General features: G+C 39.8%; 4 protein-coding genes across 5 annotated transcripts; 3 read left to right on the forward strand and 1 right to left on the reverse strand.

Moving 5' to 3' along the window:
• Positions 1-52,140: 52,140 nt before the first annotated feature.
• LOC117669259 (neural cell adhesion molecule 1-like) lies at positions 52,141-70,871 on the reverse strand. Of its 2 annotated transcripts, XM_034423559.2 has the most exons (9): positions 70,690-70,871; positions 67,206-67,295; positions 66,478-66,699; positions 64,131-64,277; positions 61,250-61,384; positions 59,730-59,920; positions 57,929-58,022; positions 55,225-55,390; positions 52,141-52,758 (listed from the first exon to the last, which is right to left on the reverse strand). In XM_034423559.2, exons 1-9 carry the CDS (start codon positions 70,727-70,729, stop codon positions 52,698-52,700), a joined length of 1,146 nt encoding a protein of 381 aa, XP_034279450.1. In that variant the 5' UTR covers positions 70,730-70,871; the 3' UTR covers positions 52,141-52,697. The 2 variants fall into 2 exon arrangements, with proteins under 2 accessions (XP_034279450.1, XP_034279451.1); XM_034423560.2 differs by lacking the exon at positions 55,225-55,390 and having other exon boundaries at positions 70,690-70,793.
• A 17,603-nt stretch (positions 70,872-88,474) lies between these two features.
• On the forward strand, positions 88,475-91,584 carry LOC117669258 (proline-rich transmembrane protein 1-like). The gene is made up of 2 exons (XM_034423558.2): positions 88,475-88,774; positions 91,233-91,584. Exons 1-2 carry the CDS (start codon positions 88,475-88,477, stop codon positions 91,374-91,376), a joined length of 444 nt encoding a protein of 147 aa, XP_034279449.2. The 3' UTR covers positions 91,377-91,584.
• Positions 91,585-100,005: 8,421 nt separating this feature from the next.
• On the forward strand, positions 100,006-105,566 carry LOC148112386 (uncharacterized). Its single transcript, XM_087876876.1, has 2 exons — positions 100,006-100,625; positions 103,936-105,566. Exons 1-2 carry the CDS (start codon positions 100,335-100,337, stop codon positions 104,122-104,124), a joined length of 480 nt encoding a protein of 159 aa, XP_087733002.1. The 5' UTR covers positions 100,006-100,334; the 3' UTR covers positions 104,125-105,566.
• A 5,007-nt stretch (positions 105,567-110,573) lies between these two features.
• LOC117669349 (trafficking regulator of GLUT4 1-like) lies at positions 110,574-117,924 on the forward strand. Its single transcript, XM_034423712.3, has 2 exons — positions 110,574-111,008; positions 117,649-117,924. The coding sequence occupies exons 1-2, from the start codon at positions 110,712-110,714 to the stop codon at positions 117,790-117,792; spliced, it is 441 nt and encodes a 146-aa protein (XP_034279603.1). The 5' UTR covers positions 110,574-110,711; the 3' UTR covers positions 117,793-117,924.
• Positions 117,925-124,716: the final 6,792 nt, after the last annotated feature.

A 124,716-nucleotide genomic window follows, 5' to 3' on the forward strand; every position in this document is an offset into this window, starting at 1 on the left:
AAACAATCGATTTTTAAAAACAGCTAATAATAATATTTTTAAACATGGAATTCCACCCCGAGTCACATTCCAGCATCAGTTTTTACATTTGAGAAAAAAAATTTTTTTGCTCCTGGGCAGCTTTTTTTCTGACCGCGGCATCACGCGTTTTCTTCCTCGGGCAGCAAAAACACTCGATTTTTAAAAACAGCTAATAATAATATTTTTAAACATGGAATTCCACCCCGAATCACATTCTAGCATCAGTTTTTACTTTTCAGAAAAAAAAAATTTTTTGCTCCTGGGCAGCTTTTTTTCTGACCGCGGCATCACACGTTTTCTTCCTCGGACAGCAAAAACACTCGATTTTTAAAAACAGCTAATAATAATATTTTTAAACATGGAATTCCACCCCGACTCACATTCTAGCATCAGTTTTTACATTTGAGAAAAAAAAATTTTTTTGCTCCTGGGCAGCTTTTTTTCTGACCGCGGCATCACGCGTTTTCTTCCTCGGGCAGCAAAAACACTCGATTTTTAAAAACAGCTAATAATAATATTTTTAAACATGGAATTCCACCCCGAATCACATTCTAGCATCAGTTCTTACATTTGAGAAAAAAAAAATTTTTTGATCCTGGGCAGCTTTTTTTCTGACCACGGCATCACGCGTTTTCTTCCTCGGGCAGCAAAAACACTCGATTTTTAAAAAGACCTAATAATAATATTTTTAAACATGGAATTCCACCCCGACTCACATTCTAGCATCAGTTTTTACATTTGAGAAAAAAAAATTTTTTTGCTCCTGGGCAGCTTTTTTTCTGACCGCGGCATCACGCGTTTTCTTCCTCGGGCAGCAAAAACACTCGATTTTTAAAAACAGCTAATAATAATATTTTTAAACATGGAATTCCACCCCGACTCACATTCTAGCATCAGTTTTTACATTTGAGAAAAAAAAATTTTTTTGCTCCTGGGCAGCTTTTTTTCTGACCGCGGCGTCACGCGTTTTCTTCCTCGGGCAGCAAAAACACTCGATTTTTAAAAACAGCTAATAATAATATTTTTAAACATGGAATTCCACCCCGAATCACATTCTAGCATCAGTTTTTACATTTGAGAAAAAAAAATTTTTTTGCTCCTGGGCAGCTTTTTTTCTGACCGCGGCATCACGCGTTTTATTCCTCGGGCAGCAAAAACACTCGATTTTTAAAAACAACTAATAATAATACTTTTAAACATGGAATTCCACCCCGAATCACATTCTAGCATCAGTTTTTACATTTGAGAAAAAAAAATTTTTTTGATCCTGGGCAGCTTTTTTTCTGACCGCGGCATCACGCGTTTTCTTCCTCGGGCAGCAAAAACACTCGATTTTTAAAAACAGCTAATAATAATATTTTTAAACATGGAATTCCACCCCGAATCACATTCTAGCATCAGTTCTTACATTTGAGAAAAAAAAAATTTTTTGATCCTGGGCAGCTTTTTTTCTGACCACGGCATCACGCGTTTTCTTCCTCGGGCAGCAAAAACACTCGATTTTTAAAAAGAGCTAATAATAATATTTTTAAACATGGAATTCCACCCCGACTCACATTCTAGCATCAGTTTTTACATTTGAGAAAAAAAAATTTTTTTGCTCCTGGGCAGCTTTTTTTCTGACCGCGGCATCACGCGTTTTCTTCCTCGGGCAGCAAAAACACTCGATTTTTAAAAACAGCTAATAATAATATTTTTAAACATGGAATTCCACCCCGACTCACATTCTAGCATCAGTTTTTACATTTGAGAAAAAAAAATTTTTTTGCTCCTGGGCAGCTTTTTTTCTGACCGCGGCGTCACGCGTTTTCTTCCTCGGGCAGCAAAAACACTCGATTTTTAAAAACAGCTAATAATAATATTTTTAAACATGGAATTCCACCCCGAATCACATTCTAGCATCAGTTTTTACATTTGAGAAAAAAAAATTTTTTTGCTCCTGGGCAGCTTTTTTTCTGACCGCGGCATCACGCGTTTTATTCCTCGGGCAGCAAAAACACTCGATTTTTAAAAACAACTAATAATAATACTTTTAAACATGGAATTCCACCCCGAATCACATTCTAGCATCAGTTTTTACATTTGAGAAAAAAAAATTTTTTTGATCCTGGGCAGCTTTTTTTCTGACCGCGGCATCACGCGTTTTCTTCCTCGCGCAGCAAAAACACTCGATTTTTAAAAACAGCTAATAATAATATTTTTAAACATGGAATTCCACCCCGAATCACATTCTAGCATCAGTTTTTACATTTGAGAAAAAAAATTTTTTTTGCTCCTGGGCAGCTTTTTTTCTGACCGCGGCATCACGCGTTTTCTTCCTCGGGCAGCAAAAACACTCGATTTTTAAAAACAGCTAATAATAATATTTTTAAACATGGAATTCCACCCCGAATCACATTCTAGCATCAGTTTTTACTTTTAAGAAAAAAAGAAATTTTTGCTCCTGGGCAGCTTTTTTTCTGACCGCGGCATCACGCGTTTTCTTCCTCGTGCAGCAAAAACACTCGATTTTTAAAAACAGCTAATAATAATATTTTTAAACATGGAATTCCACCCCGAATCACATTCTAGCATCAGTTTTTACATTTGAGAAAAAAAAAAATTTTTGCTCCTGGGCAGCTTTTTTTCTGACCGCGGCATCACGCGTTTTCTTCCTCGGGCAGCAAAAACACTCGATTTTTAAAATCAGCTAATAATAATATTTTTAAACATGGAATTCCACCCCGACTCACATTCTAGCATCAGTTTTTACATTTGAGAAAAAAAAATTTTTTTGCTCCTTGGCAGCTTTTTTTCTGACCGCGGCGTCACGCGTTTTCTTCCTCGGGCAGCAAAAACACTCGATTTTTAAAAACAGCTAATAATAATATTTTTAAACATGGAATTCCACCCCGAATCACATTCTAGCATCAGTTTTTACATTTGAGAAAAAAAAATTTTTTGCTCCTGGGCAGCTTTTTTTCTGACCGCGGCATCACGCGTTTTCTTCCTCGGGCAGCAAAAACACTCGATTTTTAAAATCAACTAATAATAATACTTTTAAACATGGAATTCCACCCCGAATCACATTCTAGCATCAGTTTTTACATTTGAGAAAAAAAATTTTTTTTGATCCTGGGCAGCTTTTTTTCTGACCGCGGCATCACGCGTTTTCTTCCTCGGGCAGCAAAAACACTCGATTTTTAAAAACAGCTAATAATAATATTTTTAAACATGGAATTCCACCCCGACTCACATTCTAGCATCAGTTTTTACATTTGAGAAAAAAAAATTTTTTTGCTCCTGGGCAGCTTTTTTTCTGACCGCGGCGTCACGCGTTTTCTTCCTCGGGCAGCAAAAACACTCGATTTTTAAAAACAGCTAATAATAATATTTTTAAACATGGAATTCCACCCCGAATCACATTCTAGCATCAGTTTTTACATTTGAGAAAAAAAATTTTTTTGCTCCTGGGCAGCTTTTTTTCTGACCGCGGCATCACGCGTTTTCTTCCTCGGGCAGCAAAAACACTCGATTTTTAAAAACAGCTAATAATAATATTTTTAAACATGGAATTCCACCCCGAATCACATTCTAGGATCAGTTTTTACATTTGAGAAAAAAAAATTTTTTTGCTCCTGGGCAGCTTTTTTTCTGACCGCGGCATCACGCGTTTTCTTCCTCGGGCAGCAAAAACACTCGATTTTTAAAAACAACTAATAATAATATTTTTAAACATGGAATTCTACCCCGAATCACATTCTAGCATCAGTTTTTACATTTGAGAAAAAAAAATTTTTTTGATACTGGGCAGCTTTTTTTCTGACCGCGGCATCACGCGTTTTCTTCCTCGGGCAGCAAAAACACTCGATTTTTAAAAACAGCTAATAATAATATTTTTAAACATGGAATTCCACCCCGAATCACATTCTAGCATCAGTTTTTACATTTGAGAAAAAAAAATTTTTTTTTCTCCTGGGCAGCTTTTTTTCTGACCGCGGCATCACGCGTTTTCTTCCTCGGGCAGCAAAAACACTCGATTTTTAAAAACAACTAATAGTAATATTTTTAAACATGGAATTCCACCCCGAATCACATTCTAGCATCAGTTTTTACATTTGAGAAAAAAAAATTTTTTTGCTCCTGGGCAGCTTTTTTTCTGTCCGCGGCATCACGCGTTTTCTTCCTCGGGCAGCAAAAACACTCGATTTTTAAAAACAGCTAATAATAATATTTTTAAACATGGAATTCCACCCCGAATCACATTCTAGCATCAGTTTTTACATTTGAGAAAAAAAGAATTTTTTGCTCCTGGGCAGCTTTTTTTCTGACCGCGGCATCACGCGTTTTCTTCCTCAGGCAGCAAAAACACTCGATTTTTAAAAACAGCTAATAATAATATTTTTAAACATGGAATTCCACCCCGAATCACATTCTAGCATCAGTTTTTACATTTGAGAAAAAAAAATTTTTTTGCTCCTGGGCAGCTTTTTTTCTGACCGCGGTATCACGCGTTTTCTTCCTCGGGCAGCAAAAACACTCGATTTTTAAAAACAGCTAATAATAATATTTTTAAACATGGAATTCCACCCCGACTCACATTCTAGCATCAGTTTTTACATTTGAGAAAAAAAAATTTTTTTGCTCCTGGGCAGCTTTTTTTCTGACCGCGGTATCACGCGTTTTCTTCCTCGGGCAGCAAAAACACTCGATTTTTAAAAACAGCTAATAATAATATTTTTAAACATGGAATTCCACCCCGACTCACATTCTAGCATCAGTTTTTACATTTGAGAAAAAAAAATTTTTTTGCTCCTGGGCAGCTTTTTTTCTGACCGCGGCATCACGCGTTTTCTTCCTCGGGCAGCAAAAACACTCGATTTTTAAAAACAACTAATAATAATATTTTTAAACATGGAATTCTACCCCGAATCACATTCTAGCATCAGTTTTTACATTTGAGAAAAAAAAATTTTTTTGATCCTGGGCAGCTTTTTTTCTGACCGCGGCATCACGCGTTTTCTTCCTCGGGCAGCAAAAACACTCGATTTTTAAAAACAGCTAATAATAATATTTTTAAACATGGAATTCCACCCCGAATCACATTCTAGCATCAGTTTTTACATTTGAGAAAAAAAATTTTTTTGCTCCTGGGCAGCTTTTTTTCTGACCGCGGCATCACGCGTTTTCTTCCTCGGGCAGCAAAAACACTCGATTTTTAAAAACAGCTAATAATAATATTTTTAAACATGGAATTCCACCCCGAGTCACATTCCACCATCAGTTTTTACATTTGAGAAAAAAAATTTTTTTGCTCCTGGGCAGCTTTTTTTCTGACCGCGGCATCACGCGTTTTCTTCCTCGGGCAGCAAAAACTCTCGATTTTTAAAAACAGCTAATAATAATATTTTTAAACATGGAATTCCACCCCGAATCACATTCTAGCATCAGTTTTTACTTTTGAGAAAAAAAAAAATTTTTGCTCCTGGGCAGCTTTTTTTCTGACCGCGGCATCACACGTTTTCTTCCTCGGACAGCAAAAACACTCGATTTTTAAAAACAGCTAATAATAATATTTTTAAACATGGAATTCCACCCCGACTCACATTCTAGCATCAGTTTTTACATTTGAGAAAAAAAATTTTTTTTGCTCCTGGGCAGCTTTTTTTCTGACCGCGGCATCACGCGTTTTCTTCCTCGGGCATCAAAAACACTCGATTTTTAAAAACAGCTAATAATAATATTTTTAAACATGGAATTCCACCCCGAATCACATTCTAGCATCAGTTTTTACATTTGAGAAAAAAAAATTTTTTTGATCCTGGGCAGCTTTTTTTCTGACCACGGCATCACGCGTTTTCTTCCTCGGGCAGCAAAAACACTCGATTTTTAAAAAGAGCTAATAATAATATTTTTAAACATGGAACTCCACCCCGAATCACATTCTAGCATCAGTTTTTACATTTGAGAAAAAAAAATTTTTTGCTCCTGGGCAGCTTTTTTTCTGACCGCGGCATCACGCGTTTTCTTCCTCGGGCAGCAAAAACACTCGATTTTTAAAAACAGCTAATAATAATATTTTTAAACATGGAATTCCACCCCGAGTCACATTCCACCATCAGTTTTTACATTTGAGAAAAAAAATTTTTTTGCTCCTGGGCAGCTTTTTTTCTGACCGCGGCATCACGCGTTTTCTTCCTCGGGCAGCAAAAACTCTCGATTTTTAAAAACAGCTAATAATAATATTTTTAAACATGGAATTCCACCCCGAATCACATTCTAGCATCAGTTTTTACTTTTGAGAAAAAAAAAATTTTTTGCTCCTGGGCAGCTTTTTTTCTGACCGCGGCATCACACGTTTTCTTCCTCGGACAGCAAAAACACTCGATTTTTAAAAACAGCTAATAATAATATTTTTAAACATGGAATTCCACCCCGACTCACATTCTAGCATCAGTTTTTACATTTGAGAAAAAAAATTTTTTTTGCTCCTGGGCAGCTTTTTTTCTGACCGCGGCATCACGCGTTTTCTTCCTCGGGCATCAAAAACACTCGATTTTTAAAAACAGCTAATAATAATATTTTTAAACATGGAATTCCACCCCGAATCACATTCTAGCATCAGTTTTTACATTTGAGAAAAAAATTTTTTTTTGATCCTGGGCAGCTTTTTTTCTGACCACGGCATCACGCGTTTTCTTCCTCGGGCAGCAAAAACACTCGATTTTTAAAAAGAGCTAATAATAATATTTTTAAACATGGAACTCCACCCCGAATCACATTCTAGCATCAGTTTTTACATTTGAGAAAAAAAAATTTTTTGCTCCTGGGCAGCTTTTTTTCTGACCGCGGCATCACGCGTTTTCTTCCTCGGGCAGCAAAAACACTCGATTTTTAAAAACAGCTAATAATAATATTTTTAAACATGGAATTCCACCCCGAATCACATTCTAGCATCAGTTTTTACTTTTGAGAAAAAAAGAATTTTTTGCTCCTGGGCAGCTTTTTTTCTGACCGCGGCATCACGCGTTTTCTTCCTCGGGCAGCAAAAACACTTGATTTTTAAAAACAGCTAATAATAATATTTTTAAACATGGAATTCCACCCCGAATCACATTCTAGCATCAGTTTTTACTTTTGAGAAAAAAAGAATTTTTTGCTCCTGGGCAGCTTTTTTTCTGACCGCGGCATCACGCGTTTTCTTCCTCGGGCAGCAAAAACACTCGATTTTTAAAAACAGCTAATAATAATATTTTTAAACATGGAATTCCACCCCGAATCACATTCTAGCATCAGTTTTTACTTTTGAGAAAAAAAAAATTTTTTGCTCCTGGGCAGCTTTTTTTCTGACCGCGGCATCACACGTTTTCTTCCTCGGACAGCAAAAACACTCGATTTTTAGAAACAGCTAATAATAATATTTTTAAACATGGAATTCCACCCCGACTCACATTCTAGCATCAGTTTTTACATTTGAGAAAAAAAATTTTTTTTGCTCCTGGGCAGCTTTTTTTCTGACCGCGGCATCACGCGTTTTCTTCCTCGGGCATCAAAAACACTCGATTTTTAAAAACAGCTAATAATAATATTTTTAAACATGGAATTCCACCCCGAATCACATTCTAGCATCAGTTTTTACATTTGAGAAAAAAAATTTTTTTTGATCCTGGGCAGCTTTTTTTCTGACCACGGCATCACGCGTTTTCTTCCTCGGGCAGCAAAAACACTCGATTTTTAAAAAGAGCTAATAATAATATTTTTAAACATGGAACTCCACCCCGAATCACATTCTAGCATCAGTTTTTACATTTGAGAAAAAAAAATTTTTTGCTCCTGGGCAGCTTTTTTTCTGACCGCGGCATCACGCGTTTTCTTCCTCGGGCAGCAAAAACACTCGATTTTTAAAAACAGCTAATAATAATATTTTTAAACATGGAATTCCACCCCGAATCACATTCTAGCATCAGTTTTTACTTTTGAGAAAAAAAAAATTTTTTGCTCCTGGGCAGCTTTTTTTCTGACCGCGGCATCACGCGTTTTCTTCCTCGGGCAGCAAAAACACTCGATTTTTAAAAACAGCTAATAATAATATTTTTAAACATGGAATTCCACCCCGAATCACATTCTAGCATCAGTTTTTACTTTTGAGAAAAAAAGAATTTTTTGCTCCTGGGCAGCTTTTTTTCTGACCGCGGCATCACGCGTTTTCTTCCTCGGGCAGCAAAAACACTTGATTTTTAAAAACAGCTAATAATAATATTTTTAAACATGGAATTCCACCCCGAATCACATTCTAGCATCAGTTTTTACTTTTGAGAAAAAAAGAATTTTTTGCTCCTGGGCAGCTTTTTTTCTGACCGCGGCATCACGCGTTTTCTTCCTCGCGCAGCAAAAACACTCGATTTTTAAAAACAGCTAATAATAATATTTTTAAACATGGTATTCCACCCCGAATCACATTCTAGCATCAGTTTTTACATTTGAGAAAAAAAAATTTTTTTGCTTCTGGGCAGCTTTTTTTCTGACCGCGGCATCACGCGTTTTCTTCCTCGGGCAGCAAAAACACTCGATTTTTAAAAACAGCTAATAATAATATTTTTAAACATGGAATTCCACCCCGAGTCACATTCCACCATCAGTTTTTACATTTGAGAAAAAAAATTTTTTTGCTCCTGGGCAGCTTTTTTTCTGACCGCGGCATCACGCGTTTTCTTCCTCGGGCAGCAAAAACACTCGATTTTTAAAAACAGCTAATAATAATATTTTTAAACATGGAATTCCACCCCGAATCACATTCTAGCATCAGTTTTTACTTTTGAGAAAAAAAAAATTTTTTGCTCCTGGGCAGCTTTTTTTCTCACCGCGGCATCACACGTTTTCTTCCTCGGACAGCAAAAACACTCGATTTTTAAAAACAGCTAATAATAATATTTTTAAACATGGAATTCCACCCCGACTCACATTCTAGCATCAGTTTTTACATTTGAGAAAAAAAAATTTTTTTGCTCCTGGGCAGCTTTTTTTCTGACCGCGGCATCACGCGTTTTCTTCCTCGGGCAGCAAAAACACTCGATTTTTAAAAACAGCTAATAATAATATTTTTAAACATGGAATTCCACCCCGAATCACATTCTAGCATCAGTTTTTACATTTGAGAAAAAAAAATTTTTTTGATCCTGGGCAGCTTTTTTTCTGACCACGGCATCACGCGTTTTCTTCCTCGGGCAGCAAAAACACTCGATTTTTAAAAAGAGCTAATAATAATATTTTTAAACATGGAATTCTACCCCGAATCACATTCTAGCATCAGTTTTTACATTTGAGAAAAAAAAATTTGTTTGCTCCTGGGCAGCTTTTTTTCTGACCGCGGCATCACGCGTTTTCTTCCTCGGGCAGCAAAAACACTCGATTTTTAAAAACAGCTAATAATAATATTTTTAAACATGGAATTCCACCCCGAATCACATTCTAGCATCAGTTTTTACATTTGAGAAAAAAAATTTTTTTTGATCCTGGGCAGCTTTTTTTCTGACCGCGGCATCACGCGTTTTCTTCCTCGGGCAGCAAAAACACTCGATTTTTAAAAACAGCTAATAATAATATTTTTAAACATGGAATTCCACCCCGAATCACATTCTAGCATCAGTTTTTACTTTTGAGAAAAAAAGAATTTTTTGCTCCTGGGCAGCTTTTTTTCTGACCGCGGCATCACGCGTTTTCTTCCTCGGACAGCAAAAACACTCGATTTTTAAAAACAGCTAATAATAATATTTTTAAACATGGAATTCCACCCCGAATCACATTCTAGCATCAGTTTTTACTTTTGAGAAAAAAAGAATTTTTTGCTCCTGGGCAGCTTTTTTTCTGACCGCGGCATCACGCGTTTTCTTCCTCGGACAGCAAAAACACTCGATTTTTAAAAACAGCTAATAATAATATTTTTAAACATGGAATTCCACCCCGAATCACATTCTAGCATCAGTTTTTACATTTGAGAAAAAAAAAATTTTTTTGCTCCTGGGCAGCTTTTTTTCTGACCGCGGCATCACGCGTTTTCTTCCTCGGGCAGCAAAAACACTCGATTTTTAAAAACAGCTAATAATAATATTTTTAAACATGGAATTCCACCCCGAATCACATTCTAGCATCAGTTTTTACATTTGAGAAAAAAAAATTTTTTTGATCCTGGGCAGCTTTTTTTCTGACCGCGGCATCACGCGTTTTCTTCCTCGGGCAGCAAAAACACTCGATTTTTAAAAACAGCTAATAATAATATTTTTAAACATGGAATTCCACCCCGAATCACATTCTAGCATCAGTTTTTACATTTGAGAAAAAAAAATTTTTTTGATCCTGGGCAGCTTTTTTTCTGACCGCGGCATCACGCGTTTTCTTCCTCGGGCAGCAAAAACACTCGATTTTTAAAAACAGCTAATAATAATATTTTTAAACATGGAATTCCACCCCGAATCACATTCTAGCATCAGTTTTTACATTTGAGAAAAAAAAATTTTTTTGCTCCTGGGCAGCTTTTTTTCTGACCGCGGCATCACGCGTTTTCTTCCTCGGGCAGCAAAAACACTCGATTTTTAAAAACAGCTAATAATAATATTTTTAAACATGGAATTCCACCCCGAATCACATTCTAGCATCAGTTTTTACTTTTGAGAAAAAAAGAATTTTTTGCTCCTGGGCAGCTTTTTTTCTGACCGCGGCATCACGCGTTTTCTTCCTCGGGCAGCAAAAACACTCGATTTTTAAAAACAGCTAATAATAATATTTTTAAACATGGAATTCCACCCCGAATCACATTCTAGCATCAGTTTTTACATTTGAGAAAAAAAATTTTTTTTGATCCTGGGCAGCTTTTTTTCTGACTGCGGCATCACGCGTTTTCTTCCTCGGGCAGCAAAAACACTCGATTTTTAAAAACAGCTAATAATAATATTTTTAAACATGGAATTCCACCCCGAATCACATTCTAGCATCAGTTTTTACTTTTGAGAAAAAAAGAATTTTTTGCTCCTGGGCAGCTTTTTTTCTGACCGCGGCATCACGCGTTTTCTTCCTCGGACAGCAAAAACACTCGATTTTTAAAAACAGCTAATAATAATATTTTTAAACATGGAATTCCACCCCGACTCACATTCTAGCATCAGTTTTTACATTTGAGAAAAAAAAAATTTTTTGTTCCTGGGCAGCTTTTTTTCTGACCGCGGCATCACGCGTTTTCTTCCTCGGGCAGCAAAAACACTCGATTTTTAAAAACAACTAATAATAATATTTTTAAACATGGAATTCCACCCCGAATCACATTCTAGCTTCAGTTTTTACATTTGAGAAAAAAAATTTTTTTTGATCCTGGGCAGCTTTTTTTCTGACCGCGGCATCACGCGTTTTCTTCCTCGGGCAGCAAAAACACTCGATTTTTAAAAACAGCTAATGATAATATTTTTAAACATGGAATTCCACCCCGAATCACATTCTAGCATCAGTTTTTACATTTGAGAAAAAAAAAATTTTTTGCTCCTGGGCAGCTTTTTTTCTGACCGCGGCATCACGCGTTTTCTTCCTCGAGCAGCAAAAACACTCGATTTTTAAAAACAGCTAATAATAATATTTTTAAACATGGAATTCCACCCCGAATCACATTCTAGCATCAGTTTTTACATTTGAGAAAAAAAAATTTTTTTGATCCTGGGCAGCTTTTTTTCTGACCGCGGCATCACGCGTTTTCTTCCTCGGGCAGCAAAAACACTCGATTTTTAAAAACAGCTAATAATAATATTTTTAAACATGGAATTCCACCCCGAATCACATTCTAGCATCAGTTTTTACATTTGAGAAAAAAAAATTTTTTTGCTCCTGGGCATCTTTTTTTCTGACCGCGGCATCACGCGTTTTCTTCCTCGGGCAGCAAAAACACTCGATTTTTAAAAACAGCTAATAATAATATTTTTAAACATGGAATTCCACCCCGAATCACATTCTAGCATCAGTTTTTACATTTGAGAAAAAAAAAATTTTTTTGCTCCTGGGCAGCTTTTTTTCTGACCGCGGCATCACGCGTTTTCTTCCTCGGGCAGCAAAAACACTCGATTTTTAAAAACAGCTAATAATAATATTTTTAAACATGGAATTCCACCCCGAATCACATTCTAGCATCAGTTTTTACATTTGAGAAAAAAAATTTTTTTTGATCCTGGGCAGCTTTTTTTCTGACCGCGGCATCACGCGTTTTCTTCCTCGGGCAGCAAAAACACTCGATTTTTAAAAACAGCTAATAATAATATTTTTAAACATGGAATTCCACCCCGAATCACATTCTAGCATCAGTTTTTACATTTGAGAAAAAAAAATTTTTTTGCTCCTGGGCAGCTTTTTTTCTGACCGCGGCATCACGCGTTTTCTTCCTCGGGCAGCAAAAACACTCGATTTTTAAAAACAGCTAATAATAATATTTTTAAACATGGAATTCCACCCCGAATCACATTCTAGCATCAGTTTTTACTTTTGAGAAAAAAAGAATTTTTTGCTCCTGGGCAGCTTTTTTTCTGACCGCGGCATCACGCGTTTTCTTCCTCGGACAGCAAAAACACTCGATTTTTAAAAACAGCTAATAATAATATTTTTAAACATGGAATTCCACCCCGAATCACATTCTAGCATCAGTTTTTACATTTGAGAAAAAAAAAATTTTTTTGCTCCTGGGCAGCTTTTTTTCTGACCGCGGCATCACGCGTTTTCTTCCTCGGGCAGCAAAAACACTCGATTTTTAAAAACAGCTAATAATAATATTTTTAAACATGGAATTCCACCCCGAATCACATTCTAGCATCAGTTTTTACATTTGAGAAAAAAATTTTTTTTTGATCCTGGGCAGCTTTTTTTCTGACCGCGGCATCACGCGTTTTCTTCCTCGGGCAGCAAAAACACTCGATTTTTAAAAACAGCTAATAATAATATTTTTAAACATGGAATTCCACCCCGAATCACATTCTAGCATCAGTTTTTACATTTGAGAAAAAAAAATTTTTTTGCTCCTGGGCAGCTTTTTTTCTGACCGCGGCATCACGCGTTTTCTTCCTCGGGCAGCAAAAACACTCGATTTTTAAAAACAGCTAATAATAATATTTTTAAACATGGAATTCCACCCCGAATCACATTCTAGCATCAGTTTTTACTTTTGAGAAAAAAAGAATTTTTTGCTCCTGGGCAGCTTTTTTTCTGACCGCGGCATCACGCGTTTTCTTCCTCGGACAGCAAAAACACTCGATTTTTAAAAACAGCTAATAATAATATTTTTAAACATGGAATTCCACCCCGACTCACATTCTAGCATCAGTTTTTACATTTGAGAAAAAAAATTTTTTTTGCTCCTGGGCAACTTTTTTTCTGACCGCGGCATCACGCGTTTTCTTCCTCGGGCAGAAAAAACACTCGATTTTTAAAAACAGCTAATAATAATATTTTTAAACATGGAATTCCACCCCGAATCACATTCTAGCATCAGTTTTTACATTTGAGAAAAAAAATTTTTTTTGATCCTGGGAAGCTTTTTTTCTGACCGCGGCATCACGCGTTTTCTTCCTCGGGCAGCAAAAACACTCGATTTTTAAAAACAGCTAATAATAATATTTTTAAACATGGAATTCCACCCCGAATCACATTCTAGCATCAGTTTTTACATTTGAGAAAAAAAATTTTTTTTTGCTCCTGGGCAGCTTTTTTTCTAACCGCGGCATCACGCGTTTTCTTCCTCGGGCAGCAAAAACACTCGATTTTTAAAAACAGCTAATAATAATATTTTTAAACATGGAATTCCACCCCGAATCACATTCTAGCATCAGTTTTTACATTTGAGAAAAAAAATTTTTTTTGCTCCTGGGCAGCTTTTTTTCTGACCGCGGCATCACGCGTTTTCTTCCTCGGGCAGCAAAAACACTCGATTTTTAAAAACAGCTAATAATAATATTTTTAAACATGGAATTCACCCCGAATCACATTCTAGCATCAGTTTTTACATTTGAGGAAAAAAAAATTTTTTTGCTCCTGGGCAGCTTTTTTTCTGACCGCGGCACCACGCGTTTTCTTCCTCGGGCAGCAAAAACACTCGATTTTTAAAAACAGCTAATAATAATATTTTTAAACATGGAATTCCACCCCGAGTCACATTCTAGCATCAGTTTTTACATTTGAGAAAAAAAAAATTTTTTTTGCTCCTGGGCAGCTTTTTTTCTGACCGCGGCATCACGCATTTTCTTCCTCGGGCAGCAAAAACACTCGATTTTTAAAAACAGCTAATAATAATATTTTTAAACATGGAATTCCACCCCGAGTCACATTCTAGCATCAGTTTTTACATTTGAGAAAAAAATTTTTTTTTGCTCCTGGGCAGCTTTTTTTCTGACCGCGGCATCACGCGTTTTCTTCCTCGGGCAGCAAAAACACTCGATTTTTAAAAACAGCTAATAATAATATTTTTAAACATGGAATTCCACCCCGAGTCACATTCTAGCATCAGTTTTTACATTTGAGAAAAAAAATTTTTTTTTGCTCCTGGGCAGCTTTTTTTCTGACCGCGGCATCACGCATTTTCTTCCTCGGGCAGCAAAAACACTCGATTTTTAAAAACAGCTAATAATAATATTTTTAAACATGGAATTCCACCCCGAGTCATATTCTAGCATCAGTTTTTACATTTGAGAAAAAAATTTTTTTTTGCTCCTGGGCAGCTTTTTTTCTGACCGCGGCATCACGCGTTTTCTTCCTCGGGCAGCAAAAACACTCGATTTTTAAAAACAGCTAATAATAATATTTTTAAACATGGAATTCCACCCCGAGTCACATTCTAGCATCAGTTTTTACATTTGAGAAAAAAAATTTTTTTTTGCTCCTGGGCAGCTTTTTTTCTGACCGCGGCATCACGCGTTTTCTTCCTCGGGCAGCAAAAACACTCGATTTTTAAAAACAGCTAATAATAATATTTTTAAACATGGAATTCCACCCCGAATCACATTCTAGCATCAGTTTTTACTTTTGAGAAAAAAAAATTTTTTTGCTCCTGGGCAGCTTTTTTTCTGACCGCGGCATCACACGTTTTCTTCCTCGGACAGCAAAAACACTCGATTTTTAAAAACAGCTAATAATAATATTTTTAAACATGGAATTCCACCCCGAGTCACATTCTAGCATCAGTTTTTACATTTGAGAAAAAAAATTTTTTTTGCTCCTGGGCAGCTTTTTTTCTGACCGCGGCATCACGCGTTTTCTTCCTCGGGCAGCAAAAACACTCGATTTTTAAAAACAGCTAATAATAATATTTTTAAACATGGAATTCCACCCCGAATCACATTCTAGCATCAGTTTTTACTTTTGAGAAAAAAAGAATTTTTTGCTCCTGGGCAGCTTTTTTTCTGACCGCGGCATCACGCGTTTTCTTCCTCGGACAGCAAAAACACTCGATTTTTAAAAACAGCTAATAATAATATTTTTAAACATGGAATTCCACCCCGACTCACATTCTAGCATCAGTTTTTACATTTGAGAAAAAAAATTTTTTTTGCTCCTGGGCAACTTTTTTTCTGACCGCGGCATCACGCGTTTTCTTCCTCGGGCAGAAAAAACACTCGATTTTTAAAAACAGCTAATAATAATATTTTTAAACATGGAATTCCACCCCGAATCACATTCTAGCATCAGTTTTTACATTTGAGAAAAAAAATTTTTTTTGATCCTGGGAAGCTTTTTTTCTGACCGCGGCATCACGCGTTTTCTTCCTCGGGCAGCAAAAACACTCGATTTTTAAAAACAGCTAATAATAATATTTTTAAACATGGAATTCCACCCCGAATCACATTCTAGCATCAGTTTTTACATTTGAGAAAAAAAATTTTTTTTTGCTCCTGGGCAGCTTTTTTTCTAACCGCGGCATCACGCGTTTTCTTCCTCGGGCAGCAAAAACACTCGATTTTTAAAAACAGCTAATAATAATATTTTTAAACATGGAATTCCACCCCGAATCACATTCTAGCATCAGTTTTTACATTTGAGAAAAAAAATTTTTTTTGCTCCTGGGCAGCTTTTTTTCTGACCGCGGCATCACGCGTTTTCTTCCTCGGGCAGCAAAAACACTCGATTTTTAAAAACAGCTAATAATAATATTTTTAAACATGGAATTCACCCCGAATCACATTCTAGCATCAGTTTTTACATTTGAGGAAAAAAAAATTTTTTTGCTCCTGGGCAGCTTTTTTTCTGACCGCGGCACCACGCGTTTTCTTCCTCGGGCAGCAAAAACACTCGATTTTTAAAAACAGCTAATAATAATATTTTTAAACATGGAATTCCACCCCGAGTCACATTCTAGCATCAGTTTTTACATTTGAGAAAAAAAATTTTTTTTTGCTCCTGGGCAGCTTTTTTTCTGACCGCGGCATCACGCGTTTTCTTCCTCGGGCAGCAAAAACACTCGATTTTTAAAAACAGCTAATAATAATATTTTTAAACATGGAATTCCACCCCGAATCACATTCTAGCATCAGTTTTTACTTTTGAGAAAAAAAAATTTTTTTGCTCCTGGGCAGCTTTTTTTCTGACCGCGGCATCACACGTTTTCTTCCTCGGACAGCAAAAACACTCGATTTTTAAAAACAGCTAATAATAATATTTTTAAACATGGAATTCCACCCCGAGTCACATTCTAGCATCAGTTTTTACATTTGAGAAAAAAAATTTTTTTTGCTCCTGGGCAGCTTTTTTTCTGACCGCGGCATCACGCGTTTTCTTCCTCGGGCAGCAAAAACACTCGATTTTTAAAAACAGCTAATAATAATATTTTTAAACATGGAATTCCACCCCGAATCACATTCTAGCATCAGTTTTTGCATTTGAGAAAAAAAAATTTTTTGCTCCTGGGCAGCTTTTTTTCTGACCGCGGTATCAGGCCTTTTCTTCCTCGGGCAGGAAAAACAATCGATTTTTAAAAACAGCTAATAATAATATTTTTAAACATGGAATTCCACCCCGAATCACATTCTAGCATCAGTTTTTACATTTGAGAAAAAAATTTTTTTTTGCTCCTGGGCAGCTTTTTTTCTGACCGCGGCATCACGCGTTTTCTTCCTCGGGCAGCAAAAACACTCGATTTTTAAAAACAGCTAATAATAATATTTTTAAACATGGAATTCCACCCCGAGTCACATTCTAGCATCAGTTTTTACATTTGAGAAAAAAAAATTTTTTTTGCTCCTGGGCAGCTTTTTTTCTGACCGCGGCATCACGCATTTTCTTCCTCGGGCAGCAAAAACACTCGATTTTTAAAAACAGCTAATAATAATATTTTTAAACATGGAATTCCACCCCGAGTCACATTCTAGCATCAGTTTTTACATTTGAGAAAAAAATTTTTTTTTGCTCCTGGGCAGCTTTTTTTCTGACCGCGGCATCACGCGTTTTCTTCCTCGGGCAGCAAAAACACTCGATTTTTAAAAACAGCTAATAATAATATTTTTAAACATGGAATTCCACCCCGAGTCACATTCTAGCATCAGTTTTTACATTTGAGAAAAAAAATTTTTTTTTGCTCCTGGGCAGCTTTTTTTCTGACCGCGGCATCACGCGTTTTCTTCCTCGGGCAGCAAAAACACTCGATTTTTAAAAACAGCTAATAATAATATTTTTAAACATGGAATTCCACCCCGAGTCACATTCTAGCATCAGTTTTTACATTTGAGAAAAAAAATTTTTTTTGCTCCTGGGCAGCTTTTTTTCTGACCGCGGCATCACGCGTTTTCTTCCTCGGGCAGCAAAAACACTCGATTTTTAAAAACAGCTAATAATAATATTTTTAAACATGGAATTCCACCCCGAGTCACATTCTAGCATCAGTTTTTACATTTGAGAAAAAAAATTTTTTTTGCTCCTGGGCAGCTTTTTTTCTGACCGCGGCATCACGCGTTTTCTTCCTCGGGCAGCAAAAACACTCGATTTTTAAAAACAGCTAATAATAATATTTTTAAACATGGAATTCCACCCCGAATCACATTCTAGCATCAGTTTTTACATTTGAGAAAAAAATTTTTTTTTGATCCTGGGCAGCTTTTTTTCTGACCGCGGCATCACGCGTTTTCTTCCTCGGGCAGCAAAAACACTCGATTTTTAAAAACAGCTAATAATAATATTTTTAAACATGGAATTCCACCCCGAATCACATTCTAGCATCAGTTTTTGCATTTGAGAAAAAAAAATTTTTTGCTCCTGGGCAGCTTTTTTTCTGACCGCGGTATCAGGCCTTTTCTTCCTCGGGCAGGAAAAACAATCGATTTTTAAAAACAGCTAATAATAATATTTTTAAACATGGAATTCCACCCCGAATCACATTCTAGCATCAGTTTTTACATTTGAGAAAAAAATTTTTTTTTGCTCCTGGGCAGCTTTTTTTCTGACCGCGGCATCACGCGTTTTCTTCCTCGGGCAGCAAAAACACTCGATTTTTAAAAACAGCTAATAATAATATTTTTAAACATGGAATTCCACCCCGAGTCACATTCTAGCATCAGTTTTTACATTTGAGAAAAAAAAATTTTTTTTGCTCCTGGGCAGCTTTTTTTCTGACCGCGGCATCACGCATTTTCTTCCTCGGGCAGCAAAAACACTCGATTTTTAAAAACAGCTAATAATAATATTTTTAAACATGGAATTCCACCCCGAGTCACATTCTAGCATCAGTTTTTACATTTGAGAAAAAAATTTTTTTTTGCTCCTGGGCAGCTTTTTTTCTGACCGCGGCATCACGCGTTTTCTTCCTCGGGCAGCAAAAACACTCGATTTTTAAAAACAGCTAATAATAATATTTTTAAACATGGAATTCCACCCCGAGTCACATTCTAGCATCAGTTTTTACATTTGAGAAAAAAAATTTTTTTTTGCTCCTGGGCAGCTTTTTTTCTGACCGCGGCATCACGCATTTTCTTCCTCGGGCAGCAAAAACACTCGATTTTTAAAAACAGCTAATAATAATATTTTTAAACATGGAATTCCACCCCGAGTCACATTCTAGCATCAGTTTTTACATTTGAGAAAAAAAATTTTTTTTGCTCCTGGGCAGCTTTTTTTCTGACCGCGGCATCACGCGTTTTCTTCCTCGGGCAGCAAAAACACTCGATTTTTAAAAAGAGCTAATAATAATATTTTTAAACATGGAATTCCACCCCGAATCACATTCTAGCATCAGTTTTTGCATTTGAGAAAAAAAAATTTTTTGCTCCTGGGCAGCTTTTTTTCTGACCGCGGCATCACGCATTTTCTTCCTCGGGCAGCAAAAACACTCGATTTTTAAAAACAGCTAATAATAATATTTTTAAACATGGAATTCCACCCCGAGTCACATTCTAGCATCAGTTTTTACATTTGAGAAAAAAAATTTTTTTTGCTCCTGGGCAGCTTTTTTTCTGACCGCGGCATCACGCGTTTTCTTCCTCGGGCAGCAAAAACACTCGATTTTTAAAAACAGCTAATAATAATATTTTTAAACATGGAATTCCACCCCGAGTCACATTCTAGCATCAGTTTTTACATTTGAGAAAAAAAATTTTTTTTTGCTCCTGGGCAGCTTTTTTTCTGACCGCGGCATCACGCATTTTCTTCCTCGGGCAGCAAAAACACTCGATTTTTAAAAACAGCTAATAATAATATTTTTAAACATGGAATTCCACCCCGAGTCACATTCTAGCATCAGTTTTTACATTTGAGAAAAAAATTTTTTTTTGCTCCTGGGCAGCTTTTTTTCTGACCGCGGCATCACGCGTTTTCTTCCTCGGGCAGCAAAAACACTCGATTTTTAAAAACAGCTAATAATAATATTTTTAAACATGGAATTCCACCCCGAGTCACATTCTAGCATCAGTTTTTACATTTGAGAAAAAAAATTTTTTTTTGCTCCTGTGCAGCTTTTTTTCTGACCGCGGCATCACGCGTTTTCTTCCTCGGGCAGCAAAAACACTCGATTTTTAAAAACAGCTAATAATAATATTTTTAAACATGGAATTCCACCCCGAATCACATTCTACCATCAGTTTTTACATTTGAGAAAAAAAAAATTTTTTGCTCCTGGGCAGCTTTTTTTCTGACCGCGGCATCACGCGTTTTCTTCCTGGGGCAGCAAAAACACTCGATTTTTAAAAACAGCTAATAATAATATTTTTAAACATGGAATTCCACCCCGAGTCACATTCTAGCATCAGTTTTTACATTTGAGAAAAAAATTTTTTTTTGATCCTGGGCAGCTTTTTTTCTGACCGCGGCATCACGCGTTTTCTTCCTCGGGCAGCAAAAACACTCGATTTTTAAAAACAGCTAATAATAATATTTTTAAACATGGAATTCCACCCCGAATCACATTCTAGCATCAGTTTTTGCATTTGAGAAAAAAAAATTTTTTGCTCCTGGGCAGCTTTTTTTCTGACCGCGGTATCAGGCCTTTTCTTCCTCGGGCAGGAAAAACAATCGATTTTTAAAAACAGCTAATAATAATATTTTTAAACATGGAATTCCACCCCGAATCACATTCTAGCATCAGTTTTTACATTTGAGAAAAAAATTTTTTTTTGCTCCTGGGCAGCTTTTTTTCTGACCGCGGCATCACGCGTTTTCTTCCTCGGGCAGCAAAAACACTCGATTTTTAAAAACAGCTAATAATAATATTTTTAAACATGGAATTCCACCCCGAGTCACATTCTAGCATCAGTTTTTACATTTGAGAAAAAAAAATTTTTTTTGCTCCTGGGCAGCTTTTTTTCTGACCGCGGCATCACGCATTTTCTTCCTCGGGCAGCAAAAACACTCGATTTTTAAAAACAGCTAATAATAATATTTTTAAACATGGAATTCCACCCCGAGTCACATTCTAGCATCAGTTTTTACATTTGAGAAAAAAATTTTTTTTTGCTCCTGGGCAGCTTTTTTTCTGACCGCGGCATCACGCGTTTTCTTCCTCGGGCAGCAAAAACACTCGATTTTTAAAAACAGCTAATAATAATATTTTTAAACATGGAATTCCACCCCGAGTCACATTCTAGCATCAGTTTTTACATTTGAGAAAAAAAATTTTTTTTTGCTCCTGGGCAGCTTTTTTTCTGACCGCGGCATCACGCATTTTCTTCCTCGGGCAGCAAAAACACTCGATTTTTAAAAACAGCTAATAATAATATTTTTAAACATGGAATTCCACCCCGAGTCACATTCTAGCATCAGTTTTTACATTTGAGAAAAAAAATTTTTTTTGCTCCTGGGCAGCTTTTTTTCTGACCGCGGCATCACGCGTTTTCTTCCTCGGGCAGCAAAAACACTCGATTTTTAAAAAGAGCTAATAATAATATTTTTAAACATGGAATTCCACCCCGAATCACATTCTAGCATCAGTTTTTGCATTTGAGAAAAAAAAATTTTTTGCTCCTGGGCAGCTTTTTTTCTGACCGCGGCATCACGCATTTTCTTCCTCGGGCAGCAAAAACACTCGATTTTTAAAAACAGCTAATAATAATATTTTTAAACATGGAATTCCACCCCGAGTCACATTCTAGCATCAGTTTTTACATTTGAGAAAAAAAATTTTTTTTGCTCCTGGGCAGCTTTTTTTCTGACCGCGGCATCACGCGTTTTCTTCCTCGGGCAGCAAAAACACTCGATTTTTAAAAACAGCTAATAATAATATTTTTAAACATGGAATTCCACCCCGAGTCACATTCTAGCATCAGTTTTTACATTTGAGAAAAAAAATTTTTTTTTGCTCCTGGGCAGCTTTTTTTCTGACCGCGGCATCACGCATTTTCTTCCTCGGGCAGCAAAAACACTCGATTTTTAAAAACAGCTAATAATAATATTTTTAAACATGGAATTCCACCCCGAGTCACATTCTAGCATCAGTTTTTACATTTGAGAAAAAAATTTTTTTTTGCTCCTGGGCAGCTTTTTTTCTGACCGCGGCATCACGCGTTTTCTTCCTCGGGCAGCAAAAACACTCGATTTTTAAAAACAGCTAATAATAATATTTTTAAACATGGAATTCCACCCCGAGTCACATTCTAGCATCAGTTTTTACATTTGAGAAAAAAAATTTTTTTTTGCTCCTGTGCAGCTTTTTTTCTGACCGCGGCATCACGCGTTTTCTTCCTCGGGCAGCAAAAACACTCGATTTTTAAAAACAGCTAATAATAATATTTTTAAACATGGAATTCCACCCCGAATCACATTCTACCATCAGTTTTTACATTTGAGAAAAAAAAAATTTTTTGCTCCTGGGCAGCTTTTTTTCTGACCGCGGCATCACGCGTTTTCTTCCTGGGGCAGCAAAAACACTCGATTTTTAAAAACAGCTAATAATAATATTTTTAAACATGGAATTCCACCCCGAGTCACATTCTAGCATCAGTTTTTACTTTTGAGAAAAAAAAATTTTTTTGCTCCTGGGCAGCTTTTTTTCTGACCGCGGCATCACGCGTTTTCTTCCTCGGGCAGCAAAAACACTCGATTTTTAAAAACAGCTAATAATAATATTTTTAAACATGGAATTCCACCCCGAATCACATTCTAGCATCAGTTTTTACATTTGAGGAAAAAAAAATTTTTTGCTCCTGGGCAGCTTTTTTTCTGACCGCGGCATCACGCGTTTTCTTCCTCGGGCAGCAAAAACACTCGATTTTTAAAAACAACTAATAATAATATTTTTAAACATGGAATTCCACCCCGAATCACATTCTAGCATCAGTTTTTACATTTGAGAAAAAAAATTTTTTTTGATCCTGGGCAGCTTTTTTTCTGACCCCGGCATCACGCGTTTTCTTCCTCGGGCAGCAAAAACACTCGATTTTTAAAAACAGCTAATAATAATATTTTTAAACATGGAATTCCACCCCGAGTCACATTCTAGCATCAGTTTTTACATTTGAGAAAAAAAAATTTTTTTGCTCCTGGGCAGCTTTTTTTCTGACCGCGGCATCACGCGTTTTCTTCCTCGGGCAGCAAAAACACTCGATTTTTAAAAACAGCTAATAATAATATTTTTAAACATGGAATTCCACCCCGAGTCACATTCTAGCATAAGTTTTTACATTTGAGAAAAAAAATTTTTTTTGCTCCTGGGCAGCTTTTTTTCTGACCGCGGCATCACGCGTTTTCTTCCTCGGGCAGCAAAAACACTCGATTTTTAAAAACAGCTAATAATAATATTTTTAAACATGGAATTCCACCCCGAATCACATTCTAGCATCAGTTTTTACATTTGAGAAAAAAAAATTTTCTTGCTCCTTGGCAGCTTTTTTTCTGACCGCGGCATCACGCGTTTTCTTCCTCGGGCAGCAAAAACACTCGATTTTTAAAAACAGCTAATAATAATATTTTTAAACATGGAATTCCACCCCGAATCACATTCTACCATCAGTTTTTACATTTGAGAAAAAAAAATTTTTTTGCTCCTGGGCAGCTTTTTTTCTGACCGCGGCATCACGCGTTTTCTTCCTCGGGCAGCAAAGACACTTGATTTTTGAAAACAGCTAATAATAATATTTTTAAACATGGAATTCCACCCCGAGTCACATTCTAGCATCAGTTTTTACATTTGAGAAAAAAAATTTTTTTTGCTCCTGGGCAGCTTTTTTTCTGACCGCGGCATCACGCGTTTTCTTCCTCGGGCAGCAAAAACAGTCGATTTTTAAAAACAGCTAATAATAATATTTTTAAACATGGAATTCCACCCCAAATCACATTCTAGCATCAGTTTTTACATTTGAGAAAAAAAAATTTTTTTGCTCCTGGGCAGCTTTTTTTCTGACCGCGGCATCACGCGTTTTCTTCCTCGGGCAGCAAAAACACTCGATTTTTAAAAACAGCTAATAATAATATTTTTAAACATGGAATTCCACCCCGAATCACATTCTAGCATCAGTTTTTCCTTTTGAGAAAGAAAAATTTTTTTGCTCCTGGGCAGCTTTTTTTCTGACCGGGGCATCACGCGTTTTCTTCCTCGGGCAGCAAAAACACTCAATTTTTAAAAACAGCTAATAATAATATTTTTAAACATGGAATTCCACCCCGAATCACATTCTAGCATCAGTTTTTACATTTGAGAAAAAAAAATTTTTTTGCTCCTTGGCAGCTTTTTTTCTGACCGCGGCATCACGCGTTTTCTTCCTCGGGCAGCAAAAACACTCGATTTTTAAAAACAGCTAATAATAATATTTTTAAACATGGAATTCCACCCCGAATCACATTCTACCATCAGTTTTTACATTTGAGAAAAAAAAATTTTTTTGCTCCTGGGCAGCTTTTTTTCTGACCGCGGCATCACGCGTTTTCTTCCTCGGGCAGCAAAGACACTTGATTTTTGAAAACAGCTAATAATAATATTTTTAAACATGGAATTCCACTCCGAGTCACATTCTAGCATCAGTTTTTACATTTGAGAAAAAAAATTTTTTTTGCTCCTGGGCAGCTTTTTTTCTGACCGCGGCATCACGCGTTTTCTTCCTCGGGCAGCAAAAACAGTCGATTTTTAAAAACAGCTAATAATAATATTTTTAAACATGGAATTCCACCCCAAATCACATTCTAGCATCAGTTTTTCCATTTGAGAAAAAAAAATTTTTTTGCTCCTGGGCAGCTTTTTTTCTGACCGCGGGATCACGCGTTTTCTTCCTCGGGCAGCAAAAACACTCGATTTTTAAAAACAGCTAATAATAATATTTTTAAACATGGAATTCCACCCCGAGTCACATTCTAGCATCAGTTTTTACATTTGGGAAAAAAAAAATTTTTTGCTCCTGGGCAGCTTAAGCTTTTTCTGACCGCGGCATCACGCGTTTTCTTCCTCGGGCAGCAAAAACACTCAATTTTTAAAAACAGCTAATAATAATATTTTTAAACATGGAATTCCACCCCGAATCACATTCTAGCATCAGTTTTTACTTTTGAGAAAAAAAAATTTTTTTGCTCCTGGGCAGCTTTTTTTCTGACCCCGGCATCACGCGTTTTCTTCCTCGGGCAGCAAAAACACTCGATTTTTAAAAACAGCTAATAATAATATTTTTAAACATGGAATTCCACCCCGAGTCACATTCTAGCATCAGTTTTTACATTTGAGAAAAAAAAATTTTTTTGCTCCTGGGCAGCTTTTTTTCTGACCGCGGCATCACGCGTTTTCTTCCTCGGGCAGCAAAAACACTCGATTTTTAAAAACAGCTAATAATAATATTTTTAAACATGGAATTCCACCCCGAGTCACATTCTAGCATCAGTTTCTACATTTGAGAAAAAAAAATTTTTTTGCTCCTGGGCAGCTTTTTTTCTGACCGCGGCATCACGCGTTTTCTTCCTCGGGCAGCAAAGACACTCGATTTTTGAAAACAGCTAATAATAATATTTTTAAACATGGAATTCCACCCCGAGTCACGTTCTAGCATCAGTTTTTACATTTGAGAAAAAAAAAATTTCTTGCTCCTGGGCAGCTTTTTTTCTGACCGCGGCATCACGCGTTTTCTTCCTGGGGCAGCAAAAACACTCGATTTTTAAAAACAGCTAATAATAATATTTTTAAACATGGAATTCCACCCCGAGTCACATTCTAGCATCAGTTTTTACATTTGAGAAAAAAAAATTTTTTTGCTCCTGGGCAGCTTTTTTTCTGACCGCGGCATCACGCGTTTTCTTCCTCGGGCAGCAAAGACACTTGATTTTTGAAAACAGCTAATAATAATATTTTTAAACATGGAATTCCACCCCGAGTCACATTCTAGCATCAGTTTTTACATTTGAGAAAAAAATTTTTTTTTCCTGGGCAGCTTTTTTTCTGACCGCGGCATCACGCGTTTTCTTCCTCGGGCAGCAAAGACACTTGATTTTTAAAAACAGGTAATAATAATATTTTTAAACATGGAATTCCACCCTGAATCACATTCTAGCATCAGTTTTGAAATTTGAGAAAAAAAATTTTTTTTCCTGGGCAGCTTTTTTTCTGACCGCGGCATCACGCGTTTTCTTCCTCGGGCAGCAAAGACACTTGATTTTTGAAAACAGCTAATAATAATATTTTTAAACATGGAATTCCACCCCGAGTCACATTCTAGCATCAGTTTTTACATTTGAGAAAAAAATTTTTTTTTGCTCCTGGGCAGCTTTTTTTCTGACCGCGGCATCACGCGTTTTCTTCCTCGGGCAGCAAAAACAATCGATTTTTAAAAACAGCTAATAATAATATTTTTAAACATGGAATTCCACCCTGAATCACATTCTAGCATCAGTTTTTACATTTGAGAAAAAAAAATTTTTTTGCTCCTGGGCAGCTTTTTTTCTGACCGCGGCATCACGCGTTTTCTTCCTCGGGCAGCAAAAACACTCGATTTTTAAAAACAGCTAATAATAATATTTTTAAACATGGTATTCCACCCCGAGTCACATTCTAGCATCAGTTTTTACATTTGAGAAAAAAAATTTTTTTTGCTCCTGGGCAGCTTTTTTTCTGACCGCAGCATCACGCATTTTCTTCCTCGGGCAGCAAAAACACTCGATTTTTAAAAACAGCTAATAATAATATTTTTAAACATGGAATTCCACCCCGAATCACATTCTAGCATCAGTTTTTACATTTGAGAAAAAAATTTTTTTTTCCTGGGCAGCTTTTTTTCTGACCGCGGCATCACGCGTTTTCTTCCTCGGGCAGCAAAGACACTTGATTTTTGAAAACAGCTAATAATAATATTTTTAAACATGGAATTCCACCCCGAGTCACATTCTAGCATCAGTTTTTACATTTGAGAAAAAATTTTTTTTTTGCTCCTGGGCAGCTTTTTTTCTGACCGCGGCATCACGCGTTTTCTTCCTCGGGCAGCAAAAACACTCAATTTTTAAAAACAGCAAATAATAATATTTTTAAACATGGAATTCCACCCCGAGTCACATTCTAGCATCAGTTTTTACATTTGAGAAAAAAAAATTTTTTTGCTCCTGGGCAGCTTTTTTTCTGACCGCGACATCACGCGTTTTCTTCCTCGCGCAGCAAAAACACTCGATTTTTAAAAACAGCTAATAATAATATTTTTAAACATGGAATTCCACCCCGAATCACATTCTAGCATCAGTTTTTACATTTGAGAAAAAAAAATTTTTTTGCTCCTGGGCAGCTTTTTTTCTGACCGCGGCATCACGCGTTCTCTTCCTCGGGCAGCAAAAACACTCGATTTTTAAAAACAGCTAATAATAATATTTTTAAACATGGAATTCCACCCCGAGTCACATTCTAGCATCAGTTTTTACATTTGAGAAAAAAAATTTTTTTTGCTCCTGGGCAGCTTTTTTTCTGACCGCGGCATCACGTGTTTTCTTCCTCGGGCAGCAAAAACACTCAATTTTTAAAAACAGCAAATAATAATATTTTTAAACATGGAATTCCACCCCGAGTCACATTCTAGCATCAGTTTTTACATTTGAGAAAAAAAATTTTTTTTGCTCCTGGGCAGCTTTTTTTCTGACCGCGGCATTACGCGTTTTCTTCCTCGGGCAGCAAAAACACTCGATTTTTAGAAACAGCTAATAATAATATTTTTAAACATGGAATTCCACCCCGAATCACATTCTAGCATCAGTTTTTACATTTGAGAAAAAAAATTTTTTTTGCTCCTGGGCAGCTTTTTTTCTGACCGCGGCATCACGCGTTTTCTTCCTCGGGCAGCAAAAACCCTCGATTTTTAAAAACAGCTAATAATAATATTTTTAAACATGGAATTCCACCCCGAATCACATTCTAGCATCAGTTTTTACATTTGAGGAAAAAAATTTTTTTGCTCCTGGGCAGCTATTTTTCTGACCGCGGCATCACGCGTTTTCTTCCTCGGGCAGCAAAAACACTCGATTTTTAAAAACAGCTAATAATAATATTTTTAAACATGGAATTCCACCCCGAGTCACATTCTAGCATCAGTTTTTACATTTGAGGAAAAAAAATTTTTTTGCTCCTGGGCAGCTTTTTTTCTGACCGCGGCATCACGCGTTTTCTTCCTCGGGCAGCAAAAACACTCGATTTTTAAAAACAGCTAATAATAATATTTTTAAACATGGAATTCCACCCCGAGTCACATTCTAGCATCAGTTTTTACATTTGAGAAAAAAAAATTTTTTTGCTCCTGGGCAGCTTTTTTTCTGACCGCGGCATCACGCGTTTTCTTCCTCGGGCAGCAAAAACACTCAATTTTTAAAAACAGCTAATAATAATATTTTTAAACATGGAATTCCACCCCGAGTCACATTCTTGCATCAGTTTTTACATTTGAGAAAACAATTTTTTTTTGCTCCTGGGCAGCTTTTTTTCTGACCGCGGCATCACGCGTTTTCTTCCTCGGGCAGCAAAAACACTCGATTTTTAAAAACAGCTAATAATAATATTTTTAAACATGGAATTCCACCCCAAATCACATTCTAGCATCAGTTTTTACATTTGAGAAAAAAAAAATTTTTTTGCTCCTGGGCAGCTTTTTTTCTGACCGCGGCATCACGCGTTTTCTTCCTCGGGCAGCAAAAACACTCGATTTTTAAAAACAGCTAATAATAATATTTTTAAACATGGAATTCCACCCCGAGTCACATTCTAGCATCAGTTTTTACATTTGAGAAAAAAAAATTTTTTTGCTCCTGGGCAGCTTTTTTTCTGACCGCGGCATCACGCGTTTTCTTCCTCGGGCAGCAAAAACCCTCGATTTTTAAAAAAAGCTAATAATAATATTTTTAAACATTGAATTCTACCCCGAATCACATTCTAGCATCAGTTTTTACATTTGAGAAAAAAATTTTTTTTGTTCCTGGGCAGCTTTTTTTCTGACCGCGGCATCACGCGTTTTCTTCCTCGGGCAGCAAAAACACTCGATTTTTAAAAACAGCTAATAGTAATATTTTTAAACATGGAATTCCACCCCGAATCACATTCTAGCATCAGTTTTTACATTTGAGAAAAAAAAAATTTTTTGCTCCTGGGCAGCTTTTTTTCTGACCGCGGCATCACGCGTTTTCTTCCTCGGGCAGCAAAAACACTCGATTTTTAAAAACAAGTACTAATAATATTTTTAAACATGGAATTCCACCCCGAATCACATTCTAGGATCAGTTTTTACATTTGAGGAAAAAAAATTTTTTTGCTCCTGGGCAGCTTTTTTTCTGACCACGGAATCACGCGTTTTCTTCCTCGGGCAGCAAAAACACTCGATTTTTAAAAACAGCTAATAATAATATTTTTAAACATGGAATTCCACCCCAAATCACATTCTAGCATCTGTTTTTACATTTGAGAAAAAAAATTTTTTGCTCCTGGGCAGCTTTTTTTCTGACCGCGGCATCACGCGTTTTCTTCCTCGGGCAGCAAAAACCCTCGATTTTTAAAAACAGCTAATAATAATATTTTTAAACATGGAATTCCACCCCGAATCACATTCTAGCATCTGTTTTTACATTTGAGAAAAAAATTTTTTTGCTCCTGGGCAGCTTTTTTTCTGACCGCGGCATCACGCGTTTTCTTCCTCGGGCAGCAAAAACCCTCGATTTTTAAAAACAGCTAATAATAATATTTTTAAACATGGAATTCCACCCCGAATCACATTCTAGCATCAGTTTTTACATTTGAGAAAAAAATTTTTTTTTCCTGGGCAGCTTTTTTTCTGACCGCGGCATCACGCGTTTTCTTCCTCGGGCAGCAAAAACACTCGATTTTTAAAAACAGCTAATAATAATATTTTTAAACATGGAATTCCACCCCAAATCACATTCTAGCATCAGTTTTTACATTTGAGAAAAAAAAATTTTTTTGCTCCTGGGCAGCTTTTTTTCTGACCGCGGCATCACGCGTTTTCTTCCTCGGGCAGCAAAAACACTCGATTTTTAAAAACAGCTAATAATAATATTTTTAAACATGGAATTCCACCCCGAGTCACATTCTAGCATCAGTTTTTATATTTGAGAAAAAAAAATTTTTTTGCTCCTGGGCAGCTTTTTTTCTGACCGCGGCATCACGCGTTTTCTTCCTCGGGCAGCAAAAACCCTCGATTTTTAAAAAAAGCTAATAATAATATTTTTAAACATTGAATTCTACCCCGAATCACATTCTAGCATCAGTTTTTACATTTGAGAAAAAAATTTTTTTTGTTCCTGGGCAGCTTTTTTTCTGACCGCGGCATCACGCGTTTTCTTCCTCGGGCAGCAAAAACACTCGATTTTTAAAAACAGCTAATAGTAATATTTTTAAACATGGAATTCCACCCCGAATCACATTCTAGCATCAGTTTTTACATTTGAGAAAAAAAAATTTTTTTGCTCCTGGGCAGCTTTTTTTCTGACCGCGGCATCACGCGTTTTCTTCCTCGGGCAGCAAAAACACTCGATTTTTAAAAACAAGTACTAATAATATTTTTAAACATGGAATTCCACCCCGAATCATATTCTAGGATCAGTTTTTACATTTGAGGAAAAAAAATTTTTTTGCTCCTGGGCAGCTTTTTTTCTGACCACGGAATCACGCGTTTTCTTCCTCGGGCAGCAAAAACACTCGATTTTTAAAAACAGCTAATAATAATATTTTTAAACATGGAATTCCACCCCAAATCACATTCTAGCATCTGTTTTTACATTTGAGAAAAAAAATTTTTTGCTCCTGGGCAGCTTTTTTTCTGACCGCGGCATCACGCGTTTTCTTCCTCGGGCAGCAAAAACCCTCGATTTTTAAAAACAGCTAATAATAATATTTTTAAACATGGAATTCCACCCCGAATCACATTCTAGCATCAGTTTTTACATTTGAGAAAAAAAATTTTTTTTCCTGGGCAGCTTTTTTTCTGACCGCGGCATCACGCGTTTTCTTCCTCGGGCAGCAAAGACACTTGATTTTTGAAAACAGCTAATAATAATATTTTTAAACATGGAATTCCACCCCGAGTCACATTCTAGCATCAGTTTTTACATTTGAGAAAAAAATTTTTTTTTGCTCCTGGGCAGGTTTTTTTTCTGACCGCGGCATCACGCGTTTTCTTCCTCGGGCAGCAAAAACACTTGATTTTTAAAAACAGCAAATAATAATATTTTTAAACATGGAATTCCACCCCGAGTCACATTCTAGCATCAGTTTTTACATTTGAGAAAAAAAAATTTTTTTGCTCCTGGGCAGCTTTTTTTCTGACCGCGACATCACGCGTTTTCTTCCTCGCGCAGCAAAAACACTCGATTTTTAAAAACAGCTAATAATAATATTTTTAAACATGGAATTCCACCCCGAATCACATTCTAGCATCAGTTTTTACAGTTGAGAAAAAAAAATTTTTTTGCTCCTGGGCAGCTTTTTTTCTGACCGCGGCATCACGCGTTCTCTTCCTCGGGCAGCAAACACTCGATTTTTAAAAACAGCTAATAATAATATTTTTAAACATGGAATTCCACCCCGAGTCACATTCTAGCATCAGTTTTTACATTTGAGAAAAAAAATTTTTTTTGCTCCTGGGCAGCTTTTTTTCTGACCGCGGCATCACGCGTTTTCTTCCTCGGGCAGCAAAAACACTCGATTTTTAAAAACAGCTAATAATAATATTTTTAAACATGGAATTCCACCCCGAGTCACATTCTAGCATCAGTTTTTACATTTGAGAAAAAAAAATTTTTTTGCTCCTGGGCAGCTTTTTTTCTGACCGCGGCATTACGCGTTTTCTTCCTCGGGCAGCAAAAACACTCGATTTTTAGAAACAGCTAATAATAATATTTTTAAACATGGAATTCCACCCCGAATCACATTCTAGCATCAGTTTTTACATTTGAGAAAAAAAAATTTTTTTGCTCCTGGGCAGCTTTTTTTCTGACCGCGGCATCACGCGTTTTCTTCCTCGGGCAGCAAAAACACTCGATTTTTAAAAACAGCTAATAATAATATTTTTAAACATGGAATTCCACCCCGAGTCACATTCTAGCATCAGTTTTTACATTTGAGAAAAAAAAATTTTTTTGCTCCTGGGCAGCTTTTTTTCTGACCGCGGCATCACGCGTTTTCTTCCTCGGGCAGCAAAAACCCTCGATTTTTAAAAAAAGCTAATAATAATATTTTTAAACATTGAATTCTACCCCGAATCACATTCTAGCATCAGTTTTTACATTTGAGAAAAAAAATTTTTTTGTTCCTGGGCAGCTTTTTTTCTGACCGCGGCATCACGCGTTTTCTTCCTCGGGCAGCAAAAACACTCGATTTTTAAAAACAGCTAATAGTAATATTTTTAAACATGGAATTCCACCCCGAATCACATTCTAGCATCAGTTTTTACATTTGAGAAAAAAAAATTTTTTTGCTCCTGGGCAGCTTTTTTTCTGACCGCGGCATCACGCGTTTTCTTCCTCGGGCAGCAAAAACACTCGATTTTTAAAAACAAGTACTAATAATATTTTTAAACATGGAATTCCACCCCGAATCACATTCTAGGATCAGTTTTTACATTTGAGGAAAAAAAATTTTTTTGCTCCTGGGCAGCTTTTTTTCTGACCACGGAATCACGCGTTTTCTTCCTCGGGCAGCAAAAACACTCGATTTTTAAAAACAGCTAATAATAATATTTTTAAACATGGAATTCCACCCCAAATCACATTCTAGCATCTGTTTTTACATTTGAGAAAAAAAATTTTTTGCTCCTGGGCAGCTTTTTTTCTGACCGCGGCATCACGCGTTTTCTTCCTCGGGCAGCAAAAACCCTCGATTTTTAAAAACAGCTAATAATAATATTTTTAAACATGGAATTCCACCCCGAATCACATTCTAGCATCTGTTTTTACATTTGAGAAAAAAAATTTTTTGCTCCTGGGCAGCTTTTTTTCTGACCGCGGCATCACGCGTTTTCTTCCTCGGGCAGCAAAAACCCTCGATTTTTAAAAACAGCTAATAATAATATTTTTAAACATGGAATTCCACCCCGAATCACATTCTAGCATCAGTTTTTACATTTGAGAAAAAAATTTTTTTTTCCTGGGCAGCTTTTTTTCTGACCGCGGCATCACGCGTTTTCTTCCTCGGGCAGCAAAGACACTTGATTTTTGAAAACAGCTAATAATAATATTTTTAAACATGGAATTCCACCCCGAGTCACATTCTAGCATCAGTTTTTACATTTGAGAAAAAAATTTTTTTTTGCTCCTGGGCAGGTTTTTTTTCTGACCGCGGCATCACGCGTTTTCTTCCTCGGGCAGCAAAAACACTTGATTTTTAAAAACAGCAAAAAATAATATTTTTAAACATGGAATTCCACCCCGAGTCACATTCTAGCATCAGTTTTTACATTTGAGAAAAAAAAATTTTTTTGCTCCTGGGCAGCTTTTTTTCTGACCGCGACATCACGCGTTTTCTTCCTCGCGCAGCAAAAACACTCGATTTTTAAAAACAGCTAATAATAATATTTTTAAACATGGAATTCCACCCCGAATCACATTCTAGCATCAGTTTTTACAGTTGAGAAAAAAAAATTTTTTTGCTCCTGGGCAGCTTTTTTTCTGACCGCGGCATCACGCGTTCTCTTCCTCGGGCAGCAAACACTCGATTTTTAAAAACAGCTAATAATAATATTTTTAAACATGGAATTCCACCCCGAGTCACATTCTAGCATCAGTTTTTACATTTGAGAAAAAAAATTTTTTTTGCTCCTGGGCAGCTTTTTTTCTGACCGCGGCATCACGCGTTTTCTTCCTCGGGCAGCAAAAACACTCGATTTTTAAAAACAGCTAATAATAATATTTTTAAACATGGAATTCCACCCCGAGTCACATTCTAGCATCAGTTTTTACATTTGAGAAAAAAAAATTTTTTTGCTCCTGGGCAGCTTTTTTTCTGACCGCGGCATTACGCGTGTTCTTCCTCGGGCAGCAAAAACACTCGATTTTTAGAAACAGCTAATAATAATATTTTTAAACATGGAATTCCACCCCGAATCACATTCTAGCATCAGTTTTTATATTTGAGAAAAAAAATTTTTTTTGCTCCTGGGCAGCTTTTTTTCTGACCGCGGCATCACGCGTTTTCTTCCTCGGGCAGCAAAAACACTCGATTTTTAAAAACAGCTAATAATAATATTTTTAAACATGGAATTCCACCCCGAATCACATTCTAGCATCAGTTTTTACATTTGAGGAAAAAAAATTTTTGCTCCTGGGCAGCTATTTTTCTGACCGCGGCATCACGCGTTTTCTTCCTCGGGCAGCAAAAACACTCGATTTTTAAAAACAGCTAATAATAATATTTTTAAACATGGAATTCCACCCCGAGTCACATTCTAGCATCAGTTTTTACATTTGAGAAAAAAAAATTTTTTTGCTCCTGGGCAGCTTTTTTTCTGACCGCGGCATCACGCGTTTTCTTCCTCGGGCAGCAAAAACACTCGATTTTTAAAAACAGCTAATAATAATATTTTTAAACATGGAATTCCACCCCGAGTCACATTCTAGCATCAGTTTTTACATTTGAGAAAAAAAAATTTTTTTGCTCCTGGGCAGCTTTTTTTCTGACTGCGGCATCACGCGTTTTCTTCCTCGGGCAGCAAAAACACTCAATTTTTAAAAACAGCTAATAATAATATTTTTAAACATGGAATTCCACCCCGAGTCACATTCTTGCATCAGTTTTTACATTTGAGAAAACAATTTTTTTTTGCTCCTGGGCAGCTTTTTTTCTGACCGCGGCATCACGCGTTTTCTTCCTCGGGCAGCAAAAACACTCGATTTTTAAAAACAGCTAATAATAATATTTTTAAACATGGAATTCCACCCCAAATCACATTCTAGCATCAGTTTTTACATTTGAGAAAAAAAAATTTTTTTGCTCCTGGGCAGCTTTTTTTCTGACCGCGGCATCACGCGTTTTCTTTCTCGGGCAGCAAAAACACTCGATTTTTAAAAACAGCTAATAATAATATTTTTAAACATGGAATTCCACCCCGAGTCACATTCTAGCATCAGTTTTTACATTTGAGAAAAAAAATTTTTTTTGCTCCTGGGCAGCTTTTTTTCTGACCGCGCACGCGTTTTCTTCCTCGGGCAGCAAAAACACTCGATTTTTAAAAACAGCTAATAATAATATTTTTAAACATGGAATTCCACCCCGAGTCACATTCTAGCATCAGTTTTTACATTTGAGAAAAAAAATTTTTTTTGCTCCTGGGCAGCTTTTCTTCTGACCGCGGCATCACGCGTTTTCTTCCTCGGGCAGCAAAAACCCTCGATTTTTAAAAAAAGCTAATAATAATATTTTTAAACATTGAATTCTACCCCGAATCACATTCTAGCATCAGTTTTTACATTTGAGAAAAAAAAAATTTTTGTTCCTGGGCAGCTTTTTTTCTGACCGCGGCATCACGCGTTTTCTTCCTCGGGCAGCAAAAACACTCGATTTTTAAAAACAGCTAATAGTAATATTTTTAAACATGGAATTCCACCCCGAATCACATTCTAGCATCAGTTTTTACATTTGAGAAAAAAAAATTTTTTTGCTCCTGGGCAGCTTTTTTTCTGACCGCGGCATCACGCGTTTTCTTCCTCGGGCAGCAAAAACACTCGATTTTTAAAAACAAGTACTAATAATATTTTTAAACATGTAATTCCACCCCGAATCACATTCTAGGATCAGTTTTTACATTTGAGGAAAAAAAATTTTTTTGCTCCTGGGCAGCTTTTTTTCTGACCACGGAATCACGCGTTTTCTTCCTCGGGCAGCAAAAACACTCGATTTTTAAAAACAGCTAATAATAATATTTTTAAACATGGAATTCCACCCCAAATCACATTCTAGCATCTGTTTTTAAATTTGAGAAAAAAAAATTTTTGCTCCTGGGCAGCTTTTTTTCTGACCGCGGCATCACGCGTTTTCTTCCTCGGGCAGCAAAAACCCTCGATTTTTAAAAACAGCTAATAATAATATTTTTAAACATGGAATTCCACCCCGAATCACATTCTAGCATCTGTTTTTACATTTGAGAAAAAAAATTTTTTTTGCTCCTGGGCAGCTTTTTTTCTGACCGCGGCATCACGCGTTTTCTTCCTCGGGCAGCAAAAACACTCGATTTTTAAAAACAGCTAATAATAATATTTTTAAACATGGAATTCCACCCCGAATCACATTCTAGCATCAGTTTTTACATTTGAGGAAAAAAATTTTTTTGCTCCTGGGCAGCTATTTTTCTGACCGCGGCATCACGCGTTTTCTTCCTCGGGCAGCAAAAACACTCGATTTTTAAAAACAGCTAATAATAATATTTTTAAACATGGAATTCCACCCCGAGTCACATTCTAGCATCAGTTTTTACATTTGAGAAAAAAAAATTTTTTTGCTCCTGGGCAGCTTTTTTTCTGACCGCGGCATCACGCGTTTTCTTCCTCGGGCAGCAAAAACACTCGATTTTTAAAAACAGCTAATAATAATATTTTTAAACATGGAATTCCACCCCGAGTCACATTCTAGCATCAGTTTTTACATTTGAGAAAAAAAAATTTTTTTGCTCCTGGGCAGCTTTTTTTCTGACCGCGGCATCACGCGTTTTCTTCCTCGGGCAGCAAAAACACTCAATTTTTAAAAACAGCTAATAATAATATTTTTAAACATGGAATTCCACCCCGAGTCACATTCTTGCATCAGTTTTTACATTTGAGAAAACAATTTTTTTTTGCTCCTGGGCAGCTTTTTTTCTGACCGCGGCATCACGCGTTTTCTTCCTCGGGCAGCAAAAACACTCGATTTTTAAAAACAGCTAATAATAATATTTTTAAACATGGAATTCCACCCCAAATCACATTCTAGCATCAGTTTTTACATTTGAGAAAAAAAAATTTTTTTGCTCCTGGGCAGCTTTTTTTCTGACCGCGGCATCACGCGTTTTCTTTCTCGGGCAGCAAAAACACTCGATTTTTAAAAACAGCTCATAATAATATTTTTAAACATGGAATTCCACCCCGAGTCACATTCTAGCATCAGTTTTTACATTTGAGAAAAAAAAAATTTTTTGCTCCTGGGCAGCTTTTTTTCTGACCGCGCACGCGTTTTCTTCCTCGGGCAGCAAAAACACTCGATTTTTAAAAACAGCTAATAATAATATTTTTAAACATGGAATTCCACCCCGAGTCACATTCTAGCATCAGTTTTTACATTTGAGAAAAAAATTTTTTTTTGCTCCTGGGCAGCTTTTCTTCTGACCGCGGCATCACGCGTTTTCTTCCTCGGGCAGCAAAAACACTCGATTTTTAAAAACAGCTAATAATAATATTTTTAAACATGGAATTCCACCCCGAATCACATTCTAGCATCAGTTTTTACATTTGAGAAAAAAAAATTTTTTTTGCTCCTGGGCAGCTTTTTTTCTGACCGCGGCATCACGCGTTTTCTTCCTCGGGCAGCAAAAACACTCGATTTTTAAAAACAAGTACTAATAATATTTTTAAACATGGAATTCCACCCCGAATCACATTCTAGGATCAGTTTTTACATTTGAGGAAAAAAAATTTTTTTGCTCCTGGGCAGCTTTTTTTCTGACCACGGAATCACGCGTTTTCTTCCTCGGGCAGCAAAAACACTCGATTTTTAAAAACAGCTAATAATAATATTTTTAAACATGGAATTCCACCCCAAATCACATTCTAGCATCTGTTTTTAAATTTGAGAAAAATATTTTTTTGCTCCTGGGCAGCTTTTTTTCTGACCGCGGCATCACGCGTTTTCTTCCTCGGGCAGCAAAAACACTCGATTTTTAAAAACAGCTAATAATAATATTTTTAAACATGGAATTCCACCCCGAATCACATTCTAGCATCAGTTTTTACATTTGAGGAAAAAAATTTTTTTGCTCCTGGGCAGCTATTTTTCTGACCGCGGCATCACGCGTTTTCTTCCTCGGGCAGCAAAAACACTCGATTTTTAAAAACAGCTAATAATAATATTTTTAAACATGGAATTCCACCCCGAGTCACATTCTAGCATCAGTTTTTACATTTGAGAAAAAAAAATTTTTTTGCTCCTGGGCAGCTTTTTTTCTGACCGCGGCATCACGCGTTTTCTTCCTCGGGCAGCAAAAACACTCGATTTTTAAAAACAGCTAATAATAATATTTTTAAACATGGAATTCCACCCCGAGTCACATTCTAGCATCAGTTTTTACATTTGAGAAAAAAAAATTTTTTTGCTCCTGGGCAGCTTTTTTTCTGACCGCGGCATCACGCGTTTTCTTCCTCGGGCAGCAAAAACACTCAATTTTTAAAAACAGCTAATAATAATATTTTTAAACATGGAATTCCACCCCGAGTCACATTCTTGCATCAGTTTTTACATTTGAGAAAACAATTTTTTTTTGCTCCTGGGCAGCTTTTTTTCTGACCGCGGCATCACGCGTTTTCTTCCTCGGGCAGCAAAAACACTCGATTTTTAAAAACAGCTAATAATAATATTTTTAAACATGGAATTCCACCCCAAATCACATTCTAGCATCAGTTTTTACATTTGAGAAAAAAAAATTTTTTTGCTCCTGGGCAGCTTTTTTTCTGACCGCGGCATCACGCGTTTTCTTTCTCGGGCAGCAAAAACACTCGATTTTTAAAAACAGCTAATAATAATATTTTTAAACATGGAATTCCACCCCGAGTCACATTCTAGCATCAGTTTTTACATTTGAGAAAAAAAAAATTTTTTGCTCCTGGGCAGCTTTTTTTCTGACCGCGCACGCGTTTTCTTCCTCGGGCAGCAAAAACACTCGATTTTTAAAAACAGCTAATAATAATATTTTTAAACATGGAATTCCACCCCGAGTCACATTCTAGCATCAGTTTTTACATTTGAGAAAAAAAATTTTTTTTGCTCCTGGGCAGCTTTTCTTCTGACCGCGGCATCACGCGTTTTCTTCCTCGGGCAGCAAAAACACTCGATTTTTAAAAACAGCTAATAATAATATTTTTAAACATGGAATTCCACCCCGAATCACATTCTAGCATCAGTTTTTACATTTGAGAAAAAAAAATTTTTTTTGCTCCTGGGCAGCTTTTTTTCTGACCGCGGCATCACGCGTTTTCTTCCTCGGGCAGCAAAAACACTCGATTTTTAAAAACAGCTAATAATAATATTTTTAAACATGGAATTCCACCCCGAGTCACATTCTAGCATCAGTTTTTACATTTGAGAAAAAAAATTTTTTTTGCTCCTGGGCAGCTTTTTTTCTGACCGCGGCATCACGCGTTTTCTTCCTCGGGCAGCAAAAACACTCGATTTTTAAAAACAAGTACTAATAATATTTTTAAACATGGAATTCCACCCCGAATCACATTCTAGGATCAGTTTTTACATTTGAGGAAAAAAAATTTTTTTGCTCCTGGGCAGCTTTTTTTCTGACCACGGAATCACGCGTTTTCTTCCTCGGGCAGCAAAAACACTCGATTTTTAAAAACAGCTAATAATAATATTTTTAAACATGGAATTCCACCCCAAATCACATTCTAGCATCTGTTTTTAAATTTGAGAAAAAAAATTTTTTGCTCCTGGGCAGCTTTTTTTCTGACCGCGGCATCACGCGTTTTCTTCCTCGGGCAGCAAAAACCCTCGATTTTTAAAAACAGCTAATAATAATATTTTTAAACATGGAATTCCACCCCGAATCACATTCTAGCATCTGTTTTTACATTTGAGAAAAAAATTTTTTTGCTCCTGGGCAGCTTTTTTTCTGACCGCGGCATCACGCGTTTTCTTCCTCGGGCAGCAAAAACCCTCGATTTTTAAAAACAGCTAATAATAATATTTTTAAACATGGAATTCCACCCCGAATCACATTCTAGCATCAGTTTTTACATTTGAGAAAAAAATTTTTTTTTCCTGGGCAGCTTTTTTTCTGACCGCGGCATCACGCGTTTTCTTCCTCGGGCAGCAAAGACACTTGATTTTTGAAAACAGCTAATAATAATATTTTTAAACATGGAATTCCACCCCGAGTCACATTCTAGCATCAGTTTTTACATTTGAGAAAAAATTTTTTTTTTGCTCCTGGGCAGGTTTTTTTTCTGACCGCGGCATCACGCGTTTTCTTCCTCGGGCAGCAAAAACACTTGATTTTTAAAAACAGCAAATAATAATATTTTTAAACATGGAATTCCACCCCGAGTCACATTCTAGCATCAGTTTTTACATTTGAGAAAAAAAAATTTTTTTGCTCCTGGGCAGCTTTTTTTCTGACCGCGACATCACGCGTTTTCTTCCTCGCGCAGCAAAAACACTCGATTTTTAAAAACAGCTAATAATAATATTTTTAAACATGGAATTCCACCCCAAATCACATTCTAGCATCTGTTTTTAAATTTGAGAAAAAAAATTTTTTGCTCCCTGGCAGCTTTTTTTCTGACCGCGGCATCACGCGTTTTCTTCCTCGGGCAGCAAAAACCCTCGATTTTTAAAAACAGCTAATAATAATATTTTTAAACATGGAATTCCACCCCGAATCACATTCTAGCATCTGTTTTTACATTTGAGAAAAAAAATTTTTTGCTCCTGGGCAGCTTTTTTTCTGACCGCGGCATCACGCGTTTTCTTCCTCGGGCAGCAAAAACCCTCGATTTTTAAAAACAGCTAATAATAATATTTTTAAACATGGAATTCCACCCCGAATCACATTCTAGCATCAGTTTTTACATTTGAGAAAAATTTTTTTTTTTCCTGGGCAGCTTTTTTTCTGACCGCGGCATCACGCGTTTTCTTCCTCGGGCAGCAAAGACACTTGATTTTTGAAAACAGCTAATAATAATATTTTTAAACATGGAATTCCACCCCGAGTCACATTCTAGCATCAGTTTTTACATTTGAGAAAAAATTTTTTTTTTGCTCCTGGGCAGGTTTTTTTTCTGACCGCGGCATCACGCGTTTTCTTCCTCGGGCAGCAAAAACACTTGATTTTTAAAAACAGCAAATAATAATATTTTTAAACATGGAATTCCACCCCGAGTCACATTCTAGCATCAGTTTTTACATTTGAGAAAAAAAAATTTTTTTGCTCCTGGGCAGCTTTTTTTCTGACCGCGACATCACGCGTTTTCTTCCTCGCGCAGCAAAAACACTCGATTTTTAAAAACAGCTAATAATAATATTTTTAAACATGGAATTCCACCCCGAATCACATTCTAGCATCAGTTTTTACAGTTGAGAAAAAAAAATTTTTTTGCTCCTGGGCAGCTTTTTTTCTGACCGCGGCATCACGCGTTCTCTTCCTCGGGCAGCAAACACTCGATTTTTAAAAACAGCTAATAATAATATTTTTAAACATGGAATTCCACCCCGAGTCACATTCTAGCATCAGTTTTTACATTTGAGAAAAAAAATTTTTTTTGCTCCTGGGCAGCTTTTTTTCTGACCGCGGCATCACGTGTTTTCTTCCTCGGGCAGCAAAAACACTCAATTTTTAAAAACAGCAAATAATAATATTTTTAAACATGGAATTCCACCCCGAGTCACATTCTAGCATCAGTTTTTACATTTGAGAAAAAAAAATTTTTTTGCTCCTGGGCAGCTTTTTTTCTGACCGCGGCATTACGCGTTTTCTTCCTCGGGCAGCAAAAACACTCGATTTTTAAAAACAGCTAATAATAATATTTTTAAACATGGAATTCCACCCCGAGTCACATTCTAGCATCAGTTTTTACATTTGAGAAAAAAAATTTTTTTTGCTCCTGGGCAGCTTTTTTTCTGACCGCGCACGCGTTTTCTTCCTCGGGCAGCAAAAACACTCGATTTTTAAAAACAGCTAATAATAATATTTTTAAACATGGAATTCCACCCCGAGTCACATTCTAGCATCAGTTTTTACATTTGAGAAAAAAAATTTTTTTTGCTCCTGGGCAGCTTTTCTTCTGACCGCGGCATCACGCGTTTTCTTCCTCGGGCAGCAAAAACCCTCGATTTTTAAAAAAAGCTAATAATAATATTTTTAAACATTGAATTCTACCCCGAATCACATTCTAGCATCAGTTTTTACATTTGAGAAAAAAAAAATTTTTGTTCCTGGGCAGCTTTTTTTCTGACCGCGGCATCACGCGTTTTCTTCCTCGGGCAGCAAAAACACTCGATTTTTAAAAACAGCTAATAGTAATATTTTTAAACATGGAATTCCACCCCGAATCACATTCTAGCATCAGTTTTTACATTTGAGAAAAAAAAATTTTTTTGCTCCTGGGCAGCTTTTTTTCTGACCGCGGCATCACGCGTTTTCTTCCTCGGGCAGCAAAAACACTCGATTTTTAAAAACAAGTACTAATAATATTTTTAAACATGTAATTCCACCCCGAATCACATTCTAGGATCAGTTTTTACATTTGAGGAAAAAAAATTTTTTTGCTCCTGGGCAGCTTTTTTTCTGACCACGGAATCACGCGTTTTCTTCCTCGGGCAGCAAAAACACTCGATTTTTAAAAACAGCTAATAATAATATTTTTAAACATGGAATTCCACCCCAAATCACATTCTAGCATCTGTTTTTAAATTTGAGAAAAAAAAATTTTTGCTCCTGGGCAGCTTTTTTTCTGACCGCGGCATCACGCGTTTTCTTCCTCGGGCAGCAAAAACCCTCGATTTTTAAAAACAGCTAATAATAATATTTTTAAACATGGAATTCCACCCCGAATCACATTCTAGCATCTGTTTTTACATTTGAGAAAAAAAATTTTTTTTGCTCCTGGGCAGCTTTTTTTCTGACCGCGGCATCACGCGTTTTCTTCCTCGGGCAGCAAAAACACTCGATTTTTAAAAACAGCTAATAATAATATTTTTAAACATGGAATTCCACCCCGAATCACATTCTAGCATCAGTTTTTACATTTGAGGAAAAAAATTTTTTTGCTCCTGGGCAGCTATTTTTCTGACCGCGGCATCACGCGTTTTCTTCCTCGGGCAGCAAAAACACTCGATTTTTAAAAACAGCTAATAATAATATTTTTAAACATGGAATTCCACCCCGAGTCACATTCTAGCATCAGTTTTTACATTTGAGAAAAAAAAATTTTTTTGCTCCTGGGCAGCTTTTTTTCTGACCGCGGCATCACGCGTTTTCTTCCTCGGGCAGCAAAAACACTCGATTTTTAAAAACAGCTAATAATAATATTTTTAAACATGGAATTCCACCCCGAGTCACATTCTAGCATCAGTTTTTACATTTGAGAAAAAAAAATTTTTTTGCTCCTGGGCAGCTTTTTTTCTGACCGCGGCATCACGCGTTTTCTTCCTCGGGCAGCAAAAACACTCAATTTTTAAAAACAGCTAATAATAATATTTTTAAACATGGAATTCCACCCCGAGTCACATTCTTGCATCAGTTTTTACATTTGAGAAAACAATTTTTTTTTGCTCCTGGGCAGCTTTTTTTCTGACCGCGGCATCACGCGTTTTCTTCCTCGGGCAGCAAAAACACTCGATTTTTAAAAACAGCTAATAATAATATTTTTAAACATGGAATTCCACCCCAAATCACATTCTAGCATCAGTTTTTACATTTGAGAAAAAAAAATTTTTTTGCTCCTGGGCAGCTTTTTTTCTGACCGCGGCATCACGCGTTTTCTTTCTCGGGCAGCAAAAACACTCGATTTTTAAAAACAGCTCATAATAATATTTTTAAACATGGAATTCCACCCCGAGTCACATTCTAGCATCAGTTTTTACATTTGAGAAAAAAAAAATTTTTTGCTCCTGGGCAGCTTTTTTTCTGACCGCGCACGCGTTTTCTTCCTCGGGCAGCAAAAACACTCGATTTTTAAAAACAGCTAATAATAATATTTTTAAACATGGAATTCCACCCCGAGTCACATTCTAGCATCAGTTTTTACATTTGAGAAAAAAAATTTTTTTTGCTCCTGGGCAGCTTTTCTTCTGACCGCGGCATCACGCGTTTTCTTCCTCGGGCAGCAAAAACACTCGATTTTTAAAAACAGCTAATAATAATATTTTTAAACATGGAATTCCACCCCGAATCACATTCTAGCATCAGTTTTTACATTTGAGAAAAAAAAATTTTTTTTGCTCCTGGGCAGCTTTTTTTCTGACCGCGGCATCACGCGTTTTCTTCCTCGGGCAGCAAAAACACTCGATTTTTAAAAACAAGTACTAATAATATTTTTAAACATGGAATTCCACCCCGAATCACATTCTAGGATCAGTTTTTACATTTGAGGAAAAAAAATTTTTTTGCTCCTGGGCAGCTTTTTTTCTGACCACGGAATCACGCGTTTTCTTCCTCGGGCAGCAAAAACACTCGATTTTTAAAAACAGCTAATAATAATATTTTTAAACATGGAATTCCACCCCAAATCACATTCTAGCATCTGTTTTTAAATTTGAGAAAAATATTTTTTTGCTCCTGGGCAGCTTTTTTTCTGACCGCGGCATCACGCGTTTTCTTCCTCGGGCAGCAAAAACACTCGATTTTTAAAAACAGCTAATAATAATATTTTTAAACATGGAATTCCACCCCGAATCACATTCTAGCATCAGTTTTTACATTTGAGGAAAAAAATTTTTTTGCTCCTGGGCAGCTATTTTTCTGACCGCGGCATCACGCGTTTTCTTCCTCGGGCAGCAAAAACACTCGATTTTTAAAAACAGCTAATAATAATATTTTTAAACATGGAATTCCACCCCGAGTCACATTCTAGCATCAGTTTTTACATTTGAGAAAAAAAAATTTTTTTGCTCCTGGGCAGCTTTTTTTCTGACCGCGGCATCACGCGTTTTCTTCCTCGGGCAGCAAAAACACTCGATTTTTAAAAACAGCTAATAATAATATTTTTAAACATGGAATTCCACCCCGAGTCACATTCTAGCATCAGTTTTTACATTTGAGAAAAAAAAATTTTTTTGCTCCTGGGCAGCTTTTTTTCTGACCGCGGCATCACGCGTTTTCTTCCTCGGGCAGCAAAAACACTCAATTTTTAAAAACAGCTAATAATAATATTTTTAAACATGGAATTCCACCCCGAGTCACATTCTTGCATCAGTTTTTACATTTGAGAAAACAATTTTTTTTTGCTCCTGGGCAGCTTTTTTTCTGACCGCGGCATCACGCGTTTTCTTCCTCGGGCAGCAAAAACACTCGATTTTTAAAAACAGCTAATAATAATATTTTTAAACATGGAATTCCACCCCAAATCACATTCTAGCATCAGTTTTTACATTTGAGAAAAAAAAATTTTTTTGCTCCTGGGCAGCTTTTTTTCTGACCGCGGCATCACGGGTTTTCTTTCTCGGGCAGCAAAAACACTCGATTTTTAAAAACAGCTAATAATAATATTTTTAAACATGGAATTCCACCCCGAGTCACATTCTAGCATCAGTTTTTACATTTGAGAAAAAAAAAATTTTTTGCTCCTGGGCAGCTTTTTTTCTGACCGCGCACGCGTTTTCTTCCTCGGGCAGCAAAAACACTCGATTTTTAAAAACAGCTAATAATAATATTTTTAAACATGGAATTCCACCCCGAGTCACATTCTAGCATCAGTTTTTACATTTGAGAAAAAAAATTTTTTTTGCTCCTGGGCAGCTTTTCTTCTGACCGCGGCATCACGCGTTTTCTTCCTCGGGCAGCAAAAACACTCGATTTTTAAAAACAGCTAATAATAATATTTTTAAACATGGAATTCCACCCCGAATCACATTCTAGCATCAGTTTTTACATTTGAGAAAAAAAAATTTTTTTTGCTCCTGGGCAGCTTTTTTTCTGACCGCGGCATCACGCGTTTTCTTCCTCGGGCAGCAAAAACACTCGATTTTTAAAAACAGCTAATAATAATATTTTTAAACATGGAATTCCACCCCGAGTCACATTCTAGCATCAGTTTTTACATTTGAGAAAAAAAATTTTTTTTGCTCCTGGGCAGCTTTTTTTCTGACCGCGGCATCACGCGTTTTCTTCCTCGGGCAGCAAAAACACTCGATTTTTAAAAACAAGTACTAATAATATTTTTAAACATGGAATTCCACCCCGAATCACATTCTAGGATCAGTTTTTACATTTGAGGAAAAAAAATTTTTTTGCTCCTGGGCAGCTTTTTTTCTGACCACGGAATCACGCGTTTTCTTCCTCGGGCAGCAAAAACACTCGATTTTTAAAAACAGCTAATAATAATATTTTTAAACATGGAATTCCACCCCAAATCACATTCTAGCATCTGTTTTTAAATTTGAGAAAAAAAATTTTTTGCTCCTGGGCAGCTTTTTTTCTGACCGCGGCATCACGCGTTTTCTTCCTCGGGCAGCAAAAACCCTCGATTTTTAAAAACAGCTAATAATAATATTTTTAAACATGGAATTCCACCCCGAATCACATTCTAGCATCTGTTTTTACATTTGAGAAAAAAATTTTTTTGCTCCTGGGCAGCTTTTTTTCTGACCGCGGCATCACGCGTTTTCTTCCTCGGGCAGCAAAAACCCTCGATTTTTAAAAACAGCTAATAATAATATTTTTAAACATGGAATTCCACCCCGAATCACATTCTAGCATCAGTTTTTACATTTGAGAAAAAAATTTTTTTTTCCTGGGCAGCTTTTTTTCTGACCGCGGCATCACGCGTTTTCTTCCTCGGGCAGCAAAGACACTTGATTTTTGAAAACAGCTAATAATAATATTTTTAAACATGGAATTCCACCCCGAGTCACATTCTAGCATCAGTTTTTACATTTGAGAAAAAAATTTTTTTTTGCTCCTGGGCAGGTTTTTTTTCTGACCGCGGCATCACGCGTTTTCTTCCTCGGGCAGCAAAAACACTTGATTTTTAAAAACAGCAAATAATAATATTTTTAAACATGGAATTCCACCCCGAGTCACATTCTAGCATCAGTTTTTACATTTGAGAAAAAAAAATTTTTTTGCTCCTGGGCAGCTTTTTTTCTGACCGCGACATCACGCGTTTTCTTCCTCGCGCAGCAAAAACACTCGATTTTTAAAAACAGCTAATAATAATATTTTTAAACATGGAATTCCACCCCAAATCACATTCTAGCATCTGTTTTTAAATTTGAGAAAAAAAATTTTTTGCTCCCTGGCAGCTTTTTTTCTGACCGCGGCATCACGCGTTTTCTTCCTCGGGCAGCAAAAACCCTCGATTTTTAAAAACAGCTAATAATAATATTTTTAAACATGGAATTCCACCCCGAATCACATTCTAGCATCTGTTTTTACATTTGAGAAAAAAAATTTTTTGCTCCTGGGCAGCTTTTTTTCTGACCGCGGCATCACGCGTTTTCTTCCTCGGGCAGCAAAAACCCTCGATTTTTAAAAACAGCTAATAATAATATTTTTAAACATGGAATTCCACCCCGAATCACATTCTAGCATCAGTTTTTACATTTGAGAAAAAATTTTTTTTTTCCTGGGCAGCTTTTTTTCTGACCGCGGCATCACGCGTTTTCTTCCTCGGGCAGCAAAGACACTTGATTTTTGAAAACAGCTAATAATAATATTTTTAAACATGGAATTCCACCCCGAGTCACATTCTAGCATCAGTTTTTACATTTGAGAAAAAATTTTTTTTTTGCTCCTGGGCAGGTTTTTTTTCTGACCGCGGCATCACGCGTTTTCTTCCTCGGGCAGCAAAAACACTTGATTTTTAAAAACAGCAAATAATAATATTTTTAAACATGGAATTCCACCCCGAGTCACATTCTAGCATCAGTTTTTACATTTGAGAAAAAAAAATTTTTTTGCTCCTGGGCAGCTTTTTTTCTGACCGCGACATCACGCGTTTTCTTCCTCGCGCAGCAAAAACACTCGATTTTTAAAAACAGCTAATAATAATATTTTTAAACATGGAATTCCACCCCGAATCACATTCTAGCATCAGTTTTTACAGTTGAGAAAAAAAAATTTTTTTGCTCCTGGGCAGCTTTTTTTCTGACCGCGGCATCACGCGTTCTCTTCCTCGGGCAGCAAACACTCGATTTTTAAAAACAGCTAATAATAATATTTTTAAACATGGAATTCCACCCCGAGTCACATTCTAGCATCAGTTTTTACATTTGAGAAAAAAAATTTTTTTTGCTCCTGGGCAGCTTTTTTTCTGACCGCGGCATCACGTGTTTTCTTCCTCGGGCAGCAAAAACACTCAATTTTTAAAAACAGCAAATAATAATATTTTTAAACATGGAATTCCACCCCGAGTCACATTCTAGCATCAGTTTTTACATTTGAGAAAAAAAAATTTTTTTGCTCCTGGGCAGCTTTTTTTCTGACCGCGGCATTACGCGTTTTCTTCCTCGGGCAGCAAAAACACTCGATTTTTAAAAACAGCTAATAATAATATTTTTAAACATGGAATTCCACCCCGAATCACATTCTAGCATCAGTTTTTACATTTGAGAAAAAAAATTTTTTTTGCTCCTGGGCAGCTTTTTTTCTGACCGCGGCATCACGCGTTTTCTTCCTCGGGCAGCAAAAACACTCGATCTTTAAAAACAGCTAATAATAATATTTTTAAACATGGAATTCCACCCCAAATCACATTCTAGCATCAGTTTTTACATTTGAGAAAAAAAAATTTTTTTGCTCCTGGGCAGCTTTTTTTCTGACCGCGGCATCACGCGTTTTCTTTCTCGGGCAGCAAAAACACTCGATTTTTAAAAACAGCTAATAATAATATTTTTAAACATGGAATTCCACCCCGAGTCACATTCTAGCATCAGTTTTTACATTTGAGAAAAAAAAAATTTTTTGCTCCTGGGTAGCTTTTTTTCTGACCGCGCACGCGTTTTCTTCCTCGGGCAGCAAAAACACTCGATTTTTAAAAACAGCTAATAATAATATTTTTAAACATGGAATTCCACCCCGAGTCACATTCTAGCATCAGTTTTTACATTTGAGAAAAAAAAATTTTTTTGCTCCTGGGCAGCTTTTCTTCTGACCGCGGCATCACGCGTTTTCTTCCTCGGGCAGCAAAAACACTCGATTTTTAAAAACAGCTAATAATAATATTTTTAAACATGGAATTCCACCCCGAATCACATTCTAGCATCAGTTTTTACATTTGAGAAAAAAAAAATTTTTTTGCTCCTGGGCAGCTTTTTTTCTGACCGCGGCATCACGCGTTTTCTTCCTCGGGCAGCAAAAACACTCGATTTTTAAAAACAGCTAATAATAATATTTTTAAACATGGAATTCCACCCCGAGTCACATTCTAGCATCAGTTTTTACATTTGAGAAAAAAAAATTTTTTTGCTCCTGGGCAGCTTTTTTTCTGACCGCGGCATCACGCGTTTTCTTCCTCGGGCAGCAAAAACCCTCGATTTTTAAAAACAGCTAATAATAATATTTTTAAACATTGAATTCTACCCCGAATCACATTCTAGCATCAGTTTTTACATTTGAGAAAAAAAAATTTTTTTGGTCCTGGGCAGCTTTTTTTCTGACCGCGGCATCACGCGTTTTCTTCCTCGGGCAGCAAAAACACTCGATTTTTAAAAACAGCTAATAATAATATTTTTAAACATGGAATTCCACCCCGAATCACATTCTAGCATCAGTTTTTTCATTTGAGAAAAAAATTTTTTTTGCTCCTGGGCAGCTTTTTTTCTGACCGCGGCATCACGCGTTTTCTTCCTCGGGCAGCAAAAACACTCGATTTTTAAAAACAGCTAATAGTAATATTTTTAAACATGGAATTCCACCCCGAATCAAATTCTAGCATCAGTTTTTACATTTGAGAAAAAAAAATTTTTTTGCTCCTGGGCAGCTTTTTTTCTGACCGCGGCATCACGCGTTTTCTTCCTCGGGCAGCAAAAACACTCGATTTTTAAAAACAAGTACTAATAATATTTTTAAACATGGAATTCCACCCCGAATCACATTCTAGGATCAGTTTTTACATTTGAGGAAAAAAAATTTTTTTGCTCCTGGGCAGCTTTTTTTCTGACCACGGAATCACGCGTTTTCTTCCTCGGGCAGCAAAAACACTCGATTTTTAAAAACAGCTAATAATAATATTTTTAAACATGGAATTCCACCCCGAGTCACATTCTAGCATCAGTTTTTACATTTGAGAAAAAAAAATTTTTTTGCTCCTGGGCAGCTTTTCTTCTGACCGCGGCATCACGCGTTTTCTTCCTCGGGCAGCAAAAACACTCGATTTTTAAAAACAGCTAATAATAATATTTTTAAACATGGAATTCCACCCCGAATCACATTCTAGCATCAGTTTTTACATTTGAGAAAAAAAAAATTTTTTTGCTCCTGGGCAGCTTTTTTTCTGACCGCGGCATCACGCGTTTTCTTCCTCGGGCAGCAAAAACACTCGATTTTTAAAAACAGCTAATAATAATATTTTTAAACATGGAATTCCACCCCGAGTCACATTCTAGCATCAGTTTTTACATTTGAGAAAAAAAAATTTTTTTGCTCCTGGGCAGCTTTTTTTCTGACCGCGGCATCACGCGTTTTCTTCCTCGGGCAGCAAAAACCCTCGATTTTTAAAAACAGCTAATAATAATATTTTTAAACATTGAATTCTACCCCGAATCACATTCTAGCATCAGTTTTTACATTTGAGAAAAAAAAATTTTTTTGGTCCTGGGCAGCTTTTTTTCTGACCGCGGCATCACGCGTTTTCTTCCTCGGGCAGCAAAAACACTCGATTTTTAAAAACAGCTAATAATAATATTTTTAAACATGGAATTCCACCCCGAATCACATTCTAGCATCAGTTTTTTCATTTGAGAAAAAAATTTTTTTTGCTCCTGGGCAGCTTTTTTTCTGACCGCGGCATCACGCGTTTTCTTCCTCGGGCAGCAAAAACACTCGATTTTTAAAAACAGCTAATAGTAATATTTTTAAACATGGAATTCCACCCCGAATCAAATTCTAGCATCAGTTTTTACATTTGAGAAAAAAAAATTTTTTTGCTCCTGGGCAGCTTTTTTTCTGACCGCGGCATCACGCGTTTTCTTCCTCGGGCAGCAAAAACCCTCGATTTTTAAAAACAGCTAATAATAATATTTTTAAACATGGAATTCCACCCCGAATCACATTCTAGCATCTGTTTTTACATTTGAGAAAAAATTTTTTTTTGCTCCTGGGCAGCTTTTTTTCTGACCGCGGCATCACGCGTTTTCTTCCTCGGGCAGCAAAAACACTCGATTTTTAAAAACAGCTAATAGTAATATTTTTAAACATGGAATTCCACCCCGAATCACATTCTAGCATCAGTTTTTACATTTGAGAAAAAAATTTTTTTTTGCTCCTGGGCAGCTTTTTTTCTGACCGCGGCATCACACGTTTTCTTCCTCGGGCAGCAAAAACACTTGATTTTTAAAAACAAGTACTAATAATATTTTTAAACATGGAATTCCACCCCGAATCACATTCTAGGATCAGTTTTTACATTTGAGGAAAAAAAATTTTTTTGCTCCTGGGCAGCTTTTTTTCTGACCACGGAATCACGCGTTTTCTTCCTCGGGCAGGAAAAACACTCGATTTTTAAAAACAGCTAATAATAATATTTTTAAACATGGAATTCCACCCCAAATCACATTCTAGCATCTGTTTTTACATTTGAGAAAAAAAATTTTTTGCTCCTGGGCAGCTTTTTTTCTGACCGCGGCATCACGCGTTTTCTTCCTCGGGCAGCAAAAACCCTCGATTTTTAAAAACAGCTAATAATAATATTTTTAAACATGGAATTCCACCCCGAATCACATTCTAGCATCTGTTTTTACATTTGAGAAAAAAAATTTTTTGCTCCTGGGCAGCTTTTTTTCTGACCGCGACATCACGCGTTTTCTTCCTCGGGCAGCAAAAACACTCGATTTTTAAAAACAGCTAATAATAATATTTTTAAGCATGGAATTCCACCTCGAACGACATTCTAGCATCCGTTTCTACATTTGAGAAAAAAAAATTTTATTTGCTCCTAGGCAGCTTTTTTTCTGACCGCGGCATCACGCGTTTTCTTCCTCGGGCAGCAAAAACACTCGATTTTTGGTTTGATGTTTCTTAACAAAATGTTTCAACTTCAGCTTATTTTGAGACGTTCTCTGGTATCACCCCCCCTAACCTACTGTATGTCAAGTGGATGTACGTACATTTCCAGGTATTTAACTAATCACCAACTTAGGCCATATTGTGGTTTAATTGGAAATAACTATTTTATTTGCTCTGTTATGAATTACTTCAATGCCATTCAAAAACTCTGACTTGGAAAAAGGCTACATCAATAAAAAAAAAAGTTAGTGCCACATTGTTTGTACACATTGTGTATTAACAATGTGACCACAAGTTTGGCTACACCAATAAATACATAGTGGGGTAACAAAGTATCATAACTCCCCCCTCCTATATGTTAAAAGTAAACTTTTTTTAAAAAAAACCATAAGCTGAAAAGCAAAAATGTTCTGGATGTAATGCATTGATATAATGTTGTGTCGATGTAATGATGTATTTTGGTCCTATCTATAAAAGAAAGGATAACTCCAAATTGTGGGCACAGGATTTCAGCCCATCATGGATGTTACCTGCCACTAATTTTAGAGCAACAGGTCCATTAAAGGTGATAATAAGAGTAGAAGAATAGTGAAAGGTATAATAAAGAGGAGAAACTCCTTTTTCTTTGCCCAGTGTATCCAAACATGGTTGCAGAAAGTCAATATTTCATCATCTGATCTCATTGCTACGGTCCAATCAGGCTTCTGAACCAGAGATGTTGACTACAGGGCTTTTTCCTGATTTTGAGAGAATTTTCCTGTGGAAAGAAACAAAAAGCAATGGATGGAAGCTAATCAAGGAGAAAAACAACTTAGAACTAAGGAGAAATTTTCTGATAGTGAGAACAATTAATCAGTGGAACAACTTGCCTGCAGAAGTTGTGAATGCTCCAACGCTGGAAGTTTTTAAGAAGATGTTAGATAACCATTTGTCTGAAGTGGGTGTAGGGTTTCCTGCCTAAGCAGGGCGTTGGACTAGATGACCTCCAAGGTCCCTTCCAACTCTGTTATTCTATTCTATTCTAAAAAATGAAGATTTGCTTGACCTTCCTCCTTCAGTTTCTATCTATGGAGGTTATATGTTTGCAGTTCAGAGTTTGAATTGTCTCTTTTTTTTTCAACCTTTTCATTTTTAAATTAATTAATGAGTTTGGTCCTAAAATGAGATCAACAAAGAGGTCTTAATTGAAACCTCAGAGATCCAACTAACATATATGGCAAGTGATCCATAATCAGAACTTTGTTTCCATTTTTTTATTAATCCTTCAGGATTTGACCATTATTCAGGAAGGGTCATTTAATCCCTTGCCTCACCCTTATTTTCTGAATCTAACCCACACATACCCCCAAAATTATTTCCCTATAGTCAACAAGGAAACAAATGCTATGGGTTTCTGAGCAAGGTATTTTTTTAAAAAAAAACAAAAAATGCATTTGTCCTTGTGAACTCTTCCATAATTAAATGGAACATAATTAAATGTAACATTTGGAACACGGAACATTTAATTATTTGCACAGATATTCCACATTTGCTGGCTGAGGAATTCCTAAAAATTGTAGCAATCAACAAAACTGTGCAAGGCATGTATGATGTTAAATAAAAATGACTTGTATCACCTGAGCAAACTAAAGAGATTGGTCATCCCAAAGGAACCATCAAACTCAACCAGGGTGAAGGAAAACCATCTATGTATGAACCAAACTGGTGGAATGGAACCAACCCAAGTGAGGGCTCCACAAGTGAGTTGTAGAAAAGTCACCTTAGAAGAGGGGTAAACTAGGATTCCTTTCTCACCACCTTTTTTTCTCTTGGGTTTTATTTTCTATAACTGTCATGGCCCCATCAGAACCTGAGTCCGTGGAGGAGGACGAGCCGAAGCTGAGACTGTCAGAAGTCGAGGATGTGGCCTTGTTGCCTTCGGGGGAAAGTGGGGAAGAGCAGGACGAGGCAGCCCCGGGTTCCTTGGGCTAGGGATGGCTTGCCAGCAGAGACAAACAGGGGCAGGATGACCGAGAGAGGGGGGAAGAGAAGGAAGGCAGTGGAGATGAGGAGTGACGGAGCTTAGGTGATGAGCAACGACTGCCCCTCCTGATCCCTGAGCACAGAGAGTGGAGAGGAGGCGGGAACAGCACATGCCAACCTGACGACTTGGTAGGAAAGCACCCCACCCCTCTTCACAAGGCACACCTGGGAACTGAGACTTAAGAAGATGCCGTGGGGAGGGGAACTTGCTGGGAACAAATGCTGAAATCATGGAGTTTAGTGTGGCTTGCCGACGTTTGGAGTTTGTTGGATGTTTTGCCTCATTGCTGCCTTGTTCCTTTGCCTTGCTGGATTTCTTGCCATGAAGCCATCATGCTAACCGTGTTTGCTGGACTACTCACAGCCAGAGGCTGCTGGAAGTATGTGTGAGTGCTTTGCTCCGGGACTTGTCATAAACATGGCTGCGTTTGGGGGAAATCTGGGCCAAATAAAGGGGAATTTGAACTACCAGCTAGCTGTGTTGCCTCCATGCCTTGCTCTAGGTCTGTGATGGCAAACCTATGGCACGTGTTTCACAGGTGGCACGCGTAGCGATATCAGTGGGCACGTCAGCTCAGCTCTGGCGCACATGCATGTGCCAGCCAGCTGATTTTCGGGCCTTCTGGGCCCACCAGAAGTAGGGAAACAGGCTGTTTCCTGCCTCCGGAGGGCCTGGGGAGGTGGGGAAGGCCCTTTTTTTTTTCTCTCCTGGCTCCAGATCCTCTCTATGCATTTGGGGAGGGCAAAAACAGCCTTTCCCACTCCCTCAGAGGCCCACCAGAGGCCTGAAACAGCCCATTTCCAAACTCCCAACTCTCTAGGAGTCTCTGGAGGCTGGGGACGGCAAAAAAGTCACTTCCTGTCCCACCGGGAGTTGGGAAATGGGCCGTTTCAGGCCTTCAGAGGGCCTCCAAGGGAGTGAGAAAGGCTGTTTTCGCCCTCCCCAGATGCACAGAAAGGATCTAGAGCCAGGTGAGAAAGAAAAACGGGCCTACCGGGCCATCACGTGTCATGAGCGGAGTGGAGGGGGGGGGTTGTGCATGCATGCACAGGGCAGGACACATAGAATTATGGGTGTGGGCACACGTGCGTGTGAACCTCCTCCGCCCCCCCTCCTGGCACGCGATGGCAAAAAGGTTAACCATCACTGCCCTAGGTCATCACAATAACACTCATCTTTGAGTGCTAAATACCAACTTACCCATTGTTCTCAACTCCTGTTGTAGACCTTTTACACAGAATATTCTTTTTGCAGAACATCAAGAAGCCACACCGGCGCTTGTAATAACACAAGGCATCTATCAGCAAGAGGAGCACCAGTATTGCCAACACAATTGCTAAAATGCTGCCCCATCCCAAGCCTCCATCTGGAAGAAAAGAAGAACTTCTGCTTGAACTAACAGATGGAGAGATGATTGTAACATCAAACTTTTCTTCCAAAACTAGAGACAATAAAGGTACCACTAGCACCAGGGGCGGGTTCTACTTACCTTTACTACCGGTTTGCAACGGGGCAGCGCGCGCATGTTTGCTTCGCTTGTGCACGCATGCACTCTTCTGCGCATGTGCAGAAGCATTCTGATGACATCGGGGTTGTTGGGCGGAGCCTCCCGCCGGTTTTACTACCAGTTCTATAGAACCGGTGCGAACCAGGGGGCAACCCACTACTGACCAGCACTCTGTAACCCATGTACCCAAAAACACTGAAAAGAATTTCATTTGCTAAGTTATACCGAGTCTTATACATTTTAAGGGACAGGCATAAAAGAAAGGTAATGTCAGCATTCTGATGCTGACATAAAAAGACGAGGCTTGACTTTTCACCTACTTATTTCTCTGTAGATAAGATCCCCTAGGAGATGGGATGGCGGGGGGAACATTCCTGTGGGGTGAGGTCAGAAGCTGGGGAGACTGACTTGGAAGATGGCCAATGAGAAGATGAGAATTGGGGAACAGAAAGGGAAGGGTTTGGGGGTCAGAGGGTTAGTATCGGCTACGACGAAGTCGGGGCCACATCTGTCGTACTCAATAAATGGAATATTTCAGCAAAGATTAATTGTTTGGGAGTGCAATTTATTTGAGATGACATCGAAACCTGACAGGTAGGCTTAATGGGGAAACAACACTGTGCGTTTGCTAATTTTCTGAGTTTTTCCTTCCTTTCCCCAAAACAAAACAAAGACCAATTTATTTAATTGACTCAGAAAGTTTTAAGTTTAAATCTATGCTACGTCAATTTAAAGATTTACAGTACCTGGTTTTTTTTTAAAAAAAAAAAGTTCATGATTTCATTAAATATATACTTTGGGGTTGTTCCCTCTAGGTAAAATAGGTCACCTATTGACTAATTCAGTGACAGTGAAATTGACATCACATTTTGATTAATATTCTCCAGGATGTGACCTAGTTCCCCACCGGTGGCTCATCTAACTGTCATCATCTATACTCCAAACATAGGCCAAAAAGAGGGGGTGGAATGCAGAGGAAGAAAAAAAAACCCATGTAAATTCAAATGGCAGAAACATCCATCCAAAAACAGTAGGAAAAAATGGCAAATACCTTGCAAAATGACTCCTATTTTTAAGTGAAACAAGACCTTCTCTCAAACTGTCACTAAAAAGACTCTTGTTATAAATCTTGCACCACAAAGCTTACTGTGAGTTGAGGATACCATATATACTCATGGATAAGCCCCATCCATAGATAAGGCAATCCTTAACGTTTTCATAGGCTTTAATTTTCACAATAGGCTTATCTAAGGAAGACCCTTTTCTCTTGAAGTTTTAGTTAGAAATTTGAGAATTGGCTTACCTGCAAGTACAGATGAGATATATGAGTATTTTTTTTAAAAAAATATTATCATATATACTTGTGGATAAGCCAATGTCAGCCCTTTGAGATAGTCCAGATAAGAAGAATCAAGCATGAGTATTGTGTCAGGATATTGTGTGGCTTGCTGTCAGGGTTCCGAAGGATGCCCTAATTAAATCATGAGCCTTGAGCCAAGCTTCAAAAGAAATCCAGTTATTTATTAGGAGCTTCATGTCCACACGTTCCCAAGTGCAGCCAGCTCTGACCCCACGTAATTTATGCCCCAATCATGACCCTGTTTCCCTCCTCCCCCCAGGGTTTGTCATCAATCACATTCGCCAATGAAGCAATTTCGCGGGTTGTAGAGATCAGTCCCCTCCGACCGCTGTGGGTAACCCTGGGATATAGCCTTGAGAGAGATAAGTTTGGAATGTGCATCTGTCTTTGGCTGCTATGCCGTTTCATCAGGTTCCCATCCCCCTTGCTTATGGCAACTTGAGAGCAGGCCAGGGATGCTTTGTGAGTTGACATATTGGCACTATCTTTATCATAATATTACAGTAACAGAACCTTGCAACTCTGAATATATATCTCCACTTCACCTTTACAGTCTAAGAAACTAGGGAGGGTCTCTTCTAAGATGTTTGCCATGCCCTCCTTTCTTCTGCAGGCTCAACTGCCTTTTATCTGACCACTGCCTAGTAACACCTTATCTACAAGAAAATATGGTAGTCATTTTTACATCTTTACTTAAGCCACCTTAACATTCACAGAGAAAAGTCAATCTGTCAAAGCAATACACAACTCAGTGTATTGTAGTACAGTCCAGGGCAATGCATTGCAACACAATGCATTTAATAAAATTGTATAACACCACTATTTAATTAGGGTGATTTTTCCCAAAGAATCCTGGGGCCGTAGTTCAACCACAAGGCTGTTCAGAATTCTGTAGAGACACTGTGATGTTCTCACAGAATTACAGTTGCCAGAGTTCCTAGTGAGGACAGAAGGAAAGTTAAGTTATTTTTTTACATTTGCCAAATAGGTAGCCTGAATCCAATCTGACGGTTCACGAGTAAATATTGATCCTTCACCTTTTTCCAACGGAACGTTCTTCTTGGTGGTGCCCACTTCATTAGCAGCAGTTATAACGAGTTCTGGAATGTCCTCTTGCGAAGTTGGTGTAATCTTAACAACAAAATAATATTTAAAAATTAATGTCCCTTCTTAAAAACCACCCAATCTGCTATTAGAAAAATTCTTCACCAAATTAAGAGAGGCCAATTTAGGACTTTGCATACAACAGGGATAGGGAACCTTCTGCCCACAAGTCAAACCTTTCAAAAACAAACTTTTTTATGGTTACAGACCAGAATTAAATCTGTCCTTTGCCACCTGTCATAGTAGATCTCAGGTCTGGTTCCCCACCCTCCAAATATCTTAGTTTCTCAGCACTTTAAGGTGCTGCCTAATAAGAGATAGAGGCAGAAGAAGCAAGTTCCCAGGAACCATAGCTTCAAATGGTGCATTATCAGTGGTGCCATTCAGCCGGTTCTATCCGATTCGAGCAAACTGGTAGCGGTGGCTATGGGAGGCTCCGCCCAGACATCCTCACGTCCCGTTTTTGAAACTCTGCGCATGCGCACTCCATTCTGTGGGCGTGGCTTGATGGGGTGTGGCATGGCTTGGTGAGCGTGGCTTGGTGGGCATGGCAGGGGAAGGATACTGTAAAATCTCCATTCCCACCCCACTCCAGGGGAAGGTTACTGCAAAATCCCCATTTCCTCCCGATCAGCTGGGACTTGGGAGGCAGAGAATAGATGGGAGCAGGGCCAATCAGAAGTGGTATTTACCGGTTCTCTGAACTACTCAAAATTTCCACTACCGGTTCTTCGGAACTGGTCAGAACCTGCTGAATACCACCTCTGGCGCGCTCCCATTTGGGAACCGGTAGCGAAGGTAAGTAAATACCACCCCTGTGCCATATGTTTTGAAGGGAGGGGGGAATTGGTTCTCTAACAATGACTGCTTTTTCATTTTCACCATCATCTCTTATAAGTGCTCTACTCTGTGTTCACTGATTCTTTAGAGAGAGGTTCTGGTGAACCTCCTGAGTTTTCATTTTACACTTATAGAATACAATCTTCTCAGTAGATTTTAATGGACTGATGTTGCTTGTTTACTTAAGCCTTGGTGGTTCAGCGCTACAGATCAGGTTGGTCAACTAAATGCTAAAAAAGGAAGTTTGATCATTGGCATCTAGCCAACAGGATCAGAGTGCCTACAAACAGCCGCCGCTGGTGGTGGCAAGAGCTGATTATGTAGAAAACTTCGTTAATTCAGAAAATTGGATTATAATTAACGAATGAGAGCATCAGGCTGGCAAGACCATAAGTTTTCCAAATCTAGTTAGAGCAACAGCAAAATAACCATTTTGGAATGCACAATGGAGACATAGAAGGCTACGAAATTAGATATGCTAATCACAGAAAAAGATAGAAGGAGGGAAAGAAGGAGGGAAAGAAAGAAAGAAAGAAAGAAAGAAAGAAAGAAAGAAGGAAGGAAGGAAGGAAGGAAGGAAGGAAGGAAGGAAGGAAGGAAGGAAGGAAGGAAGGAAAAAAGAGTTGATTCCAGAGATTGGGAACAGTTTAGAAAGCAAGAAGCAGCCTGTACTCAGGATACATGCTAAGAAAATAGTACAAATTTTGTCAGAATTTGGGAAGTGTTGAAATAAAGACTCTTGAAAAAGTCATCATGGAAAGGGGAAGAAATGACTTAATCATAAATAGGATCATTAATCAATGTTTTTCATTTCTTTCCCTATTCAAAGATATTTAGTATGGCAGTATAAAGATGACTCAAGTCTTGGCAAGTTCACCAAATGTCATGTCTCACCTCAAAGAGGAACAAATATCTATTTTGGTTCTGCGCTATCATTTTGATGGCATCATCTTCAAAAATCTTCTCCTTCCAAGCAATGGAGACAGAAGGTGAGGGGTTAGCCAGGATGGTGAAGTTGACTTGAATGGGATTCCCAGTCTGAGTGACCAAAGGTACACTTGTAAGGAGCTCTATTTTAGGAGCAACTGAATGGGAGGACAGAAATATATACTGAAATATGTCATGAATTTTATATTTGGGTTTATACATTGCCTTAGGCAATAAATTATGGTTTACAAGCCACTTAGACTATGGTTTCTAAAGCGTACAACAAGAAGAACTTCAAATTGGTTGGAGTAAAAGGAATGGAGTAGTCATAAACAAAATCTTTATTATTTGAGGGGGGTCTTTTTTTAACCTTGATAAATAATATTGTGGAGATGTTGAAATTAAACTCAAAAATTTACACTTCTTATCATGAAAACAACTCAGGGTTCTGTACTCTGCTCAGAATCTCTTCTTGGTGTTATACTGAGCATCAGTGGTATAATTTCAGTAATTATCTGTAGCTATGACCTATTTTTTAACCTGTTTTCAATTTCTAAAAAGTACGGGAAGTCAGGGGCAGGTGTAAACTTTTCACCTCTGGGTTTTTTTAAAATCTGCCTGCAATATTCAGAACAATCTTCAAAGATTCAGAGGAAGCAATCTTTCTGTGAGAATGAGGAAGGCTGGGTGATGCTGGCAAGTTTCCCCACAAGAAGTCAACCACAACACAGTGGAAGTGTTGTCAGAGTGAGAGTGAAAACGAAAACCGTCTCACTAACTCACTAATTTATAGCCAACTTCTCTCAAAGAGGTGAAAATAATTCCCGGTTGTTCTAAGTGTAGCCATTGTGTTTATTTATTTCAAGCAGTGCTTTCTTTTAAAAATAAAATAAAATACTATCAATAAATGGGGAGAGATTTATTAGAGTTAAGCAATTCATGTTCAATATGACATTGATATAAGATTAGCCATGCTAAACAAAGCATAAACAAAGAATTATTTTTATAATTAAGAAAAAGAAGCATGGTTTTCTTTAGTGCGATTACAACCTCCACTATATTCTAATGCAAAATCAGGTTTCTCAATTTTCATTAGACTTTACTCATTTCAACATAATAGAGGTGGCACACGTAGCCATATTGGTGGGCACGCAAGCTCGGCCCTGGCGTATATGCATGCATCGGCCAGCTGATTTTCGGGCCTACTGGGGCCACCAGAAGTAGGGAAAAAGGCTGTTTCCTGCCTCCGGAGGGCTTCGGGTGGTGGTGGGGAAGGCCCATTTTTCTCTCCCCCCAGCCTCCAGAGCCTTTCAGGGAGTCTGGGGAGGGCGAAAACGGCCTTCATGGAAAATGGCAGGAAAATGGCCTTAATGCTTTCAAATCAGTCAACACTGATTTGAAAGCATTAAAAAAAACAACCTACCAATAGAAAAATCAGTGCTCCCTAAAGTGGTATAGTGCCATGAGACAGAAAAAAGAGAACTTACATTTAATGTTGAGTGTAAAATTTGCAAAAGCTACTTCATTGCGTTCTTCAATGGTTGCCTCACAAATGTAAATACCAGCATCGGATGATTGGGTATTCTCTATCAGAAGCTTCCCATTTTCAACAAATAGTTGCCCTGTAAACCACAAAAGAAATGGCTGTGATAATTAAATCTGTCTCTAATGCGATTTGCAGTCCCAGGCAGTCTTGAGGCTAAATGAAACCCATCAAACTTTATGTAAAAAGGTAAAGGTTCCCCTCGCACATATGTGCTAGTCGTTCCTGACTCTAGGGGGTGGTGCTCACCTCCGTTTCAAAGCCGAAGAGCCAGCGCTGTCCGAAGATGTCTCCGTGGTCATGTGGCCGGCATGACTAAATGCCAAAGGCGCATGGAACGCTGTTACCTTCCCACCAAAGGTGGTCCCTATTTTTCTACTTGCATTTTTTACGTGCTTTCGAACTGCTAGGTTGGCAGAAGCTGGGACAAGTAACGAGAGCTCACCCCGTTACATGGCACTAGGGATTCGAATTGCTGAACTGCCGACCTTCCGATCGACAAACACAGTGTCTTAGCCACTGAGCCACCGCGTCCCTTCAAACTTTATGTAACCACAACTAATTAGAAACAAGAACTAGTTTCCTTTATTTTGAGGACTCCCCAAAACACAACAACTATATAACGTATGTGCTTTCTGAATCTATTTCAGAGAGGTTTAGGCATGGAGTGGGATCAGTCACTTTTGTGAATGACCTATGGCAGAACTTGAAAGGGGTGTGTGCAACCTGACTTTCCTGCTCAGCCATAGCTTCTGAAGCCACTGATCATGAAGTCCTTCTGGATCACCTGTGATGTTCAGAAGTATTAGGGCAGTGTTTCTCAACCTTGGTAGCTTGAAGATGGGTGGACTTCAACTCCCAGAATCCCCCAGCCAGCAGCGCTGCTGGCTGGGGGATTCTGGGAGTTGAAGTCCACCCATCTTCAAGCTACCAAGGTTGAGGAACACTGTATTAGGGGCACCATTTTGCAGTGATTTCCCCATCCCCAACCCCTTCTTGAGTTGGTAGTTTCAATCAGCTTGTGTAATGAAGCAGAAGCTGATACCAGGCACAAAAACAACACAGCAAAATCCAAACGAGTCCAATCCTTTATTTGCTTACACCTAATGGACAGAATCCTGCCAAATTAAAGCTTTTTAACTGTCCAGATCTATCCCGAGAGATTCTATAGTGTGCCTATCCCAAACTTCTTCCCCCTTCCCCCCCTCCCCCCATCCAGCACGGGACTGTGCCGTTTCTGAATTTGGGTGTTTGTATGGAATATATTGCTTTCTTCCTGGGAAAGCTGTGTGCTGCCACGATTCCCTCTACTGCTTCTTCAGGTGCACAATCCATCACAGTTGGGCCCTCAGTGTAGAGAAGCAGAGATGTGGCCTTGAAAAGGGAATTTAGTGATTACTGTGTAAACATCCATTTAACCTGGCGACTCCCAGGGGGAGGGCCTTCTCTGTGGGGGCTCCAACCCTTTGGAATGAACTGCCCCTGGTGATACGGAATATCCCTGATCTCCGTGCTTTCCGCCGTGCCCTCAAGACTCTGATGTTCCAACAGGCGGGGCTAAACATACGAACATGTGAATGATTTTTTAAATGTTATCTAATTCTGGGTTTTATTTAATTGACCAAACTAAGTAATAATTTTAATTAGCAATTTTATGATGTTTGTGTGTCTATATTTTTCTTGACTGTACACCGCCTTGAGTCCTACGGGAGAAAGGCGGTATAGAAATATAATAAATAAATAAATAAATAAATAAATAAATAAATAAATAAATAAATAAATAAATAAATAAAACCTGGATAGACAGGAAAGGGTGAAGAAAAAACTCGTGATTGCCCCACTTTGATTGTCTTCCATGTAAGGGAGATTATCAGACTTTCAAAATTGTGTTATTATACCCTGTAATCAGGGGTGGGATTCAGCTGGTTTGGACTGGTTCAGATGAACCAGATGCTAATTTTACATCTGGTTCGCCGAACTGGTAGTTGCAAGGACTGACTGGCCCCGCCCACGCCACCCCTCCCCTCCCAGGAGTCTCCACGCAGCCTGTTTTGGATGCCAGGTAAGTGCAGTGTCCGTGCGGAGACTCTGGGAGGGCAAAAAATGGGCCTCCTGAAAGTTCAGGAAGTCCAGAAACAGGCCTGTTTCTGGCCTCTAGAGAGCCTCTGGATCCCAGAGGAGGCCGTTTTTGCCCTCCCAGAGGCTTGAAGAAAACCTCCAGAACTTGGGGAGGGTGAAAATGCCCCCCCCACCACCACCATGGTGCAGGAGGCTGAGTAGGCCACACTCACCATGGCCATGCCTACTCAGCAACCAGGCAGAGATCCAGTTGCTAAAATTTTTGAATCCCACCCCTACCTGTAATAATAGTTTCATAAACTCAATCCTTTCTCTATTTCATTTAGCATTTACATGGAGATTTAGAGAGAGATCTTCTGATATCCCAGAGATTGGTACATCAGTATGTTGCTGATACCCAACTATACATCTCCAGCCTGGGGCAAATGTGTAATGTAGTGAAAGTCTCTACTCCAGCTGAGAGGATCTGGATGGGGAGAAGTATAAATAATGAAATAAATTAAAAATGGCTAAAACTTTTTTAAAGGAGGAGGAGGAGGAAGAAGAGACAAAATTCATCCTCCAAAATATGAGAAAATGTAGAAAATCCTGGTTTCACGTAATGTAGAATAGCCATGGACGTTTTCTAGATTTATCAAATTCAGGATGGTCTTTACCCTCTCCAAAAATATGACTTGTTGTCTCTCACCACAAAAACATTGTCCCTTCTGTTAAATAGAGATACCCATAAACAATCTCATACTCACTTTCCTTAATATTTCTGATGTCCTGGTTTCCAAAAATCCATCTAATAGTTGGCGTTGGTATTCCTTTGACCAGACAGCTGAATTCTACATTTTGGCCCTCATGAACTTCCTTCACAAGATCCATTGTGTTCACAAATGTAGGTCTCTCTGCAGATCAAAGGCAGAGGTTAGAAAACAAGAAGCAGTGAAAGAATGACTATGGATGGTCTACCTCAACAAGGTGCTTCACCTTAAGGCAGTCCATCATTTCAGGATGCAATAAAGACCATTAAGCCACTATGAACTGACACTCTATTTTGAAAGTGTTCCCTTATGTTTTGTGTGACACCTAGACTTCAACAATTGTTCAAAAAGTGAATGTCTTTTCTGAACAGTGAGAATGAAAACTTGGAAGTCAAGAAGAAACTAAAATTCCTTGAGTAGATAAGAAACCATTAAAGAGTCTTTCTTTCTTACTGGGAAAAAAAAAGTCAAGATTATTACATCAGTCATATGATATGAGCCGTGGTGGTGCAGTGGTTGGAAGGCAGTACTGCAGGCTACTTCTGCTGACTGCCTGCAATTTGGCAGTTCGAATCTCACCAAGCTCAAGGCTGACTCAGCCTTCCATCCTTCTGAGGTCGTTAAAATGAGGAGCCAGATTGTTGTTGGGGGCAATAGGCTGACTCTGTAAACCGCTTAGAGAGGGCTGTAAAGCATTGTGAAGCGGTATATAAGTCTGCTATTGCTATTACAGCAATCATCTTGACTTTTTCAACCCTGCCTCTGATGGGTGCCCTAGTGTTTGCCCAACATTCTGAATCAAATCAATGTATTTCATTTAGTTGTATTACTGTCGTGAGACAAGTAATATTAAAGAGGCACACGTTCAGTCCTTTGCTTATTTGTTTGATATGCTACCTGACTCCAACAATTCTTAAGAGGAAAGAAATGAAATAAAAAGATAAGAACTGAATTCAGAATAGAATAGAATAGAATAGAATAGAATAGAATAGAATAGAATAGAATAGAATAGAATAGAATAGAATAGAATAGAATAGAATTCTTTATTGGACAAATGTGTGATTGGACACACAAGGAATTTGTCTTCGGTGTATATGTTCTCAGTGTACATAAAAAGACAAGATACATTTGTCAAGAATCATAAGGTACAACACTTAATGATAGTCATAGGGTACAAATAAGCAATTGAATCTTACTAGGAAACAATCAATATAAATCATAAGGATAGAGCAACAAGTTACCGTCATATAGTCATAAGTGGGAGGAGATGAGTGATAGGAATGATGAGAAGACTAATACCCTGTTTCCCCCAAAATAAGACATCCCCTGATAATAAGCCCAATCAGGCTTTTCAGCGCATGGCAATAAGGCCAAGCGCTTATTTCAGGGTTCAAAAAAATGTAAGACAGGGTCTTATTTTCGACGAAACATGGTAGCAATAGTAATGCAGCCTTAATGAATAGTTTGACAGTGTTGAGGTAATTATTTGTTTAGCAGAGTGATGGTGTTCGGGAAAAAACTGTTCTTGTGTCTAGTTGTTCTGGGGTGCATTGCCCTATAGCGTCGTTTTGAGGGTAGGAGTTGAAACAGTTTATGTCCAGGATGTGAGGGATCTGTAAATATTTTCACAGCCCTCTTTTTGACTTGTGCAGTATACAGGTCCTCCATGGAAGGCAGGTTGGAAGCCATTGTTTTTTCTGCAGTTCTAAATATCCTCTGAAGTCTGTGTCTGTCCTGTTGGGTTGCAGAACCAAACCAGACAGTTATAGAGGTATATAAATGAAGAAGAAAATGTTGGGACAACCCACTAACTATATTTACCACTGCGTAATCTGTAACCTTTTAAAGTAAGACAAAACTTAATAACTTTATATACAGTAAGTGACGGATTTTTCTATAGACTAAAACAGAAAATACAGAACAGTTAGCAGCAGATGCCAACAATTTAGCTAGGAAGAGGACACTGGGTGTGGTCCACACTTGCTGTAGGAAAAGAAATATAGAAAGAGGTGAGCTAAAGATTCTCCTTCAATCTCCTTGAATCTTGAATCTGCGAGGTCGCATGTTATCTTCCTTGGCATGCTCTGGAAACGCATCAAAATAAAAATGCTCTTAATATGTTCTGTGGTTCTAGAGAAATTAAGACACTAGTGTCCATGAAAGCAGAATTAATGGACTGCACTGCATTTTACTGTTTGTTTTTTTTTAGCTTTGTTCTCTCCACCATTTTGTCCACTGTCCCATTTTGGGTCTCAGCTACTAATCAATTTTGGGTTTCATTCTGCAGATGTATTCTATATCCCACTGAAGCCTCTTTCAGGATGCTCAAATAAATATTACTTACGGATCACGTGGATTTCAATTTGATTCGTAACAGTTTTTTCAAAGTCAAATTCTCCAACGCACTTGAAATTCCCACCCTGATCTGGGCTAGTGAGAGTCATCTCCAGCCCCTTGGATGTTTCATCAATCACCTTCACCCAGTAGGGCTTGGAATCCTCTTCAATTTCATTCCCTTCGGGATCAATCCAAGTCAGAGACACTTGGACTCCTCCACCTCCTCTCACTGGCAAATCAAAAAATTGAAAAAGGCACAGTTAACATAGCATGGACGGTAAAGGTCATATTGCTTCATATCACTTCAAGAATGTACTTGGCCTTCTCTCAAAACTATGGAAGTTTGTCCCAGTGCTTCCAAAAGAAAATGTTTCTGCACCTGTGCAGTGCACACAAGTAGAGGAGACCTCAGAAGCAGTGGGGAAATTCAAATTTTTTTTACTACTGGTTCTGTGGGCATGGTTTGCTGGGCATGGCTTGGTGGGCGTCGCAAGGGAAGGATACTGCAAAATCCCCATTCCCTCCCTACTCCCAGGGGAAGGATACTGCAAAATCTCCATTCCCACCCCACTCTGGGCCAGCCAGAGTCTGACTCCCTCTTCTTTGTGGCAGCCCCTGAGATATTTGAAGACTGCTATCATGTCTCCCCTAGTCTTTCTTTTCATTAAACTAGACATACCCAGCTCCTGCAACTGTTCTTCATATGTTTTAGCCTCCAGTCCCCTATGCACTTACCTTTGCATAAAAAATATGCCTGTGTATTCAATTCCACATTCCCATTTATAGGAATAATTTCCAGAGATTCCTTGGCACCCTGTACAGCCCCTTGGGAGAGAGAGAAAAAATACCAGTGAAAAACTTCCATAAAAATCTTATTTTTCTGATAATAATGAGTAAAACCATCTCAATAAATGAGACAATATTTTTTTTCTAAAGATATTCAAAGGACTGCTACTGAAGACCACAGTTGGCAGTAAAGTAATCTTGTAGGATCTCCACCAGGGGTGAAATCCAGCAGATACTGACAGGTTCTGGAGAACTGGTAGTGGAAATTTTGAGCAGTTTGGAGAACTGGCAAATACCGCCTCTGGCTGGCCCCAGAGTAGGGTGGGAATGGAGATTTTGCAATATCCTTCCCCAGGAGTGGGGAGGGAATGGGGATTTTGCAGTATCCTTCCCCTGCCATGCCCACCAAGCCACGCCCACAGAACCGGTAGTAAAAAAAATTGGATTTCACCACTGATCTCCACTCCCTAAAGCAGGTAGGAGACATACAGAGAAGTGGATAAGAGCCAGGGTTCAACAGAAATTGAACTTAAATTTAAAATTTAAAAATTAATTATCAAATGCAATGTAGAGTAATTTTGCACAATCACTTTAAAAAGTATAGCTCATCAATTATTCCTGAGGACTATACCAAGCTTTCAGAGATCCAGGTGTTCTGGAGGCATGATATTTTGCAACTGGTTGTAAACTGTGATTTGCAATCTGTACTAAGCAAACTTTACAACCAAGCATTCATGTGGGATAGCAATAATATTTTTTAGATTACCACCGGATTTTTGTTACTGGGTATAATACCCATACTTAATAGAATAGAATAGAATAGAATAGAATAGAATAGAATAGAATAGAATAGAATAGAATAGAATAGAATAGAATAGAATAGAATAGAATAGAATAGAATTCTTTATTGGCCAAGTGTGATTGGACACACAAGGAATTTGTCTTTGGTGCATATGCTCTCAATGTACATAAAAGGACAAGATACATTCATCAAGAATCATAAGGTACAATGCTTAATGATAGTCATAGGGTACAAATAAGCAATCAAATCATACTAGGAAACAATCAATAGCAATATAAATCATAAGGATACGAGCAACAAAGTTACAGTCATGCAGTCATAAGTGGGAGGAGATGGGTGATAGGAACGATGAGAAGACTAATAGTAATAGTAATGCAACTATTAGTGAATAGTTTGACAGTGTTGAGGGAATTATTTGTTTAGCAGAGTGACGGCGTTCGGGAAAAAACTGTCCTTGTGTCTAGTTGTCTTGGTGTGCAGTGCTCTATAGCGTTTTTTGAGGGTAGGAGTTGAAACAATTTATGTCCAGGAATGCGAAGGGTCTGTAAATTATCCAATTTTTAATGAGAAAAAGAAATGAAACATTTATCTGTGTATTTTAGCCCCTATGGCTTGGAATATAGCTAGTGTGACCAGATGTTAACTTCTAACTTCGCACAATATTTATATGTGTCTTTTTTTTTACTCAAAATATTTGGAAGACAAACAAAATATATTTTATCAGGTATTGCAGAATGCTCTAGATGCCAACACAAAAATATCTATATAGGATTATAGGTTTAATGTGGAAACTTCTCCTACAGAAATTGCATTCCACAGAAATGACTATTTTGGAACGAATATGCTTTAGGGGAGAGAGAGGGGAAACAAAAATGGGAAACAGACTAACAAATCTGATAAGCAATGGGAAACAACAGCCTTGGTAGTACAGTGGTCTAAAGCACCCTGTTATTAAGACCAGCTGCCTGCAATTACTGCAGGTTCGAATCTCGCCAGGCTCAAGGTTGACTCAGCCTTCCATCCTTTCTAAGGTAGGTAAACTGAGGACCCGGATTGTGTGGGCAATAAGCTGACTTTGTATAAATATACAAAAGGATGAAAGCTATTGCTTAGCACATTGTAAGCCACCCTGAGTCTCCGGAGAAGGGTGGCATATAAATCAATTTTTTTAAAAAAATAGAAGATTCCCCCCCCCCAAAATCCAGGTATTGCATCTTTAAAGGTAGCACACCCTGTATTAACTATGGCTTCTCTCTAAACACTTGGGAATTCTCCTGATTACAGCAGATTCTGATGTCAACATTTGTGTTCTCCAAAATTATTTTTTTCTCCAGAAATTAGTTTAGTTGGCTGGAAGTATCTGACTATCCCAGGAGGCACTAGATCTACCATGGATGAATCCAGACGAGAAGATCCAAAGATTCAGAGATATACCAACCTTCTCAACAACCATCTGTAGAGATTCTCAGTCATCCAGGTCATGATTGTCCCAAAAGTGCTTTTTCAGGAGGCAACTGGACTTTCTTGTTTTTTTTCTTTGAAGACATTTTGCTTCTCATCCAAGAAGCTTCTTCGGCTTTGACAGGATAGTGGGGAATGGAAAGATTTATATTCCTTGCAGGCAGCTGGTCATCTGTAGAGATTCTCAGTCATCCAGGTCATGGTTGTCCCAAAATTGCAGACTACAGGAACCAGGAGCACTACTCAGGTGACCCTGAGGACACAGATAAACCTCCAAGTGCTTCAACGACTCTCTAAAAGGATTCAAACGACCAGCTATCTGCAAGGGATATGAATCCTTCCATTCCCCACCATCCAATCAGAGCTGAAGAAGCTTCTTGGATGAGAAGCAAAACATCTTCAAAGAAAAAACAAGGAAGTCCAGTGCCTCCTGAAAAAGCACCTTTGGGACTTTTCAACAACCTTAAGCAAGCTCTTAAGAACAGAAATTTTAAAAGGCGGGGGAGGTGTAACATAAGGGACCTGGAACCACAGAAAAATGATACTGCTGGATGAAGAAATTGCAATTATATGCCACCTAGCTACTCTTTTGACTGCACAAACTCCTTCTTTTTTTTTCTTTTTTTTCTATTTGATTTATATGCTGCCCTTCTCCAAAGACTCAGGGAGGCTTACAATGCACTAAGCAATAGCCTTCATTCTTTTGTATATTTATACAAAGTCAGCTTATTGCCCCCACAAACTGGGTCCTCAATTTACCTACCTTAGAAAGGATGGAAGGCTGAGTCAACCTTGAGCCTTGGCGAGATTCGAACCTGCAGTAATTGCAGGCAGCTGGTCTTAATAATCAGCTTAATAACAGGGTGCCTTAGACCACTGTACTACCAAGGCTCTTCTGTCTTTATATCAGTCTTCTTTGCCCTCGATGTAAACCAGCTCCCATCACCTTTCCAAGCAACATGGAATTCGTTGCTTGGGGAACATAGGAGTCATAGTTCAAACACATCTGCCAGGAATCTGGTCTAGACAGGCTGCCTTGGCTTAATCCACTGAGAATGAAATGGATTCAGACCATTTTTCTCCAAGCACTGAGGTGCTGGATTTTAGATGTGCCCCTACCAAAATTCCTCCCTCCCCCTCTTTCAGAATTCTTGGCCTTGGGCATCTTACCTGCTGCAAAAATGAAAATGAGAAAATGTTCTGCTCCCATCTCAGTGGGGTGGGCTAGGATTCAGAATTGGACTTCTTCCTTGGCACCAGCAATCTGAAAGGATTCCTGGACCCTGGGAAGTTTATAAAGAGACCCTCCTCCCTCTTACCTCCCTTTCTGTCTCCCCTCCTCCCTGTCGTGTATCTCTATGTCTGCAGAGGAGGAAAAGGAAAGAGGAAATTAAGTTGGGAGGGGGGAAAAGATAGAGGAAAGGAAGGTCTATAAATTGTGTGTCTATAGGTGGGTGTGTCTCTCCATGGGTGTATTTGTGTCATGGGTGTGTGCCTGTTGAATACTCCCTACTTGTGCCTTTATTTACGTCGCATATGCATTTGCACAGGTTTTTTTTAATCATCTTTCGGGGTAACTGCATTCTAGAACTCCACAGGCCAGCTTTTCTCTTTGATTTACAATTGTAGAAAGTACAAGGTACTTTTAAGGAGCCTGGATAGCTCAACAGGCAGAGCACTGTAATTTAACACCCGCTGTCTGCAATTAAAGTAAGATCGAATCTCGCCAGGCTCAAGGTTGACTCAGCCTTCCATCCTTTCTAAGGTAGGTAAATTGAGGACACAGTTTGTGGGGGCAATAAGCTGACTTTGTATAAATATACTAAAGTATGAAGGCTATTGCTTAACGCATTGTAAGCCGCCCTGAGTCTCCAGAGAAGGGCGGCATATAAATCAAATTAAAAAAAAAGAAAAAGTTAGCACCCATCCCTCTCCTAGAAGAATGAAATATTTTGAGAAATATTTAAAAAAGGCAGAATGTTATATTTCCCTGCATGAGAAATAGAGAAACATGCTCTTGGAAAACAGCCCCCACCTTCCGTGATAGCCCACAGCAGATGTCAGCACTTAAGAGGTAAAGAGATAGCTAGCTCTATTCATAAGCAAATTCCCTGCAGCAAGGTCTGAACAAAAGTAAGGATTAGCCCTCAGCCACAATAGGAAATGCCCAACAAGCCCCTTCATTGCATCAGCCAAACTTCAACCAAACCTGGGAGCTGAGACAACCTACAGAGCCAGCTACGACCCCGACAAGTTCATTCTTCATTGATTTCCAGCAATACTCAAGCATCTCTTAATCCACTTCATTTCCCTCAATTTTTCCATAAACCATGAAGAACGACAGGAGAGAGGCCACATAGGTATGATATACATTAAGCTCAGGGGTGGGCTTCAAAAATTATAGCAAGGGGTTCTCTGCCTGGTTGCTGGGTGGGCGTGGCCATGGTGGGAATGGCCATGGTGAGCGTGACCTAGTCAGCCTCCAGCAACACAGGGGGGGCTCTCCCCAGGTTCTGGAGGCTTTCCTTGAGCCTCCCGGAGGGCGAAAACGGCCTCCCCAGGCTCCGTAAGCCCTCTGAACATCCGATAGGCCCGTTTTTCATCCTTCCCGAGCCTCCGCATATGCCCTGCACTTACCTACATCTAAAACGGGCCACGTGGGGACTCCTGGGAGGGGCAGGGCGGGCAGGGCGGGGCCAGCCAGTGGGATTTGGGGGTTCTCCAAACTGCACAGAATCTTAGCTAGAGGGTCTCCCAAACCCCTGCGAACCCCCAGCAGCCCCACCCCTGATTAAGCTGCAACAAAAGTCTCTGTACAGGTTTTTTTCAAAGGCAGGACAGAGTCATAGATACATTCTGATCCCCTTTGACTTGGATGTTCCCGCAAACGGCGGCATTACAGCACAGCAAGTGGTTCATTTCTCCTTCCCTTAGTCTGAACAAGGATTTATTACCTGAGTGAGTCACACACCACCCTCAATCACGCCATAGCCATCATGAAGCCCAACCTCCTTAAGACAATGAGCTCCAGGCAATTTAAATTAGCCAATCTTTGGTTATTTATTTATTTATTTATTTATTAAATTTATATACCGCCCTATTCCTGAGGGACTCAGGGCGGTGAACAGCGAACGATAAAAATACATGTAATACAAACGTTAATAAAAAATCAATTAAAATATACTAAACACTCTGGTCCTAGATAATTCAAGACATCCCAGTTTAAAATAAAATCAAAAAGCAATATAAAGGGAAAGTTAGGCCAGGCCGGCCTGCTGAAACAGGAATGTTTTGAGGGCACGGCGGAAAGTGCGCAGATCCGGAATCTTCTGTATCTCTGGGGGGAGCTCGTTCCAGATGGTGGGTGCCCTCACAGAAAAGGCTCTCCCCCTGGGGGCCGCCAGTCGACACTGTTTGGCCGACGGCACCCTGAGAAGCCCCTCTCTATGGGAGCGTACTGGGCAGTGAGAGGCTATTGGTGGCAGAAGGCGGTCTCGTAAGTACCCCGGTCCTAAGCCATGGAGCGCTCTAAAGGTGGTAACTAAGACCTTGAAGCGCACCTGGAAGACCACAGGGAGCCAGTGCAGCTCGCGCAGGAGGGGAGCCACATGGGAGCACCATGCTGCTCCCATAACTACCCGCACGGCCGCATTCTGGACCAGCTGGAGCCTCCGGGTGCTCCTCAAGGGGAGCCCCATGTAGAGAGCATTACAGTAGTCCAGGCGTGAAGTGACGAGGGCATGAGTGACCGTATTTAACGAGTTATTATTTTTCTTTTTCTGAAATAAGGCTGGAAATTGGAGTTGGAGGTTCTCAGAGGCGAATTTATTTCCATTTCCACAAAAGAAAACCTTTCAAATCCTACAAAATGATCCCAAAGCATGGTACCGAACGTTGCTATTTTAAACATTTGTCTATTGCCTCTCACTTTATTTGTATATGGATAAATTATGTCCTTATTTGATCATTTGTTTAGTAATGACATAGATTTTCTCCAGGAGGATCTGTCCCCAGCCTGGTGTTTCAGATCTTCCAATAGTACACCCATTGTCCCTTGGTTGATGGGTTGGTTCAATCAGAAGAGAGTTGGAAGGGATCTTGGAAGTCTTCTAGTCCAACCCTCTGATCAAGCAGGAGACCGTATACCCAGTGGTGGGATTCAGCCAGTTCGTACCACTTCGGGAGAACCGGTTGTTAACTTTCTGAACAGTTTGGCAAACGGGTTGTTGGAAGAAATCTTTAGGGCAGAGAACCGGTTGTTAAATTACTTGAATCCCACCACTGCCTATACCAGCTAACCTTTTTGCCATCGCGTGCCAAAAGCGGGGGGAGCATGGGAGGTCGCGGGTGCGTGTGCCCCCATCCATAATTCAATGTGCCCCGCCCTCCCGCGCGTGCGCACGTGACCCTCACACACTTCCCCCTGCTTTTGGCACACAATGACATGGTGGGCCCGGTAGGCCTGTTTTTTCCCCTCCCCAGGCTCCAGAGGCTTTCTAGGAGCCTGGGGAGGGCAAAAACAGCCTTCCCCATCCCTCCGGAGGCCTTCCAGAGGCTGGAAACAGCCAGTTTCCTGACTTCTGGTGGGACCGGAAGGCCTGAAAATCAGTTGGCCGGTGCGCGCATGTGCCCTGGAGCTCAGCTAGGGCAACATCACATGCCCACCAATATGGCTCCGTGTGCCACCTGTGGCACCCGTGCCATAGGTTCGCCATCACGGGCCTATACCATTTCAGACATAAGGCTGTCCAGTCTTTTCTTTAAAAACTCGAGTGATTCTCTTCTCTTTCCTTCCACAGTAGTCCTCAACTTACAACCATCATTGAGCCCAAAATTTCTGTTGCTAAGCAAGACATGTGTCAAGTGAATTTTGCCCCATTTTAAAATGTTTCTTGCCATGGTTGTTAAGTGAATTACCACAGTTCTTAAGTTAATGGTTCAGTGGTGGGTTTCAAATTTTTTTACTACCGGTTCTGAGGGTGTGGCTTGGTGGGCGTGGCTTGGTGGGCGTGGCAGGGGAAGGATACTGCAAAATCTCCATTCCCTCCCCATTCTAATGGAAAGATACTGTAAAATCTCCATTCCCTCCCCACTCCAATGGAAAGATGCTGTAAAATCTCCATTCCCTCCCCACTCCAATGGAAGAATACTGCAAAATCTCCATTTCCTCCCCACTCCAATGGAAGGATACTGTAAACTCTCCATTCCCTCCCCACTCCAATGGAAGGATACTCTAAAATCCCGATTTCCTCCTGCTCAGCTGGGACTCGGGAGGCAGAGAAATGATGGGGGAAGGGCCAGTCAGAATTTTTACTACCGGTTCTCTGAACTATTCAAAATTTCCGCAAAATCTGAACCCCGAGGGGTTCTGATGCAGTTACTTTTATACTTCAAAGGTACAGGAAACAGGAAAGGCAGAAAAACAATTGTTTTCTGTATATGGTTATGCATACATTTGACATCTTATGATTGGTTACAGTATTGATAGCCTCCTATCTCAGCTGCCCCCTCCCCTTTGTTGCTGTACTATAGAAGCTAAATAACTTGTGCCCCATCACTAAAGTAGGTCACAGGTGTCTTGCAAGCCTATCTAAGTTTCCTGCCGTTATGTCTGCATTTACCTCTGTATTTGGCTATGTGTGACTTTTTGCTCACGATGGTTCCTCTCATGAACATGCACATTTATCTGTGTTGTGGCTCCGTTGCCTGAGCCTGGGCTATCGACAGATGCAGACTCTGAGAGTGAGGGAGAGGAGTTGGCAAGGCCTCCCTCTCCAGGACCCTCCTCTCTGGTAATGCCTCCGGAGGACACCGAAGGCCAAACGATAGGCTCAGAGCCAAGCATGTCCCCGCAGCCACAGGTGGACAGCGACGAAGAAGATAAGTGCTGGCTGGACCCTCGGCAGAGGCGCAGGGAGAAGCGTGCGCAGCAGAGGGGAAGGCGTGCCAGAGATTAGCTGAGTCACTGGACCACACCCCACAGGGTATAAATGTGGGTGTGGTGGCCGGTTCAGTTTGTGACGAGCAAAAACTGGAAATAATCCATGATCTCTGCGTTACTGGACTTTGCCTGCTTTATCAGACTGCATTTGGATTAATCCTTGTATTGTTGAAACTCTGCCTGTTTTATCGGAATGCTTGCAATCTAATCTTTGTTTTGTGTGAGTAAAGTCTGAATTGGCAGCTAGCCACTGGGTTGCTGCCAGATTTATCTTCAAAGAGTTTTGTCATGTGGCTTATTAACTCCGGACCGTCTGTGGGGGTGCGTGTGTGGTACGGGGACAGAACAATCTGTCTCATATAAGTCCTGTATTAATAAGAGTGGTCTCCATCTGGCCTTTGCACCTTTTTCCATATTAAGATCACTATGGTTTATTCCACAAAACATGGTTAAAGCCAACCATGAATTGCGAATATAGGCCTCTAACCAAGCTGATTTATAATGAGTTGTCTATCTGTGCTGGCAGCCGTCATTATGTTCTAATAGATTCCCTTTACAACTCAGGCTTAATCACGTAGCAAACATTCCGTTAAGAGCCTTGCGGTCTCTCCTTGTAAAACTATCGGTCTGTTTTATAGATGGAGAATTGTCTGCTAAGATACGCTGTGGATGCAAGTAAGCCGAGGAGTGCCACAGGATGGGGGAAATAACCCCAGTCCTACTCACTGGAAGACACGTAGGATGATTCCTTATGAAATCCTCAGGGAATGCAAATGACTAGAGCCAACCACTTGGAAAACAATGGATGTTTATTGTGGTGAAAGGATCCTGACTCATCCCTCCCAGGTGGAGGGAAGGGGGGTCTTTCTCTCTCATGCGCCTGTGCTCGCTCACTCACTTGCTCTAATATGGAAGCCAGGTCAGGTTGGAAAATCATTATCTGCATCTCTGTGGATGGTAAACATGGAACAGAGGACAACAAAGATTAATAAAGCATCCAGCACACAATGGACTTTGTCCAGAGACAGAAACATCCTGTTGTATTTGTCCCCTATTGTCTCATCTCACAAACTACACCCTAATGCAAAGGGACAATGTAACAGGGATTTTCAGTGACGCAAGAAACAACATTAACTTGTAAATAAACTTGGTATCCAATAACCACATTGGAAAACAGACGCCTTGTCCTTCAGACCCCCAGATTAGTCTGGATCTCCCCAAAACCAAGAAGCATCAAGAAGTCCCCTAAATCTGCAGAGATCCTTGAAGATGAGGCTAGAGGCTAAAACATATGAAGAACGGTTGCAGGAACTGGGTATGTCTAGTTTAATGAAAAGAAGGACTAGGGGAGACGTGATAGCAGTCTTCCAATATCTCAGGGGCTGCCCCAAAGAAGAGGGAATCAAGCTCTTCTCCAAAGCACCTGAGGGCCGGACAAGAAGCAATGGGTGGAAACTAATCAAGGAGAGAAGCAACCTAGAATCAAGGAGAACTTTCCTGACAGTTAGAACCATTAATCAGTCGAACAACTTGTCTCCAGAAGTTGTGAATGTTCCAACACTGGAAATGTTTAAGAAGATATTGGATAACCATTTGTCTGAAGTGGTGTAGGGTTTCCTGCCTAAGCAGGGGGTTGGACTAGAAGACCTCCAAGGTCCCTTCCAACTCTGTTTATTCTATATTCTAAGATCATCTGCCAAGTTTTGCTTGGTTGGTTATTCAAACTCTTGTGTTGACATCTCCAGAGGTTTTAATTTTTATTTTTATTTGATTGTTAATCATTAGCCTGAATGATGTAATGTTTGATTACTCTGAAGGATTTCAGTTAGGACCTGGAAACAAATTACCTGGAACCATGGGTAATGAACATTCTTTGAAGCTCTGATCCCTCCGGTTTTTGTTTAATTTTATGCCCTCCCTCCATTCTGGTTTATTTTTTTTTCTCTTTCTTCCATGTGATGCAACAGCACTAGGGTTAAGGGTCAGACTGGGTGATAAGTGATAGGTGAGGGACAATTGTTGTGCTACTGGTCTGTACACCATGTACATGACATGTTTGTCAACCATTAATAGTCAATGAATTCCCCAGATACAGAGTCAAATTAATCTTTAAGGACTTCACTGTTTTTTGCCATGAGGGGGAGGGGGGGGGAAAGACATCCAGCATTTCCCTCTTTTTTTTTAAAAAAAAAAAAATCTAATTATTCAAAAGGAATTCCCAGTGGAGACAGTTGCTTCAAAACACTCACACCGTACCTCATTAGCCTCAAGACCAATCCTCTACTCTAGACAATGCAGCATCTGTAGTAAAACAATGTTTTTTTCCATGCAATGCCAACATTCTAAATATAGCTCTTCGGTGACTTGTATAAGCATATTACTTTACCATTAGCTGTAATTACAATTCACTATCTAATATACACTCCAGATCATGGACTTTGCTTGTATGCAGTATATGAAAAAGGGATAATAGCAATAGCAATAGCACTTAGACTTATATACCGCTTCACCGTGCTTTACAGCAGTGGTGAAATTTGTTACTACCGGTTCTGTGGGTGTGGCTTGGTGGGAGACGGGGGTAATGTGACTGGGTGGACGTGGCCAACTTTTTTTTTTTTTTTTACTTTTAAAAGCATTTTTTCTACAACCTTAAGAGGTTGCAGAAAAAAAATGCTTTTAAAAGCCTCTGACGATCAGGCAACTCAGCTGGGATCGTCAGAGGCTTTTAAAGGCATTTTTTTTCTACAACCTCTTCGGCCGAAGAGGTTGTAGAAAAAATGCTTTTAAAGGTAAAAAAAAATGCCTCTGATGATCGTGCAGCTCAGCTAGGCATGGGGGGGGGATTTTTGCTACCAGTTCTCCGAACCACCCACCACCATTGCTACCAGATCGGGCAATCCAGTCCAAACCGGGAGCATTTCACCCCGCTTTACAGCCTTCTCTAAGCGGTTTACAGAGTCAGCCTATCGTCCCCAACAATCTGGGGTAAAATTTCATTTTACCCACCTCGGAAGGATGAGCCTGGTGAGATTCAAACTGCCAAATTGCAGGCAGCCGGCAGGCAGCAGAAGTAGCCTGCAAGTACTGCATTCCAACCACTACGTCACCTCGGCTCCTCCAATAAGTTAATGGTCTTATTTCATGACCATAAACCATTAACACAACTTCTCTTTTAGAAAATGTCCACTATGTTGCCCAGAGTTAGAAGTTTAATAACTTATAAAAGAACAATAATAATTTCATGAAGCAAAATCCATTAAGAGCCAATCTCAGCAAACTCATTCTACCCACCTTCCTTGTGGCTCATAATTTCAACAGTATTCTCTGTTCCCATTTTATTCCTCCAGGGATCATTTACCAGAACTGCAGACCTTTAAATCCATCAATGAATTGGGCTTTTATCCAAAATAGTGTTCTCTCTTCATCCCCACTTTCTGCTCTATCACTCCTTTTGTACTCCTTTTTTCAGCACTTTGGCCATAATGGTGGGTTGAGTAGTTCATTCAGGCTAACTCGGCCCACTGCCAGGAGTTTGATCCTGACCGGCTCAAGATTGACTCAGCCAGCTATCCTTCTAAACAGAGCTGTCTTAATGCATGGGCCTGATGGGTACTTGCTGGTGGGCCCCACGAGCATAGGGGCCCCCATACTAATCTGTGTATGTTAACCCTTCAATGCACCTTGTATCATATACTGTAAATAATAAAATAATAAATAATAATAATAATTTTATTTCTATACCGCCCTTCTCCCGAAGGACTCAGGGCGGTGTACAGCCTATTTAAAAACACAGACAAAACAATGATATAAAATTTAAAATAATTAAATAAGTGGCTCAAATTTAAAACCCCAATAAATTTAAATACCCCAATTTAAAACTATTGTGTTGATAGTCCGGCCTGGCGGAACAACAGGGTCTTCAATGCGCAGCGAAACACCCGGAGGTCGGAGATCTTACGAATTTCCGGGGGCAGTTCATTCCACAGGGCTGGGGCTCCCACAGAGAAGGCCCTCCCCCTGGGTGTCGCCAGCCGACATAACTTGGCTGATGGCACCCTGAGGAGGCCCTCTCTGTGGGAACGAACTGGTCGGTGGGAGGCTATTGGTGGCAGAAGACGGTCTCGGATGTACCCGGGTCCTATGCCATGGAGCGCTTTAAAGGTGGTAACCAACACCTTGAATCGCACCCGGAAGACCACCGGGAGCCAGTGCAGCTCGCGCAGGAGGGGTGTCACATGGGCATAACGGGTTGCGCCCATAACCACCCGCGCGGCCGCATTCTGGACCAGCTGGAGCCTCCGAGTGCTCTTCAAGGGGAGCCCCATGTAGAGAGCATTACAATAGTCCAACCGGGAGGTGACAAGGGCATGAGTGACCGTGCGCAAGGCATCCCGGTCCAGAAAGGGCCGCAACTGGCGAATCAGGCGAACCTGATAAAAGGCCCCCCTGGCCACGGCCGTCATGTGCTCTTCTAAAGACAGCCGTGCATCCAGGAGGACACCCAGATTGCGAGCCCTCTCCGTGGGGGGCAAAGATTCACCCCCAATAGTCAGCGATGGCACCTGCTGACTATATCGGGGCGCCGGAAGCCACAGCCACTCGGTCTTGGAGGGGTTGAGTCTGAGCCTGTTCCTCCCCATCCAGACCCGCACGGCCTCCAGGCAGCATACAGCAACTGTGTGGCTTACTGAGTATTATTGTGTTTTTCAAGCCTCGTGTTTCATTCAAATTTTCATTATGTTGATTAGTTGTTGCTGCACAGCATGTTTTTAATATTTCAACACCGAGTTTGTTGAAAGTGCCAATAAAATAAATATATGTTTCATTTTATCAACCATTTACATTTTTATTCCTGTGAGTAGCTGTCGTAGGGGGCCCAGCAGAGGCGAAATGCTACCGGTTCACTCTGGTTCGGGCAAACTGGTAGTGATAAAAACTACCAGTTCGGGTGAGCCGGTAGTTGGCTACTGGTTTGATTGAACTGGTAGTTTAAAAAGCGACCGGTTTGGGCAAACCGGTAATTTAAAAAAGCTACCGGTTCCTCTGAATCGGTATTTCTGATGATCAGCTGTGCTGCGCGGTTTAGCTTTGCTAGTCAGCAGGAAATCCTGCTTTCTAGCTAAGCTAAATCGTGCGGCACAGCTAATCCCCCCCCTCGCTGTTCTACTTACCTTCCCAAGCCTCCTTTTGGTGCATACTGTGCATGTGCATGCAGTGTGAGTTTGGCACACGATGTGCATTTGGAGTGCACTGTGCATGTGTGCATGCAGCACGTGCTTGGTGCACAGTGCACATGCGCGGCCACTGAACCGGTAGCAAACCGGTTCAGATTTCACCACTGGGCCCCAGTACACTGCTTTGCCCAGGGCCCATAATGCTGTTAAGATGGCCCTGCTTCCAAAGTCGGTAAAATGAGGACCCAGATTGTTGGGGGCAATATGCTGACTCTGTAAACTGCTTAGAGGGTGCTTTAAAGCACTATGAAGCAGTATATAAGTCTAAGAAGTGCTATTGCTAGTCTCTCCCACCAAGTTTGCCATTCTTTTCTGGATGGCATTAAGAACCATGCTGTTTATAAGGCAAAGTTTAAGGTCTTGTTCCACCATTCCATTCCATAACTCAGCAGCTAAAAATAATACTTCTAAAAATGTCCCAATTTCCTGTTCCGATGCATGGCCTCCTCAGCTTACCCCAAAGCATCCGTGAAGGACAGAGTCTCTAGAAGTGGGTGAGGTCTGGGAAAGAGAAAACAAAGCTCAACATGATGTAAATTATTTAAACTTTCATATCCCCCCGTGGAAGGAGACAAGGTGTCGCAAATCTGGGGAGAGCGAACTTCACAGTTCGCAAAGGGCAGCTGGATAAAACTGAGGCCGCATCCTTGGGATTGGAAGAAAGAGTTATGTCTAGCAGCTAGAACAGGTGATCAGTGAGTCAGGAAAGGAGTTTTTTCCTCTGGCGCCACAGAGGAGCATGGCAAATGTTCACTAACATTTAGCTGAAGAAAAGATTTATTCCATCCTTGGCTGAAAGCCAGCTCTCCATTGTGCAATTTCCTAGCGTCCAAGAATCTGTTGCAATTGTTCTGCTCGTGAATTCTGCCAATGCTGATGTGTTTGAACAGTACTGCCACTTTCCGCTAGTGAAGCTCCAGTGCAGTGTTTCTCAACCTTGGAAATTTTAAAATGTGTGGACTTCAATTCCCAGAATTCTGGGAGTTGAAGTCCATATATCTTAAATTTGCTAAGGCTGAGAAACAAGAATAGAGTGGAGAGAGGAGTGGAGTGGAGTGGAGTGGAGTGGAGTGGAGTGGAGTGGAGTGGAGTGGAAGGGAAGAGAAGGGAAGAGAAGAGAAGAGAAGAGAAGAGAAGAGAAGAGAAGAGAAGAGAAGAGAAGAGAAGAGAAGAGAAGAGAAGAGAAGAGAAGAGAAGAGAAGAGAAGAGAAGAGTCAGAAGGGACCTTGGAGGTCTTCTAGTCCAACCCCCTGCTTAGGCAGGAAACCCTACACCATTTCAGACAAATGGTTGTCCAATCTGTTCTTAAAAACTTCTAGTGTTGGAGCATTCACAAGTTCTGGAGGCAAGTTGTTTCATTGATCAATTGTTCTAACTGTCAGGAAATTTCTCCTTAGTTCTAGGTTGCTTCTCTCCTTGATTAGTTTCCACCCACTGAAACTTCCACCCAAGGTGCTCCATTTGAGGTTCAATGGATTAAAAGAAGAGGAGGAGGACATCTTGCAGATAGGCTGAGTCAATTGATGTACTTAATAAAGATACAGCTGCCAGCAAAATTCCAGATGGCCACTAGATTTCGCTATCTCTCTTTCCTGACAGCTCTGGTAAGCTTCCTATTATTGTAGCTGTAATAACGGAATGGTGAACACATGTACAGTATTAAGGAAATTGAGCTTGACAGAGATGGAGATATGCAAGCTCTATTACCAAGGGGACAAGAGGCAAAACATTGTCCAAATTGAGAACATCCAGATAACATTCACAGCAAGTCAGACACCTCCTTAACTCGCTGAACTATAAGAAGGTGCAGAAAACAAAATACATCAGACCTGTAAAATTCTGTAATGGACTGTAAAAATAACAGAATAACAGAGTTAGAAGGGACCTTGGAGGTCTTCTAGTCCAACCCCCTGCCTAGGCAGGAAACCCTACACCACTTCAGACAAATGGTTATCCAGCATCTTCTTAAAACCTCCACTATTAGAGCACCCACAACTTCCAGTTAGAACAATTAAACAGTGGAAATTGTGGGTACTCTAACTGTCAGGAAATTCCTCTTTAGTTCTAGGTTGGCTCTCTCTTTGATTAGTTTCCATTCCAGATCCATTGCTTCTTGTCCTGCCTTCAGGTGCTTTGGAGAGTACGCTGACCCCCTCTTCTTTGTGGCAGCCCCTTAGATGTTGGAACACTGCTATCATCCGCACCTCTATAACTGTCTGGTTTGGTTCTGCAACCCAACAAGACAGACACAGACTTCAGAGGATAATTAGAACTGCAGAAAAAGCAATTGCTACCAACTTGCCTCTCATTGAGGACCTGTATACTGCATGAGTCAAAAAGAAAATATTTATAGACCCCTCACATCCGGGACATAAATTGTTTCAACTCCTACCCTCAAAACGAGGCTATAAAGCACTGCACACCACAACAACTAGACACAAGAACAGGTTTTTCCCGAACACCATCACTCTGCTAAACAAATAATTCCCCCAACACTGTCAAAGTAACTATTCACTAAGTCTGCACTACTGTTAATCTTCTCATCATTCCCACCACCCATCTCCTCCCACTTATGACTGTATGACTGTAACTTTGTTGCTTGTATCCTTATGATTTATATTGATTGTTTCCTAATATGATTTGATTGCTTATTTGTACCCTATGACTATCATTAAGTGTTGTATCTTTTCTTTTATGTGCACTGAGAGCATATGCACCAAGACAAATTCCTTGTGTGTCCAATCACACTTGGCCAATAAAGAATTCTATCCATCTATTCATGTCAATCCCTAGTCCTTCTTTTCATGAAACTAGACATATCCAATTACTGCAACCGTTCTTCATATGTTTTAGCCTCCAGACCCCTGATCATCATTGTTGCTCTTCTCTGCACTCTTTCTAGAGTCTCAACATCTTTTTTTATATTGTAGCAACCAATATAAAACATCCTCAACCAAGACAATGGTCAGATAAAAGAAATTTGAGCCTGAGGGTACATTCTGAAATGTAGTTTCATAAAGCATCTCAGACAAGACCTTCCCTACTTCTCTTGAACATAAAGGGAAGGAGAGGGGAGACACAATCAGATTTACAAGATTCTGCTACTATAATCTTATAATAAATGTTAGCATTCATAATTTTGATTTCCTGGTCTGGTCTACCTTGAAAGGGGTGACAGATCTTGTTATTATAGGCCCATTGGGTAGCTATAATTCTTGACTGATTCCTGACATCAGTGAAAATAACCATAGCATGACACCGGATTTGGATAGAGAAGCTGTGGTTAAAATTCTTTCTAGGATTGTTTACTTTGCCTATCAGCCTTTCGGTGATTTAAGCTCCTCATAAAAGTAAAAAAAAAGGAAGAGCTGGGGTGGCTGAAAAATACCATAAAAAGAGGCTGCTAAATCATTGCTCTTCTCAGATCCTTCTCTTATGCTGTTTGTTTGGATCATGGACACAACGATTAATCAGAGGCTTTAGCAAAGATTCCCCACCCACCCAAAGTCACTACAGATTGCCTTTGTTTAGATTGTGCAATGCAATTCAGTTTGTATTAACACATTTCTAACCTGAGGAGGAGGGATAAAGCTGCGTTCTTCAAGATGAACTTTCCATGAGTGAGCCAAACATTTCTCCATTTCTGAAGGCCAGTGGTTAAGGTCCCACTCATGGATAAGGCCAGGGACTGTTCCTATGATTGGGACACAGAAACTGAACAGATGAGACCATGGAATCTAATGAGGTGACCCAGTTCAAATCCCCAGCTCAGCTTGCAGGACTACTATATCTGGACAACAGGAATCCAGATGACTACTAAAACATATGAAGAACAGCTACAGGATTTGGGTTTGGCTAGTCTAAAGAAAAGAAGACTTAGGGGTGACATGTTAGCAGTGTTCCAGTATTTGAGAGGTTGCCGCAAAGAAGAGGGGGTCAAATTATTCTCCCAAGCAAGAGAGGGCAGGACAAGAAACAATGGATGGAAACTAACTAAGGAGAGAAGCAACCTGGAATTAAGGAGAAATTTCCTAACAGTGAAGACAATTAACCAGTGGAATACCTTGCCTCCAGAAATTGTGGGCGCTCCATCACTGGATGTTTTTAAAAAGCATCTAGACAGTCACTTATCTGAAATGGTATAGGTTCTCCTGCTTGAGCAGGGGGCTGGACTAGAAGATCTCCAAGGTCCCTTCCAGTTCATTCTATTCTAACAGATAGAAAAAAACTCAAGTTTGTTGCTATCAGCTATTGTTCACCTGAATTTATGCACGTCAGATATAGTTTACTTACCAGGAGATAAGTAGGCAGCTGGAGAACTTTTGCCAACTAACAAACAATTCTTTGGCTACTAAGCAGGTAGAGGAAATTCATTTACAGAAGACATAAATAGATTTCCTTAGATTTTGTTTCAACTCCCTCTTCGCTATTATTTCCTCCAATGGAAAAGTATGGATTTTATGTAAGGGCTGTTTCCTTTCCTTTCTCCTTTCCCTACTTTGAAGTTGGAATATAGCTTAGAGCATGCCGGCTGGGGAATTCTGGGAGTTGAAGTCCACATATCTTAAAGTTGCCAAGGTTGAGAAACCTTGGCTTAGAACAGGAGTGTCAAACTCATGGTCCGGGGGCCAGATCCAGCCTGCGGGGTGCTTAGATCTAGCCCATGGAGCCGTCATGAAAACAGCAAAGGACCGGCCCGCAGTGCCTCTGCCAGTGAAAACAGAGCTCAGAGGGGCCACTGGCAGAGGACTACAGGATGCCATTGTTGCCGATAATAGGAGCCAGGAGGGCTGCACGCACCCCCCCCCAGCTCCATTTTGGCTGGCAGAGGGCTGCAGGAGGCCGTCATGGCTGAAAACTGAGTTCAGAAGTCCGTTTTCGTTGGCAGAGCTCTCAGGCCATCACATACTCTACAGAGCTCTACAAAAAAAAAAAAAAAAAAAACCCTACAGAGAATCATTAAAACTGCTCAGAATATCATCGGACTCCAGCTACCAGCCCTGGACGACATCTTCGAATCTCGCTGTTTGAGAAAGTTGCATAACATTCTCAGAGACTCTTCCCATCCTGCTTACAATCTTTTGGGACTGTTGCCTTCTGGCAGAAGATACAGAACAATTAAAACTCGGACCACACGTTTTCTGAATAGTTTTTATCCCAGAGCTATAATTGCACTCAACAATGAACTAAAGGGCCACCATCAGTGAGCTGTTGGACAGTATTACTTGGTCTGTTGTGTTTGGATGGTTTAGGGGTGGAGAATTGTGGTGGGTGGGGGGGTGTTTGGGGATTGTTATGTGTGTTGGACCTGGTCTTTGGGTGTTAAGGGAATTTCGTTATATGGGTATACTGTGTATACACATACAATGACAATAAAGTTATTTATTATTTATTTATTATTTATGTGCCCTGACACAAGTGACATCAAGCTGGCCATGGCCACCCTGGCCATGCCCCACTGGCCCCCCTGAGGTCAAATCCAACCCTGATGTGGCCCTCAATGAAATCGAGTTTGACACCTCTGGCTTAGAATGATAAAACTATGAAGTTGGAAGGGACAACAAAAGTATTAAGCCATGCTTTAACCCAATCTTCCTTTATTAAGAAAGATTGAAATTATATGGAACAGGAAATGTTGACCAGAATAGGCTAGATTAATCATTAGCAGAAGACAAAGGACTTTGTATAAGCACATACATATATCATTTAGAGAAGGAGGTTGCGAAACCTGCTCTGATGTCAGAGGAGAACTATTTCCAACGTATCTCACACGTTTGCACCCTATACTGTAAGTGATCATAAAAACAGCTTTCTTCCATTCCATGTCACAGAATCTTTGCAACAGAGATACACAATCCCCTTATTGTTTCAGATACTTGAGTGAAGGCCACCTCTTGAGCAGCGCCTTCCCCATCGTTGCAATTCATTGTGACTGCTGCTTTTCATCTCTAAACCTTTCCATAGATAGAAAAAGAGGAAGTGTGGATTAATTTAATGGGGCCTGTTGTGATCTTCAAACAGCCAAGTCATCAGAAACAAAGCATTGTTCCACCAGAACATCAAAAGCTTCCATATTTCTTCCAAGGACACATTTATAAACAAGCCGTGTGGGCGAAACATTGAGTGATATACTGTGCCTAGAGCTTCATGTCATTCTTTCCCTGATAACAAAATGGCTCACAGAAATTCCACCCCTAGGGAATTAGATGAATTCCAGTCAATGAATGTCTGCTATTTTTTTGTTGTTGTTGTTCGTTGCTCCTAAGGAATCACAAAAGGCTTATTACCTCATGTAATTTCTTTCTTGCAAATGAATTTTCAAAGGAGTATTGAGCTTGTACAGGGTGGGGAGCTGGCTCAATGGTTAAGGTGCTGGGCTTGTTGGCTGGCAACCCTGCAGCCCAGGTTCGAGACCCGAGTGCCACATGATGGGATGAGCTTCTGTTCCTTGCTCCAGCTCCTGCCAACCGAGCAGTTTGAAAGCATGCAAATACAAGTAGATAAATAGGTACCACTTCAGTGGGAAGGTAACAGCGTTCCAAGACAACATCCTGGCCACAGAAAAGTCTTCGGACAGCGCTGGCCCAATGGCCTTGAAACAGAGATGAGCACCACCCCCTATAGTTGACAATGACCAGCAGAGTAAAATCCTGAATCATTGGCAACCTTCAGTCTCAAAAGACTATGGTATCGTGCTCTGGAAAGAGGTCCTAAAACAGCATCTGGTGTGACTAAAAAGGCCAAGGCATATAAAGCCTGCTCCAGTGAGCGCAACCTACAGGTTCTGTGAGCTGCTCGTAGCAAAGTCCAACAGATCGCTAGGAGATGTGCTAATGACTATTGGCTGCAGCTTTGCTCGCGGATCCAGATAGCAACATCAAGGGGATGTATGATGGCATCAAGCAGGCCTTGGGCCCAACACAGAAGAAACCTGCCCTTCTGAAGTCTGCTACAGGTGAGGTTATCCAGGACTGAACACAGCAGATGGCACGCTGTGTGCAACGTTTATATTCCAGAGAAAACGTGGTAACTGAAGAAGCATTAAAGAACATTGAATACCTGCCTGTCTTGGAGGAGCTTGATAGTGAACCAACTTTAGAAGAACTAAACGTGGCCCTGGATTCCCTTGCCTCTGGCAAGGCACCTGGGAAAGATAACATCCCTGCCGAAGTTCTCCAGTATTGCAAAGAGAACATCTCCACTGAAAATCCTGAGGGACTCCAGCTATACCTGGAGAAGATAAAGAGAAGAATTCACTTCCTCGCCCAACCATTTTGATGAGACTTTTGAAAGGCTATTTGTGCCCAGCAACTGCTAGACGCCTACTTCTCCTTAACGTGAGCTGTGTGAAATGATGAACATCGTGGTGAGAAATGATTTAGACAACTTACCAAGAAGGTCACTGGGAAACAAAATGGATACATGTTTCCTTATCACACAGAAGAAATAAGATTACGGCTATTGAGCAAGGTCATCCCCCTTTTCTAGATGCCACACCTAGTATTAATCTAGCTGGGTTATTCATTGTCTAATTTTTCATTTTATGTACTTACCACCTGGAACTGGAAGTCACTGGAAAACAATTCTACTGAAGAATAAGGCAAATTCTAATAGTTCCACTAGAAACATCTGACAGTGGAAAACACAATAGTCTTCCATCAGCAGCTGGGGTGCTGGAGTGTGGAGAACTGAGGAAGGAGCTTTGCTGGTCATCGATTGAGTAAATATTATTGATTGGTTGACTGAAGAAGGAGAACCGGGAAACACAAAATCTGATGCTATGGATCCGCCACCATACTCCGGAAAGGAGCCCCTTTCAGTTCCTGCTCTGAACTATCCTGCTGGACCACCGTACCCTATGGATAATACAGGGCCTTCTGCCATGCCACCCCCATACCAAACTTTCTATATATCCCCTGATGCAGGATCCAATCAAGGTCTGTTTGTTCAACCTCAGCAAACTATAATCATCACCCCATCCCAGCCAACTAAAGAACCTGATTTTTTGGCCTACTCCATCTTCACCATGCTTTGCTGCTTTCTACCCCTAGGTGTCACTGCCTTGGTTTTCTCAATACAGGTGAGCACTGGGAGGTGGGGAGGACAGAAAGCGGGTGGGGAGGACATAATGTTACCTGCAAAAAGAGAAGCTTTGGTGTATAGGATCTAATATAAACATGGAAGCTAACAGACAAGGAAGATATGAAGGACTATCATTCACTGTCTTTTGTCACTGAAATTAGACAAAGGCAACTTATGCTAAGGGCAACTTATGCTAAGGAGAGAGGGAGAGAGATAGATGGAGGGAGGGAGGGAGAGGGAGAGAGGGAGAGAGAGAGAAATAGAGAGAGGGAGAGAGGGAGAGAAAGGGAGAGGGAGAGAAAGGAAGAGAAGGGAAGAGTGGAAGCGAGGGAGAGAAAGGGAGAGAGGGAGAGAAAGGGAGAGAGGGAGAGAAAGGGAGAGAAAGGGAGAGAAGGGAAGAGTGGAAGCGAGGGAGAAAAAGGGAGAGAGGGAGAGAAAGGGAGAGAAAGGGAGAGAAGCAAAGAGTGGAAGCGAGGGAGAGAAAGGGAGAGAGGGAGAGAAAGGGAGAGAGGGAGAGAAAGGGAGAGAGGGAGAGAAAGGGAGAAAAGGAAAGAAAGGGAGAGAAGGGGAGAGCGGAAGTGAGGGAGGGAGGGAGAACGTGGGACATTTTAGGGAAAATGTTGTACAGACATTTTAATGTTTATCCTTCTCCTTCAGTAAGGGAATCTCAGAGAGTGCTGTAAACTACAGCCAAAATCCAGGCTGATGTTCATTTTGGAAGGGAGATATGAATTGCCAGGTATCCTTCTGCTGATGAGAATCACTACTATGTGGCAAACAGCAGCTCAACAATCAGCTGGGCTTTAGCTGGTATTCATTTTAAATGCAATGGTTTTAAGAATAGCTAGACTTTAGAGCGGGTTGCAAGCTTCAAGTGGCTTTCCCTGATCTCTTAAACATCGTTTCTTAACCTCAGCAACTTTAAGATGTGAGATTTTATCTTTCTGCATCAAAAAAAAAAAAAAAGTTGTAGGTCACTGCTTTTTGTTTTTCTTTTCTTTTTTTAATTTTTCCCTCTTCCCTCACTTTATCTCCTCTATCCCCTTTCCTTCCCCTTTTCTCCATTGTCTTTATTTCCATTTGCATTTTATATTAAAAAAATACAATGTGTGGCTGGCTGAGGAATTCTGAGAATTGAAGCCCACGCATCTTAAAGCTGCTGAGGTTGAGAAACACTGCTCTAGATGATGAACCTGGAGGACACAAGGCTGAAAAAGCTGAGATTAAATTGAGTTTAAAGGCCATCCCAAAAAAAAGGCAATGGGACTTTTTGGTTTTTCTTTGAAGACGCTTTGCTTCAAAGAAGCTTCTTGGATGAGAAGTGAAACGTCTTCAAAGAAAAACCAGAAAGTCCAGTTGCCTCTTGAAAGAGCACCTTTGCTGAGACCCTAGAACAGGGGTGTCAAACTGGGGGCCAGATCTGGCCCGTGGGGTGCTTAGATCTGCCCCCCCCTGGAAACAGAGAAGAAATGGCCTGCGATGCCTCTGCCAGAAAAAATGAGGCTCGGGAGGGCCGCGTGCAGCTCTCCCAGGCCCCATTTTCGCTGGCAGAGGGTTGCAGGAGGCCATCGCAGCTGAAAAACATGTTTAGCTATCTATTGAGTCAGATTCTGTTGACTCTTATCATTTCCCAGAAACTTTTATATTGGCTATTTATCTATCAAAGCAAGCTTTAAAAAGATGTGAACTATGAACTTCGGCTCTGCCAGTCTCTATTGATAAGAATAGTACCACCCATGACAACAGAATTCTTCACTGGCCAAAACAACAGAAGCTTCTGGGTACATACTCAGTATGTACATTTCCTGCATGTGAAATATTATTCAGTATTTTTTTATTTTATTTTTTTAATTTGATTTATATGCCGCCCTTCTCCGGAGACTCAGGGCGGCTTACAATGCGTTAAGCAATAGCCTTCATACTTTTGTATATTTATACAAAGTCAGCTTATTGCCCCCACAAACCGGGTCCTCAATTTACCTACCTTAGAAAGGATGGAAGGCTGAGTCAACCTTGAGCCTTGGTGAGATTCGAACCTGCAGTAATTGCAGGCAGCTGGTCTTAATAACCAGCTTAATAACAGGGTGCCTTAGACCACTGTACTACCAAGGCTCTTGGTGTTATACTGAGATATACTGTTATAATATACTGTTATTCTTGGTGTTATACTGAGCATCAATGGTATAATTTCAGTAATTATCTGTAGCTATGACCTATTTTTTAACCTGTTTTCAATTTCTAAAAAGTACGGGAAGTCAGGGGCAGGTGTAAACTTTTCACCTCTGGGTTTTTTAAAAACTGCCTGCAATATTCAGAGGCTGAGTCAACCTTGAGCCTGGTAAGATTTGAACCTGCAGAAATTGCAGGCAGCTGTGTTAATAACAGGGTGCATTAAACCACTGTACTACCAAGGCTCCATGATGATTTCATCATCGATTCCTTTTTTTTCCCTGCAGACTCGGCAAGCTAATGAAGTTGGTGACCAAACAGCTGCTCGGCGACTTTCCATATTAGCCCGGTCCTTCGCTCACATAGCTCTGGGGATTGGAATCGTATTAGCATTCGTGTACATCGCTATAATTGCAATTGTTTTAGCGTAGATCACCACTATCCTTAAGCCCTTAAAGAAGCTTCAACCAACTCAACTCCTCAGAACAAATTCCCTGTAGAAGGCTTCCACTGTTATTTGAATGGCATCACAAAATTAACAAAACTCTGGGCTGGCTCACTCGTGCTGATGTATCTTGAGCTTTTCATACTCTTGGTTCTGTGACTATCAAAGATATGTTTGTGCTACATAGCACTGTATTTGAGGGGACATCTGTAGGCTGGAAAGAACCATCTATTAAAAGATTTGCAATGGACTGTCTGTGTCTCATATTCAAAGTAGATACTGCGATCCAGCATGGAAATCTGCCTCTTTCATGAAAAGGCAGGCGTATTTGAAATCAATCAAACAGAAAGAGGGAGATGCTTTAATGAGGGTGTCAACTCTGAATAGTGAATCTAAATTCGGGGAGCAAGCTTTTAGGTCATCCTTGAGGTTTCAAGGTGGAAGTTAAGATCAGATATACTTAAATGTCACGTTGGAGAGATCACCATCTGGTTTCCCGGCAGCTTCGTGACGTATTGCTTTTTGAGTGATTGGGAAATTTCAAACTTGTAAAACCTAGAAGTCAGAGTTTGTAGAAATTGGGCAATAGGCAGGGTAGGAAGTGCAGCTTAAAAATAATAAAAAACCACTCTGTGCTTTGTGTTCGTGTACTGTAATTTCAAAACCCAGATTTCACTGGAAATGTAAATTATTCTGACGTGTTTCTTACTGCAACATTCTCTAGCCACAAGCAGAATGTAGGAGTATGGGAAAAATTACACTCTTTCCATGCATTTATCATTCCACGCATATTTTTTATTAATCATTTCCATGCCAATACATGAAGAGAGACTCCTTATATTCTTGGAATGTTCTCAGCACTGCTTTTGTGATTTCTAGGATATACAGGTAGTCCTCGGTTTACGGCCTGCAATTGAACCTAAAATGCCTGTCGCTAAGTGAAAATCTTGTTAAGTGAGTTTTGCTTCCATTTTACAACCTTTCTTGCCACAGTTGTTAAGTGAGTCACTCGGTTGTTAAGTGAATCTGTCATCCCCATTGACTTTGCTTGTCAGAAGGTTGCAAAAGGGGATCACGTGATTCCAGGACACTACAACCATCATAAATTACCAACATCAAGGTGCTGGTAATTACCTATAAAGCCCTACATGGCTTAGGCCCGGGGTACCTGGCGGACCATCTGCGGCCAGCGACAGCTCCCCATCACCCAGTGCGCTCTCACAGGGAGGGCATCCTTGGGGTCCCGTCGGCCAGACAGTGTCGGCTGGCGACTCCCAGGGAGCGGGCCTTCTCTATGGGCGCGCTTACTCTGTGGAATCAGCTCCCTCTGGAGCTCTGGGTGGCTCCTGACCTTCGCTTTTTCCGCCGTGACCTCAAAACATGGCTATTTGGCCTGGCCGGATTGGACTGAAGGGGTCTTTTTTAAAGGGGATTTTATTGGTTTTTATATTTGAATACTGAATTTTATGTGTTTTTATCATTGTGAGCTACCCTGAGTCCTTTGGGAAAGAGGGCGGCATACAAGTTTAATAAAATAAATAAATACATAATAAAATAAATAAATACGAGCCAGTTGCCAAGCTCCCAAGATCACGGGACTTATGAGGATGTTGCTTTAAGTGTGACAAATGGTCATCAGTCATCTTTGTTCAGTGCCATTGTAACGTTGAACAGTCACTAAATGAAGGGTTGTAAGTCAAGGACTATCCATATTGCTTTTCTTACCAACCCCTGCCTGACCAATTATCTATTCCTACAGCCTTGGTGGGGAGGGATTGAAATACATCCTTGGTTTCAGAAGCCAAGTAGAGTAATGCTAGTGTCTTTTTCCCTATGAAAATAATCAGGGATGGAAACATTTTTAGTCTAGTCCAGGAGTGCTTAAGCTGTTTGACCTAATTACTCTTTTTCCTGGTCTTTAATAAAAGCATTACCCCCATTTTTAAAATGAATATTTGTAGCTCAGGGTTGAAATGAGGAGTCCTTGGTGCTCTCTGGACTTGTTTGTTTTCCTGCCTAGTTTATTACCCAAACTAGGCAACATCATCAGTGCTAGTAACGAGTGGGCTTTGCTCCCAATTTATATTCTACTGGCTTGCCCTGTCAGTATTGGTGTTGTGGCCCGCCAGCAGCCTGCGAGGATCGTGGCTGATCCTGACGACGAGGAGGCTGGTGTGGTGTCATGCCAGCAGCCGGCATAGCCGTCGTTCGCGTCGGACAGTGAGGAGGCCGAAGAGGATGTGATGCCAGAGGCAGAGACTCAGCCAGGGCCTTCAGAACCTCCAGAGGCTCCTTCCAGTGGAGAGAGCAAAGTGGAGGAGCCTCTCCTCAATGCTCGGGCACGCAGGGCTGCCAAAAGGCAGGAGTGGCTACTCAGGAGGAGGAGGTCTACTCGAGAGTAGGGCTTGAGGATAATTGGCCACTCCCTTAGCCTATTTAAGTCGCACGCAGCTAGTGCTTTCTTGCTAGAAACAACATCTCATTACTACAGAGTATCTTGGAGAGCGAGCGACTTCTCCTATCTGGTTTTCTGGGCTGGTTGCCAACCTTTGTCAGACTTTGTTCTTAATAACTTTGATAAGGACCCTTTGCACGGGAAGCCTGCATTCTTGAAAGGGGTTTGTTTGGAATTAAACAGTGTTTGCGAAGCTTGGTGTGTGTCACATTCTCTGGGAATCCGAAGCTGGGGCAGAACAATTGGTGGGGGTGGTCTTATAGGTTCTTTGGCTTTGCTGGGAACTTCTAAGACTACTCCCAGCCACACTGACAGGACAAGGCACTAGAATATAAACTGAGAGCAAACTCCACTCCTTACTAGCACTGATAAGGTTACCTAGTTTGGATAATGAAGCATCTGCAAGAAACAACCAAGCTCAGAGAGCACCAATAAACAAAGCTAGTAGACATTACATAACCAATATCTAGGTGTAGGCTTGCTGGCATTCCCCAAAAATACAAGCTCAGGAAGATAAATCTATCTCAGCATCAACTTCTGTCCTGCTATCGCAGCACCATTGAGAGTGTCCTGACATGCAGCATTCTTGCATGGTATGGGAGCAACTCTGTAGCAGACAAAAAAGCTCTACAGAGAATCATTAAAACTGCCCAGAATATCATCGGACTCTGGCTAACAGCCCTGGATGATATCTTCGAATCTCACTGTTTAAGAAAGTTGCATAACATTCTCAGAGACTCTTCCCATCCTTCTTACCATCTTTTTGGACTGTTGCCTTCTGGCAAAAGATGCAGAACAATTAAAACTCGGACCACATGTTTTCTGAATAGTTTTTATCCCAGAGCTATAATTGCACCCAACAATAAACTAAAGGGCCACCATCAGTAAGATGTTGGACAGCATTACTTGGTCTGTTGTGTAGATGTTTGGGTGGTTTAGGAGTGGGGAATTGTGGTGGGTGGGGGTGTATTCGGGGATTGTTATGTGTATTGGACCTGGTCTTTGGGTGTTAAGTGAATTTCGTTGTATGGGTATACTGTGTATACACGTACAGTGACAATAAAGTTATTAAATAAATTAAATAAATAAATCTCCCCAGCAGTGGTCAAATGTAAAAATTGTTACTGCCGGTTCTGTGGGCGTGGTTTGGTGGTGGTGGGCAATATGACTGAGTGGGCTTGTCCAACTTTTTTTTTTTTTTTTTACTTTTAAAACCATTTTTTTCTACCACCTCTTCAGCTGAAGAGGTTGTAAAAAAAATGCTTTTAAAAGCCTCTGATGATCCCAGCTGACTTGCCTGATCGGCAGAGGCTTTTCATTTTTTTTTTAATCCTTTGACCATCCCAGCTGACTTGCCTGATCGGCAGAGGCTTTTTTTCTACTTTTAAAAACATTTTTTCGGCCGAAAAAATGCTTTTAAAAATAAAATAAAAAGCCTCTGATGATTGCGCGGCTCAGCTGGGCATGGGGGTTAGGGATGGGGAGGGATTTTTGCTACAGGTTCTCCGAACCACCCACCGCCATCACTACCGGATCGGGCAATCCGGTCCGAACCGGGAGCATTTCACCCCTGCTCCCCACCCATCCATCCTCAACTTTCAGCAAAACGACAGGAAAATGTAAGCCAAATGCTAATAGCTTTGAATTGCCTGTATGTAGTGTTTACATTTGAGGCCTAAAGTACTCATTAGAATTGTTGTGACCCTCATCTTTTTTTTTTCTCTTAATAATAAAATGAGATTTATTCTTTGGTAGTCTGTTTTCTGTCCTGATTGCAGATAATGAGATCCAACACACACAAATATAAATCCAGAGACTGTAATCCCTATAAATCATAAAGAATGTGGGCATCTATATGAGAAAGGAGGGCTTCACAAAGCATAAAGCATCTGATCTGATGTTATGATAGCATAACAAACCTTATAGAACATTTCAAACCTAAGTATTCAGCACCAGAAGCACATTAGAGCAATGCCAGATGGATGCGGTTGAACAATCAGTACAAACCGTATGTATTATGTCATGCTTTTACAATTGAATTTGAAGAAAAACATAAAAATTTTATTACTGCTGTAATCAAGTTAGGAATCCTTGCTTTATTCCAGCGGGCTGTTTATTCCAGAATTTTCTAACTAAAAGCAACCAATGAGAATCCTCCAGAAAACCTACCAGGAGGGCATGACAATCTCTTTACATTATCCCCACATATCTGACCTATACTGCCTTGGCACAAGGAAAAGTCACTCAGCAAATTGCAGCAAATTGTTTTAATAGACCTCTGCCCTCTGTTAATCTTAAAGACCAACAATAAAAAATATATTTTTCTTTAGGCACAAAAAGAGTAGAAGGGAGTTTATCTTCTTTGCTTTCTTTTTAATTTCAAATGAAAGTTGCCATGTCGGAGCTGCAAAAATCTAGACCACCACTAGATGGCAACCAAGCAAAACAGGAAGCTCTTTCTTTGCTGCCACCTAATGGCAATGTGGGGTTCTGCAATCCAGATACAGTGCCCCGTGGTTATAAACCTGCCAGCATTTTTTCCTAATGGTTTCAAATTATGCTTTACAGTTTCCTTAATAGCTTGACCAATCTGGCAAAAAACCACTGCTGCAATACAATCCAGTGTTTGAGTTCAAGCCAAATTACATAAAATCAGATCATGCCAATTAATCTTGCAAACAACTTCCAAAAGGTAAATTACATTTAGATATCGGTATAAATGGGATTTTTTGTAGAAGCATGCTCCTCTATTGAGCTACCAAACATTATATATACTGTATGTCCAGGGGTGGGCTTCAAAAATTTTAGTAAGGGGTTCTCTGCCTGGTTGCTGGGTGGGTGTGGCAGTGGTGGGCGTGGCCTAGTCAGCCACCTGCACCACTGGGGGTGCATTCTTGCCTTCCCTGGGCTCCAGAGGCTTTCTTCGAGCCTCCGGGAGGATGAAAATGGCCTCCCCAGGCTTCCGGTAGGCCCGTTTTTCGCCCTCCCCAAGCCTCCATGCATACCCTGCACTTACCTGCATCCAAAACGAACTATGTGGGGACTCCTGGTAGGGGAGGGGTGGGGTGGCCGAGCCAGTCAGGAGTGGGGGTTCTCCAAACTGTACAGAATCTTAGCTAGAGGTTCTCCCGAACCCCTGCGAACCCCCAGCAGCCCACCCCTGCATATGTCCATCCAGGATCATAGCTTTCCACATGCAATACTCCGATTAATGCATTCTGAATTTCACGCAAATGCTGTAGGTAATATTGTGACATTTAGCCCAGCCCCCAAAGAAGAACCTTGATAGCACTGTTCATGTTTTTATCCTTACAAAGGACAGTGAAGGTGGCTTCTGGACAGCGCATCCAGCTTCTGTCTGGCCAATAAATATATCCATTATGCAGTCAAGCTGCCAGTGTTAACAAAACAGACTAATGGCCAAAGAAAACACCTGTATTTTCAGAAAGAGAAAAGTTAGATAGTGCAGACTAGAGAGACAAAAAAAAAACATAAGAGCTGACTGAAGAAAGACGGAACATGGAGCATTAATAGCAATAGCAATAGCACTTATATACCACTTCATAGTGCTTTACAGCCCTCTCTAAGTGGTTTACAGTCAGCATCTTGCCTCCAACAATCTGGGTCCTCATTTTACCCACCTCGGAAGGATGGAAGGCTGAGTCAACCTTGAGCCGGTGAGACCCGAACTGCCAAACTGCTGGCAGCTGATGATCAGCAGAAGTAGCCTGGAAAACTACATTCTAACCATTGTACCACCGCGGCTCTTAAGAAAGTTAGAGAGTCAATGTTGGCCAATCAAAGAAAAAAATAGTCCTTCATGATGAAGGTAATAAAGGTAGAGACCCACAGCAGCATGGCTGCTACTTCAAAACCCATCCCTCCTTTGGGAAACAGTGCTATGGAGAACTTCATGCAATCCATCCACTGGACCGTCATTCAAGGTAGGATATGAGAAACTTCCACTCATGCTATCCCAATGCCAACTTGATTATGGTTCACCTTGGGTACACTCAAGAGATTGTCCTTCACTGTAGTCTGTGCAGAGCTTTGGATGGCTGGACAGTGGGTTGGGCAGCTGACAATCAACTTGATGATCTGATCTATTCCATCTTCCTCGTGGATGATTTGATCTACTCCATCTTCCTCATGGATGGTTTGATCTACTCCATCTTCCTCATGGATGGTTCTTTCCTACAACTGGCTGCTCCTGCTTTCATCTTCTCCTTAAAGGTGAGTAAGGAGGAGGGTGAAGAAGACAACCCCCTTTGCAAATGCTTTGAGAAGACTATGGGTGAGCAATTATTTGACTAAAATGATGGCGATGGAATCTTCTGGATTTCAGCAAGGACTCCCAACTTCATAATTCAAGCTCTAATATACATGAATTATATTAATATAATTCTAAGGAGGAAGCGCAGCACAATAGAAAAAGGAAAGAAAAGCTGGCTGGGGAGTTCTGGGAGTTGAAGTCCACAAGTCTTAAAGTTGCCAAGGTTGGAGACCCCTGGTTTAAAGTGCCTGTGGAGATTCTCAGTCATCCAGGTCATGGCTGTCCCAAAGGGGATTTTGTAAGAGACAGCTGGACTGCCTCTGTTTTTTCTTTGAGGACGTTTCGCTTCTCATCCAAGAAATTAAGCAGAGCTAAAGAAGCTTCTTGGATGAGAGGCGAGACGTCTTCGGGGAAAAACCAGAGAGTCCAGTCACCTCTTGAAAAAAAAAAAAAAAGCACCTTCAGGATGTAGGTTTAAAGCTATAATTCTGGTTCCTGATGTCAACGCTTAGGCGCCGTGGCTAGGAGAGGTAGAATAAAGCAGAGACAGAAACCTCCGTTTTTATTGAAACCCCTTGAAACCAAACTTCTTGCTGCAGTGGCGAAAGTTTATGCAAAACAAAACAAAACAAAACAAAACAAAACAAAACAAAACAAAACAAAACAAAACACCCAGGAAAGAGTTGGACTGAAAAGCCAATTGAGTCCTTTCGTCGAAGTACCAATTATAAGAGACGTATAAGAATTGGTGCTTGACCGAGGTTACGCATTTATACCTTTATGCATTTATCAAAATCTGCCCATATTCATGCAGCACAATGTGACTTGCAAACCGATTAATCACATTTTCTCCTAAGGTGTTGATTTTTTTATAGTTCAGTGTGTGTTAGATGCTTTAACAATGAATAAACGTGACATGCAATTTAAAAAAAAAAAAGGAAAGAAAAAGACAGCATGACACAGATGGCATTTTCAGAAAAGCCAGACATGTTCGTTAATAAGGCTGGTGTTTATTCTTCAGAAATGATTGCTGTAAATATTGCCCAACTAATATATTCAAGGGCAGTTAGACTTTCATGGCATTTAAGTGAAATTGATCCTGGCAGGACATTCAGTATAAAAAAAAATAGCAAGGACAGATTAAAAAAAACTAGAACTGATAGGCTTGGTTGGTTTATTTATTTAGTGGGGATATTTACAGTATATAACCACCCATCTCAAAAAAAATTATTCTGGGAAGTGTATAAACATAATTAAAACTACATAGCAATCTAAAAAGAATCACACATAAAAAGTGTAAAACCCCAAATTGCCAGCTAGCTAGCTAGGTAGCTAGTTTCATCAACAGTGCATTCAGAAAGAATTCAGACATCCTCACCGGCAAGACTAGCAAAGATGTTCAAAAACATGTCCGCCAAATGTTGGAAATGCAATCAGATACTGGGCTCCTACTACCATATGTGGTGGACATGCCCAAAGGCAAAAAAAATATTGGACAAAAATACAAACATGGTTAGAGAAGATGATAAAGCAACATATAGACTTAAAGCCAGAAATACACTATTGGCTCTTTTGCAGAAACAATCTGGGAGTTACATGGCTTTATAAAAATGGGAAATCTGTGCCTTCCATTTTATCCTGATTCCTGGCAACAACCTAAACATGTTCCTATAGATTTTTTGGCAGCTTGTTCAGAAGTGGTTTGCTATTTTCTTCTTCCTAGGGCTGAGGGAGAGTGGCTTAAAGTCATTTCTTTAGCTGGTTTTGGTTCCTAGGGATGTGACTAAAAGAATCCTCCTCTTATTTTTCAGATGTTTAGAAACAGTCAAATGAAATCTTGGCTGCATTTTTCCCCACCAGCAGGAATTGCCCTTCTGCAGTTATTCATTGACTAACTTCTCGCTTCAGCCCACTTCTTTTCTTAGTCCCGGCTGGGCTGCCAAACTGCACTGCGTCAGGAAAAGTAATCACAGAGACCTTCTTAAGCAGAAGAAGATAACAGCCGGCTGATAGAAAAGATAGAAAAGACGAGCTGGGCTGCATATCACTGAAAGAGGACAACGAAGGATCAGGAAGGTTTGCAGATTCGGGAGCCATCCAGTGAGCCAGACAATTCAGCAAAATTATTCAGAGAATTTGAATTTTTGGACACAGAAATAAGACGGTGCTCTACCTGTGCTTACCTGTGCTGAAGTAAGAGAAGAGTAGAAGGCAAGATGAGCAAACCCCAATACAAGAAGATGGAAGATGTATCTGAAGTCCAGGATCCACCCCCCTATGTAGAAAATCAACCGGGGTATTCTGGTCCTGGTTTCTTGGGGGACCCCAAGTATCAACCTCCTTATGATCCAAGATACAACCATGGTCTGATCATTCAACCAACGCAGACCATGAACTTCATACGTATCCAACCCATCAAAGAGCCTGATTACATGGCCTATTCCATCTTCACCATGCTTTGCTGTTGCTTACCTCTGGGAATTGCTTCCCTGATTTATTCCATACAGGTAAGCTTGTGAGTATATGAACCACAGGATGTCCTAAGAGGGAGGGGAGGCAGTCATAGAACTTTATAAAATATTCACATAAAGATAAGATAATATTTTATTTCTTTGTTTAATCAAATGTTTTTTTTATCATGTGGCAGGGTCAGCATGGAGGGAACCAAGAAATTATAAGTTGCAAATATGTTAATGTGGGAGCTATTCCGACAGATGCTCCAAACTGAAGAGCTTTTTAGGCTCAACTCTGATAAAATCTGTGTAGTGAATAAGTTTGTGATTATGAATTAAGATCACCATTCTTTGTTTTTCACTTAAAAGCATGTCTTTAACAGCTTCTCCACCAGCTCACTGCAAAATATGTAGGCAGGGCACTACTCCAAAATGTTCAGAACATTGTGTCTTCTCTTACCGCAACCAACTCCTTTTGCAGAGTAATGGACAGTAAATTATATATGTATGTATATGTACAGTCAGTCCTCGTCTTACGACCGCAATTGAGCCCAAAATTTATGTTGCTAAGTGAGAAATTTGTTAAGCGAGTTTTGCCCCCATTGTACAATTTTTCCGGTCACATTTGTCAACCGAATCACTGCAGTTGCTAAATTAGGAACTCGGTTGTTAAGTGAATCTGGTTTTCCCCATTGACTTTGTTTGTGAGAAGGTTGCAAAAGGGGATCATGTGATCCTGGGATACTGCAACCATCATAAATGTGAGTCAGTTGTCAAGCATCCAAATGTAAATCACGTCGCCCTGGGGATGCTGTGATGGACATAAGTGTGAAAAAATGGTCATCAGTCGCTTTTTTCAGTGCTGTTGTAACTTTGAACGGTCACTAAATGAGCTGTTGTAAGTTGAGGACTATGTGTTATGTATATGTATACACACACATATACAAGTAGTCCTAGACTTACAACGCATATACAAGTAGTCCTAGACTTACAACGCATATACTGGTAGTCCTAGACTTATAATGCATATACTGGTAGTCCTAGACTTATAACACATATACAAGTAGTCCTAGACTTACAACACATATACTGGTAGTCCTAGAATTCTGGGAGTTGAAGTTCATACAATTTAATAATGCCAAGGTTGAGAAACACTGCTCTATAGGATGAAGCACCTCAACATATTTATTCCTCTTACTTTTCAAATTGCAATCTTCTAAATGCTGCAAAATAAATCAATAAATAAAAAGACATTCACCAAATCTTACTGGGCAGTAAAATTTGGTTCTACAGAAAGATGCCAAATTCAAACTTTCCAAGCCAACGAAACTGTAATTCGTTCAGGAGGAGGGGGGGAAGAGGAAGAGGAAGAGGAAGAGGAAGAGGAAGAGGAAGAAGAAGAAGAAGAAGAAGAAGAAGAAGAAGAAGAAGAAGAAGAAGAAGAAGAAGAAGAAGAAGAAGAAGAAGAAGAAATATTCACCACCTTATTTATAAAAATAAATATAAAAATCTTTAAAAATGACTCAAGCCTATCTCAGTCATCTATGGAGATTCTCAGTCATCCAGGTCATGATTGTCCCAAAGATGTTTTTTCAAAAGGCCACTGGACGTTGTTTTTCCTTGAAGACGTTTCACTTCTCATCCAAGAAGCTTCTTCCGTTCTGACTGAAGAACTTTGAGTGTACTTGACCGGAAGACATGAAACATCTTCTAGGGAAAACAAAGTCCATCTGCCTCTGTCTCAGTCATGAGTTAGGGAATAGCTAATATCATGAGGGCATGACAGCGAAAGGAAGATGCTGGGGTATGTTTGTATGATGAGAAGATTCAGGTGGAGAAAGACAGTGTGGAGGGAGTTCATTCTTCAGCAATTTCTGCAGAGAAAACCCTCTATGCTCATCTATTGCAGCAAAAAAATAATAAAACAAGTCTCAGTGAGGAGATGCTAATGTTGAACTTTGGAATTATTTTCTCCTAATTTGACTGCCACCGCATCATTTACTGGAACGAGGAGAACAAATGAGCCAAACAGTCTCATTTGTGGGAAATCAAATGTATTGCACAACTTCAGTGCGTCCTGCCAAGGAGAAAAATCTTCGCGTGCTCTATTTTTATTTTGGGAATCAAGGAATGCTTGTTCATCTGGCATGACTGTATACAAGCAGTGACAAGCGATTCCTTCATACAGATAGACTTTGACTTGCAACCACGATTAGGACTAGAATTTCTGTTATCAAGCAACTCACACCCCAAATTTATGACCTTTATAACCGTAAACCATAGGCCTGAGATGCTCTTTCAAGCTCTTGACGTATTTCTTCACGAATAGAATAGAATAGAATAGAATAGAATAGAATAGAATAGAATAGAATAGAATAGAATAGAATAGAATAGAATAGAATGAATGGAAAGGAAAGGAAAGGAAAGGAAAGGAAAGGAATGGAATGGAATGGAATGGAATGGAATGGAATGGAATAGAATAGAATAGAATAGAATAGAATAGAATAGAATAGAATAGAATAGAATAGAATAGAATAGAATAGAATGAATGGAAAGGAAAGGAAAGGAAAGGAAAGGAAAGGAAAGGAAAGGAATGGAATGGAATGGAATGGAATGGAATGGAATGGAATGGAATGGAATAGAATAGAATAGAATAGAATAGAATAGAATAGAATGAATGGAATGGAATGGAATGGAATGGAAAGGAATGGAATAGAATAGAATAGAATAGAATAGAATAGAATAGAATAGAACAGAACAGAACAGAACAGAACAGAACAGAACAGAACAGAACAGAACAGAATAGAATAGAATAGAATAGAATAGAATAGAATGAATGGAAAGGAAAGGAAAGGAAAGGAAAGGAATGGAATGGAATGGAATGGAATGGAATGGAATGGAATGGAATAGAATAGAATAGAATAGAATAGAATAGAATGAATGGAATGGAATGGAATGGAATGGAAAGGAATGGAATAGAATAGAATAGAATAGAATAGAATAGAATAGAATAGAATAGAATAGAATAGAATAGAACAGAACAGAACAGAACAGAACAGAACAGAACAGAACAGAATAGAATAGAATAGAACAGAATAGAATAGAATAGAATAGAATAGAACAGAATAGAATTTTTCATTGGCCAAGTGTGATTGGACATACAAGGAATTTGTCTTGGTGCATATGCTCTCGATGTACATAAAAGAAAAGATATGTTCATCAAGAATCATAAGGTATAACACTTAATGATAGTCATAAGGTACAAATAAGCAATCAGAAAACAATATCAATATAAATTGTAAGGATACAAGCAACAAAATTACAGTCATACAGTAATATATCCCTTATTTTTCTTTATTCTCAGACCCAAGAAGCCAACCGCACTGGAAATGCAGAATCTGCTCGACGAAATTCAAAGCTGGCCCGCACTCTGGCTCATGCGGCACTTGCAGTGGGCCTGGGGGCCGTAACCATATATATCATCTTTGTTATATTCATATACACTCAGAGTGTCTCGGAGCTGATAGACAGACCCTCTACTATATCCCCGTAACTCTAAAATACTAGAATATAGGAAAAGTTCTCAGGCAGTTCAAACAACTAACAAAAATTGCTTAATCATTACATCAATGCAGTTCTATGTGGCTGAATGGTAAGCTGCTGAGATACTAAAGCACTGATTTAATGCTAAATACTAAAATGCCAAACTAATTTTAGAAAATAATTCCGGGTAGGTATAATAAAATAGGAGGTGCTACATTAAAGTGGTTAAGAGTCTGCCTGAAAGGGCTAAAATATGCCAAGCTGTATTATAAGGTGCTTGCATAATCCTTGCATAAGTGGCCAGAGTACTGTATTTTTCGGAGTATAAGACGCACCTATTTTTCTTGGTGGGGAAAAGAAAAAAAAGAAATCTCCCTCTGCTTCTGCCTCTGAGCCCCCCGCGCCCCCCTCCACCGCCCACATTATTCTTACCTTTTATTTGGCCCCACCCCTCAATCTATTGCTGCCTCCAGCTGATAGCTAGAGGGAAAAAAACTGTTTAAACTCTTGCCCTGGGGACTTCATAAAGCCGCCCTACAGCTGATCAGTGTTAAAAGAAAACAAATGAGTAGATCAGTGCCTGCAAAAATACATGAGTAGATCAGTGCCTGCAAAAATAAATGGGTAGACCAGTGCCTGCAAAAAATAAATGGGTAGATCGGTACAGCTCTGCAAGCAGTTAAAAGCCTGGTAGACCAGTACCTCTGCTAAATCCTAAATAATTGTCACATGACCATCAAGCCACACCCACAAAATAAGCCACGCCCACAGAACCGGTAGTAAAAAAAAGTAGAACCCACCCCTAGCTCATATGTCTGTATTCTGGCAAGATCCTTTAAACCAGGAGTGGGGAATGATGACCCCTTTATGACTTCAACTCCCAGAAGGCTGGCTCAGGAATTCTGGAAGTCCACAAGTCATAAAAGGGCCGCCGTTCCCCACCCCTGTTTTATACAAAAGGCCCTTGCTTCAGTATTTGATAGCCAATTAGCATCTCCCAGCACTATGCTTTTTACAACGGTCTGTGTCTGAACTTTGTGCATCTGAGTGTTCCTTGAAAGGAAACCAAAGATAAAGAATGCTTCTGTGTAATTTCCAAACCCTGAACAGCAATAGTACTTAGCCTTATATACCGCTTCACAGTGCTTTTTACAGCCTTCTCTAAGCAGTTTACAGAGCCAGCATATTGGATGCTCATTTTACCGACCTTGGAAGGATGGGAGGCTGAGTCAACCTTGAATGAAATAACATGCCCCAATTTCTGCCTCATGGACGCTTGATTAAACCACTGCTGTCTTTGCTGCTACCATTTCAACATAACCACAGAGCCCCGAGGCATATTTTGTTTTTCTGAATATTGCAGTATTGAAATTGTTTACATTAGTCTGTGACGGATCTTTGAGCAAAATATTGTTCTACCAATTTCCAGAAAATATATAATTTCCATTTTAACCTGTTGTTATTGAGCTGTGCGTGTTTGTGTAAATATGTACAGTACTGGCTAAAGTTAGATTGCATTCTCTTTAACCCAAACTTTGACAAAGGGTCATGTTACCTGTGATAGTAAATTCAAATGGAAGGAGGCAGGGGTGAAATCTACTTACCTTTCCAACCAGTTCGGAAGTGCACACGCCACATACATGCACGCTTGGACCCTCTGCACATGTGCAAACCCTTCTGCACATGCACAGAGGGTAAAAAACAGTTTACTTCCTAGTTAAAACCAGGACGTAATGATGACCGGGCGGGTGGGCGGAGCCTCGCACCGCCATCGCTACCGGTTCTCCGAACCACCGGCCGCCATCGCTACAGATTCAGCCGAACAGGTCCAAACCGGGAGCATTTCACTCCTGGAAGGAGGCCCTGAAAAAGAGAAGACAATTCTGCTGAACACATGCAAGACAAATCAGTGGAAACATTAACTCTGATCTTCAAGATGTGTGGCCTTCCATTCCCAGAATTTCCCAATCCCTATTGCTGAGAATCCTTGCATCAATTCTTGGAAGTTAACAATGTTGTGAAATACCAGTCAATGAATGAACATGAACAGGCATGTGCTGCTCTAGAAAATCTCCCTTAGCCTCCTGGCTCTTGCCTCACCAGCTTTCCCGTCAGCTCTCTAAGTTAAATGTCTTTGGAGATTCTCAGTCATCCAGGTCATGGTTGTCCCAAAGGTGCTTTTTCAAAGAGCAGCTGGACTTTGTTTTTCCTTGAAGACATTTCGCTTCTCACCCAAGAAGCTTCTTCAGTTCTTACCAACCTCTATATGGGATTTACTGTATATCAGAAACAGGCAAATGGATACTTTTGGATTCTTGGTCTCCCCTTATGTTACCAAACTTAGTTTAGATAAAGAATTTATTAATTTAGAGAGTCCCAAAGGTGTTTTTTTTCAAAAGGCTCATTCTCATTCAAGAAGCTTCTTCAAGGCAACTGGACTTTGTTTTTTTCCTGAAGACGTTTCACTTCTCATCCAAGAAGCTTCTTCAGTTCTGAGAAGTGAAACACCTTCAACGAAAAAACGAAGTCCTGTTGCCTTTTGAAAAAGCAACGACTTTGAGACTCTCAATGTTAATAAATTCTTTATCTAAACTAAGTTGAGTTAACACATGGAATCTGGGGGAAACCAAGAATCCATTTGCCTCTTTCTGATATACAGTAGATCCCACATAGAGGATGTCATAATTACCCTGAGTGAACTTGAGAAGGAGATAAATTCAACCACATGCTTGGGGCTATTTAAAGTCCGACTTCCTAACCTTCTTCTTAAGATTGACATTTGTTTTCCTGAATCCCTGAAATCAGGGGTGGTATTCTATCGGTTCAGACTGGTTCGGCCAAACTGGTAGCTCCGACGATCAACTGCTGGTGGGTTGCTCCCAGTTCTGTCTGGTAGTAAAAGTGGCAGGAGGCTCCGCCCACCCGCCCGGATGTCATCATGGATGATTTGCACATACGCAGAAGCGCGCGTGCATGCACGCGAGTGAAGCAAGTATGCACACACGCTCCCATTTCAAATCGGTAATAAAGGTAAGTAAAACCTACCCCTGATCAACTGGGCCCACCTGCCCGCCCCTCCACTTTACTCAGTTATATCTTCACAACTGATTAGCAGCAGAGCGGATTGCCACGCCTCAGCTGTTTTAATTCCCTAGCACTAACGCGGAAGGTGATTTTTCATTCAATTGCGCACCCATGCAAAGCACGCGATCACCGAACCGGTTGTTAAACCGGTAGGATCCCACTACTGCCTGAAGTCCTGTGCAAAATTCAAACTGAACTTCTAGTAAGTACACAGAAAGAGCAACAGAGCTTTCTTGACAAGAATATCAATGAGTTTGGCATGACTCTCTTCCAGAATGTGTTTAAACCTCTCAATCTACATTTGTGGTTTCTCACCCAGTAGTAGCCAACTCTGCCCTGCTTACCAATAAAGGAGAGAATTTGTAGCTCAGAGTTGAAGTGAGGGGTCCTTGATGCTCTCTGGGCTTGCTTGTTTTCTTGCAGATGTTTAGATAACATCATCAGCGCACTGGTAATGAAACTTCTGCAAGAAATAAAACAACCAAGCTCAGAGAGCATCAAGGACTCCTGCCCCACTTAGCTTTTTCAAGATCAGCCAAGCTTGCCAGACGCTGCCCCTGATGTAGAAAAGCTCCAGTTACCCATAGACTAGACCAGTGTTTCTCAACTCAACAAGTTTAAGATGTGTGGACTCAGAAATATAAGCCAAGTTTCTGGACTTTTGACCAACCTAGCAAATTCATCTTTCCAGTTAAAAAAGAGCCTGGTGGTGCAGCAGACTAATAGCCTGTTATTAACATTCAGCTGCCTGCAATTACTGCAAGTTCGAATCTCCCCAGGCTTAAGGTTGACTCAGCCTTCCATCCATTTCTAAGGTAGGTAAATTGAGGACCCAGTTTGTGGGGGCAATAAACTGACCTTGTATAAATATACAAAAGTATGAAGGCTATTGCTTAACGCATTGTAAGCCGCCCTGAGTCTCCGGAGAAGGGCAGCATATAAATCAAATTTAAAAAAAAATAGGGTTTTAAACTTGGTTATATATATAATATAATAAAATATTATATTATATAAAATAATATAATAAATATTCCCAACGAAAAGGCTTAAACAGCTACCTTTGAAAGGGCTATCCTGTTGTGGAATGATGAGACCAAACAACATTCCTGGGTCAGCCAGAGACAGTTTTATTGCGCAAGGTTCAGAGCCAGTTTTGTACCTGAAGCCTTGAACAAGGAAAGAACACTGATGCAACTGGTTTTATACATTTCTAAGACAAAGGATTCAGTGAGATCATACATTTTCCATATATGGTTAACATAAGATCATACATCCGATTTTCCCTATATGGTTACATACATTGGATAATATGTTCATCTAACTACTTAAACCATTAATTTTAGTTTATAAAATTATCTTAGCCACACAACTTTTTCTTAAGTGCTCGGAGTTGCTAATGAGAGATTTACTACTGTCCTTGGGTAAATTTATTGGATGAAGTAACTCTTTGTAACATATAGGTCTTTGTGTCATTCACAGTGAGGTCATTCAGATGTTTTCCATATGGCGGTCCTTTCGTGACATCTAGGTCTTGTCAGAAGATATATTACCACTTAATGAGGTTTAACTGTTTGTTAATATAATCTCCAACAAGCACTTTCCTCTCTTATAATAATGTGAATAGAGAGGTTCTCTCAGAGTTCATGTATCTAAGCACGTCTTCCCCTTATAATAATGTGAATAGAGAGGGTCCTCCAGAGCCCATATATCTGACTCTGTATGATTCCTTTCTTTTATCTACATTAATCCTATAGTTTTATTCTGGGAATGGCCCCATACATTCCTTTATCATTTAAGGGGATCGAAGGACCACAAACCCAGAGAATTGTAGTGCAAATCTAGCCATTTTTTGTCGTTCCAGACATTTTCTCCCAGCCTTCTTCTCTGTTAGCCAAGCTTCTTAACGTGGCTAAAAAGTCAGCAACATCTCCAGGCTCCCATGGCCCTCCCATCTTCCCTTGCATTATACAACCTACAGATTTCTGAGAAGTGTATTCAGAAGGCATGGTTGTGCTGAAGCAGCAACAATTTTTGCAAATTTCATTCCCACAAACTTGGAAATCTAGTCCTGCCTTAAACATAAAGCCAGTTGAGTGGCTGTGGGCCAGTCACTTTCTCACAGCCCTAGGAAAGAGGCAGTAGCCAATCACTTCTGAAGAACCTTGACAAGGAAATTGCAGGGAGTTATCCAGGCAGTCTCCAAAAATCAGACATGACCGAACTAGTGGTGGAATTCAATTTTTTTTACTACTGTGGGCGTGGTTTGGTGGGCATGGTGTGGCTTGGTGGGCATGGCTTGGTGGGTGTGGCAGGGCAAGGATACTGCAAAATCTCCATTCCCACCCCACTCTGGGGACAGCCAAAGGTGGTATTTGCTGGTTCTCCAAACTACTCAAAATTTCCGCTACCGGTTCTCCAGAACTGATCAGAACCTGCTAAATAGCACCCCTGGACCGAACAGAAGAAAATACATATAAATGGCAAAACTTAATTAGAAAAAAGACAATTTCTGCTAACTGGAAGACTTTTTGCATGAAACAAGGGGGAAACAAAGAATGTATGACTTATGGTTTTGATGATAAGAAAAAAATACAGTAGATATAGGTAGTCCTTGACTTACAACAGTTTATTTAATGACCATTCAAAGTTACAATGGCACTGGAAAATGTGAGTTATGTTTTGACCTTTGCAGCATCCCCATAATCTTGTGATCAAAATTCAGATGCTTGGCAACTGACTCATATTTATGATGGCTGCAGTTTTCCAGGATCACGTGATCCCCTTTTGTGATCTTCTCATGAGCAAAGTCAATGGGGAAGCCAGATTCACTGAACAACCGGGTTACTGACTTACCAACTGCAGTGATTCACTTAACAACTGTGGCAAGAAAGATCATAAAATGGGGCAAAACTCACTTAACAAATGTCTCACTTCACAATTGAAATTTTGGACTCGATTGTGGTCGTAAATCGAGGACTAGCTCTGTGTGTGTGTGTTTGTTTGTTTGTTTGTGTATGTGTGTGTGTGAGTGTGAGTGTGTGGAGAGAGAAAGAGAGAGAGGGGGGAAAGAGACAGAGAGGGAGAAAGAACGAGATGAAAGTAGGGAAGGGATTTACTGAGCTTATTTACACAAGTAACAAGAGCGAGTAAGAGTTAACTTAGAGCTCTCTGCTGCCAAGAAATGTGTTCTGTGGCTCAAAAGGTTTGCCACATTCTAGATAAACTGCAAATATTTTATGCTTGTCTTCTTATATCACCCACATCCTTCCTCGGCTGCGGAGCCCCGTTCAGCTGCCTTCGCCTTAAGGCAGAGCAGCAAATGAATTATTAAGCAAAGAGGTGGAACCAAACAGCTAGTATTGAAAGGCACTTAGTTCCTGTTGGAAGAGGAAACAAGCAACTGGAAAGAAGAGCCCTTGAAAAGAAAGGACCGATTGTAGAGAGCTAAGACAAGAGCAGAAACAGCCTTTTGAGAACAGCCCCCGGGAGAAGAGAAAAGAGACGACTCGCACAATGAATAATGAAACAAGTTATGAAAAGATCGCAGACAACATGCCGAACCCCCAGAATCTACCACCTCCTTATTCTGTTGCAGTGCAGCCTCCGGTTCAACCAACTGCCCCCATAGTTTTTCAACCTCCTATGCCAAGCCACCTTTATAATGCCACGGCTGTCCAAGACCCGAAGGAAGAACCAATACTTCAACCTGTTCAAGTCACCAAGGCACCTGACTACCTGGCCTACTCCATCTTCACTATGCTCTGCTGTTGTCTACCCTTGGGTGTGGCTGCCTTAGTTTGCTCTATACTGGTAAGCTGTGTAAAGGGTAGTAGAGTACGGCGGGTAGTGGGGCTGGAGAAAGGATCCTGTTCAGATTCCATCAAAACAGAAGGATCCCTTATTTGCTTGCTTGCTTTCTGAAGATGCTTCCTGGCTCTCTGAGGGGGTGAGGGGGAGGGAAGCCAAGAGGGCAAACACACGAGCTGTTTCCTGTTCTTTTGACAAAACACGACTGTGGTAAATGGGGATGGAATGATCCGAGCTTTGCCTTTTGCGTGAATTCGAGCATTAATGTAAATGGGGGGGGGGGATTGAAGAGTTACAGGGAAAGAAACCGAAAAAGGAGGACGCATGATACAGATAGTAAGATGGTCTCCTAGTTAAAGGCACCAGATTAGAAAATGGGAGACCGTGAGTTCTAGCCCGCCCTAGGAAAGAAAGCTGGCTGGGTGAGTTTGGGCTACTCAGTCTCTCTCTCTCTCTCTCTCTCTCTCTCTCTCTCTCTCAGCCCAATCCATCTAACCGGGGGGGGTGGGGGCAGCGTTTGCGGTGGGAAAAAATGGAAGGAGGAAGGCGCATACAGTATTTGTAGCTTTATTTATTATTAATAAAAAAATAATAAAGATGGGATGAAAAGAAATAAATTTGGATTGTGCCTGAGAAGGCTGTGGATTTGAATGTTGCCAAACACCAGTTTTTTTGTTTTTTTAAAAAATATTTTTATTAAAGTTTTTTTTAAAAAACAAACAAACCAAAAGTAACATTAACATTTTCTTCTTTTCAATAGTTTCGCCTCGGTAATCCATATACATTTTCTCTCTCTTATCTTAGTATATCCTTTATACATATATTGCTAATATATTATATATATATATATATATACCATTATAATGTATTATATTATTTTAATTGTTTTATTTACATTTGACATAAGCGTGTACCAATTTCCTTCCCGCATTTTTTATTTCTTCCCTTTTATTCCTCTATTTCTCCATCTAATTCAACCATTATTTAGTCTTCCCTTGTCCTTTTTTTCCCTTTTCTTCCAACCACTTATATCATCTCTCCCAGATTAGGTAATATTCTGTTTCTTCTTTTTCTTGTATCTCCTTCGTAAACTTATCCATTTCCGCACACTCCATAATTTTTCTAATCACATTGCCTTCTGATGGTATATTGTTATTTTTCCAGTTTACGCTCATGCTGCTGTAATTATGTGAATGATTAAATATCATTTTTTTTTTCATATGACCCTGAAATTATTCCCAGTAAGAAAGTTTCTGGCCTCATTTCTATGTGTTGATTTATAATTTCTTCTATTTGTGTTTTGATTTTTTTGTCAGTATTGTTTTGCCTTATGACAGGACCACCACATATGATAATATGTTCTCTTTTGGTGTTTACATTTCCAACTTAGTGAAGTATTAGGAAACATTTTTGCTAATCTGGCTGGTGGCAGATGCCACTTATAAAACATTTTATACATGTTTTCTTTATAGGGTACAGAAATTGTTAATTTATAATTTGTATTCCATAATTTCTCCCACTTATCTAATTCAATATTGTATTCAAAAAATTTTGCCCAAATTATCATGTTTTCTTTGACTACCTCTTCTTTAAATTTGTATCTTAATAAATAGTTGTCGATTTTTTTTATCAATTTGTCTTCTGTGCCTTGGAGAATTTTATCTAATTCATATGGTTCCTTTTGAAATCCAAATTGTGTCAAATCTGTCTTGTATCTAGATTTTATTTGCATATAAGGCCACCAATCAATGTCTGTACCCTATTCTTTTAATTCCTGTCTTGTTCTTAGTTCCCCTTAATTATTTAACAAATCTTTGTATCTTCATTTTACTAATATCTAAAGCGTTCTCGCTCCATACACGCTGACATTACTGCCGGAAATGCTTTCTTCTCTTATTGTAGGTTTTTGTATGCATTTTTCTTCAACCAGGTATTTTCCTACGTAAACCAAGTTTCTCAACTTGCAGCCATAGCTCAGTGAGATAAATATTAGATAGATAGATAGATAGATAGATAGATAGATAGATAGATAGATAGATAGATATAGATAGATATAGATATAGATAAAGATATAGATGATATAGATATAGATATATAACATATATTGTGTTCCATCCTTATTATGCTGGTTTGTGACCTCATAAAAATTGGTTTGCCAAACACCTCTTGACTTTTCTGAGCTCTGTCAGTTTCTGGATATAGAAGAAGCAAGAAGAGAAGCTTGGGAAAATTTTGAAGCAAGACACTTTATTGTTTGCACAAGTTGCTCTCTGCCTCACCCAAGATCAGGATTTTTATGGGCTTTTGCTATTGGAGGTTTTATCTCCACTTCCACTCCCTTCCCAGATATTGTAAAATTATGCAATCTTGCCCACATTTTACGTGAATAATTCAGTCCTGGAAATGCTTTTATAGAAGCTGCATTAGCTTTTGTAGAAGCTACATTAGCTTTTGGCTCCTTCCGAATATTTTTGCCTTAGAGATCCTGATGAGACTGGGTGGGAAAATTATTTACTCCCAGAGTTAGCCTTATATTTTAGAAAGTATTTATTAATCAAATCTTAATAGCCACTCAACTCATCAAAGATGATATTGGGTGGCACAGAATGAGATAAAACTATATAAAAACTATAGATATAAAACATAAAAATCCATATTAATAAATATCAGAAAAACCAAAGATAACATAACCACCAGAGTTGCTTGATTGTGAGATAGGTCGCATTTAAATTAATTGAATGAATGAATGAATAACCAGATCTTGGGGGCCTTTATGAATATCAAAAGAATGGAGTTCATCCATTTTCAGGGGTAAGAATGTTCCATAAAATGGGTGCCCTGCAAAGAATACTAATCTCCTGGGACCCACCAAAGTCACTTATTTCTTTCATATCTAATATTCCTTCCTCCTTATATTTTCCTCCCACAAAAAAAAAAAAAACACAATCCTGTGAGATAGGTTGGGATGAGAGAGAAAGAGAGAGTGACTAGCCCAGCCAGCTTTCAGAATTTTTATACCAATTCTCCGAACTACTCAAAATTTCCGCTACCGGTTCTCCAGAACTGGTCAGAACCTGCTGAAACCCACCTCTGGTTACTCAGATATAGATGGCAAACAAGTTCTCTGTCAGTCATGAGTATTTTCACGCAGAATGAAGAGACAACCATGTTCAGGCAATGGGAAAAAAAATAGAGGCAATTATTAGGGTGTGCTCTGTAGGCAGGGAGCGTGTTTATTTTCCTTTTACAATGAGCTTGTTTTTCTGGGTTTGCATCATACACTGGAGAGGGCCAAGTTCGCACAACCTCACTAAAGAAAGGAAAAAAATATATATAGGCAGCAAATTTAGGCTAGCATCCTGGGAACTGTGACTTGTAATCCTGCTTTAGGAACAAAGCCAATTTTTTTTTAAAAAAAATTGATTTATATGCCGCCCTTCTCCGGAGACTCAGGGCGGCTTACAATGCGTTAAGCAATAGCCTTCATTCTTTTGTATATTTTATACAAAGTCAGTTTATTGCCCCCACAAACTGGGTCCTCATTTCACCTACCTTAGAAAGGATGGAAGGCTGAGTCAACCTTGAGCCTTGGAGAGATTCGAACCAGCAGAAATTGCAGGCAGCTGTGTTAATAACAGGGTGCACTAAACCACTGTACTATCAAGGCTCTGTACTATCAAAGCCAATGGGTGATCGAGGCCAGTCAATCCCTCTCGTCCATAAAAAGAAGGCAAGGAGCCAGTTTGGTCTAGTCAATGGTTAAAGCATCGGGCTAGAAAAGTTTACTTTGGGACAATCACACTCTCTAAACTCAACTCACTCCACATGGTTGCTGTTGTGGAGAAAATAGGAGAAAGAAGGTGTGTTGGGTACATTCACCACCTTGAGTTAGAATTAGAATTAGAATAACAGAGTCGGAAGGGACCTTGGAGGTCTTCTAGTCCAGCCCCCTTCCCAGGCAGGAAACCCTACACCACTTCAGACAAATGGTTATCCAACATCTTCTTAAAAACTTCCAGTGTTGGAGCATTCACAACTTCTGGAGACAAGTTGTTCCACTGATTAATTGTTTTAACTGTCAGGAAATTTCTCCTTAGTTCTTCTCTCCTTGATTAGTTTCCATCCATTGCTTCTTGTCCTGCCTTCAGGACAGGGATGAAATCCAGCAGGTTCTGACAGGTTCTGGAGACCCGGTAGCGGAAATTTCAAGTAGTTTGGAGAACCTGTAGTGGAAATTTTGAGTAGTTCGGAGAACCGGCAAATGCCACCTCTGGCTGGCCCCAGGGTGGGGTGGGAATGGGGATTTTGCAGTATCCTTCCTCTGGAGTGAGGTGGGAATGGAGATTTTGTAGTATCCTTCCCCTGTCATGTTCATCAAGCCACGCCCACCAAGCCACACCATGGCCACCAAGCCACGCCCACAGAACCAGTAGTAAAAAGAAATTTAATTTCACCACTGCTTCAGGTGCTTTGGAGAATAACCTTGACTCCCTCTTCTTTGTGGCAGCCCCTGAGATATTGGAACTTCAATACTGGATATTGAAGTTATTTATAAAAATAATAAAGGTGGGATATAAATATAAATAAATGGCAAGCCACTTCTGAAAATGTTGCCAAGTTCACTGCTAGAACCTGGCCATAGAGTCGCTAGGAATCCAGACCGACTTGAAGGTACAACTTCTAAGTTTACGAGTAATTAAGCCTGGCATGTTTACATGTACACTAATTTGCAACTGAGCTGGGGAAGCCTTTATAGTTAGGGACAGAGATTTTGCTAGTGAGTTTGTAATGTGAGTATGGGTACATGCAAATGACAAAACTTAATTATGACCTCAAGGCCAAGCTATAAAATAGCAGGATTACTTTCACATTGTGACATTTCAGCATGCAATTAATCATTTCTTTGTTACTACCAGGAGTAACAAATATTTATTGATCTGTGAGAGTGCTGTACTACACATCCACGCATTACAGAACGTAAACATTACCAATAAAATCCACTGAGTTGCTAGATCTCTTTCTATAGCAACCCCCCAAAATAGTCTACATAAATCAGTGATGGCTAACCTTTTTGCCATCGCGTGCCAAAAGCGGGGGGAACATGGGGGTATCACGTGTGTATGTGCCCACATCCATAATCCAATGTTATTGTTATTGTTTTTAATCATGGGGCCAAATTTATATATATATATTTTAATTGTATTTTAATGTTTGTAGTTTATGTTTTACTTGGCTCAGTCCTCAGGGAGAAGGTCGGTATACAAATTTAACAATAAATAAATAAATAAATAAAATGTGCCCTCCCCCCATGTGCGTGTGACAAACCCCCCCCGCGCTCCCCCCGTTTTTGGCACGTGATGGCACAGTGGGCCCGGTAGGCCCATTTTTCACCCTCCCCAGGCTCCAGAGGCTTTCTTGGAGCCTGGGGAGGGCGAAAACAGCCTTCCCCACCCCCCCAAGTGGCCCTTCAGAGGCCGGAAATGGCCTGTTTCCCAACTTGCGGTGGGCCCGGAAGGCCCGAAAATCAGCTGACTGGCATGCATGCGCACTGGAGCTGAGCTAGGGCAACACCCGCATGCCCACAGATATGGCTTCACGTGCCACCTGTGGCACGTGTGCCATAGGTTTGCCATCACGGACATAGATAAATTAAGCTTTTGCTGGGATTTGAGATTTGTTATTCCTGTTCAAGATTATGTTGACTTTGACTTCCATGGACCTTACTTCATATTTAAGTGGTCAGTAGAGGGGGGGCATGCATAAGTGCACTAACGTGCCTATTGTCCCTGTCACTGTATTTTTATTCTCTTATTCTTGTTCTCGTTTTTGTTTGACAAAATTCCAATAAATAAATAAATAAAGGTGGTTACTGCAATCAACAGCTAGAGTTGAAGGAACTTAACCAACACATTGTATGGGACTGTGATGGCACGCGTGCCAGAGGTGGCGTGCAGCACCCTCTTGGTGGGCTTGCAAGCCGTCACCCCAGTCCAGCTCTGCCACGCATGGGCACGCGCCTCCCGTGAGCCACTTAGTCTTTGGGTCTCTGCCGTGCATGAAGAGAGGTGGCGCAAGTGCGGGGGCGAATGCAGGGGGCATGCATGAGTGGGGCAGGGCGCATGAGTGGGGGTCATGTATGCACCCTGCCCCACTCATGCATGCCCCCTGCATTTTGGGGTTGGGGGGGGGCGTGTGCAAGTGCTTTGGGCACTTGGTCCAGAAAAGAGCCTTGGTAGTACAGTGGTCTAAGGCACCCTGTTATTAAGCTGGTTATTAAGACCAGCTGCCTGCAATTACTGCTGGTTCGAATCTCGCCAAGGCTCAAGGTTGACTCAGCCTTCCATCCTTTCTAAGGTAGGTAAATTGAGGACCCAGTTGTGGGGGCAATAAGCTGACTTTGTATAAATATACAAAAGAATGAAGGCTATTGCTTAGCGCATTGTAAGCCGCCCTGAGTCTCTGGAGAAGGGCGGCATATAAATCAATTTTTTTAAAAAAAGGTTAGCCATCACTGGTATAGGACATACAGCAAGTTCTATACACTGGTATAGAACCACCCACTTCTTCGTATCATGAATGTTCTCCAGAAGGTCAGTTTTATATGCATTGCAACTCTTGTGTATTCTTTTTCTCCCTTCTACAGACCCGAGAAGCCAACCATGAAAGAAACATCACCTCTGCACAACGCAACTCCAGAATGGCACGCATTTTGGCCCATTCGGCACTCGGCGTGGGCATCGTCATCATCATCTTATACGTCGTCTTTGTTTTTACTTATCTTAAATAAATGAACATTTCTCCATCTCTAAATGACCCAAATAGGACATGATACACCCTTTTAAAAAAATGACACCCACAGGCAAGCGATGAATCATAAACTTTGGGACATGAGAAAGAATTCAGAAATTTGCTATGTTTCCTGCTCCGTTTCTGTCTGCTCAATTTATCTTCCTATATTGAATATACATAGGCTGTTCTTTTCCAGAAGGAAATGACTCACAATTTGGGGGGAGGAGGGTACGAGTAGCCTTCTGAACCCACAGCTTCTGCCGTGCTTAGAAAAGCCTTTGCACAGATTTGCCTTGCGCACCAATTGAACGCATGCCAAGATCGAGAAGCTGTTCTCGCGATAATTCGAGCTTTAGTCCTCTCCTGTGAAGTTCAATCCATGGAGCTGCCTTTTTAAACAACATTCAGAAGCTGCAACTGAACCCAACCAGCACAGGCAGTTTGGGGCATTTCATGATATTCTCATGTTCTGTGAGCTGCGCTGGTTTCCAGAGGCTTCTCTGGATGCAATCCAAGATGCTGGTTATCGCCTAGAAAGGTCTACGTTGAGCCAAGATAGTGGCAGGGTAGCAGTTAGCACTTAGACTTACCTACCGCTTCATGGTGCTTTAAAGCACTTCTCTGAGCGGTTTACAATGTCAGCATATTGCCCCCCCAACAATACGGGTCCTCATTTTACCAATCTCAGAAGGGTGGAAGGTTGAGTCAATCTTGAGCTGGTCAGGATCAAACTCCTGTCAGTAGACAACACCTGTGTCTGCTTATTTCTGCTTGCCCTACCAGAACTAACAGGTTGGCATGCTCCAAGTCCCTTCCATTAGACAACATCACCTTTGAGGCCCAGGAGTCAACCCTATTCAATGGCGGCACCTTCCTACGGAACAGCTTCTCCACATCTGTTTATTCCTCATCCTGTTGGCCTTTCACAAGATACTTTTCCTTTAGACTTTGGGGCTCACTTAACCCTGCTAAGAGATTTGTTCAGGAGTGGGCTTCAAAAATTTTAGCAAGGGGTTCTCTGCCTGGTTGCTGGGTGGTGTGGCCATGGTGGGCATGGCCTAGTTGGCCTCCTTCACCACAATAAGGGGTGTGTTTTTGCCCTCCCCAGGCTCCAGAGGCTTTCTTCGAGTCTCCGGGAGGACAAAAACAGCCTCCCCAGGCTCCTGAGGCCCTCTGGAGGCTCCGGGCCCATTTCCGGCCTACCCAAACTTCCGGTAGGCCCATTTTTTGCCCTCCCCGAGCCTCCGTGCATGCCCTACACTTACCTGCATCCAAAATGGGCAGCATGGGGACTCCTGGGAGGGGCGGGGCAGGGTGGGCAAGGCCAGCCAGGAGTGGGATTTGGGGGTTCTCCGGACTGCACGGAATCTTAGTTAGAGAACCCCTGCGTACCCCTGGATTTGTTTAATACTGTTCTTTGGATTAGAAGTATATGATTTTTAAGCTTCACACATTTAAGCGTCACACATGTTAAATGACTTAGTTTGGGATGATTGTTTTTATATATACAGTATATTGTTTTCCTGGTTTTGGCTTTTAGCCTCCTGTTGATTGCTAGAATCATTGCTGTGAGATGGGCTACTATATATAAATTGATTAAATAAACAGAATTATTGTGTTTTGTGGCTTTCCCCTTCTGTGGTTTTGTTGGACTTAGGGTCCCTCTTAAGTTCAGTGCAGGCCTCGTATATTTTACATACTTTGCATATTTGTAATAAATACATATGAATGTTTTCTATACAATAATAACTTGTACAGTTCATTCACCTCTATGTTCCTCCCCTCGAACCGTTCAATTATATTGGCTGTATTTGTCCCATGCGCACCAGGCTATCCAGCGTATTTTTACGGTATGTCCAACAAAACACAGAATAAAACAATGGCTCAAGGAACTTGAGAATAATGGAGCATTGCTGCCTCTGAGCATATTTTCAGTTTAGGAATTTAGGAATTAGTAAGTACCAGAATTAAGACTTAAGAGTTTTTGCACTCAAAAATCAACTTGTTTCTCTTCCAGAATTTTTCATTCTCAGCAAAATACCTTTCCTTTGCAAAGTTATCTTGGAATGGGTTTCATGGAATATATTAAGCTTTCTATTTAGTAAATATATATTTGCTGGGGGGGAAGGGATGTACCTTTCAAATAATACTATTTTTTCTTCAATAAACGTAAACTGTTCTTCCATAAATCTTGTCGTCTTCCATAGCTCTACCACCACTGAACAGAATGTCCTGATTCTAAAACTATCATAATGAACTGAATAATAAAATAATAAATAATAAAATAATAACTTTATTGTCATTGTACGTGTATACACAGTATACCCATACAACAAAATTCACTTGTTTCAAATTGTTTGTCAATTTTTAACTCTGTGGGCCAAATTTTATATATTCGTTTTAAATTGTTTTTAAATTTTGTGAGTCTATTAAAGTAGGAAAAGTGGATCCAGCTAGATGATCACTGAAGGACCCTCTTTGTTCATAGTATTGTAGAAGAGAAATTGTGCTTGCAAATGTATCCAGTTGAAATAAAAGGCAGACACATTCCTTCTTTGATGTAGAACCAGTGAGGAGAGGCCCCTCAGTTGCCCCTCAGTTGTCACAGATAAAGACATTTTGGTGAAATACAGTTGAAGGTTAGAGAGGTCAAGTATGACCACATGTAATATTAACAAGAGATAATTTGAATCTATGCTTCAGTAATTGGCTAAAAGAATTATGACTGTTGGCAAAGAATAAAATGGAAGTGTCAATTAAAATTGACAAATGTATATGATCACATAAACTGCTGAGTTAACAGAATCCTTTGTCTAGAAGGGTATAAAAACCATTGTACCTAATTTCTGTCTTTTTTTCAACGCTTCATGTACAGAGCTTTGAACCTATTGTGCAATATACAAATTGTCTCTGATTAACCCTGAAAAGTTGTGTTGGTCTTATTAAATCCACAACACTATGTGTTTTTTAACATGGCTGTACAGCGCGCTGAGTCCTTCGGGAGAAGGATGGTATACAAGTTTAATAAACTAAACTAAACTAAACTAAACTAAACTAAACTAAACTAAACTAAACTAAACTAAACTAAACTAAACTAAACTTAACACCCAAAGACCAGGTCCAACACACATAACAATCCCCAAACACACCCCCACCCACCACAAATTCCCCACCTCTAATCCACCCAAACATCCACACAACAGACCAAGTAATGCTGTCCAACAGCTCACTGATGGTGGCTCTTTAGTTCATTGTTGAGTGCAATTATAGCTCTGGGATAAAAAAAATTATCCCAGCCTTTGATAGCCTCTCCGGTTTGACAGCCTCTCCGGTAGTGATCGCCTTTAGCTTCACAGAGCACAACCAACATTCATTCTAAAACAAGGGAAGGATAATTATGTTTGCACTGGTCCCCGTGTCTAACAGGGTAGAGGTTGTAGTCTAATAACTGACAAGTTCAAATGCACAAGCTAAGAAGAAGTTTCAGCAGCTGTGTTATGCATATTTGATACCTGGAATCAGCGATCTTCCGCTAAAAGACGAACAACTCATTAAATCTGATTGTCATGCTCAAAATGCCACTCCTTCCGCTAGCAAACTGCCTGTAATAGATGAGGAGTGGTAGAGGAAAGTAAATGTAGAAATGGGAGGCTGTAGAGAAACAGCTCCCATCTTATCCCAAAGGTGCTTTTTTCCAGAGGAAACTGGACTTTCTGTTTTTTCTTTGAAGATGTTTCGCTTCTCATCCAAGCTGCTGCTGTTTCTTCTTCTTCTTCTTCTTCTTCTTCTTCTTCTTCTTCTTCTTCTTCTTCTTCTTCTTCTTCTTCTTCTTCTTCTTCTTCTTCTCCTCCTCCTCCTCCTCCTCCTCCTCTTTTTTCCTCCTCCTCCTCTTCCTCCTCCTCCGTTTCTCCTCCTCCTCCTCCTCCTCCTCCTCCTCCTCCTCCTCCTTCTTCTTCTTCTTCCTCCTCCTCTTCCTCTTCCTCTTCCTCTTCCTCCTCCAATTGCCTCTGGAAATAAGTGCCTTTGGGACAACCATGACCTAGATGACTGAGAATCTCCATAGACATTTAGCTCCCATCTTACTTGGCTCCATGTTAGCTTGTTTGTAGTCCTGGCTTTCAGAATGAGTATTTAAGTTGAGAACACTCTTCACCTGCATATAAACTATAGTGTGCCGCTTGACAACTGGGATGCCAAGAAAGACAACCGTGAGTGTGTGTGTGTGTGTGTGTGTGTGTGTGTGTGTGTGTTGTTGTTGATGATGATGATGATGATGATGATGATGATGATGATGATGATGATGATGAACCTCTGTAGATCCAACTTTGGGAAGAGGAAAATAGGATACCCCATATAACCCACTTTACTGTCTCCATTAATACAATGCTGTTGTGAACTTCAGTCAAGTTTTGCTTTTCTCTATCCTGTATTTAAGGACTGCAGGGTGAAACCTGTATCCATTTTTATTTCTTTAATATAAATAAGTCTTTCTACCTAAGAACAATATAAAGCCATAAATCATCTAACGAGACATCGTTAAATGTAAATGTCCCTTTTTCTTTTCTTTTCTTTTCTTTTCTTTTCTTTTCTTTTCTTTTCTTTTCTTTTTTTGTTCTTTGAACTTCCAAACATTACCTAGTGCTGGTACATTTAACATGCCCCTAATATTCCATGCAAACTATTGCCGGGATGTTACTCTCTTGTATAAACAATGACATACTACCACTCCTTGCAAAACAATGATTCACGACTTCGCCTGATTGCACAATTGATTTAATCAAAGACTTTTTCAAGGAAAGGTATATATTAGATCAGTGGGCTCCAACCTTTGCGGCTCGGTGGCCGGGCTTGGAGGAGGGGAACCACATGAGGTCAACTTGCTCAATTCGCATGAGCGGCAGGACCAGCACGCACGTACATGCACATACAGCTCAATTGCATGTTGACCTGCGCACGCATGTTCGCATGCATGCCAACCCACCACTCCTGCAAGCTGAGTTGTGCATGCACACCGGCCTGCCTCTTGCACAGCCCAGTTCCGAATAGGCCACAGCCTGGTCATGGGCCGGGAGTTGGGGACCCTGTATTAGATCTTATCAAGTTACTGTGTTTCCCCGAAAATAAGACCCTGTCTTATATTTTTTTGAACCCTGAAATAAGCGCTTGGCCTTATTGCCATGCACTCAAAAGCCCAATTGGGTTTATTATCAGGGGATGTCTTATTTTTGGGAAAACAGGGTACCTATCTTTGGAGTTACCATGCAGCTATTTCACCATTTACTAATAACTCACTCAGCTGCTATAAATGCTAGAATAGTGGCCAAAATTGTGGAAACCTTTTGGGAAAAGTGTATTTTTGAGATTTGATGGCTAATAACACCACTTTTTTGGGGGGGAGTTTCAACATAATCCTATTCCACTGCTGGAATGGGCTGGGAATAGCCCAGACCTTCACCCAATTGAAAATCTATGGAGCTGACTAAAGAAACTTGTTAATCAGAAGCGACCCAGCAATAAAACCCAGTGAATAGAAGCAATCATTCAATCTTGGTTTCACATTAGAACAGCTGCAGAACTCAAAGACTTGGTTCACTCCATGGGAAGATGTTGTAAGGCCGTAATTCATGCTAAAGGTTACCCAAACTAAGTATTAACTGACAAAAGTTTTTGCATTACATTCCTGATTAAATTATCTTTCCACTGATACAGTATATCATTTTATGGTACTACTCCCCCCAAAAAGTGGTGTTATTAGCTAGTTTTAGAAAATACACTTTTCCCAAAAGGTTTTCACAATTTTGGCCACTACTGTATAAGTAAACACAGAATGAGGGGCTTGAGGGTTTTTTTGTTTTTTTTTTACTTTTTTTTTCAGTCCTGTCATAACTTCTATTCTGATTGATTGAGCAAATAACTCTAATCATGGTGGTGTCTTCAGAAGGGTAACTAATCTTAAAAGAAAGGCGTTATGGATAACAGCCTGGCTAGGTGGCTCAGTGGCTAAGACGCTGAGCTTGTCGATCAGAAAGGTCGGCAGTTCGGCGGTTTGAATGCCTAGTACAGGTCTCCTGCGTGAGCAGGGGGTTGGACTAGATGACCTCCAAGGTCCCTTCCAACTCTGTTACTGTTATCATTATTAACTTGTTCAGAGCCCTCATGGTAGGGCCAGTTCTAGATTCCATCCACTCACCCACCAGCTATTGCCAAGAGAACATCTGAATCCATCCAGGCTCTCCTTCCAAATCCCAGCATGAAAATTACTTAAAAATTGTGAAAAGAAGGTTAAAATTTACTCCTCAATTGTTTCTATTGGGTATAACTACAGACTGTACAGTTTTAGAGACTAAATTGATTTTGAACTTAATATCAGCAGCTAGGCTGCTGGTAGCTCAATATTGGAAGAAAGACTCTTTGCCTACTATTGAAGAGTGGACATTGAAAGTAACAAACCTAGCAGAAATGGCGAAAATCTTGGCGTATTTGAAGGACCACACGCAAGAAAGATACGTATCAGAATGGAGAAGATGGATTGATTATATTCAAAATAAGTATCAGACAAGAAAATATCAAATAGCTTATGAATGACTGTTAGTATTAGAAATATTTGGTTATCGATAGTGGAGTTAAGGTTTCAGTGGGGGAGGTAGTATTTTGAGGTTGAGTAGATTAATCTAGTTTATGTTTGACTAAATGAAATACCTTGTATTTTGCTCTGGGAAGTCGGGGGGGAGGGTGGGATGAAGGGGGGAAAGGGTGGGGGGAACAGGGGGGGAATTTTCTCTTTTTTGTAAAACTTTTCAATAAAAAAAATTACTTAAAAATCAAACTCTCCTTTTTTCTTACAGTGCTATGTGAAGAATATGGAGGGAGGCAGTGGTGGGTTTCAAAATTTTTTACTACTGGTTCTGTGGGTGTGGCTTGG

The sequence above is a fragment of the Pantherophis guttatus genome, chromosome 10 (assembly GCF_059756535.1).
Source record: "Pantherophis guttatus breed Tessera chromosome 10, ASM5975653v1, whole genome shotgun sequence".
Classification (NCBI taxonomy): Eukaryota; Metazoa; Chordata; class Lepidosauria; order Squamata; family Colubridae; genus Pantherophis; species Pantherophis guttatus.

Coding starts and splice junctions, on each gene's coding strand:
- LOC117669258 (XM_034423558.2), top strand. CDS start 88,475: ATGGATCCGCCACCATACTCCGGAAAGGAGCCCCTTTCAGTTCCTGCT. Junction 88,775..91,232: donor CCTTGGTTTTCTCAATACAG/GTGAGCACTGGG, acceptor TTTTCCCTGCAG/ACTCGGCAAGCTAATGAAGT.
- LOC117669259 (XM_034423559.2), bottom strand. CDS start 70,729: ATGGGAGCAGAACATTTTCTCATTTTCATTTTTGCAGCAG. Junction 67,296..70,689: donor CATTTTCATTTTTGCAGCAG/GTAAGATGCCCA, acceptor CTCTCTCCCAAG/GGGCTGTACAGGGTGCCAAG. Junction 55,391..57,928: donor GAACGTTCCGTTGGAAAAAG/GTGAAGGATCAA, acceptor CTTTTCTTCCAG/ATGGAGGCTTGGGATGGGGC.
- LOC148112386 (XM_087876876.1), top strand. CDS start 100,335: ATGAGCAAACCCCAATACAAGAAGATGGAAGATGTATCTGAAGTCCAG. Junction 100,626..103,935: donor CCCTGATTTATTCCATACAG/GTAAGCTTGTGA, acceptor CTTTATTCTCAG/ACCCAAGAAGCCAACCGCAC.
- LOC117669349 (XM_034423712.3), top strand. CDS start 110,712: ATGAATAATGAAACAAGTTATGAAAAGATCGCAGACAACATGCCGAAC. Junction 111,009..117,648: donor CCTTAGTTTGCTCTATACTG/GTAAGCTGTGTA, acceptor TCCCTTCTACAG/ACCCGAGAAGCCAACCATGA.